This window comes from Cyrtonyx montezumae, unplaced genomic scaffold (genome assembly GCF_038088225.1).
Source record: "Cyrtonyx montezumae isolate F1298 unplaced genomic scaffold, pur_monq_1.0 scaffold_10, whole genome shotgun sequence".
Classification (NCBI taxonomy): Eukaryota; Metazoa; Chordata; class Aves; order Galliformes; family Odontophoridae; genus Cyrtonyx; species Cyrtonyx montezumae.
The window spans coordinates 50,601,364-50,745,542 of record NW_027071826.1 but is presented as its reverse complement, the minus strand read 5'-3'; the positions used below and the strand labels follow the sequence as shown (position 1 = coordinate 50,745,542).

The following is a 144,179-nucleotide window of genomic DNA, read 5'->3' as shown; positions in this document are numbered from 1 at the left end:
GGATTGTGTGCTGGCTGCTGATGTCCCTTTCCTGTACTATTCCAGGTTAAACAATTCCTTGGCCATTGCATGTTGCAATAAGGTCATGCAAGATGGAGGTGTCAGCACCAGGCTGAGTTTTGCTTCCTGACACCAGTCACCCTACAGCAAGGGTACGAAATTCCTCTCCAACAGTTTGCTGAAGTTTGCTGCTGCTGATTTCAGGGACTCTGATGTGTCCGAGGTGCTGGATCTGTATGCTTTCTTTATGCAGAAGGAAATGTTTGCTGATGAAAGGTTGTTTCTGAGGTGATAAGCTTTTTTGTCCTGTGTGTCAGTTGCGCCTAAAAACATCATTGGCTCCTGCTTGGCAGAGGGGATTATACCAACTTTAGGACAAACCCAAGAGCTCCCACTGCCCTAAAGTGGGATGGGGTTGAGCAGTCAGGGGGCGAAATAATGGGACTGTATGTCTCTTCTTTGCCTCTGAAAGGCTTAAGATGAAAAACTGCTGGAGAATAGGAGAAGGAAAGCTTTGTCGCTGTCATCCAGCTGGTGATCCTTGTTATCTGCTGCATTGATAGATGATACAAGAAAAAGGGTTAATTAGGCAGTGAGAAACCATTTGACTGCTTTACTGGAGATTCCTTGCCTTTCCCATTTCATTTTGATCTCTCTCATTTTACATGTATTTCCTATGGGAACGTCTGTGCGTACTTTGTTCTGGCAAAGGAAGGGCAGGGTGCGATGTGAAGATGCATATTCTGCTCCCCACCGGTCAAGCTGCTCCAACTTGTCTGACTGCCTATATCTATCTGGCACCCAAGCCTGTCTTTGTGCCATGAAATTGGAAGGTGATCGTTCCATCTTCTCCGGACCACGGCTCTGTGTGCAGCAAACTGGCTCTGCCTCCCTGGCAAAGCCCCCAGGGCAGCACTGGCGGAGATAGAGTGAGGGTGTTGGCAATTTGGTTGGAGGCTGTGAGATTAAGAAGGCAAACACTTGACTTTAGTAGGATTAGCCTATCAGGTATGTATTTATATGATCAGTGGTTAAAAAGTTGGTAATGGAAATCTGCATTGTTGGATCTTAAGTTTAACCCTCAGGAATTTTGTTTCAGACTGCCTTGCAGAGTCAGGAAAATGCCACCAAAGATTCTGAAGTTTGAGAGCTTAAACACATAAGCACCCTAAGCATTCAAGCACCTATCTGGAGGTTTGGGCTGAATCCTGAAAGGCAATAGATCAGAGGTAGCCCTTTGCTTCCATCCCAGGATCTCTGAGCACCCTAGAGAGAAGAGTACCATTGTTACCTTGTTTCTACAGATAAGAATGCTCTGGTAGAGAGAAGACTAGCGCCTTGCCTGAGGTCATACAGCAGGACAGCAGCAGCGTCATGAATCAGGTGGGGTTTCTTCACTCTGGTGACTTCAGTCACCAGACTTGACTGTCTAGTAGTGCTCTGCCTCCTTGCTCTCCTCCTCTCCCTTTAACTATTCAATGAGAAAGGTGGATGTGGAAGGTTCTGCATTAGCTCCGCAACTACAGAGTGATAACATGAAAGTGGAAGATCAGCAGTATATATTCTGATATCCATCTCTGATGGGTCAAATGGAAGGCAGTGGCATACAAACTTCTTCTGGCATCTCCTTTCTGGCCCAGTCACATCTCCTTCAACTGACTGTGCCTTCATGCCTGCAGGCCTCACTAGTGGGAACTGTGGAGGTGGTGTCATCACAAAGTCAAACTGCAGGGAAGGGTAGCTGTTTCTTTCTGCACTCCTCAGCCCGTTACAGGGCAGCGATCTGTAGTAGTAGTCTTCTCTAATAAACATCACAAATTTAAAACTGAAAAGGTGATAAGTATGACCTTCTGTAGTACAGAGGCATTTGTCTACTACCATATCAATGCACAGCTGTCAGCAGCTTCTGCGTCTGAAGTGCAAATTTCCATGACAGAGTGCTATCCAGAAACATGCTGCATGGCACGTGTTCTTTTGATTTGTTTTATAAATTGCAAAAAACCAAAGTGGATGGAACCCTTAGCAGCCACCTAACCCACAAACAGAGGTACCTGAGCTTAACTTTTCAAGCTGTATTGGAAAGTTTAAGCTCAGGTTTATTTTTACAAAATTACAAGTCAGGAATGTGAGGAATCAACTGTATTCTGGCATTTCACATGAAGCTCTTATTCTTCCTTCCTTTACTCTGAGATGTGCAAGTAATTTCTCAAGTCTTCTGCAATCAAACCAGCATCCCCCATTATAGGGTTGGATAATGAGGTGTTTGTTTTGTTGTTGTGGTGGGGTGGGAAGTAACTGAGTTGCCAGAATGAAATTGCAGCCCTGATCTTTTCAATAAATAAAGTGATGCAAGACCTTAGCTTAGAATAGTTAGAATCTAAACTAAATAGATATAAATGTATTTCCTGCTTCCAAATTTTATATAGTAGGAAAGAGGAGGAAGTCTTAGAAAATTGTGTTTGAGACACAGAATTCTTTTGAAAGCATTTAAATGGAAAAAGAAAAAAAAGAGTAAGGATTTGGATTCAGAATATTTTTCGTTTTCCACGTAGAAGTTTCTTCTACTTTTTAGATCACTCAGGACAATTTACTTGTTTTTCCTGAGGTTACAGTTCAAAAGAATACAGCCTAAGTGTGATGAGTAAAGGCAGGCTGCGACTGGTAATCTATTGAGCCATCGCCGTCTGGTGAAGTTACTCTCTGTTGTGATCCTGAGCAGCAGCACTGCTTTCTCGGCTCCCCTTCCTGTGCTTCTGTTAATCCTATTTTGTGAGGTTTAGCTGCTGGTCAGTTATATCTGTTGCTTCCTAACATTTCTATCTCAACAAATAGGAGCATAATTTGCCTGCTAGTAAAATCTGTGGCAACTTGCTCACCTGTACAACCATGTGAGTAGTGGAACTCCCTGAGCTTACAGACCGCTCTCTCATGGATTCCTTCTTCTTTTGTTCCTCATTTTTCCTTAAAGTATGAAGCTTAATAACCAAATCACACTGTGAATATCCAAATCAGCATGCATGGAATGAAGGGTTTGAACAACTCCCTCTATCAGCAGGAATATTCAGACTTTAGTCAGAACAGCTTGTAGCTTTAGACTTCATTTTGGAAAGAGAAGCTTGTCAAAGTTACAGATACAGCTGAACAACTTCAGATGTGACAGAAAACTGTTGTGTTTTGTTCAGGTTTTGTGCTGAAGCCACTGGTGCAACTGGTGCTTTTGATAAAGATAAGTTTTACAAAGAGTAGTGAACTCCCAGTCTGATTCTGTAAGCTATAAATGCTATGAACTCCTGGTCTGCTTCTTTTGGCTTCTTTCATCACGTGTGTACTTTCTTGCTTCTCAGTACCCTGTATGCAACCAGTACAGTATACAAATGCAACATGCAGTAATTCTTTGCTTTGTGCATGCTTGTGTGATCTCTTTGGGGAGACTGTGATGCAGCCTGTTTGAATAATCACTGCTGATGCTGAGTTATACTGCTTTGACAAGTTTATCCAACTGGTTTTTTTTTGTTTACTTTACACACATGCACCCAAACTACAAAAGAGTATGTCGAGAGGAACCGTCTTCCAGTGAAATAAGTGGGGGCTGTGCAGGTAAATCCCTCTGCAGTGCTTTGAAAGTGCAGGTATGTGTGTGTATAGGCTACTATTAAAGAAAATTAGAGTGACATATATTACAGTACAGCCTGGAAGTCTCTATGTGCTAGATGTAATGTAAATGCATGGGAAGAGACCGTCCCTGCCTTGAAGGCCAAACCAGTGTCACACTGCAGACTAGGGGCACAGCAAAGATCAGAACCAAGAAAATACCTATTTCTAGCTTCTAATCTTTGAACCAAATCTTTACCAACTAGCTTTTACTTCTTTGTTCAGTGCCTGTGACTCTTAGGATGCATAAATGAAGAACGAAATAATCGAAGACAGCAGAATTATTATTTTTTTCATTACAATGTGCGTAATAGATATATCTGAAGTTCAGTGAAGTTGCACTAGTGTGCCTTGGGGGAAAACATGAGAAAGATCTGACTCAAATAACACTTGTACCTTCTCCAAAAATGTTAAATGTATTTGAATACGGCTTAGTACTACTTGAATTATTTAGTTGTAGCTTGAATACATAGTCTTCATTGGCATCACTGAATACTTGGCCTTCGTGTGAATCAAGTATTAGGTGTAGTGATATTCCACAACTGCAGATAGGGCAATTTTAATTATTTAGTGTGTATATCTAGTTTGTTTTTATGTTGGGCAATTCTCTCATCCCTTGAGAGAATGTCTCCATCTTTCACGCTACTTGTTTTTTCAGTGAGCTCGAAATAGATGTACTCGGTCATTCGTTATCTTATTGAGCTTTATCAGGAAGGCTACTTCAGGGTGAAAATGTTGCTGATAAATATTGTTTTTGCTACTAACTAGTGCATATCCTTTTGAATATGCCTTCTCTTCTTTCTGAATATGCAAGCACTGTGGCCTCCATAACACAGATAATGTATTTCCCATATAGACAAGAGATGACTCTTTTTGCAGGTCAGGTTTATATGCATGAAAGGGACCTGAACTTTCTGGTCTTGATAGGATGATCGTGAGTGAAGAGGCCTGCTGTCCTTTTTCTGTGCAGGACGGGTAGAGGAGCTGCTTTCTGGTGGGATTAATGACAAAACTGACAGATCTTGCTGTCTTGTTGGCCCTAGAGTGCTGATACCAGTAACATTGGTTAGGCATGGAGCAAACATAGATCTGTGCTGGCAGTGTGAGTAATATGGTTCCTCCACACAACTGCTGGAAGAAAGAGGCCCCAGATCAACCTTGGCATTGAATGTTGGCAAGCATACACGAATCACATGTGCTCACAGGTATATTATATGCTTGACATTTCTGCAAGGCAGTTCTTCCACATACAAAGAAAGGATTTGAATTTAATTATATATTATTTGAACTGGAGAACAGTTAGTGACGTACATTCCTGTCTGTGATGGTGAAGTGCGTAGTCTCATTCTACCATGCTACGAACGCATTCACTTCAAGTTTTGCAAGACCCAAGAGTGTTTTTGTGCAAATATGGGCATTGATTCTATGTTGTATCTGGAACTCTTTTAAGTTTAGATTAAGCGATGTTCTTTTCTCCAGCAAAATATATTGCAAGGAGCAGATTGGAAGTATCAGAAACCACTCCAAAATGAGCGCTGATTAAGTCAGGATGTATTATCACAGTAGAACAATCAGTAGATTAGTATGTGGACACAGGGACACTCTGTATTGGAATGAACAGAATTTCCAATGTTTTGAGAGTTACCATAAATTATTTGATTTTGAAGTCTGTCCTAATAGGTAATCTGTTTTTCTTGTTCTGTTTGTAGAGTCCATGATTAATTTCAGCTTTTATAGCATAGACCTATATTTAGATAGAGATTTAACTATGTAGTTATGAATCTATATGTAAGAAGTATAATTTATTTTTCAAATATAATGAAATTCTTACTGAGCTAAGATTGTGACATTATAACATTCTCCATCCTCATTCTGTTTAGTTATGATCTCTCTAACACCTTGCAGAAAACATTTCCAAAGGCTTACTTCTGAGCTTCTGTTTCTTACCTCAACGTGTTTATATCACTGATGCTTTTTTAAATGCTTTTCTTTCTTACTCTCCATAGATTTTAATAATATTAGCCTAGTTCAAGCCATGCCTTTGTGAGAAGTTTAAGTGACTAAATTAAATTGTTAGATGAATAAACAAGGAGGTGTTACAAATCATTTCAATAAAAAATAATGAAAAAAGAGAATATGAAGCTGGATACAGTTGATGCATGTTTGTATGGCCCCTGATCCTACTCTGACCTTAACAGTGGCAGCTGAATGAGGTCCAGAGGTCTCTTTAAAAAGCAAGATTATTTCAGGGGTGCTCTTCTACTGCTTGAGCAAGTCCAGTATGACTTCCATGGATAGAAAATAAAATAAGGTTCAACTTTAGTTCAGCTAATGGAGAAACTGAAGTGACATATTGTCTTAGTTTCAACTGGGACAGAATTGTTTTGTTCAGAGCATCTAGTATGATGCTATGTTTTGGTTCTAGGAGAAAAAAAAAATGCTGGTAACACAGTGATGTTTACAATTGCTTCTAAACAGTGAGGCCATTCACAGTGAAGGACTCAAGGAGCTGAGAGGAAATAGAATTAGGACACCTGACTAAAACTGGCCAAACTGATATTCCATACCATATGACATCATGGAGAACGAGTTTTGAAGGGGATGGGAGTTCATCTTTTTCTCTCTTCTGCTCAAGAGGCTAGCTGGCCAACAGTCGTGGGGTGCTGTGCAATTCCTTGTGCATCACTTATTGTATACACGTGTATATATATATATTTGTTGTTATTACCCTTTTCCTCTACCTTAGTAAATAGTTCTATCTCGTCCCACAAGTACTACTTTGTTGTGTGTTTGGTTTTTTTATTATTATTATTATTCTCTCCTCCATCCCATTGGGAAGGGAGGGAGGGAGTGAATGACCGTGTGGTGCTCAGTCTCGCGCTGGGTTAAACCACAAGTCATTTTGTCACCCAAGAAGGGGCTCAGAGGGTTGAGATAACAGATCTGAGTGGACCATGTTAGCATGGGGTGTTGCGGCAGTTTGATAATTGCTGGTTACAATGTTAATCTTTTCCTTGTTTATGGAGCTCTTGGAGGTTTTTTCTCATGCAACTATGTTATGTAGCACCTTGCTTGCTGCTTATTTTCCCTTCTGCGTTGTTTGTCAACTCTGGGGGTTGGATTTTTATTTTGCTAAGCTGTGTGGCCTTGGCTTATATTATGATAAAATGAACAGCTGAGAAACTGCTAAATGTCTGTTGTGGTTTAACCCAGCAGGTGACTCAGCACTGTGACATACCAAATCAAAACAGCATTGTACCAGACGCTGTGAAGAAAATAATTCTATCCTAGCTGAAACTAAGACAATGAAATGAGATGTGACTTTATTTCAGCTAATGGGGAAACGGAAGTGTAATAATGCAATGTGAGAAAGGAATCTAAGTGCAAGTCATGTGGAAAAGCCCTGGAATAGGTTGCATGCAGTGGGGAAATAGGCTACGTCCTTCTATGAGGCTTGACTTCCCTGAGTGCTAGTAAGATGGTAGGACTTAGGGAAACACTGTGTTCCATTCAGGACAACCCAGCACAGGCCTCAAATTAATAATGTAGGGAACACCTGGATTGTTTAGTATAGTTACATTCATATAGAAATGTTTTACTTTATCCTTTTCTTTGACTTAATGTGATAGCATAATCTCTAGCTAAGCCACAAACATTAAATAGTGATGATAACAGTGGGATAGACAACAGCAAAGGCAATAGGAGGAAAATAAGAAAAGAAAAATTCAGGTAGATGTCAAGAAGGTCACTGGGGTCTGGCAGCTTCTGGATGTCTATGTTAAAGGAAGTGACAGCAGTGCTGATAAGAACAAGAATTGACACAGGATTGTAAAATACTTTAAAGGATCCTGGCAGAAATAGGGGCTGTATCCAGAGCCTGCCTCTCTGTAGTAGGAACCAGATTTTTGGAAGGCCAGAATCCTCACGTACCTTTGCAGGTATTACATGCAAAAGGTGAAAAGACTTTTATAATATGCCTGCACTTCTGTTTAATGCTGGGTTTTTCACACAAGAGAATTTTCAGGTTAGCTTACAGACTGACAACTACATAAAAAGTGAGATTGTATCTGCCTCATTTACTTGTCACTTAGGAAAGAATGATACTCCATCCATCATCAGCTACTTGTGCTTCAGCGGGCTGCCTCATTGCAATTCTCTTGTTGAAAAGAGCCTCCCATCCTACCCTCTACTTCATAAACAATCTTCTGTGAGTCTCATGGGGCTTCTGGGGTGGGTGTAGGTTCTGCTGGCAGCTGATGACTCTGGATGCCTTGTATGCACTTGTACTGTGTGCTTGTAAAGTCACTTGTCAAAAGTTGACTGTTCGATGGGAAAAAGGAACATCATCAGGGCATGTTTCCAGTGTTTTCTGTTGACTGTACTTGGATGATTGAAGTCATAATTTTTTAATGACTTAATATTTACCAACTGTTGTAATGGAGCATATGTACTCTAGTATGTATCAACTGGCTCATATGGTGATAGGTAAAGCTCATCTGGGGGAGGATGTTATATGCAGAAAACAGTTAAAATGTGGCTTCTGCTAGGAATATTCATCACTAATCAGATTTTAGTAACTGTGAGTTAATGTCTCAAAGCTGTGCTGACTTGCATAAGCCTATGATTTGATCCAGTCAGCTTTTTGTAGCTGTTTTACCTACAGTTCCTTGTTGTAACTCATGACAACCTCTGAATACTACGTACTTTGTTTTTAACAAGGAAACTTAGCTTGGTTTAATTTATAGCGATAAAATGGGTTTTTAACTCTAGAATTTGTCAGCTACTCATTTTTAAGTAAAGGACACTATAAACTGGTACTTTCTGAAATGAAGATGTTCTTACCTATGGTTTTTAAATCCTCTGGTTTTTAAATCCTATGTTGTTATGACGAGTTATCTATTCTTTTCAGTCTTATACTCCTCCACTTAATCTCTACCCTACTTGTACCAGCATCAGTCGTTGTTTCTGATGTTTTTCCTTAACACAGACTTGAGGAAGGAAGGACAGACTTTGAGAATATAGTTGTGGGATTTTTCTCCATTCACTTCATAGTTCTATCACTTTGGACATTCTGAGGTCTGAAGGAACTTGCCATTATTCAGTGTACTCATCATAGAGGCAGTCTCTGGTTTATGAGGTAGCATAACTAGTCCATGCTTAGAGTTTCCAGACTATTAACAACCTTTCTGGTTCTGCTATGCGTGATCTAGGTCTGCTGAACTACTCTTGGTCTGGACTTTGAAAGGTGCTACATAAAAATTACAAAGCAAACAGATAAACTAAAAAAAAGAAAAACTGATTAAAAAATGTTGAAGGTTATGGATTTTCAGTTCTTAAACAAAACAACAACAACAAAAAAAATTGGTGAGAGAAAAAGAGAACAGGAAGGAAAGCCTCCCAGAATTGCTAGAAACCCTAACGCTACTAGCATGGAAACAATGGCAGGAGTGAAAAATTCCTGGAGAATTTCATTCTCAATTAGTGAAACTAGATCCAGGAAGATATTGGTTGTTGTCACCGGCTCCAAGGGGATCTGGAGATGGCAGTTTTCCAATCCTATAGCCTTATTGAAGTTCAGGACTCATTTTTTCCCTCATGCTTACTCATGTTGCCGCCCAAATAGTGGTATGAAGCCTCTTAGCTAAAAGCTGAAAGGAAACTGAAATCCTGCATCAAAACAATTGGTGGCGACGTTCTTCAAATACACTAGACTAAATCCTGAGAAGCAGAGCCTGCCTCTGAGCTGCTCAGAGCTGCTCCCCTCACTGCACATCTGTTGGCTGTGACAGGCTGCTGAGGACCAACAGATGATGAGGCATTGACTCCTGCTACTATTCTTGTGGGGCATATTATCATTGGGTGGCCTATTTCCGTGGCACTGTAGCATCTTTCCATAGAAGATGCACTGCAGTTGCCCGAAAGGCAGCCAGGTGTGGCTGGCTGTGTTGGAACCCCGAGTTTGTTTGAAAGGGTGGTATGAGCAGGGTGCAGGATGAATGTAGATGTGTAATGGAACTGGCTTGAATTGTCAAGGAGCATTACTTGGCATCTGCCTCTCTTTTCCTTTTCAATCAGTACACTAGAAAATTCTTTTGAAGGGAGATAATTTTACAAAGTGCTGAGTTCAATGTTCCAGAGCCTTTGGCATTCAGCAAGAGAGTTGCAGGCTTTTAATCTATCTTCTGTGTTCTTATATTAAAGGAAATGTTTTCAAAGTGATTTCAGCAAGTTACTTGTGTGAAACCTGTTAACAAATAATAGGATATTTGAGTGTAACTGTTATTTAGCTTTCAAAGTTCGCCTTGGGAGCAGAAAAGATTTCTCATTGCTAGAAATACTTTAGAAAGAAAGAAAAGAAAGGCTCTTGTATGTAATTTTTCTTTCCTGTCTGTCTTCTGCTGGCTTTAATCATGCAAACCTCCCACCCAGGTCAAGAGGAGTTCTGGCTGATTTACAGACTACAGGAAGCGGAAAGTTGATGTAGATTTAGTGACTATTTCTGTAGGACTGAGAGATACAGTGGGGGCAAGAAGTGAATTTCAAACCCAGGAACCTCCTCAATCATTTCTGCTTTGCCATAGTTTCCACGCATGAGAGTGAAACAAACTTGTGTCTATGTGTCTGGGCTGATGAGTGCTCCCATTTCTCGTTGGTGTGGACAGTGGTAAAAAGTCAAGTTAAAATGTATGTCATAAGTATGTAAATACAATGTTGCTTCTTTTTTCTTGTTAAGAGGTGAGATTTCGTCCGCATTTTATGTCTATGGAAAATAGACAAAATTGCAGTTATAACATTGTATAACAGTTTGCTACATAGTTTTACAGATTCAAACAATGGGACTTTGGTTCAGAGATGGCTTAAGTTCTCGTTCCTTTTCCTTGCCTCATCGAAATGGATGTTGAAAACCACCCCGGGGGGGGTTTAGGGATAGTAATAGGGATACCTTCTTTTGTAATGTCAGGGATGCTTTGCTCTGCAGCATCCAAAGCCAGGTGCCTGTTGAGCTGGCAGCCGGCACAGGCCAGTGACTTGAAACCCCCTGGTCTTCCACGCTTGTTTGGTGCAGCTTTGGGCATTGGGTGCCTGAGAACTGCTCGGGTAGACCTACATTCGGGACAGGGTACCCGTACTCAGTACTTAGCAGAATCTGATCTGCTCTGTACAGGATTAATCTGCAGGACCGCAGCCGGTCCCAAAGCACCACAAAGTTTGACTCCCCTTCATCTTCCTTAACCTGATAGAAACCTATCTGGAGATACGACAGCGGGGAGCAACTGTGATCGAGCTCCTGCTGAGGTTTCGTTGGACTTTTACCCCCTGGGGCAGCAACTGGACGCGATCCGGAAAGGAGCGCTGCCTCCCCGGGCTCCAGCCGGTCTCTGCCGCCCTCTGGCGTTGCCCATCCTATAGCTCAAGACAGTTAAAGAAAGTGATTTTACTCTCCAAATCAGATCTCTGACTTCTGAAGTTAATTTGGTAATTTTACTGTATTAGCCATCAAAATCCTCCATGACAGGCTGGTAAGAATCAACATTCAGTCAACACTCCTTTTGGAAAAGAGGAATGCCTAGAGAGATATTCATATTAGATGGGCCAAGAGTGCAGAAAGTTAATTGCACTGTAAGATTTGGACTTAGTGCATTAACTGCATTAACAGCCTCCAATTCTTTGATTTTCTTCTTACCATACGCAGCCTTAAAAATAGACTGCAGTAGCTTATGAACGCCAGAGATGGATTCTAGCTATGCTAGCATATTTCTGTTATAGCTTAAAGATCTGTGTCCGTTTGGAGTTCTTTCTAATGGGATTCAAAAGAACTTGTACAAGGGCTGCTCCAAAAGTGATGCTTCCTACTTTATTATGTTGTCCCACATCAGAGTCAGATTTTGGTATTATGGCAGAAGTAGGGATTTAAGTTTCCCACCAATATTCTGTTACATTTTGTTGTCCTGTGACAGGTGGCAATAGAGGGGCAATAGAAGTGCAGAGGAGGCAGTGTTTAATTTCTCCATGCAGAAAGAAAAAAAAAAAAGGCACCCACTGACATTCTCTGATGCTTGTTGAACGTTTCTGGAGACCAAATAGTGAATGTGAGCATAGTGAAAATTGGACTATGTGGGCGACATTTTTTCCTAGCCATCGTGTCATCATAGCAGCTGTGAAACTGTGGGTCACCTCCTCTGGTGCAGTTTTCTATGTGTGGCATGCAATCTGTTGTTCATTGCTGGCAGAAATGCACAGATAATGGTGGTGATTATGTTGAAAAATAACTTTTTATAGCTGAGAATTTGCTCTGACAAACTGTGATTTTTTAAGTTGTCATTGTTTCAATGAAAACAAATAGGACGCATTACTTTCAGAGCAACGTAGATGCAATTTCTCCCTGGTAGTGTATCTGTTTTAGAGATAACAAATAACGAATGCTGTCAGGATAATGTGATGGAGAAGAATTAAAAAATCTTAATTCTGCTACAGAGCAGGTGAGGTTTTTCACCATTCCTTGCCCCTTCTTCAAATCAGATGCAACTTTATAAATAGACACAATTAGAGTCTTAACTCAGAAATTGTCACGTAGCCAGAACTGAATTATCTAACTGAATTATCAGCTGTCTTCCTGTCTGCAGCCAGGGACTCATTCTCTGGTTTCCTTCCCAAATACTTCCAAAACCTTGCATTTTTCTTTCATATTCATTCTCTGTGATTTAGATTGTTTTTCAGAGACAGAGACTTTTGCCTACCTCCCAATCCATATGATTTCATTGTAGTATTTAACCTTTGTCAGTGGACTTACAGTCAAATAGAATTTGCTTATGCTCAGAGCATGCTTTGTGAAAACTGTTTCAGCATAGTACTCCAATTGGACAGAGAGTCCTTTATCTGGCCCTTGTACTGTTCTGCTTCTTGTGTTAACAGCAGCACCGTACCTGGTATTTCTATTTGTGTGATTTAGTTTTTCTGAGTGAAACAGGCTCTAGCAGTCCCTTTAGTACTCCACTAGACTTTCACCTCCTCTAACGCTTTGCTGCTGATCGTTGTCTTTCATTTATATAAATTCAGCCAATTTTCCATCTAGGAACTACTTGTGTCTGAGGCAGTTTTAGCTGAAATACAACAGGGAGTGCTGTAGTGAACACCTTAATAAATGCAGTGCACAAACCTGTCATACTCTGTATCCACTAATATTGTAATTCCATTAGGAGTGAAGCTTCTACAAGATTTCTTCACAAGTGCACATTCTTCATTGGTCAGAGCTGATTTGTTGTTGTTTGTTTTTTCCCTAAATGATCTGTAAACTTTGGGTCTGGATTTTTGTTGATTTTTCCAGGAGTCTGAATGAAGTGACTATTAGTGCTGTAATTGCTTTTATTTTTTTTTTTTGTACGTCCTACAGTGCTAGTAATTTCTTCAGTTGAGTATTCCAATGAGATTTGGAGTGGTGCTATTCAGGGCTGCAGGAGCTTTTAGGAGCAGACATTAATGTGATGTCAGAATTTCATCCTCTGATGCACGAATGTTCATTTCCTCTGTATTTCAGTGTGCTTGACCTGAGAATGCTTTGTATTTGAGGCAGAACTCCCATGCTGTTGTGCCCATGGTCTTATCAACAGTTCTGATTCACTGGTTTTGTTGGTTACTCTGTTAGGTGTTTTTTTGTGTCTGTCTCTCAAATGGTCAGATATAGGTGAAACAAGTGTAATAGTCGGACACACAGACAGCAAAGGTCCCTGCTGTTATTTCTTGATCCTCATAGCCAGTGAGCATAAATTATTTAATGGTATTTAAGCTCATGTACTGCTTTTCATCTCGAAGTTTTATATAAATATCAACTAATTTATTTATTTTACTAGTAAGCAATGTAATCTTTTCCTATTCCCAACCCCTTCCCCCTCCCCCCCCCCCCCAACCATTTGCACACACAGGCCAAGCACTAGACCTTTCATTATATCTGGAGAAACAAAGCAGACAAAATATGTGCATCGCAGATTTACGGAAGTGCTCTGCCAAAAAAGCCACCCTCCTTTTTTCTCAGTATTTATGGCAAAAAGGTTACGAGACTGAGCATAAGTTGTATTATCTCAGTGTCACCAGAGACTAGTATAATAATAACACAAGGCTCCAGGGCAGAATCTCTGTTTCTAATGACCAAGAAGTAGAGGTTTCATCATGAGTTTTGGAAGTTACAGTTACCATTAAGAAGTAACAGTAGAATTAACCAAGGTGTGCTGTGTTTGGTCTCTGGGTAGTGCTTGTTCCTGTGCTCTCATTAAATATAGACGTCATGCTGGTAAGAGAAACAGCATGCAGAAGGTAGCAGGGTAGTAAGAATTGTATGCTTTGCTGTGTATCTCTATATATTTTGTCACTCAGCATACATTTGATCACACTGAGTAGATTATACATTGTAAAGTACAATTAGATTAAGCTTTATTTTACATGCAGAATCTTAATGCAGTGAAATGTTAACTTGAGAATTAAATTCTGCCTTCTTGTAGGCAACTTTAATTCCATGCAACAAAATGGCTTAACTTTTCTTAAGGAAGCTACCATTTCATCACAGCTGTATTGATGCCACTACATATCATCATAGAATTCCCTTTAACTGTTTATTTTTGTTTTATTTTGAAGTAGATGCATTTCCACATTGAGCATGCATAACAGTAACTTCTCCTTTCCTCAAAAAAAAAAAAAAAAAACCTTTTCTTTCTCTTCTTTTTTTTTTTTCCTTGAAATAGAATATTCTCTCCTAGAAGAAAAATATTTCTTATGTAGTTGCTCTGGCAATGTACCTTATCAGAGCTTTTTTCTGTTTTTTACTCTCTATAAGATGACATCACCAGCAAGTTGTCATAACTAGGGATGTCTGTGATGCATGTGCTTCCCTGCACTGTGGATGGAGGCTAGTGCATTATGGGCAGTGTAAATCACCTGCGTAGTTCGGGTTAGGGAAGTAGATAGGAGCACAGTTGCTGTAAGATGGGACAAACATTTTCTGACTGCAGTATTGCAGAATGTGTTTTTTCCACACCAAGCCAAAAGATCTAACTTTCTCACGGTGCCAACGTTGGCCTTAAATAAAATATTATTCTATCAGCTTTGTATAAAAACCCTTTTAAAATCTCAGTTTTCTTGCCCAGTAACGTAGTGATATTATTGCATGACTTCCTACATATGAAGAACCATTTTGGGACTTTGAAATGCAAACAGACAGCTGCCATATTATGGTTATTACCTGTACTGTGTGACAAAGTGACACTGTAACTCAGTGTCAAGACTGAAGTAAATAGTACAGCCTCCCCCCTCACCTGCTATGCAATGTCCACATGCTAAGTATTTGTTTGACAGTAGAAGATTTTTTGTCATTCTAAATGCCCAGGACAGCAGTGATCAGTTTTAACCAGTCTTCCCTTGCTGATCACTTCTGTAACTTCCAGAGTGGGGCTGGGGCCAACAGCCTGGTAGAAGAGAGGTGGGATTTTCATTTGTCCCTTCAGCATTTCTCATGAGAAAGGTGATCTTTTTTTACCTTCATTCAAAGCTATTCATCCAGTGAAATAAGTGAAAGAGTAAGTGCAAATTTTGGCTGCCAGGACCTGTCAGAAATGAGCGGGGTTGCAAAGAGCAGCAGAAGTGGGCTGTTATTAAGCCTGCTCTCTGTTGTTGATCTCTTTCTTGTAGTTGCTTTCATGGTAGATAGAGGGCCCCTGAATCAGGTGGCATCCTTGACCTTCACACAAGCAGCTTCTGCTCTACTTTCCCGGCAGCTGTCTCACTCAGCTTCTCAACAATTCCCTCTTCTCCACCAGCTTTGGCTGCTTTGCTGATAGACATGCTGGGTTATCTGGACACATAACTGTTTTTTCCTCTACTCTTTGAAATATAAACAATGTGATAGGGACCTGATCTCTATGGTAGTCTTCAATGTTGTCACAGTCCAAGTGAGAAATCAAACCAGTGGGATCTATCCAGTTGGACAGCCCTGAATAAATTAGGAAAGAGATTAGCTAGCTGGCAAATTGAATGAGGATAAAGAAGGGATTAAAGAGAGACTCCCCAGGAGGGAATATTGAAATTTTTGTTTTGCTTAGGTTTCTGATCAGAGGTACCAAAAGATAAGTATTTGAAGAAGTTAATGATTTAATTGATTTTTTTGTTTTGTTTTGTTTTTGTTTTAGGTTTGGCATGGCTTGGATATCTTTTTTTCTTTTTAAACAAAACAACAAACAAACAAACAAAAAAAACAGTTCCAAACAGAAAATTTGGAGATGCTTTGTGTACATCTGAAAAACATAGTGGAATTAGGAAAGGCTAATTCAAAACTAGAATGAAAAAGGCGATGTTCATACATCAGGTCAGAATGGACGATTCTAACTTCAAAGTACAGCTTCCCATGAAAATAAGAGAAAAATATATTCTGTTTGGCATTTCAGGTCAGATTTAGGATTTCATATTGTAACAAGAAAATACAAATTATGCAGGATGTCTGCCAAACTGCACAGCGGATCATGCTCTTCTTTTAAACTGAACATCCAGTGTGTGGAAATATGAAGTAGTGAGTATAACAAATACACTATCAACTCTTATCATCAAGAGAAAAATAGCTCTGCATCATGCACATTAAGCAAGAACTCCTTTTGACATGTTATTTACTTTTAATTCCAGGAATAGAGTAGTGACTATCTAATAAATTTTTCAACACCCCCACTTGACAAACAGGAATCATTTCCATTTAGGAAACAAAGACACTGATGTAAGCAGGCAGGCTGCAGCATGTCAGAGAATGGCACCCGCTGAAAGCTTGCAGCATTTAGGGGTTATAAACCCTTTTAACTCTTCTTTCTATGTGTTCCCCTGTCAATCTTCAGAGGGGCCAAGGTACTTGACCATGAAGATCAAATGTAAGGATTTGTCTGTGCCTAAGCATGCACATCAAATTGAGATGCTTAAGTGTGTTGCTGGAAAGATCTGAGTGGGCAGTAGTGGGAGCAGACACAGAAATGTGAAGCAGTGTTGCATGGAGCTTTGATGGTATCTTGGTAGGCTTTCTGTTTCATTCTTTCGTGCATAAACTGTGGGAGGACAGAGAGACCTCAGGGATCAGAGTTCAGTGAAGTAAATTCTTAGCTTTTTTTTTATTTCCTTTTTTTTTAAACATTACAAGTATCTGTACATGGGTGTTGAGAACTTTTCATGACTTCTTAACTCCTCTGCAGTATGTTTCAGTCAGCTCAGAGATCTCCCTGTCTTTCAGCACAGAAATAAAGGATGGAAAACTTTTGTCCAAAAGAAAACGATAACCAAAAGTCAACCAACCAATCTTCATCAAGTCCTGAGGTAATGAAGGGGCTAGGTTGAGTTCCCCTCCCCTGTACATCCAAGGCTTTTCACAGCCTCCACTGCATCCAAAATATTGCTGGAGGCGACAGGGAGAACTTTCAGTTCTAGCACTTGGACTGAAGGGCCTCCAAAGAGTTTTCAGAGGATGACAACTAATAAGCCAAGCTTTGAGTTTAAACACAGACATTTACCACACAGCTCCCGCTGACTGCAGACTCTGGAATTTGGCTTTGCTGCCTTGGGCTCTCCAGGATTTCAGCAGATGTAGTGCATTGATTTAATGTTTAAAAGGGAACCCTGCTGTGACTTCCACAGCTTGTTTCATCGCTCTAGAAATCAAGCAGTAACATAAAAACAATACCAGCAATTTTCTGTTATAAACAACATCCAATATTTACAGAATTGGGATTAAAATAAAAAGTCTTCAAGACTTCTGGCATTCCCCTGTCCTTCATCTGGAGATCATTTTCTTTTTCCATACTCTTCCCCTTTTTGTCTATTTCTGAATTTTCTGTATTTTCCTTAAAACTTGGAAATGTCTTCAATTAGCACTTTTTTTTTTAACCAGATGTTTACCTTAACTGAGCTTGTGTTGTTTGAACCATAACAATTTGTATCTGTGCTACTTAGGTGACAGTACAGTGGCTGTGCATTGAGTGCTCAACAGTGCTCACTGCCTTGCGCGGTAATTATATACAATAAGACACAGAACACAGAAGAAGATCATTTCTGTGTTAACTTTTATGCTTTTGTTTACACATTCTTGGGACGTGATGCTTGTACTAGGCATTCTCAGTTTGCGTGTGTTATGGGTAGAGGTCATTATGCTTTTGGAAACACTTCCAGAAACTTGAAAGTACAAGGATTTTCTAAATCTTTTACCAGTTTATTTCAGAAGGAATTCTCAGGAAAAAACAATGAAAGTTCCTTTACCTCTGCCACTGGATATTGGCATGGTTGCATCTCCAAAGGAAAACAGTTGGGCCAGAAAAGTAAGGAAGATAGGGGCATGTACCACCATCTCTGGTTGAGTATGACTGAATTACCTGAATTTTTTAGCTTGCAAAAAGACTCCAGGATGGGGATAAGATTAAAAAGAAAAAAAAAGTAGAAAATCCCATATGGAGTAGAAAATGTAAGTAGTAAACATTATCTGATATTTCTCATAGTTTGAGAAATATGGGTGGCAAATATGAGATACTGCTTCATACACAAAGCAGTTACACTGTTGATAAAAGTGCCATAGGATGTTGTTGATGCCAAAAAATTACCTGGATTCAGACTAGTCTCTGTCATGGAAGTAAGCTCCTTTAAAAGCTATAAAGCACAGATACTACTATGGTGTGGCTCAGGAAGTTACTAGCCTGTGCATCTCTGACAGCTGAAAGAGTTTGTTAGTGAGAGAGTACTATGTATTTCTTACATTCTTGTATTCTTCCGCCTGTCGTTCACCATTGTTAAGGCAGGATACTGAGCTGCACGCTGCTGTGAAGCCCAGCAGTTCTTATGTTCCTAGTCGAGAAATGAATTTCCTCCAACTTCTTTTCTCTTTGTTTCCCGCAGTTTTATCACTCTTAGTTTTTCCATCTATGTAGCTGTGGGTTTTTTTTTGTCAACTCTACTACCATTGCTATCTTCTATCTTTTTCAGTCTTCTTTCTATTGAGATTGTTTGCTCCCCCACTAGATCTCACACTAGATCTCATACCCAGAGGCCTAAAAAAGACCTATAAAACAGATTAGCAGTTTGACCACCCATTTACATTTTCTGGAGTTTCTAGTGATTTGGGAACCTAAAGTTGATGTGCCTTAAAAAGCATTGTTCGAGTATTTACTCCCTGGAAAAAAAAAAAAAGGAAAAAGGAAAAAAAAAAGATTGTTGGAAGAGTCTTAATCTGATTGTCAAAGAACTGGAATATGCAAGAATTTCTCGTTGCTACTGTTTTACTTGTACAAGTGCTTGTTCATTTTTATGCCTTTAGCTGAGGAGTGATTTTTAAAAAGTGAGGTGTTGTGACTGCAAAATTGGGCACAGTGGGAATCATGGAAAATGCCAGATGGAACCAAATTATTCTGATTTTTGATCCACAAAGAGCCTAACTGTCAGTCATGCTGAGCATCCAGCAACTCCCATTGAAATCAGTGGCGCCAGGCCAATCTTGCTAGAAGTGTTTAGTTTAGTTCACTGGATTGACACGGGTGCTGATCCTGTCTTGCTCCACAGCTGAGCTTTAAGAATATGGAAAGAAATGATAGTATCAGTAAAATATAGAGATGCAGAGAAGCCCCTGGGAAAGACAAGAGATTGATGCCCTACTGTTCCTTCCTTTCTCTTGTAACTCTCTTTTGTGCTTTTATCCAAGTGCTGAGTCTCTTTTCTGTATACCACTGCTCTACTCTCAGTTCCATTTTGATTTAGTAGGACCTAGCAGGAAATGTAAATGTAAATGACTTGGAAGTACAAACTCGCGTCTCAGGAACCAGCTTAAACTTACTTGCTGAAATATTTGGCTGTTCTGTAGCATATCCTTAAATCAGCTTATATGGGAAAATGTATGATTAAATCATACTTGATGATTATGCACTGGAAGACATGGCTACAGGCAGCTAAGCAGCTCCTGAAAACAAACACAGGATTCACTCCTAAGTTCATTCAAAAGATTGTTTAGTCTCTGTCTTGCTTAGGGTATTTTTCAGCCAGCAGTTCACTTTCAGTTTCTGGAGCACATCAAATCTCCAAATAAAAGCACACCTGAAATTGAAATAGCAAGCTTCAGACCCAAATATAAGATTATTTGGATGCTGATAGCCATGTCTAGATTTAGTCCTCTCTTGAGAGCAGTCAAGCTGTGATGAGAGTTAAAGTCCAAACCTAGTAGTTTTATTTGAATCTTGAATTAAAATAGCAAAATAATTGCATTCACATTCTCTTGAAGGTGGTATATTGCTCTTTGAGCATGAAGATAAACTTTTTGAGGGACAGAAGGATCCCTTCAAAAGGTTCACTAGAAATACAGGATGCATAAACTAGAAAGAACAAGTCTGGGTTAATAAAGGAGGAGGAGGAAATAAAGACCATAGGGCGGGATCTAAAACACTGGTCACTGCTTCTTTGAAATACATTCTTTTTTCCCTATTTCATAGACACTCTCAAAAGAATTGACTTGTTCAGCACCTCGCTTAACAGCAATGTCACAAGCTCATCTACAAACAGCGAGGAACATAAGCCCACAATTCATTTTAACCACATTGTGAACAGAATGGCTTCTTTGAAAACTGATCTTACAGCATAAGCTAGATTGAATTTTGCCATTTTTATCATAAGACCTTTATCTGAGATGGAACCTCAATCCCCCTGAAAGTCTCACGAAAGCGTTGAAAATACTAGATTGTACCTTTACATATTTACCTTTACCTACAAATGCACTGTTAAAGATTTTGGCTACACCCTTCAGCCACTGTGCGTGTAGGTTTGTGATATATTACTCTTCTATTCTGTGTTGCATACAGTGGTGACCCCTGGGATAAAATTAAAATGGTAGCAGAAGGAAAGCTGGTAGTGAGTTCTGGGAGGATTGCAGGTGTTTTCCCATGCAGAGTGTATCTGTGGGAGCGGCCAAGACTGTTAATAATGACCGTGGATAGTTATTATTGTCAAAGATGAGCAATTGAGCTGCTTGGACTGCCCAGTGTGTCAGCCTCATACATGCACAGTATTTTGAAGTCCAAGAAACTTAATTGCTGCTTTGCACATATCCACAAACGTCAGTTGCGTACATCCTGCCGTATGGCAGAGCTGCATGGTAGCACACTCTGTGCACATTTACAACTGCCCTGCATGCCTAGATGTGTGTTTGCCTCATCCACAGCACACAGAAGTCATGGCAAGAGAAGGCTGGCCACTGAAGCCAGCAGATGGGCTTGTCCTTGGAGCATATCAAGCAATGCGGCCATGTGGCTGAGGATCCCCAGCTGGCCACCTGCAACGAGGGATGTCCAGGCTGGAGGAGCCAAACTTGCAGGTTTATCCCTAAGTTTTTGGAGGATCATATGCTGCTCCACAAGAGACAAAAGGGAAAGCAAACAGGGATTAGCATGATAGCAGGCTAATATTTTGCCAGGCTGTTCACTTTTCTTTTCAATGTCACATAACATCATGAACAGTTTCTGAAGATGGTCAGGCCTCCTTCCAGCTGGTCTTTGAGGGCAGATTATAAAAGAATGGGATCTTCCGGCAAGCAGTTGCAACATAGGAAGCCTATGTTGGAATTTCCGTAGTGTTTATTTCCAGTTTTTAACTGATAAACTTGGATATTATTTTAAGTTTGCTTGTACCAATTTGTATCTTGGTGGCCTTTAAACCAGTGGTTACCTTAAGATGACAGTTTGCCTTTCTCTTTTGTCAGTCCTCCTCTGGTTTCTCTGTGCCTTGAAAACGTAGTTCAGGCAATTATTGTCACAACATTGTTAGCAAGACTTTTCTCCAGTGCGAGGCACTGAAAAGGTATGTTTTGACCTAGCCTTAATAAGTACCTCTTCTGCTGAAATGCGTATTGCTCTGTGCAAGAGAATGATGTGTGGTTGCCTAAGCCAAGTTAAATTACTGATAACTAGCAGCAGGTAGGAGATAATGTGCCTTCAGGACTAGTCTTTGTATTACACCAGTTTGTATCTTGCTTTTCTGAAGCAAACAGGCTATTCGTGCTACTGGGTAATTGTTCCCTTCATGGAAGACATGATGCAGCCTTTTCAACAGGGGAACTGTGTTTAGAGCTTTTGAAACAATGGTTCATTTTTTTTGTTTTCTTTTTCTCCTGGCTCTAAGCTAGCTAATGGTTTCTATATATAACAACTGTTCATCCCTCTGGTCTCCAGGAGTGGCTGTTGAAATAGCCAGACACAAATCCTGAAGAGAATAAACAAAGGAGGAAAAATACGTTCTCAATATAGTATGCGTATAGGAGCCCTGAACTTTGTGAGCATTGTGAACTCTTCACAGAGTTAAGGAAATGTGCTGTATTTCATTTCAAATGCTGTTGGCAGTGTAGCTGTGCTAGTTGCATAAACACACGTTATTTTGACCATGGCTGTGGGTTGATGCTCGCTCTGGCTCTCTGCACTGAGTCTAGAGTGCCAAAAAGATACTCACCACTAAACTGGATGCTGTCCAGGGAAGAAAGGGGCTATCTGTGTGCGCTGTATGGGGTTACTTGTCTCTGTAACCGTGTGCCCTAGTCAGCACCAACAATTCCTGCAGCCTGATGATGTGGTTCAATGTTTAGTGCTGGCCTAAGAGCCAGGCTTGAAGGATCGTGTGAGATGTGGTAGTCTTATGATTAAAAATATTAGAAATGATGTTTTCTGTTCTCTTGAGCACAGCGGATTGGAAACACCAAAAGGTGCAAGAGAGTTCCTTGAAATGGTTCTTGTTCCAAATGGTATCACGCGATTTTGGGGTTCGTGACAGCTTCTGGCTGCTTGAAGCTGCATTGTCTGTTTGCAGGGCAGCCATGGTGAAAGCAGAGCCTGCCTTGGCAGTCAATCGCACTTGCAGGGCTCGGCTAGCTCCCCCTGGCAGCAGTGCAATTCGGCTGCCGTGCCGCTAGGTGGCGCGGCGGCGCCGCTATGGAAGTTCGCGCCGGCGGGAAAACGTGTGAAGGGCTGCAGGGAATTTGTGCGGCCTCATGGCTGGCCAGATTCTGCTTTCGGATGTTCCGGGAAATTCAGAAATTTCCTCATTTTTTCCCATCTTATCAGCAGCTTTTGATGTGATCTTCCTGACGGCAACGTCGTTTAAAGATGAAAGGATGGCTACTTTTCAGTCAGGGTCACTGAGGTTGTTTTGCACTGGCCTGTGGTGGTGGAAGGCATGAGGCAAACTGATACCCTAACAGGAATGGAAAGCACAGGTTTCCCAGACTGATTCCATTCATTTCCAGAAGGTTTTTCCAGCTATGACTAGTCAGTTCTGAAAGATGTGCCACGTGCTGGGTGCCGACAACAAGGCTGCAGAGGAAGCTAGTTTCTAGGTAAAACTCTTCCCCCATATGCCTTTTCCTCAGCTGATTGGCAGCTCTTCAGGTTATAGTCAAAGCCACAGAGGCAGGACTACTGCAAATCCTGTTTTCCCCAAATGCACCTTGCGGTGTTCCCCATTCCTACTGCTTTTCCAGTCTGAGGGCTGAGGTTGTTTATCTGAGATTTCATCATAACAGAGTGTGTGGAATGGTAGTTCTGAGAGATAAGCCAGCCAGAGGTGTTGGATGAGCACTGCAAATGTGTGCATCAACACAGCACAGGTCCAGAGGGTCTGATGCAGCCTAGACATATTGGACAGTTGCTGCACAGATGGTTGGTGCTTGCAGAGTAAATACGATGCAGTCAGAACTAATCAGACTTACCACGCGTGTGCTCATATTTCTGCATGGATATACAGAAACTCAGGGAGCCATTGGGGGCCATGGTAACAAGTTATTTTGAAGGTCTTAGAGCAAGAGTAACTCAGCCCTCTGGTGATCTCCAAGTGGTCTCAGCACTTAGGTCATTCTTTTGCCTCTTTGTTCTGCAGCACTGCAGAAGCAAGTCATGTTACCCTTGACTTGGATTAGGGCTGCTCCACAGTCCCTTTTCAAAGCCACAAGTCACTAGTTCTTAAAAAGCAGGAACATAAAGTAGATAGAAGTGTGCTCAGTCAGGCAGCTCTGAAGATACTCCCTTGTGGGATGTTGCAGCAGCTGCCAGCTCCATGTCCTTGTCTGGTTCTGCATCTTGTGGTCTGGTCAAGCAGAAATCTGGAGTGGACAGAGTGTGTATCAACTCCCATCCCCATGCAGGAGGTAGCATTTAATTATCATCTGACTTTGATTGCTTGCCCTCCTGTGTGTCTATATACAAAACATTCTAAATCCGTGTAGGTTTGGACTGTTCTTCACCACAAATTAGAAATGAGCAAATACTGACAGCGCCAGAAATAGGGAGTAAGATTCAGAGATTTTGACCCTTATGTCCTCAGCTTGGTGGATACTGTCACTGTTTTGTGAATCGTCTGTGGCCTGCATGAAATGATCTGGTGTTGTAAGGTCAGCTCCTACCTCACCTTCTGCTCTGCAGCCAGCAGGCAATCTCAAAGCAGTGTGCTAGGGTGTGTATCATTGTCTTTATTTCTGAGGCATGATGAGCTGAAGCAATTTGCCACTGGTCATGCAGGTGCCTGGTGGAGAGTAGATGTTTATCTTAGCTCTGCTCTGGTGCTGCAGTTATCGGACTGTTCTCATCTCATGGCTCTGCACAGGTGGATGCACCTACAGCCTGTAATGGCATTACAAAATCTTCTTCCACGTTTTTCTTGAATGAGCAAGCTGATTGAACCTCCTTTCCATATGTCTCTGTCCTGTGGCTGAGAAGATACCACTTGGCATTGTCCATCTTTACCTCCATTTAAGCATTTGCTTAACAGTGTTGAAAAGCAATCTATTTGTCGCTATAATCTAGTTATATATTTGTATCACTCATAGGGTGAAACTGTTGAAAAGAAAGGTTCTAATGGAAAAGCAAGCATCTTTAGAAATTGTTTGTTTGAGGCTGTGGCATTATCTAAGTGTGTAGAAACCCAGCGAGAAAGGCACAAGGGACTGAAAAGGGAGCTCATCTCAGCTGTGTTTCAAAATGGAACATATTTCTCAGCACGCCCAGAGCTTTGGCTGGTGGGCAGAGTTTCAGTAGGAGTGTCTGTGCAGCACGGCTGGAGGCACTCGGGCACCAGGAATTTGCGGCGTGCAGGGGCTGGGGGTGTGTGCTGCTGGCACTCACACGACTCCTCACCAAAAGGGAAACAATGTACTGAGTCTGCACCACACTGTATGGAAACAAAGCCTTTCAGCATCTGTGGCAGGAAAGTCACCAATTGCCATATGTCACTCTGCTCTGCATATGTTAAGTGGGCTCAACCAATCGTATTTGCACATTCTCTGTGTGACTTGTTGTCCCACACAATGAGTGCCCTGTTGTCACCAGCGCTAATGCTATGCAATCTGCTTTGCCATAGTGCAGCAGGCAGCTCGCCTCTTGGTATCGTAGCACATTTTGCCACATAAGCGTGGCCCTGGTATCGCCGGCTGCTTTGCAATCTGTTGCTCTGCTGAGTGCAGTCCCTGCTGTCATGGTTGCTGCAGCTTGTTGGGCCACAAAGGAGCAGGCAGGCTGCAGCAGGGATGAGCTCTGCTCAGCTGCTGCCTCTGAGCACACAGCCCTGTTCTGGGGCCTCGGCTGCTCAGTTGGAAGCAATAGTGGGACTGATGGGTGCGGGTAACAAGCTTCACTGCTCGCTTCACTGCTCCGTTGTCTGTAGTTAATCATTCCCATTCCTTGATGATTTGTATTTATATTTGTTTCCTGCTTAACAAATTCAAGTCAGCTTCAAGACATGCCTTCTCAGCCTTGCTGAGAACTGCAGGCCAAGCTTCTGCTCAGAGGAGCCCCAGAAAATTAAATACATGCTTGTGAAGGGTTCTGATACTGTAAAGGTCACCTCCAGGATACATTTAATGATGCTAGATGACCAGTGAAGATGTGTCTAAGTACTGAAAGGCTTGTGTATGCAGTGGCTGCTGAGTCAGATATAACCGCCAATCTCACTATATTGGTTTGAAGATTGAATACCATATAGTAAGGTGTATATACATAGAAACTAAATTAGATCTGGGAAGGCAGTGTCAGTTTAGGCATGGCCTAAGAGTAGGTACTTGATTCTTAGCCTGTGATTCATTACTGTAGTGTTTCTCAGTGCAGAATGGTTGGTCCTCCTGCCTATATTGTCTTTTCACCTACAACTTGGGTAAAGCTGGACCACAGCCCTGACTTAGCAATATAATTTTATAACACTTACAGATCTGCTGGGAGCTTTGAAGCACAGTAACAATGGATAAGATTAAAAAAAAGGAGAAAAAGAGAGAGAGACAGAGACAGAGACAGAGAATAAGAAAAAAACTGCCTCTAGAAATATTACTAATACCCAGACCTGTCTGTACTTGTTAACATGTGCCAGAACAACAATATTAACAGCTTGGCCAAACATCAGAAAACCACTGCTTCATCTAATACTATTAGCTGAGTTATTCAAGTAAAAGCAGAGCTGAAAAACTAGTGATGCCTCTCTGGGCCTCAGGGTGGAGCAGCAGAGATATCTCACAGCCCTGACTAAGAGATGCTAGTGAGCCTGGCCCCTGAAGCAAGCTGCTGCATGCTGCCTTCGGTGACCTAGTCCCACTATTGCTGCCTATCTCTATAACCAAGTGTTCATCTGGAGGATGTGTAACACGAGGGGCCATTCCTGGATGATACTCCAGAAAGGGGCAAAAATGCCATTTTACTTGTATGCTTAGGCTGCACATAAGGTATTCGGGGTGAGCTGTCAGCCACTCGTGAATGAGCAGCATGCCTGATCATTGCTTCCAAATGTCCCGCTTCATCAGGGTGGGGTTTTTGAACAGAGAGAAAGATAAATCCTGCTGTCAGCTACTGCAGTTTAACTTGGACAGTTATATTTGGTGTGTATCTTTGCTTGTGTCTTTAACATGGCAGGTGAAGGAATTGGCCTTTGGAGCTGTGCCTTGCAGTTCTTCTAAAATGCTGTGCGCTGCTTTCAGGTTACAGGCCTCATCATGTCTGCCTTCCAGTGAGGCATGGCTCTCCTGCACAGCCAAGAGCTGGGCACATCTGCACTGTGCTTGTCTGTCCTGTCTGTCCAAGTGTCAGCCCCTGAGCAAAAAGTGACGCAGCAGAAAGAGTCTGTGATAAAGCCAGGGGTGCTTTATTCCACTGCTTTGCGTTTCCTGGAAATGTCTGTAGGAATAAAGGACAGTGCTTTAAAGTGCACTTGCCATAGGCATGTTCTTCATTATGTTCTTCATACAGGTACATATTGAAATTCAGTTCAAAGAGAGCAAGAAAACCATTTTGCAGTGGCCAGAGATCAGATAATTTGGTAAGCAAAAACTCTTTTGAGTAATAACTTTTCTGTGAAGAGTCTGTATGCTTCTAGTTTCCCTGGAACTGTGTAACTCATTTGAGGTGCCTCACTAAGCTTTTAAACCATCTCACGGCAAGGTACTGCAGCACAGCTGTATTTCTGTCTTGTATTCCTACAGTCTCGATCTTCTTCAGAAGGATATAAAAGTAATCTGTCTGGCTAAAATTGCAGTCTGTTTCCTCCAGTGACCAGCCTTCAAAAATAGTTGGGAGCAAGGCTTGAAAGTAACTTGGTGCTTTAAATTTCTGCTTGTACTATGGCAGGGGTACTTTGAGGTCTCCAGGAATGCCAAGATCTCCATTACTTCAGGGCATCACAGAGGCCACACAATGGGAAGTTTGGATCCAAGCCAACAGAATAAGTGGCTTCTTGTACTGGCACTGATGTGAAGAAATGCAGACAAATAAGCACTTGACCTAAAGTAGAAATAACTATTATATGTTTTTTGGAAGTGTGAACTTGGTTGTCTTAGCAGAACCCAAGAGGACAATATATTATGGTACTGGCACAGTTTTCCATGTGTTAAGCAGAGATTTGGGCTAATGTTTAATTGATTTTAGCTAATGAAAGTGATAGGTAGCATTGCTGGTACAGGGGAGAGCTGTGCAAGAGAATGAAAAAGTTGATATGTTACATTTGCTTATTAAAAATACATGTAGACTAAGATGTTAGATAAGAGCTATTCCCTAATATCAGACTGTGTTTCTAAACCAGACTGTGGAGAGAAATGGCAGAAGGATGAACAGGTATTTTTTTGTAGAAGCTGTTCAGGTGGGTCAAAGCTTAAACAACTTTGGCGTCTGATTTATGCTGATGGATAAATTTCTACATTATGTATACAAATAATGCACTAGAGACTGCAAAAAAGGATGGAACTAAACATCTCATCAAATCCTTCTCACCTTGTGCTGAGGGTCCCATCCAGTCTTGTGTTAACTAGTCAGTAAAGGTTTGATGCACCTCCAAAGGAGTCTCGGAAGCAGTTGCTGTTCATAGTTATCATGAAGAATTCTGTAGCTGTTCTTTCTGAAACCCAAGTCTAGAGAATGGAAGGCAGACAGCCTTTAGATCTATAGCTGATCAAAGGAAGGTCTGTGTTTGGCAGGAATACAGCAAGAGAGGTGAGAATTTAGTGTTACAAAGCTACAAGTGACCCAGTCTGCCTGCAAGACACCGGTGTCTTTAAATTGGTAGTTATTTTCTCTTGTGCTAATTAGTAGGGGCTACAGTGGAAGTGCATATTCTGTCAACTTAGACTCAGTAAGTCAAGGAGGTAGACTGTGCCTTTTAGGTATTCTTTTAGGATAAACTCTTCCTACTAGGCACAATACATTATCTAGTGACCCATCCTTCACTTGAGATAGCGGAAAATTTCCCATTTCCCAGCTGGGATCACAAGTACATCCAGAAAGATGAAGAACAGAGGCATATTGCTTTTGAGGATATCCTAGCACAGAGTGCACATGTGAACAGAGCACCCTGGACAGATGGATCATGATTTGTTTGAACTACCTATACGTCCTATATATCTCTGTTTCTTATTTATCTTTATATGTATTTATTAATTCAAAGACCATTTAAAATGATTCCCTTTATTTAAACATCCTCTAGATTCTATCTGCTTGTTTGTGCCTCCAGGAAAATCAATCTGTGTAGCGTACTGAGCGCAACTGTAATAAGGGAGAAAGAAATAAAATAGACAGTGAAATACGATGTGCTCTCTCCAGAAGGGAAAGTAGAAGCCTGAAGCCAAAGTCCAAAGGTTATGTACCGTGGTAATGGTCTTATCTAACCGGATTATACCTGGTACTTGCAGGTAAACAGATTGAGACATGCTGCAGTCATGAAATGACTGCCAGAAAGCCTGGTGAGACTCCCAGTCACCTCCTGCTCTGTTAGGCTGTGCTGCAGCAACAGGCACAAGAGCCCTTCAAGATGTAGCTGTTGTCTCAGGGCTACATCTTTCTTTAGACATCTGCAAAGATTAAGGCTGCTTCTGTAGAAGGTCTGAGGTGAAAATTTGGAACATGCATGAGCCTCCTGTGCTTCTGGTGAGGGCTTTTGTCATATAGATCGCCGAGTGACACCTCGTCACAAGTACAAAGGCCAACTTCATTATCATACTGAGGTTTAAATCCAGTTATTGATGAGATTGATACAATCTCGAGATAAAAGGAAATAGGAATGAATGTTGGTTTTTGATACATTTGGGATTGCATTTTGGCCAGACTTGCAGGGTTGTTTTTTTTGTTCACTTGTTGGCAGAGATGTTTCTGCTATTTTGCTTCCTTCTGTGGCCTCTATGTATGCCTGTATGCGTTTCCTATACATGTGGGGCTGAACTGTGGAACTGTATGCACTTTTTGCACTGAAGCTGTTTTTTAGGCCTCAGTAGAGCTGAGCAACACATAATCTGAGCCCACAGTCAGAGCTTCAGCTACACTGTCAACAGCTGAACAAAATCTTTTTTTTGTTTAACTGCTGTACAGGAAGCTTAAATTGTATAGATTTTTACATGTTCTTGTTAGATCAACCCCCCTCTCTGCCTCTGCTCTCCCCAGCCCCATTACAAAGGATGATTACATGCCTGTCATTTTGGGACCATGAGGGTAACAATCTACATATCTACACTGGGCAGATTTCTCAATTATACTGTACAAGTGCCAGTGTCTGTCGATCTCCTTTGTAATTGTGACCATCTCTTATGCATAACGACTTGTCTGTCCTGTCAACAGGCAGCCAAAAATGAGCTCCAGACAGTGTGTTGTATTTTCTGACGTGTGTGTTTGGAGGGCTGTTAGTTTCACCACTTCCCCAGTAGCCCTGTTTTGTAGGCACGGGCGCACCACGCTGCCTGCTGTCACCACTGGTTATTCTAGTAAGGAAAAGCTGGTTGCTGGAGCTGCCAGGCCATTTCACAGGTCTCTATTGTGCAGCTCTACTTCCATGGCTTTTCTCCCCTTGCTTTTCCTACCTCCCATCTCCCTCCCTCTCAGTGAACCTGTTGGCAGCCCTGACCTTGAACTCTCCACACCGTCCCAGATCTATCTTATCTGTAAATCCAACTTCTGCTGCATCCACTGGTTTCCCATGCATCTTGTAGCACACCTGAGAATAGCCTAGTTTTGCTCTAACTTTTGACTGTGGTTGCTTTCAGTTTTCCAGCTACCTGAACACACAGAGCTCTGTGCCTGATTCATTTTGTGGGTTTTTTTTTCCAGTATTTCAGGAGCTGCCTGATGTTTGTGTCCCCTTCCACCACTCAGCGTCTCCCTACCAGATATAGGCCATGTTTATGAGCAGCCTGTATACTTGCCTGCATACTTGTTTGGTTCTCTGGGTTCATTTTGCTTTCACTGATACTTATCCAGCTGCATTTAGTTGATTAGTGCTGACTTTTGTCTGTGTCTTTTTAACGTCTGACCAGAGATAATGGAAAGACTTTCATGCAGTTCTCTGAAACAGCCTTTGCTCTGTGTCTCCTGCTTCATCAGCTTCATCCCCAGATGATGGCTAGTCCCCATGCCTAATACTTCCTTTCCAAGTACCTTCAAGCTGAATTTCTCCACTGTGCCTGTACTATCCCATTGGTGCAGCCACTTGCAGGCATAGATTCTCTTCTCAACTGCCCCTAAACTAAGAAACCGCACTGGCCTAGAGCAGGACACGGGCAGAGCCTGCCTGACCGCCTGGAGCCGCCCTGTTTGTCTCCTGTCTGTGGCTCTTGAGCCATTAAGGCTTGTTCTCTTGCAGTAGCCATTACCTTAGGACCACTTCCAGCACTGATGCTGATGTTCTTAATGGAAAGACATCTGGTTTGTATGGACAAATGCTAGGCTGATACCACAGTTGGGTATGTGCTAGTTCACAGCCTTCACACCATTCTGTTGTTTTTGCTGATCAGGAGGCATGTGCCAGTGAGTGGAACTGACTTGTCATGCTGTGCTTGCAGCTAGCAGGTCATCTCCTAAAGGCTGTGAGTGTGCTTGGTGCTGTGCCTAGCTACCTGCTCCTGTGCAGTTATCCAGAGCCTGTCACTGAGGATGGAGTCTCGGGGCACCTTCCCATACATTACTCACCACCACCACCCTCAAGGAAGATCGTTGGTGGAGATAGGAGAATACCCGCCCTTGTGCAACTGGTGTTGTAGCTGCCATGTTATTGTTGGCAACCACGGAGGTGGACTGTACTGCCAAGTTTCTATCCATTGTGGTGTTCTGGTGGCAAAGCTTAGATTAAAACCTATTAAAAATACAATATAGTTGAAGTAAAACCAGTGCAAATATTTTATGATCAAGTAATCAAATTCTCTGTGCTGTGGAATGGTTCAATGTGTGTGCAACATAGGTGATCCTAGTACTTCATTGTCTGAGTTGGTCCTATGTGGGTTCAGTTTTAACACTAATGGCAAGGCCAAGCATGAAGAAGACATGGGTAACCCTACCCTCCAATTGATGTAGAGCTGCATCGAAGTGTTCTCATAGTGTACCAAAGGAAATAGTTACAGGTCTGAATGCAGTTCTTAGACATCTTGCCAAGTGTAATGTTAGCTATGAAGTTCAACACCACAGGTGGAAGAGAAGACTAGGACCTTGGAAAAAGTCATTTCTCTGATAATGCTGCAGAGAATATATGATCTTAGCAGAAAGGAATATTTTAAAAGTCTGGGAAAAAAACTTAGACTGACAATAAAAAAAACGAGAAGGATCTTTAAATACATCTAATAAACTTACAGGTTTGGGGCAGGAAAAGAAATCAGTTTGTAGTGTGTTGGCAAGGTTGGCTGCATGTGCAGCTCCACGCTATTTGAATAGCAAGTCTCTGCATATTCTGTCTCTGCTAGGGGCCTAGAAAGCAAAGCATTAAGGTGCATTGCGAGGTAAGCAGGAGTAGCAAATTAGAGTCCTTTCTTAACTGTGTGAGAGGAATGAAAAAAAGACATTAGACAGCTCTAGTGCCATTTGATCTGAATGCTTCAGCCACCATCCTTACTGGCACCCAGAGAGGTGGTGGAGTCACCAACCCTGGAGGTGTTCAAGGAATGTTTAGATGTTGTGCTGAGGGACGTGGTTTAGTGAGAACTGTTGGTGCTAGGTGCACAGTTGGACTGCATGATTTTGTATGTCCCAGTAATAGGAGGGACAAGTAAGCAGCAATTTAGGTGTATTCTAAGGTGAATGTTTGTTGTAGCTTTTTTAGTTTTAGATCTCTCTTCTTCTGATGGAATTGTTGTTTTTATTGGTCTTGAAACTAGCTTCGTTGTTTCATCCTTTCTTACCATTTTATTCTTTGCTCAGATCTTCATTTTCTTTGGAAAATAATATACCTTCATTTTTTTATTTTACTTTATTTTTACCCACTTGCACTCTGGGTTTCTACAATTTTCCTTTTTAATCTTCTCCTCGTGCACTCTCTATCCACTCCCTCCTGCCTTTCCCACCTTGCCTCGAGTGTCTCCAGTACAGCTCCAGCTCTCACAAAACAACAGCAATCATATAACAATTTACAACCATTAGCCAATTGAGTGTAACACCTCATTTACGAACACTGCTAAGCTACTGCTGTTTGGTGTGACAGACTGTTCAGCTGCTGCTCTCTCAAAGGGCCCCAGACAACAATAGTACGGCTGTGAAAGCACAGGGTTGGGATGAACAGCTAGAACAGTGTGTGTGGAGCTACAGACATCTGCTAACACACTGCTGAGCTCTGAACTGTCCTTTTACTTCTGGTTTAGTGAGCATTAAACGTGTTCTGTGTCTCTATTGTCAAACTGGCTGCATCTTGAGGGAGTGAGGGGGGAAGAAAAAAAAAAAAGCAGACAAGTCAGTGGCCTGCATAGCGTAGCACTTCACAAAACAGCACACAGCAACTGGTCTGTCTTTGTCCTGTGACCATGATGCTGTAATCGCGTAAGCTAGACTCTGCTTAAGCAGGGAGAGGTGATTGTGTCTTGTGTCTGCTGAAGGTAGTTGGTGAGTGCGCGGATGGCACAGTGTTGCACTAGGACTGCCAATCTGAAATGCTGCGTGGCATTTTTCCCAAAGGTAGCAGGTTTATGGTTTTTAACCTAAATTAATTAAGATATGGAACCTTAATTAAGGAGCGGGTTGCTTCTTCTGAAACAGCTAACCTACTTCAAAGTGCTGAAACCATATACTTAATGGGGAACAAAGAAATGAAAACAGGGTCAAAACAGACCATGTCTGCGTGTTGTTCTCAACCCATTCATCTCCCACACAGGGTGAGCTCTGGTGGCATTTTAAAAATGGCAATGGAACATCTGCCATCCAAAAGGAGAACTGGGATGTGTGGGAGGGGAGATGTGGCTTATTCAAAAGCCGCTGCTCTCCTTTTGAGGAGAAGATGAGCCAGATGTACCTTTTTTTTCCCCCAAGTCCTGGTCATGTTCCCATTGACTCCAGTTGATACAGCATATTTCCCCTTTACTCTCTTTTTTCTTTCACCACAACCCCAGTTAACTACTCTGCTCTTGTCAGTTCTTGTTGTCATGTGAATGATGTATTTGATACTGTTTATTATGTAAGAGTTTGAATCAATCATTCCTGCTTCTGGCATATAGGGGTTTGGGCGGCTTTTCTCATTTAAACAGAATGGTTTAAGTTTTGTTTTAAAATACTTGCTCCTTGTTTTTTTTTTTAGGAAGATCTAGAAGCCAGAGCTCTGGAAAGCACACGGGCTCACTGTGGAGCAGCCTCCAGATGTGCCATCCCTACAGATTCGTGCTGGATGTCCACCTGCACCTATAGGTAAGTTCACAGATATTTCTACAAGTCTGGTCTTGTGCTACTTTAAGTGCTTTGGAAAGTCACACCCACCATTAATAGACTGATGTATGAGATTAAGATAAATGCACAAAACACTTTCATTTTCTTTATTTTCAATCGATACTGTATGAATACAAAGTTTCTAGAAAGCTACAAAAATTCTACCACTTTATCAAGAAGGCATCAAAATGTGTCACTTTGCAAAGACATGAAAACACCTGCAGTAACCGACACAAAAATAGCATTTTTAGAGTGATGAAATAATTGCACTTAACTGTCATGGATATTAAAGTTATCACACATATGTACCGCGAAAGCTAGAATACATTTTTTTTTTTTTTACAAAGCACTTTATAAAAAAATTCTCTGCACACAAAACCTATAATTTTCATATTACTATCATACTAAAGATAAATTCACTTTAAAGCCAACACTTAAAACATTTTAAACAAAAAAAGGTACCAGTACCTACACACAGACAATAACAAATACAAGAATACTGTACTGCCAAGAGGTTTGACTGAAACTCCTTTTGAAAGCTTCTGCAAATATGTTAAGAAAACATCGGAGAACGTTCACTTTTCTTCCAAAGAGCCTTCCCTCCCTGTCTAACCTAGAGGTACTTTATCATCAAAAGGCAAGTTCTACATCAAAAGTTACCAGCAGCAGTACAATATTAAAGTAACCACTGACCATATATGAATATGCTTAAGTCACAAACCCATTTTATACACATTACACAAATAAACATAAAGTGAGAATTCCATTAAGTCATTTACAAATGTGAACAAATGCACATGGCAAAGAAAAAAACAAAACCAGAAACAAAAAAACAAAACAAAAAATAACAAAAAAATCCAAACAAAACAAAACCCCAACCTGTTTTACATAAAATGTACTGAAGAATTAAAGGCTATTCAGGTTTTCAATGTTATAAAATTCTCTTGTCTTTCTTTTTCAGGCACATATTGTATTTTTTGTCTGCAGTCATGAGCCTGAATCAAAGAGGCCCATAAAACAAAACGAAAACAAAAACACATATTCTGAAAGGAGGTAACAGGGATCTGTCTCCTTTTTGTCAACTGAGTGCATTTAAGATTTAATTTACACACTAAGCTAATTACATGATCTCAGCAAGAATGACCTGAAAAGTTAAACGATGAACATCTCCAGAGTGTGTTTTGTATTTTGAATTATCCAGCCTTGATCTCTTTTAGGGGCTAAGCATCTTGTTATGAAAGAGAGGTGGGGGGGAAATAGATCATCCTGAGAAAAGTACAAAACTGGGCTCTGTTATCACATCTGCTGTTTGACCAGGTATGTGGATCAGTATGGGTCAAGTAAGGAATTGAGAAAATATTTCTCAGTATGAATGATCCAGGAAAAGTGTTAAGGGGAACCGCTTCCAAAGCAAGGATGCCCAGGAGCTGCAGTGGAAAAATAAATAGATACAGATCAGTATGTCAAATGTTGTATCTGCCTTGAACTGGCCAGTTACTTACATTCAACAGTAATGTACACCCTTCATTACTTAAAATAGCCTACACCGTTGGAGGTTTTAACGGAAGAAGCTACTGCCAACCTTACTGAGCTGTAGCTGCAATAGAAAGGGAACGTGAGAAACACGCGTGATATCTGCAATTCCTTCAAAATAGTGGTGCAGTACCTAAATAATATTATTTTGGAATTCAAGTAAGTAAAACTACGCCTGCTAGTAGCAATTTTTAACAGCCCCAAATGGTACCATTATGCTTATTTTAATGAGACAAAAGTGTACTTTAGCACAAATACGGATTAGTAAGACTGAAATGTTTGGTAATAACTGAAAATATATGCTCCACTTGCGGGGAGAAATCGTCTTTGCCCTACCTCAGTCTCATCAAATTCGACGGGATTACTTGTCTTACAGAGGTGAGATTTAGACCTTGAAGGATTAACAAAAATAGTATTTTGGAGACAGGGAATTTGAATTATCACAATAGTTACCACACAGTGTCACAATATTTCTATATATAAAAAGTTAATCTTAGATTTCATCAAATACTTTAAAAATCAAGTTAAAATTGTATTCACAACTATATAATCCCTCTGACAGCTTTTGGTTTTGCTGATATTTGTTCTTTCTAACATCTTTTTCTTAAAATCTTGCTCCTCTTCCCATCAATTTTAGTTATAGTGTACACAGTACGGCCCCCGTTCACAGAAGATATCAAATACAGACACATTTTTAAGAGGAGATAATTTTTTTCTACCAAGACACCCTATAGGAGAAAAAACAAAACGAAGTAACCCTGTGTTTTGAGCAGTGCTGGCCAGAGTTTCTGCAACAGCACCTTCATTCACAACACTCACACTTAACAGTTCAATGCTTAAAAACAGATGATCATGTTTACCCTACCTCTTGTCTGTTCTCCATTTTCATCTTGTTTTATGCATCTGACCTTCAGCATGCACAGTTTTGTAAACAGTGTCTTCCATCTAAACAAAAAATCCTCACAGACACTGAAACATTATTAGAGGAGAACAATGAAGCCACATTTGTCCACTGTCTGAAATTCCGCAGTGCGTGGATCTCATTATGCAGATACACGGCTGGATGAAGAGAATATAAATGTGAACCATTTTCACTTCTCTGTAATAGACAAATCAGTTGTTGGTTTGTAGTGCTGTCAGAAACGGCAAACAGTACATTATTCTCCAGCAGGTTGATCATTAGCAAAATTACCTTGCTATAAATGGTGCTCTTTTGTGAATGGAGGCCTGTAGTTTCAACTTATTCCGATAAACCAAAGGCATTACGGTGATAACTACATATTTTTGGTCTCTCTACAAATTGTCATTATTATGGCAGCACTTTTCTAAGCTGGAATTTCAAACCAAAGGCACTTTCATGCTAGAGTGCAGAAGAGTCACAATTAATTATTTGGTCATGAAATTTTAAAAGGCAGCATTATTAATACAATTCACTTTTCACGGAGAACTATGAATCTGTAACCTTTCCTTTTGGTATAGACACTGAATTGTGTAGCGATGGGACTGACTTGTACTGAGGGTTGGTTTAGACCAAGTAGTCAAGGAGCTTTTTCTGTGGGGAAAATACAGTTTATTTAAAAATGGAACCAATTAATAAAACAACGTATCAAATTTATGTTAAGAGGCTAAAGGTATTTCTAATATAACGCTAAGGCACTGCATACTGTAATGCTTTGGCAGCTCTCAATTAAAAGATTCCTACAAAAAGTAACAGTAACAAGATAAATACTTCCAGCTTACAAAAGAGCTCACAGTTTACAGGCAGCCTGTTGGACTACACACCACACGCTGAACAGTTGAAGAATTAAGGCTTTTAAGAATTAACATATACAGGGTATGGATCATTTACAGAAGCGTAAAGAAAAGATGAAGGAAGTAGTTTCTTTAATATTACATGTGTGAACACCAATAAACATTGTGACTTTTTATACCCTATAGTTATGACGTATGTAGTGTGCCAGATTCTATTAAGAAAACTGTACCTGGTTTTGCAAATTGACTTACATACTTGATACGCTTCAAAGAGTTTGCTTGTAAGTAAAACAAAAAATCACCAAAACCACAATTCAAACCCTAAAGAAAAGAACTTTAGAACAAAATAAAACAAAAAAGTAGTTTTTGACTTGTAACACCAAGTGCTTAGAATAAAGGGCTACCGTTAGGCTGTTACAATGCAGTGCTTTTCCTGATGTGATTGTTAGTGTTAAAAATGAGTGTTAAGAGACCTTACCATGGACATATTTCACTGTTCTGTTCACAGACTATAAACTGAAAGATCATCAGCCCTAATATCCACAGCTAGACGTCACAGCAATCATCCACCTTCTAGAGGTAGGTCAGCAGAAGGCTGAGGAATTTAAGCAGTCTCCTTTCTCCTCATATATTTGTATCACGAGTGCACAACAATCCAATACTGTGTCTAGGAGATATTCTGATCGAGTTACTCCAACATTTGGCAATTCTAACAGAGTACTGTACAATTTAAAAAAATCCAGAAATGGCGACTTTCTCACAGATTACAGCACTGTTGCCAAGGAATAAATTCTAGACATAAATCATGCACGGGCACGTAAAGGGCAGTGAGGAGGGAGCTGTTAAATGTTAACTTCTTTGACTCAGAGCTGCAAAAGACCTTCCCAAGAACACTCTTTGCTGATACCTCATGACTGACCTTTAAGGCGGCTTGTGCTTGGCCAAGCAGGCCTGAGCCTTTCAGACAAATGTTTTGCACGGAACCCCCTGCTGGCCCAGAGCACCTGCTGCAACAACTGCTGCCTGGGCAGCTGAAGGACAGTGCTGGGTGTGCAGAAGAAAAGAAGCTGAGGAACACTCTGGCTTAGGTAGGAAGAATGAGAATGCTTATCTGACATGTGCGTACCTCAGATAATCATTCACACCCACATTCTTGTTTTGAATCTGCACAGTATTAAAATATCTCCAGCTGCACTTCAGTTCCTGGAGTCTTCCCTGATATAGCAGAAGGATGAATACTATCACATCCAGATGCAAAAGGGACATCAGAACCCATGTGGTACATACGTGTTTGTTTCAGGTAAGGTCTTTGCAAGTAGGAACTAGAAGGAGAACTGGAGAGAGGTGTTAGAGCATAGAGCACCATGATAAAAAGGAAGAGAAGAAAAAAATTCTCCACTTTCCAAACTTCTTTGCCTGATACTGGTTGTGATTTTCTAGCATCTCATAGATATTAAAGCTGCTGATCCTTTCAGATGCATTCTTCTCTCAAACACTTTAGTGTTTTGCTTTCAGTTTACAAATTACTCAATGCTGTAGCAATGTCAGTTGTTTCCATTTATCTGTTAATTTCAGTTGCAAGTTATTCACTCAACTTAACTAGAAAACATAGTTGTCCATATAAAATATAACTGCACACACAAGACTACATATAATGTGAGTCTAAATCTTCAGTATTTACCTACTTATTGCAAAATGAGCCATCTTCTTTTCATTAAATAATCAGATTTTCATATTAGTACAATACAACTTTATAATCTTTTAAAATACACTAGATACGTTAGGGGTAAGGGATGATGTTTTCTTTCTCTGCATACCTGTTTGAAAGTTCAATGTATTAGAAGATTAGTTTTAGCATTGAGAAAAAAATACAAAATTTGCCTAATTTTAGGACCTGTCTGTTTCTTAACAGGCTTTCTTAAGGCTATATTTTTTCATTTGGCTTCAAACAGAAAAACGTTTCATTTTAAAAAATAATTTAGTAAATTATACTTGTCCATATCTTCCACCCTAATTAGTTACAAAGATAATTCTATAAAGGTAATTAACTTCGTGTACTCATTTACAGTTATAGCTAAAGGTTCATTTCAATTTCACTTGCATTGTAAAACAAATATTTTGTGTTGGAAAAAAAACCCAAAAAAATTCTTATAAACGCTGTCAGTTTTTCCCCATGGCAAATGCTCTGTCAAACATTCTTCTATCAGAATTAAAAATAGGCCTCCACAGACAGAGGCATTAGGTTCTTAAATACAGTCTTCCCAAAGAACTGTGGTTTACAAATTTGAAGAACACTTAGTTTTAGAAATAATTTTTACAACTGTACCAGAATTTCACAGCTACAATTATATATGAACACATTAAAAATGACTCACTAAAACAGGATTTAGAAAAATGTGGGTGAAAGTTGGGCCAGAGGCACTGCCACTTAGTGTTGAGGTTTACAGTCTGTGTTTTGATAAAGAAGTGAAATGAACTGTATATATAAATAACTGCTCAGTCCTTTACAAGCCTGTAGATATGATGCTGTGCTCCATGTTCACTGTTCGACACTTCAAATACACAAGCCATGCAGAGTAGGGTTTCTTGTGTATCCCTGTTCGTTACAACCTAGTCGAGAGGAAGGAAGAGGTAGACAATATGTTACAAACTGGAAAACACCAGAGCCAAAAGAAGAAACAAACAATTGGTTAAATTTAGGCAACGTTTAAATGTCACTGTTTGAAATGTCCTCTCTCAAACTGACCCCTGTGCCTGCACTTGCACAGCAGAGGCTCCCGACGCAGGGTCATGGAGATTTGTTCCACCCTGGCTGCTTGATTGGCTTGTTGTTCCTCAACCCACACCAACTTCAGCCCAATTCAGCAAAGAGAAACCAGTGCGCCCTTGTCCCCTCGTGTTTGTTTACCACAAGGCAGCTGTGCTGAACACACCCCTCACTCATGCACTGGCCGAGTCCTACGGTGGCAGCGGTGCTGCATGGCTCTAAATGCAATATGAACGCATTAAAAACAACTCTGCAAAGCCACGCTAAAGAAGCAGAGTAGCTGTATGCCACTGGCTTAAAGGCTAGTACACAGACCATTCTTCGTGCTTTAGATCACCTGTTGGGCGTATCCTCACCATTACTGCATGCTTTCCTGGCCCAAGAACTAATTAACACCACTGACATTTGCAGTATTATAACTGCCATCTCAGTGAGAACACATTAGATGGATGGGATGGTTCCAGGTTACTGCCTCAAGCTCTCTACAAAACCCAAATAGAGACTTGAACTAAAAATTAAGAGCAGTAAGCTGAATATCTGGAAAATAACAGAGAGGTTTGGTGATGTTCTCAGCCAGCTTACCCTTTTCATCCTCGGCTTCTACAGCACATGATTCCAAGGGTATTATTCTGAAGTCAGTGAGATTATTTGTTTAGTAAGCAACATGACTAAGGGATTTGGAAACTGCTTCTAAATACTGCACGATAAGTAAGCCATACAATGCCTGAGAAAAGTCTAAAGATGAAAATTAAAGAATGAATACATACCAACAAAATTGTAAAATTTTCCAACACGCTGTTCATCATGTATTTCTCTGGTAAATGCTTCAGCTTGTGTATGAAGTTGATCATATATTCACACATTGGGGAGCGATTTATTCTGTACACAAATCGGCCGTTCTCAAACCTTGCATATTCAGTCTAAAAAAAAAAACAGTGTTACAAGTATGTCACTTCAGAAAGATGATAACCATGAATACATTTGTGTTTTATTTGTGTATACAGACAACAGAGAAAGTTCATGTATATACACGTAAACATAGCTGTATATTACAGCATGATTTAATAGGCAACTTGCGTAAAGATGCAAGGCTACAGTCAGAAGAAAACCAGACTGATTTATACTGCAGTGGCTTACAGGGTCTGGAGGAGGGTGCCTGTGGTTCCTGGACTCCTGCTGCCTAGAAACCAATTGTTCATATGATCTCTTCACTCATTTGTGGGATTTCTTGGTTTGCCTCCTATTTTATGGTATTGGCCTATGACAGTTATTGCTGGGATGGTAACAGAGGTGGAACTTCCCTGCCAAACCATTACAAGTTGTTGCTGTGTGACAGCTGGCAGCAGAGGGGCACTCTGACACAACGGTGTGTGACATGGAAATATGGATGAAGCAAAGGGGTGTCACTGAATTTCTCCATGTGGAAAAATGGCGCTCACTAATGTTCACTGACACCTGCAAATATTGTTCTATGTATCTGTTATGTTTGTCATAGAAATAATTATAAGGCGTTACTTTTGGAGCAGCTTACGTGGTCTAAAGGAGGACACGAGTGGCGGCCAATACACCCAATGCTCAAGCTGCAGCTGTAAGCTAACTGCCATACAAAAATTATTCTGCATGCAACAGACGTGGGTTTCTACCTGACCACACCATACAGTTTGGAGCTCAGAAAGGAAACGTTAGAAATAATCGAAGGCCTTTGCGTGTTAGAGAACATTCCTCTTTCCATTCAAAAGCTACTGGTGACCGTGGAAATTATGCCCTTCTGTGCATATGATAACCATAGGTAGTAAAGAAAAACAGACAACTGTCCTTTGTCATTGCAGAATTGTTCCATCAGGCCACATGGTTGGATGAGCGTTTGGAAATGGGACCAAAAAGCATTTTTCCTTCAGTACTTCTCTGCTGTGACAGAGGAGGTGGCACCGATGCTGGCTGCACACTGAAGGCTGCCACAGGCACGATGGAGATGGATTCCAAAGCAACAGGTAACTAGAACTTTATATACTGGAGTGTCACTGGACACACAGTGATTTACAACAGACCCAAACACTCCTGGGAAGGAAAACACTCTTAGGAAGCACTCAGGAAGGCAGGAATAGTGTAAGTAAAAATCAGAAGGAACTGGAGACTCAGCACAGCGCATCCCAATACCCACCTCTACTTTTTCTACTACTTGCTTTCCGAAGGAGCAGACTTTGGTGGAGCAGGTGATTGTCATGTTTTCTGAGCTCTCGTACTGACTGGTGACTCCGTAAAACGCTCCTGTATCATCTTGGATATTGCAGTTTAAGTCAGCCTGTTGGGAAAAAGCAACAGGTGCTGAAGTGTTCATTTGACAAAGTCAGAAGCATAAACTGTATTTAGCTCACTGCGCTTGTTGCCAGAAACAAGAGGGAAAAGGGAGTTTGATAGCGACAACAATGGCAGTGGAGAACCTCAAAGAAAGCACCTGCATAAATACTGAAGTAGAAACCTTAGGGAAGCAACAATTTCTTCAAACAACAGAAGAGAATGACGGTATTTCTCTTAGCTACAGATGACCTTTTTTGTTTGTCAGAGAGAGGAAGTCCTTTTCCTTTCTTAAAACAATGAAATCACTGCTACAAAGGAAGATGGCTGCACAACTTGGGAATCGATCTCTAATAAACTCTGTCAAGCCATCTGGCCCCAATTCAGCATGCTGCTTAACTTCACTGAGCTGCATGACGCAGCTCACAGGCTTCACACTTACTTCTCTGTGTGCTTACTGAGCTGTGCCTGCTGGACCGATACACAGTACTGAAAGTATTTGATTTCTTCCACTATTTCTCTGCAGCCTGAATAACTACCCAGCTGCCTCCCACATCTAGCAGCAGAGACTGAGACGTGCAGGATCAAGTGAAGAACAGTGCTACCTTTAATTATTTATGTCCGAGTCTTGTGCACAGCGTGATTCATTTGGTTACAAAGCAGGAGCACAGGTCACATGCTGAATCCCGCCACCCCAGGCCTGCAGCACAACTGAAGCTTTTCTGCCACTGAGCTCTTTGTCATCATGAAAGCATTTTCACAAAGCCCACAACTTGAAAGAGCACTGATATGGATACAGGCAGAGACCAGAGATATCCACAGCTGCGTTTGTTGATTCAGGTATTAGCGCTGATGACATCTTTGGTGCCTGAGGAGAGAGTGGGCAGGGATTTCTTTCTCTGGGGAAACAGCCAATCAGCCAGCGTGGCACAACGTTTAGGAAATCATATGAGCTTACAGCTACCCCGAGACAAGCGTTTTATCACGGAAGTACACTTTCACAGCGGCTTCACTTGCAATTCTAGCTCAACTTGCTCTTACTGCTTTTTACTGCTAAAACTTGTGAATAACACCTTCTTTTCTACCTGGAGGTTTCTTAAAAATGTGTTTATTTACTTGCTATTGTGGAACATTTATAATTCTGCCTTCGCTGTATTCCAGGTCATTTGTAACTGCTCTTCAATGTTTAACTAGGCAACAGCTCATTAATTCTACTTAGTGTCTACAACCCATATTTGTGGTACAGCCTTCTGAGGCAGTATGCTGACAACAGCAATACTGAACTAGTTTGTGGGTACGGAGACGACACGGGTCTCATAATATTTCAGGCTAGCTTTGGTAAATTAATCAGTGGAGAAGTCTCTGGAGCTTTACATGCAGTAACACAAAAAGCTTTACAGCCACGTCTTCTGCATAGCAGAAAGAAATGCTATCGCTGTTCCACCTTGTTTCTTGCACATGTATTGCAGAGGCCAGCAGTTAGCTGATGCAGCGGTTTGACGTACAGCTACAGCAACATTCGCAGCGCTCCGTCATGAATTGTTCCACGCTCACAGAAAATAAGCAATCTGTCATCACAGCTGGTTTGCAGTTACATCTAAATGTGAAAAGCTGAAGCAGCCATCAGCCACCTCACAGCTTCTCTGCAGGAATTTCTGAAGTATTTCTGATAAAACTATTGCACCGTTGTGAAGTACCCCATTTTCTTAACAAGCAGTTATTTCTGTTGCTACTGCAATTACAGCTTTACTATGCAGTGATTTTCCTTTCCCTTTCAGGTATTGGAAAATATATGTAGAAATTATAAACAAAACACTCCTCGCAATTTTCATGTTCTCAAAAGGATCAACAGCACACACCCTACATTGCAAGCTGCCACAACTACTAACAGAGATTAAGAAATAGCTTTTCATCTGTTTCTTTCTCATTCTGAAGCCCACTGAAAAAAATACGCTTGACATTTAACCTGGTAAGTAACACATGGCCATCTGGAACACTGCTGATAGCTCCCACACCACTTCCAGCTCTGGCCGAGGTCACCAGGAGTCCTGGATACACCAGAAATAGACACTGAGGCTCTGAAGCCTGAATGAGGAACACGTGAAATCAGCACTCCACAGTCACGACTTACTCTTGCACCACCACCACACTGCTACAAAAAACAAACGCGTGGTTCTAAAACAGACATAAATTGGCTATTTTGTCCTCTGTGCATGCATGTGTTTGCGTGAGTGCACGTGTGCACGACAATGTGTATGAGTGTGAGAGTGTATATGTGTGCATGTCTGAGTGTGTTTGCATGTGAGTCGGTGTGTGTGTTTGAGTGTGAGTGCATATTATTAAAGTGTGCGTGTGTGTGATCTGTGTGTGTGTGAGAATGGGTGAATGTGAGCGTGTGCATGTGTGCGTGACTGCATGAGTGAGCGTGCAACTGTGTGCGCGAGTGTGTGACTGTGTGTACATGAGTGTGAGCCTGTGTGAGACTGAATGTGAGTGCGTGAGTGTGAGTGAGAGCAAGCATGTGCGTGAGTGTGTAGAAGTGTGTGTGCATGTGCGACTGCATCTGAGTGTGAGTCTGAGACTGCTGTGTGTGAGTATGTGCCTGAGTGTGAGCTTACATGTGAGTGTGACTGAGTGTATGTCTGAGTGTGTGTGTATGCATGCAAGTGAGTATGAGTCTGTGTGTGCGTGCGAGTCTGTGAGACTGTGTGTGAGTTTGTGAGTCTGAGTGTGTGTGTGTAAGTGTGTGCAGGAGTGCATGTGTGTGAGCATGTCTGTGACTGTGAGCCAGTGTGTATGAGTGAGTGTGTGTGTGTGTGTCTGAGTGCGAGTGTGTGAGTGAGTGTGCGTGAGAGCTTGAGTCTGATTGTGCATGTGAGTCTGAGTGTGTGTGTGCACGAATGTGACTGTGAATCTGAGTGTGCGTGTGTGTCTGCAATGTGAGTGTAGGTGTGAGTCTGAGTGTGTTTGAATCTGTGAGTGTGAGCATGTGACTGTGTGCGAGTCTGAGTGTGTGTGCATGTCTGAGTTTCTGCGTGTGTGAGAGAAGTGTTAGTCTGAGTGTGTGCGTGTGAGTCTGTGACAGCGAGTGTGCGCATGTGAGTCTGTGCGTGAGAGTGTGTGTGATCTGAGTGTGTGACTGTGCGTGAGTCTGAGTGTGTGCACGAGTACGTGAGTCTGTGTGCAAGTCAGTGTGAGAAGTAAGTGGGTGTGTGTGTGTGTGTGTGTGTGTGTGTGTGTGCGCGCAAGGGAGTGCAGTTGTGAGTCTGCGTGTGTGCGAGTCTGAGTGTGTGACTGCGAGTGTGTGAGAATAATGTGTGAGTGTGTTTGAGAATCTGAGTGTGCCTGTGTGTGCTGAGTGTGAGTGTGTATGTGAGGGAGTATAGTTGTGAGTCTTAGAGCGTGTGTGCATGTGTGTGCAAGTGTCTGCGTCTGAGTGTGAGAGTGTGACTGAGTCTGTGAGTGCAAGCGTGTGTGGTGTATGTGTGAATGAGTGTGCGTGAGTGTGTGTGGTGTGTGAGAGCTTGAGTGTGTATCTGTGCATGAGTGTGCCTGTGAGTGCGTGTGTGGTGTGCATGAATCTGAGATGTGAGCGTGGTGTGTGTGCCAGTCTGAATGTGAGTGTAAGTGTGGGTGAGCCTGAGTGTGTGTGTGTACTGAGTTTGAGTGGGAGTGTGTGTGCATGAGTGCGTGTGTGCATGGTATGTGTGAGTCTGAGAATGTGAGTGTGTGTGTATGAGTGTGTGTGGGAATACAGAAAGTACATTTAGAGCTGCAGCTGAGGAACAGGATAAACAGCATGAGAAAGGAAGGCTGAGAACCAAGGACACTTCCAGAAGAAGAGGAAAACAAGTTCAAGTAAGCTGTGTGATGGCAGGCCCTAATTGGAGGAAGAGTGCATGGCTTGGGGAGATTCACAGCCCTGGTTGGATCATCGCCTGTATGCATGGTTAAGGACTGTTTTGGGAAGTTATACTGTTGATAAAGGCGGGTGGGAAAGTTACAAGAGAGAAATTGTGAAAGTATATAAGGGATGTTAAAACCTGTAATAAACGATTTGGATCGTTCACATCTGAGTCCGTGCCCGAGACACTGCAAATGGCGCCCACTGTGTGGTGCAAATCAAGCCGTGGCTGAGCGAGCCCGGTCCGGCAGCGTCACCCGACTGAACTTCAGAGAGATTGTTTCACGCGCGCCCACACCGTTCTGCAGGACAGAAGGTGAGCAGTCGGGAACCATGGGGAGTTCACTAACGAAGGAGCAACAAGTAAATCTTGAAGTTAGTTTTAAACTTCTAGGATCAGCCTGTATCTAATTCAGAACTAGCTACTTTTCTTAAATGGATAAGCAAAAATGTCCCCGAATTTCCGAAAACTGGGTTCACTCTTGATGGAGAACTCTGGGACAAAATTGGCACAAAACTCTGGGAGGCTTCTATTACTGAAGACAGAACGGCTGCCAAACTTCTACCTGCTTGGCACCAAATAATGGAAGGGCTTAAACAAATTCGACAAGGAAGACGTTCTGCCGGCTATTCTCTATCGCCCTCCTTCCCACCCCCGCCTCTGCCTTCCGATTCGGGAAGCCTGCCGTGCTATGGACTACACAAGTATCAGAAGACAAACCATTATTATCATGTCTAGTAAATGGCAGGCAGTTATTAGGCCTAGTGGATACCGGAGCTGATGTTACCATCATTAAGTCAAGCGACTGGCCCTCTGAATGGCCACTAAAATACCCTAGTTCTGCTATTGTAGGAGTTGGGGGCTTACAGCAGCCCAAACAAAGTGCCTGAATTTTATCTTTTGAAGGGCCTGATGGTCACATTGCTCACACTGCTCCTTACATCTTGCCAGTTCCCTATACTCTGTGGGGTCGTGATCTTTTAAGTCAATGGGGCATGATTTTGCAAACAAATTTTCAGTAAGGGCCATTGAATGGCAGCAACCTATACCCCTAGTTTGGAAAACAGAACAACCAATCTGGGTAGATCAATGGCCCCTAACAAAGGAAAAATTGCTGCATTTACATGAGCTAGTTCAAGAACAACTGGCTGCTGGTCACATGGTGCCTACCACCAGCCCTTGGAATACTCCAGTGTTTGTTATCCTCAAGAAGAGTGGAAAATGGAGGCTTCTACAGGACCTGCGTGCTGTCAATGTAGTAATTGAGCCCATGGGGGCACTGCAGCCTGGTCTCCCTTCGCCTTCAATGTTACCATCGAATTGGCCTATAGCAGTCATTGACTTAAAAGACTGTTTTTTTACCATTTCACTTCATCCAAAAGACGCACCACGATTTGCTTTCTCAGTGCCCTCCATCAACCAACGAAGCCCTGCTCAGCGGTACCACTGGACTGCGTTACCACAAGGAATGCTTAATAGTCCAATGATATGTCAACTGACTGTAGCAAATGCATTACAACCAGTACGAAAAGCTAGACCCCACGTCCTTATTTACCATTACATGGACGATATATTAATAGCAGCAGAACGAGAAGAGTCTAAAGGACACTTTAATGCTCGTAAGGCAGGCAGTTCAATCTGCTGGTTTACAAATAGCAGAAGAAAAGGTGCAACTTAGTTCTCCATAGAAATATTTAGGATGGAAAATTACATCTCACACCATTCAGCCACAAATCCTCAAAATAACACCTCACGTACAGACATTGAATGATCTGCAAAAGTTGTTAGGAACCATCAACTGGTTACGACCGCTTTTGGGTATTACTACTCAAGAGTTGCACCTTCTGTTCCAGCTACTCAAAGGAGACCCGGATTTAACCTCTAAAAGACAGTTAACACCACAAGCGTTACAATGCTTAGACTCTGTAATAACATCACTGCAACATTGATATTGCCATCGGTTTGTTTATCACTACCAGTATCTCTTGTAATAATATCAAATACCTATCAGCCATATAGCCTGTTATGTCAGTGGGATACCTCAAGAAAAGATTCTCTCATTATCCTGGAATGGATATTCTTACCACATACCTTTTCAAAAACCATTACATCATGAGTGGAGATGTTTGCAATGCTAATACAGCGAGGTCGTCATCGTTTACAAATTTTATGAGCTCTTGACCCTGACTGCATCTGCATACCTGCTACTAAAAAAGACTTAGATTGGTTGCTTGCACAGTCGCTTACTTTACAAACTGCTACGGCAGGCTATACAGGACAGATCTCCACCCATCCCCCCAAACATCAGTTACTGCATAACTTGAGTGATCTGCCCCTTTGTCATAATATTTTACTTTCACATGTTCCAATACCTAATGCTGTTACTGTATTTACAGTTGGCTCCGGCAAGACACATCGAGCAGTGGTTCTCTGGCGCGCGACTGCTACACAGTGGCAGTCAGATGTACATGTTGTGGATGGATCACCTCAAGTTGTAGAACTCACTGCCGTAGCCCGAGCTTTTCAATTTTTTTCAAATCAAAAGCTTAATATAATAACTGATTCTTTGTACATTACAGGTATCATTCAGAGGATTGAAGGATCTTTTCTTAAGGAAGTTAACAACCCCGCTTTGTTTGCGCAGCTCAGGCGAGTTTTACATTATGTCTCTCACCGTACTCTCCCTTATTTTATTATGCATATTCAATCACACACTACATTGCCTGGTCCTATAGCTGAGGGCAACTATAAGGCTGATCAAGCCACTGTCGCCTTTGCTACACCTCCATTGTTCCAGCAAGAGCGACTCTCTCATCATTTTTTTCATCAGAATAGGAGAACTCTACAAAAACAATTTCAACTGACAACGGATCAGGCCCGTAACATTATTCTAACATGCCCAGACTGCCAGGCAATTGCCCCTTTGCCTCAAACTGGGACAAATCCCCGTGGCACAGCGCCTCTTCAACTGTGACAAACAGATGTCACTCATGTTCCCGAATTTGGCCGTCTAAAATTTGTCCATGTAACAATAGATACTCATTCTTCATACATATTTGCCACAGCACATACAGGTGAATGCAGTCGGGACGCCCGTAAACACTGGTTATCTGCCTATGCTGCTATGGGGATCCCACATACTATAAAAACAGATAATGGGCCTGCGTACACTTCTAAGGCCACTCAAACTTTCCTCCAAGAATGGGGCGTTAAACATATTACAGACATTCCTCATTCTCCCACCGGACAAGCTATCATTGAGCATGCTCATCAAACACTGGAATCCATTCTTAATAAACAAAAAAGGGTGAATACGGGAGATACACCACAAGAAAGATTCTGTAAGGCTTTGCTTGTGCTGAATTTTTTGAATCGTGATCATATAGATACAACTTGTGTGGACCGTCATTTTGGGGCCTCCCCAATGCTCAAGGAACGGCCAATGGTTAATGCTCGGAATATGGCCACAGGGCATTGGGAAGGTTCCTTACCACTGGTAACTTGGAGTCGTGGATATGCTTGTGTTTCCACAGGGACTGGTCCTACATGGGCTCCAGCACGATATGTTTGGCCTCATCTCAAGGCAGAAAATAGCATCCAGCCTTTATGATTACTGGGATTGTGTGTTTCTTCTATTTTAGTGGATATTCTATATCAAGTGTGAAGAATTATTAGGCATTATCTAGGTTGTTGTGTACTTCTTCTGTTTCAATAATAGATCAAGTGTGAATTAGACAGGATTTGATGTTACCAACACTGGAGTTTATGGAAATAGCACTTTTAATGTATTTTTAATGTATTAGGAACGCACGGTTATGATGTTATTAGCCTATCAATTAGCCTTTTTTCTAATTTGCAAAGACAAAAACCTGGAAAAGAATCCTAGGCAAAGGGATGATTTTGTGTTTTAGAATGATCAACTCTCTTTCAATTCGCTAATCAAAATAGTTTTTTATAACCATGCATCATTTGAGACAAAGGCATATGCTAAGAGAAGCATATCCTCTTCAGAAGGGATAGACAGGGAAGAAAGGGTGGTGGCATAGCTCTCTATATCAAAGAGTGTTTTGATGTTGAAGAGCTTGAGGTTGGAAATGATAGAGTCTCTATGGATAAGGATCAGGGGGATGGTCTTTAGGAGTGACATCGTGGTGGGGGTCTGTTATAGACCGCCTAGTCAGGATGAAGAAATAGATGAGGTGTTCTATAAGCAACTCGTAGATGTTGCACGATGGCCAGCACTCGTTCTCATGGGGGACTTCAACTTCCCTGACATATGCTGGAAATATAATACTGCGCAGAAGAAGCAGTCCTTGAGATTTCTAGAATGTGTGGATGATTGCTTCCTGACACAGCTGGTGCAAGAGCCTACCAGGGGAGATGCCTTGCTTGACCTGCTCTTCACTAACAGGGAAGGACTAGTAGGGGATGTGAAGGTTGGAGATTGTCTTGGCCAGAGTGACCATGAAATAGTGGAGTTTGCTATTCTGGGTGACGTCAAGAGGGTGACTAGCACTAGCAAAACTGCTACCTTGGACTTCCGGAGGGCAGACTTTGACCTGTTCAGGATGCTTGTTGCAAAGGTTCCTTGGGATCTGCTCCTGAGGGGTAAAGGGGTCCAGAAAGCCTGGATGCTCCTCAAGATGGAAATCCTAAAGGCACAGGAGCAGGCTGTCCCAGAGTCCCGTAAGTCGAGCCGGAGGGGAAAAAGACCAGTGTGGATGAACCGGGATCTTTTGTTGAGACTCCGAGAGAAAAAGAGAGTCTATGTCCTCTGGAAGATGGGACGGGCTACTTGGGGTGACTACAGAGAACTGGCCAAGATTTGCAGGCAGAAAATTAAAAATGCTAAAGCCCAGCTTGAACTTAGACTGGCTACTGCTGTAAAGGAGAACAGGAAACCCTTTTACAAATATATTAACAGCAAGAGAAAAACTAAGGAAAATTTCTCTCCTTTACTCGACGAGGCAGGGAGTGTAACCACAGAGGATAAGGAAAAGGCTGAGGTTCTCAATGCCTTCTTCACATCTGTCTTTAATAGACAGAGCAGTTGTCCACACGGTACTTGCCCTGATCTGGAAGTCCGGGACGGGGCGCATAATGCACCCCCTGTGATCCAAGCAGAGACGGTCAGAGATCTTCTCCTCCATCTGAACTGCCACAAGTCCATGGGGCCAGATGGGATCCACCCAAGGGTGCTGAGGGAGCTGGCAGAGGTGATTGCTGAGCCACTTTCTGCCATCTATCAGCATTCCTGGTTATCTGGAGAGGTCCCACAAGATTGGAGGCTTGCCAATGTGACTCCCATTTACAAGAAAGGCCGTAAGAAAGACCCCGGGGAACTACAGGCCTGTCAGCCTGACCTCAGTATCAGGGAAAGTTATGGAGCAGATGATCTTGAGGGAGATCACACGACACGTCCATGACAACCAGGGGATCAGACCCAGCCAGTACGGGTTCACAAAGGGCAGGTCGTGCTTGTCCAACCTCATCTCCTTCTATGACTGGGTGACCAGACAGGTAGATGAGGGAAAGGCTGTTGATGTAGTCTACCTGGACTTCAGCAAGGCCTTTGACACGGTCTCCCACAGTATTCTCCTAAGGAAACTGGCAGCCCGTGGTGTGGACAGGTTCACTCTTCTCTGGGTGGAGAACTGGCTGGAGGGCCGTGCCCAGAGGGTAGTGGTTAATGGAGTTAAGTCCAGCTGGCGTCCTGTTACGAGTGGTGCCCCCCAAGGGTCAGTTTTGGGGCCCATCTTGTTTAATATCTTTATTGATGACGTAGACGAGGGGATTGAGTGTACCCTCAGTAAGTTTGCAGATGACACCAAGTTGGGAGGATGTGTCAATCTGCCTGGGGGTAGGTAGCCCTACAGAGGGATCTGGATAGGCTGAACAGCTGGGCTGAGCAAAATGGGATGAGGTCCAATAAGACCAAGTGCCGGGTCCTGCACTTTGGCCACAATAACCCCATGCAATGCTATAGGCTTGGGGCAGAATGGCTTGAAGGATGTAGAGAGGAAAAGGACCTGGGGGTGTTGGTTGATGCTCAGCTCAACATGAGCCGGCAGTGTGCCCAGGTGGCCAAGAAGGCCAACGGCATCCTGGCCTGTATTAGAAATAGTGTAGCCAGCAGGAGCAGGGAGGTGATCATCCCCCTGTACTCAGCTCTGGTACGGCCGCACCTCGAGTACTGTGTTCAGTTTTGGGCCCCTCACTACAAGAAGGACATTGAGGCCCTGGAGCGTGTTCAGAGAAGGGCGACAAAACTGGTGAGGGGTCTGGAGCACAAGTCTTATGAGGAGCGGCTGAGGGAGCTGGGATTGTTCAGACTGGAGAAGAGGAGGCTCAGAGGAGACCTTATTGCACTCTACCACTTCCTGAAGGGGGGTTGTGGTGAGGAGGGGGTGGGCCTCTTCTCCCTGATAAATAATGACAGGACGAGAGGGAATGGCCACAAGTTGTGCTGGGGAAGATTTAGATTAGACCTGAGGAAACATTTTTTCTCTGCAAGAGTGGTCAGGCACTGGAATGGCCTGCCTAGGGAGGTGGTTGAGGCACCATCCCTAGCGCTGTTCAAGAAGCATTTAGATGAGGTGCTAAGGGATTTGATTTAGTAGTTTAGTGGGTAGGGATGGTGATAAGAGGATGGTTGGACTAGATGATCTTGTAGGTCCTTTCCAACCTAATGAACCTATGAACCTATAAGAGAGCTAACCTTGATAGTTTCTTCTGTTTTGCAAGCAGGTGTTCCACTTGGGCTCCACATCATGCACTGGCCACGTGGATTCTGTGTACAAATGGAAAAAACTCTGCAGACCCTGAGAAGAGTAGGAGCAGGGGGGAGTCTGTGGTGGATGGGAGAGGAAAAGTGCACCTTGAAGCAGGGGACGCCCTGCTGGCACTGCCTATCACGTCCACAACTGGCATTTTCCTTTTCTCTCTTCTTTCTGGTGGTTTGCCATTTCTCAAGGGTCAACAGCTAATAATGCGTTTGCTTAGGGAGTTTCTGCTTCTCGCTTAACACTTATCTAAAATGGATGTCTGCATGTATGTAAGTGTGTGTATGTCGGCTAAAACCCTAACCCTCTGTGTTGCTCTGAATGCACAATTTGCTTGTTTCTGCTCTTAAGATGTCTTGTCTCTCAGATCCAGATACCCTGAAACAGCACTGCTCAAGCTTCAGCCACAATCACTAAGTTAGGATGTTAGTTGGCAAAGGAAAGCAATACCCCTAGTGATGCTCTAGCAGGCCTACCCACTGATGTTGATTCTATTTGACATGCGACTTGGTTTCTTCTAATCAGTTACTGGTACACAAAGAATGGGACCCTCAGGGATTCTTTTCCAGGTTGCAGGAACCTAAAGCCATGGGTGAAAGGTGTGTTTGTTCACTTCTTATTACGTTTAAGAATATTTCTTGTCCTTACGATGTGATTACCTTGTCTCTTTCCTTACATTCAGCGTCTTATCAATTGAAGCCTTGATTAAATTGTGATAGCCTAAATGCATTCAGAAATACTGTTACAGAGTGTTATTAATTTATAGTATGTTAATAGTTTGCTAATAAATAAAAAAGGGGGAATTGTGGGAATACAGAAAGTATATTTAGAGCTGTAGCTGTGGAACAGGATAAACAGCATGAGAAAGGAAGGCTGAGAACCAAGGACACTTCCAGAAGAAGAGGAAAACAAGTTCAAGTAAGCTGCGTGATGGCAGGCCCTAATTGGAGGAAGAGTGCATGGCTTGGGGAGATTCACAGCCCTGATTGGATCATCGCCTGTATGCACGGTTAAGGACTGTTTTGGGAAGTTATACTGTTGATATGTAAAGGTGGGTGGGAAAGTTACAAGAGAGAAATTGTGAAAGTATATAAGGGATGTTAAAATCTGTAATAAACAATTTGGATCGTTCACATCTGAGTCCGTGCCCGAGACACTGCAAGTGTGTGCCTGCGTGCATGAGTTTCTGTGTGCGAGTCTGAGTGTGAGTCTGTGTGCATGAGAGTCCATGTGTGCGAGTGTGAAGTGAGTGTGTGCATGAGTGCGACTGTATGTGTGTGAATCAGTGTGTGTGTGAGTTGTGTGTGTGCCAGTCTAAGTGTAAGTCTGTGTGTGTGAGAGCGAGTGTGTGTACCTAGTGTGTGTGAGTGTGACTCTGTGTGCGTGTGCAAGTCTTTGCAAGTCTGTGTGTGTGATTGTGTGTAAGCGAGTCAGTGTGTGTGCATGACTGTGACTGTGAGTCTGAGTGTCTGTGTGTGCTGAGAGTGACTGTGCGTGGAGTGAGTGTGCACCTGAGCGTGTAAGCATGTCGTGTGAGTATGTGTAAGTCTGAGTGTTCATGTGTGTGCAAGTGTGTCTGTGAGTGTGCATGTGTCTGTGTGTGCATGTGAGTCTGAGTGTGTGCTTGAGTCTGAGTGAGCCTGAGTGTATGCCTGTGTGCATGAGTGTGTGTGAGTGTCTGAGTGTGTATTTGAGTGTCTGAATGTGAGTGTGGTGTGTGTGTGCGTGAGTCTGCTTGTATGTGTGTGTGTGAGAATCTGAGTGTGAGTGTGAGAGTCTAAGTCTGTGTGTGCATGAGTGTGACAGTGTGACTGTGTGCGAGTCAGTGTGAGGAGTAAGTGTGGGTGAGAGAGTGTAGTTGTGTGTGTGGTGTGTGTGAGAGTTTCAGTGTGTGTGCACGAGTGTGACAGTCCGAGTGTGAGCACATGTGAGAGTGAGTGCATGTGATGAGTTTGTGCATGTGAGTGTGTGTGTGTGTGCATGAATGTGAGCATGTGTGCGTGTGAGTCTGTGTGAGTGTGACTGTGTGTCTGAGTGTGAGTTTGCATGTGAGAATGTGCCTGTGCATGTGTGTCTGTGTGTGTGTCTGAGTGTGAGTGTGTGTGTAGGTGTGTGATTGTGTGTGTGCGTGTGTGTGCATGTGAGAGTGAGTGTGTGTGAATCTGTGTGTGTGTGCATGAGTGTGCGTGTGAGTGCATGTGAGAGTGAGTGTGTGTGAATCTGTGTGTGTGTGCATGAGTGTGCGTGTGAGTGAGTGAGTGGGAGTGTGTCTGAGTGTGTTGAGAGCGAGCACGTGTGAGGTCTGTGTGCATGTGAGTGTGAAAGTGAGTGCATGTGTACTGTGTGAGTGTGAGTCTGAGTGTGTGTGAGTGTGATGTGTCTGTGTGAATCTGAGTGTGTGCCAGTCTGAGTGTAAGCCTGTGAGTGTGTGTGCATGAGTTTGAGTGTGTGTCTGAGGGTGTGTATGTATGAGAGTCTGAGTGTGCACGTGCCTGTGAATCTGTGTCTGAGTGTGTGCGTGTGGAGTGTAAATGTGTGTGTGCGAGTCTAAGTGTGTGCGTGAGTAGGTGTGAGTCTGTGTGTGTGTGTGACTGTGTGTGTGCATGAGTGTGTGAGAGTGTGAGTCTGAGTGTGTGTGCTGAGTGACTGTGTGTGAGTGAGCAAGCGTGAGTGTAAGTCTGTGTGTGTCTGAGTGTGCACCTGAGCATGTGTGCATGTTGTGTGAGTGTGCATGTGTATGAGTATGTGAGTGTAAGTCTGTGTGCATGAGTGTTCATGTGTGTGCAAGTGTGTCTGTGAGCGTGCACGTGAGCCTGAGTGTCTGAGTGTAAGCGTGTGTGAACATGTGAGTGTGTGACTGTGTGTGTGCATGAGTGTGTGAGAGTGTGAGTCTGAGTGTGTGTGCTGAGAGTGACTGTGTGTGAGTGAGCAAGCGTGAGTGTAAGTCTGTGTGTGTCTGAGTGTGCACCTGAGCATGTGTGCATGTTGTGTGAGTGTGCATGTGTATGAGTATGTGAGTGTAAGTCTGTGTGCATGAGTGTTCATGTGTGTGCAAGTGTGTCTGTGAGCGTGCACGTGAGCCTGAGTGTCTGAGTGTAAGCGTGTGTGAGCATGTGAGTGTGTGTCTGAGTGTGTGCAAGTATGTGAGTCTGCGTGTGCGTAACTATGCGGGTGAGTGTAAGTGTGTGTGAGAAAGTGTGAGTGTGTGCTTGAGTCTTGAGTGTGTGCCTGTGTGCATGAGTGTGTGTGAGTCTGTGTGTGTATCTGTGTCTGAGTGTGCAGTGAGTGTCTTAATGTGAGCATGTGTGTGTCTGAGTGAGTGCGACTGTGTCTGAGTCTGTGCATCTGCGCATGTGAGCGTGAGAGTGTAAGTCTAAGTGTGTGTCTGAGTGTGAGTGAGCACGTGTGTGTGTGTGCATGCATGCGAGTTTGTGTGTCTGAGTGTGAGCGTGTGAGTCTGACTGTGTGTGGGTGAGTTTAAGTGTGAGCCTGAGCGTGTGTGTAAGGATGAATGTGTGTGACTGCATTGTATGTGGGTGCAAGTGTGTGTGTATACATGAGAGTGAGTGTGAGTGTGCATGTGTGATTGTGTATGTATGTCTATGTGTGTGCGAGTCTGTGTGTGTGACTGTGCATGAGTGTGTTTGAGTATGTGTGTGAATGTGTGTGCGTGAGTTGTGTGGGTCTGTGTGTGTGCATGCGTGTGTGTCAGAGAGTGTGTGAGCACGAGTGAGTGTCCGTGTAAGTCACTGCGTGTGTGTGTGACTGTGAGTACACGAGTGAGAATGTGTGTGAGAATGTGTGTGCGCGATTGCAATGTGTGCATGTGTCTGAGTGTGTGTGAGTGTAAGTGCGGGTGTGAGTGGGTGTGACAGCGTGTATGAGTGTATGTGAGTGTGTTTGTGAGCCACTGCCTGTGTGAGTGTGACTGTGATTGTCTGCAACTGCGTGTATGAATGTGTGTGATTGTGAGAATGAGTGTGTGCATGTGAGAGGCACTGTGTTTGTGTGTATGTGCAACTGTGTGTGTGTGTGCATGAATGTGCGACTGTGAGTGTGCATGAATGTGCGTGTGTTTGTGTGTGATTGTGACTGTGTGAATAAGTGAGAGTGTGAATGTGAGCATGTGTGCATTTGTGTGAGTGTGAGTGAATGTGTGTATGTGTGTGAATTTAAGTGTGTAAGTGTGTGAGTGTGTGCATGTGCAAGTATGAGAGTACGTCTGTGTGTGAGTCACTGCATGTGTGTGTATGTGTGAGTGTCACTGTGCAACCGTGTGTATGAGTGTGTGACTATGTGTGACTACATGTATGAGTGTGTGGGTAAGTCAACGTGTGTGAGAATGTGTGTATGCGCGAGTCACTGCATCTGCGACTGTGTGTGCGACTGTGTGTGCGACTGTGTGTGCGTGCATGTGCCAAACAGAAGCGCTGAACACCACAGAGACCCCACGTGTGCACGCAGCCCCCCACCCTTAGAGCCGGCCGCCTCACCAGTGCCCCCCCGAACACCCACGTGCAGGAGCTGAGGCGGAGCACATTACAGAGGGACGTGGAGAGACGACTGATGGGCCGAGGCAAACTGAGGAGTTCCAAGAGGGCAAGAGTCGGGCCCTGCATTTTGGGCACAGCAAACCCAGTCAACCCTACAGGCGTGGGGAGGAGTGTCTGCAAAGCTGCCTGACGGAAAGGGACTGACAGTGGGCTGAATACGAGCCAGCAGTGTGCACTGACAGTGGCTGACAAGGCCAATGGCATCCTGGCCTGGATCAGGAATGGCGTGGAGAGCAGGACTAGGGAAGTCATCCTGCCCCTGTTCTCAGCACGGGGGTGGCCTCACGTTGAGTATTGCGTTCAGTCACTGAAGGGCTGGAACAGGTGCAAAGAAGGGCAACAAGGCAGGGGAAGGGCCTGCAGGCCATGGCCTATGAGGAGCGACTGAAGGAACTGGGGCTGTTTAGTCTGGGGAAAAGGAGGCTGAGGAGGGGAGGGAAACCTTACTGCTCTCTTCAAATACCTGAAAGGTGATTGCAGTGAGAGCGAGGTTGGTCTCTGCTCACTGGCGGCAGCGACAGGATGAGGAGATGTGGCCTCAAGTTGCAGCAGGGGAGGTTCAGGTTGGGTATCAGACAGAAGGGGTCGTTAAGCACTGGAGTAGGCTCCCAAGGGATGTGCTCGAGGTACCATCCGTGAGCGTGTTTAGAAGCAGTCTGGATGTGGTGCTCCAGGACATGATGGAGCGGTTGGTTGTTGGAGTGAGGGTAGCACGGTTTGGTCGTGGTTGCGCTTGATGATCATTAAGGTCTTTTTCAACCTGAGCAATTCTATGATTCTATGATTTGATTAGGGAGTCCAGCATGCAGAGGAAGCGTTTTCAGTGGAAAGATGTCTAGTTTTAACGTTTAACTAACTGCCAACTGCTGAGCGCTGAAGCTGTAAGACTCCTTCAGGAAGTGTAACACCAACGTAACATAAAAACATATAAGAGAATAGTCCCGAATGAAAACCTTCTCATGTCAAAAGAATGTTCTCCAATCTCACATACTAAAGACATCTTACCTTTCAACAGGGGTTCAAATCTTTCTGCTAGAGGATGAGTACATGAACACTAGGAAGGAGCAGATACTATTGTAGAGGGGATTTTCACTTCAAGGAAGTAGTCTTATTCAGCATGGAAAATAAAAAGGTAACCTGGAATTTGGTTTATCTTAATTACCTTTTTTCTTTCCTTTCAAGAGAAGGAAAGATGATCACTACTGGCTAACTTGTAAGAAATACCAGCAAAGGACTTGTGAAATATACTGGCATAGCTTCCACAGACAGCAGTCCGGTTAATCACACAACTGACAGGTGAAGACATATCCCTCAAACTGAAGCAAGCAAATCACCATTACATTTTTGAGGATCTTTTTTCCCCAGAAAAGATAGCGATGGTACAACCCTCCCCCCTCAACAACAGCAAAAAAAAAGAAGTGAAAACAGAGAGCTGCTGCAGCTATGAGAGCTGCAGATGTCGTTCTGAGTGGGAGAGCAGCCACGTGCTACCTATGTATGCAGTTTTAGCAGGCTCCTTGCTAAAATACTGACTTCACTTTTTGCGTCCACATTTTAGAAAGGATGTAGGAAAATTGGAAAAGGTTCAGAAAAGAGTTACAAGAATGATTTCAGGTCTGGAAAACATCCTTTGTAGTGAATGACTAATGAAACTCCATCTACTTAGTTTTTCCGAGAGAAGTTTTTCCACGACTTTGTCATAGCCTGCAAGTTGCTACATGGGGAAGAGTCTTCTAACAGATTAAATCTTGCACAAAAGGACATTAAAAGACAAAAAGCTAAAGCTACCCAAAAGGTAAATGAAAAACAAGGCAGATTCCGATATCCCTGATGGCAGTAAAAGGCTGCAATAATTATGAAATATGGTATAGTCACCATTCCTGTGGGATTTTTTAACCAGCCAATATACCTAACTAGCGTGGATGCTCTAGCCTAAGTTGGCCTACTGTCTGGATGCAGAAATCACTTAGGTTCACTGCCTGTCTTACATATAGGAAAGGCAAACTAGATATACATAATAATTCCAAAACTGACATCTCTGACTTTATCTTATTAACCTCAGTTAACCTGCTTATAATTCCCTTCTTCAGCGTGAAAAATGTAACAGTCAAGCTGGGGCACTGTGCCTGCAGCCTCTCGTGAGAACCAGCTTTGTCTCATTTCCTTGGTACTCTCCATCTTGGTTCACTTACATTTTAGACTCAAGGACTGCAAGGACTGTAAACCATCTTTGCCTGCTGTGCAGCTTCTAGTGCAGTTATGCCCCGATCCCTGGCTGCAGAGGTTAGGGTTGGTGAGCACTAGTGCAGCATATAGCATATACAGACAAACAACCTTTAGGATGGAGGCACGGTCACATGCGATGAACAAGAGTCCAGTTACTCACTGAAAAATGCTCATTTAAATAATGATTTAAAATATAAGATCAATACCATTTAGGAGAAATAAAACCTCAGTAACTGAAAACCATAATAAATGCTGTTGGCTCCTTGGTGTTTTTTCTTTTTTGTTTTGTTTGTTTGTTTTATGCGTTGATTTTCGAAAGTACAACTAACCCAGATTATTTCCAAGAGCTAAGCTCTGTGTTAGCTGAATGCGCTGGGAGGCAAAAGAGCCGAGCTCTCTGGCACCCTGTTGACATGGCTGTTTAAGAACATGATTAATTCATTAATACAACATAGCTTGTCAAAGGCTAGCACTGAAAATACTACACATTAAGAGTACCAAGCGTTTCACACGCTGCCTGGAGATGCCTCTGCCAGCACGCCAGAGCCAAGCACCAAAACAGAGCTAGCTCAACCGAAATAAAACGGAAAAATATTAGAAAACAATCAAACAGCAAAATACTTCCTGTCCACCTCCCGAGCACTCTCAGGCTGCGTTAGAGGCAGGGGCACCGAGTGCCTGTGCAATAATAACAGCTCTGGCTAACAAAAAAGCAACTCTAGCAAAAATTACCGAGTCTGAATTCTTTCTGCTGAGTAGAAGGAAAACAGCACCTACTGGAAACAGTGGGATCTGAGGAGGGCCAGAATAATTTACGCTGGCATTCAGTAGTTAACATTAAGCACAGAAGGTCATTTGTTAATGACATACAGGTTTGAATGACTGCTGACTGCAGGGAGGTGTGTTACTCATATGACCGCATCGTGCCTCCCCTCCTCCTCTCCAAAGAGCGATCAAAGAGCAGAGATTCCAAATTGTGAAGCAATTTTTTCCAATGGGAGCATCTGTGGTGCTGGCACGTTTCAGCGTGCGTTACGCTGCAGCTCAGGAATTGCGTCCAGGTCTGCCACATGGTTGGGCTCGTGATGGACAGACCAAGCTGCTCCTGCTCCCCAGCTGCTCGGCCCCTTCCACTCATTACCCAGGCTCAAGCGCTGATGCCCTCGCATCAACTGCTGGCGGGGTCCTCTCCACAAGCACCACGTGAACTCCCTGCATCCATGGGGTTGCGATGTGGAAAAGAAAATGGATGTCTGCTTTCTTCCATATCTAATTTGTTTTGCATACATTTGCATGCTGGCCATAGCCCCATCCACATTACAGCTCCCATTTACGAGCCACAGATCATTTGCCAGTCAAAGTTGGTGAGCGTGCATGCGTGCATTTGTGCAGATGGAGGGAAATCCAAGACTGCAAGAGAAATTGCACGTAGAAACAAGAAAGAAAAACAACAACAGGCAGCAGCCGCAATTGTGTGTGTGGATGAAGGGCACAAAAAAGAATGGCTGCACCTTTTAAGACTGCTGGAGGCACATGGGGACACATTCAGGAGGGGGTGGGAGGCAACCACAAGGCGCGAGCCATTTCTGAACACTGATTACATGGGTAAATTGTTTGTTCCACTGTATCACAAAGAGAAGGAGCATTATTTTTCATGCCGCAGCTGTTTTGAATAAGAATAGGAATAAACTTAGCTATCCTCCTCATGTTACTTACCACTAATTATGGCATATATTTACATCTATAAAACAGTGAAATTTGGGGGACATAATTTAATGCCCCTTCATTGTGTAGATCCCTTTATTCCATCCCACATTTGAATTTCAAAAATGTTTAGGACTTCAAAGCATCTTTAAAAGCTTGCCCTAATTATAATATGCATTACTTTCCAAAACTCCCCGTTTGCATTGCAGATTCCTGCAAATAGAGGCATTCATTTTAAACATCAATTAATATCATCCACACATCTTCAGATGAGCTTTAGTCTTTCTTTCAGAGTTTCACTGGGCCCTAACTAAGCTTCCCTCAGTTTGAAGAACAGTTCAAGCTCTTGCAAATACTTAAAAAATTAAGTCAATTGCTCAGAACAGCGGAAACCTGAAACCCCAGTATTAAATTATATCTGCTACCTCTTTCACACGTCGCTAATTTGAAAACGTACCTCTGACTTTTAGGCATTTGTTGCCCACGTCTATGCCTGCAGCTGCAGAAATCAGAGTTTAGGCTTGGCACAGAGCATCTGTCAGTGTCAAGATACACAAAATCCACGGCCACAGCACTGAAAGTTGTGTCCGTACCAGCACCAAGGATCCCAGCAGAGGCACGGAGCCCACTGTGTGAGCCCTGCAGGCAGCAGAAATCATGCAGGCAGAGAGCAGAGCAAAATGTGAGAGAGCACCAATTACCTAAAACAGAGGATGAATTCAGTCTAGGCTGCAACAGACAGCTATGCACTGATGAATTCATGTTAAATGCTCTCTGTAGAAAGTGGCTACCAGATTATTAGCTAGCACTAAACAGCACTAGTAACTTACTACAGTTAAGTCCTAGAGCAATTCCTGCGCCGGTGGAGAGGCACATGATAAAATAATTGCAGTCAAACTCAAGGTGCTCGTTGCTGGAGCTGTGTACCGTGGAGAGCTGTGGGCAGAGTGCTGTGGGCCGACAAGGCAGGGCCAGCAGTCATGCTTAAGAAGCATTCTGGGATAACGCTGGAGGTGTACATACAGCATTTATTTTTCTCAAGAGGCCTAAGTGTACTGCTAAGCGTTAGATAACTTAATAGTGGCAGATATGCGTTTTGAACAGAATTAGACAACTATGTGAGTAGAACTTTCACCAGTAAAAGAAACCAACAGAGGCAACGTATGTTGACTTAGCTTTCAGACAGGCTGATGAGAATTTCAAAGACCAGAAAACTTTGGGGTTTTCACAAGTCATAAAAACAGTTGAAGCAAAATTGAGCCAACGAGCATGTTGACCCAAGATGAGACGGCACAAATCGTACCTGCTTATCTCACCCAGACTAGGATCATTTTGCTGGTGACGCTGTGAAGAGAAGGACTGTGCACTTACTCTGCATGCAGACAAAGGTTGCACAGAGTTCTCTGAATTCCTTGTCAGCTTTCTAGGAGATAACTTTAACACTTGCTTAAGAACATTTATTCTTGTTTTCATTTTATATCCCTGTAATCTCCAGTTTCGTATCAATGTGTCACACAAATTTCCTGTGCTGTATAGTTGGCATGTTGTTCCTTATTTACCCATTGCACTGAGTGCGTAACACAGTAAGTACAAGTCCGTTTGTGGGGTGACTTCCCTGAACTAGCTCCCTGTTGTCCCAACTGCCTGGGACACACAGAAGATTCACTGCACTCAAGATATGAGACAAAGACCTAGGAATTGCTCAGCAGGGCTGGGAGGTTGGATGTTTAAGTGAACTAAATGGGGAAATGGAGAAGTCTCTTTTACACCCTATGCAGTTAGGTAGGAAAAGGCCTACAAGTGAAACATCCAGATGTGTCATCAGGGCTGAGGCCAGCAGCCTTCCCATTCCCAGTATCAGGCTGTAGCTCACAGGAGATACAATCAGAATGAGCTATTAAGCCTCCGCAAAACAAAACAATTTGGCTTTGCACTCAATACATGTGATGCTTTGCAACGTCAACTCCAAAGTTACCAAACATCTTCTTGCAAGATCTCAAACCTTCCCCTCCCACTTTGTAATCAAACTTTATTACTTTTATCACGGGAAAAACTGAAAGGCAACTGAGAAGCCCTGAGGAGAGCTACATGGGGAAAGAGCAAGAGGAGTATTCTTTCCAGCTACCAGAGCTAAGCTACTTTCTGCTTAGGTCATCCTCAATGCGTGTGTTCCTTTCTGCTCTTGCTGCTTCCTATCATTCCCTTGCATGCTAGATTTAATGTCTAAATAAAACATCCTTTCTGTCACCTCCAGGGGCAGGCTGACCTTTCTTTAGATCTGTTTACAGGCTCACCATCCCTTCTAGCATCAAATCCACACCTTTGCTTTCACACTTCCACAAGTAACAACATCCAACTGCTTTCCTGCTTTGGTTTCCCTCGACCCCTTTTACTCATAGTCCTTGGTTTTCTTTCGCTGAGACCCCTCTGCAGTGCTTTCCCATCTGTATTATCTCCCCAGTACAACTTCGCATTCCTCTTTTACTCACATTACAATCAAATCCCACTGAAGCCCAGACTGCCACTGAACACTGGCTTACACCACCGAGCAAACTGTCAGTGCTGAACAGCAATCAAGGGAGAAGGCAACAAAAATGATGGAAAATGAGAAGCAGCTAAACAAAGGGTGAAGGAAAATACTGTGAATAAGCAATTAACAGAACCTGGGAGAAGTTCAGCTTTTCAGAGTAGGAGGTGGTAGCAGACAAGACACAGACAGTGGATACTGCTTCAGAAGTGGATACTGAATTTAAAAGAAAGGACAAGAACACAGAATTTAATCTATTTTTACATCAATAAACTGGAAATTACAATTAGGGTCCAGAAGACTGTCAACAACCTTTGCCAGATATACACTGGTAAAAGATGACTGTTTCAGAACAGTTTCTAAAGGCTCCCTTAAAAAATGGCAACTGCCATTTTATTATTATTATTGTTGTTATTATTATTATTTGTATTTGTATTTTTTCTGAAGAAATGTCCCACTGGGGTGAAAGAAATTAAATAAAAGACAGTGAGCTGACAGTTTAGGATCTAATTCTTCTGACTCACCACAGCCTTCTTCTGCTCTTCCTATATATATATTTCTATCTGTGGGGGCATTGGTGTGAAGTCTATTCCTAGAGGAGCATTCATCATCAGGCTTACTACACCCGAATGCTGCCCCTGGCACTCTCCATCTGCCTTTGCACACCCGAGAAAGAAAATCCACTGGCCTATTTTAAGGCCATGGCTTAGGAAGGCATTCCCATCACATTTTTAGTATATAACTCAGCAGGATGTTTAGCGCTGTGTGTTTTTTAATCTCTTAATCGCACAAAACTGTATTAAACAACCATGAAGCTGGAAGGCACCAACATTCAAGAATGTTGAAGTTTCTCGCACATCCTGACTACTGAACTGCATCGCAGAATCCTTCCTTCCTTACACGACTGCACACTCACACACTGAGCAGCTATACAGTACTGCTGAGCAATGCCTGTAGGAGATTAGGCACTAGAAGCTGGTACTCTGAGCTTCTCCATCATGAGTACAACACTGACTTTAAAGATACAAAGAAGCTCTCTACTGGTTTTAGATACATCTTTGAGCATTCGGCTGCCTGAAAATCAATTTCCACATGGAGAAGCAACAGAAAATACTGCACATCAGTGAATGCAACACAGATCTCTGCTGCTTCCATGCCCGATGCAGTCTAAGGCCTACAATCAGAATCATTTGAGTTGAAAGAAACCTCTGAAGGCCCTTCTAGTCCAATTGCCCTGTAATGAACAGGAACATTCACAGCTACATCAGTCCGGTCATTCCCATGCAACTGAGAACAGCCAGGTGGGGTGAGGTTCATCCTGCCAGTGGGTTTCGCAAGTATTTATTAAGCAAAATGGGTTGGTGAGATGATGGGCCCCAGTTCAAGCCCAAATTTTGCAAGGAAATGACCTCCGTGGTTATAGAGCGTAATTCCAAGTGCTGTTTCTCTGCAGCTACATTTCTTTTGTCCTTATGCTTGCTGTGCTCCCAGCTCTCAGGCAGGTTTCTCTGCCGTGTGCTGTCATACTACATTCCCCCACAGACCCTTTACCCCAAATGCTCCCGCTTCCCACTCCTTATCTCTTCTCAACTCTTTGCTCTCACTCACCAAAAGGCAGGCTTCCTGGTTTCTGGTGTATTTCAGCTTCCCATTCTCTGCTCCTGGCCTCTCTGATCAGCCAGCCCTCAAACACTTAAGTCTGAGGCTCCCATTTCTACTTTTAAGCTCCATACATTTCTCAACAGATATCTTCTGTGGTGCAACACAGCTCCTGCTCAGTGGTTTTATCTCTTCTGCACACAGATTTGAAAGAAGAGTCTCCCTTATTCTCAGTCCCCACCTTTGGTGCCACAGAAGCTTTTGGCAAGATGTGACATCTTGGACACATAAAGATTGGAGAGCATTTCAGTCAAATTTCAGCAGAGAAAGACAAATACCACAAGACATAACCATAAGCAGTACTTCCACATCAACCTTTTCTACTGTCAGCACCAATTTCTCCCCTCTGTAATTAGTCCCTGAATATGCCCCTTTCACTGAGGCTTTAGAAGACCAACTGTATTTGGATGATAACTGCTGGTATGAAGAGAAGCCTGTCACAAACCAACAACAAATTAATGCAAAGAAAAAGTGTAAGCATAAACAAGGTCTCCCCTTGAGATTTGTGATCCTTTATGGCAAACCTGTAACATCACCACTGTGGGGTTTTGCAAATGCAACAAATTAGACCTGGTGTATCAGTGACATTTCCTAAAACTAGACCAACATATTTTCCAACATATCAGCTTTCCATTCAGACCCTGTTTTACTCCTGCTTGCAACTTACATGAGCAGGTGAAACTGTTGGAGCAGGGTCCCATAGCTCACTAACAAGCAGGCAACAGGAAAGCAGATGTGCTCCAGTAATCAAGAAAACCTATTAAGAAAAACCCTGAAGCCCTCAAAAGTTCACGAGCATCCCAAAGTATGCTTGAACTAAGTCCTTTTGTGTTCCTATTTGCAAAGTGCAGGCTGAAACTTGTACTACGTGCATTTGACAAGAGCTCTACACTAGGAACAGTAAAAGCAGCCTGTATTTCATTGCTTCCCTGGTCGTTCTCAGACCACTAGATGGCAGTTCCCCATTTACAAACAAGTGCTCCATTACCTGTTTGCTCGTGCTCAGCAGCTGTGCAGAGAGCAGCTGAGGCACGCATCTGCCCCTGCATGTCATCTGCAACACAGACTTGTGGAGCTGCCAGCAACAGCAACAGTGGCTCTGGGACAGCACTCCACCACAAGGATACACAGCTCATATATGCTTCCATGCGAGAAAAGACATTTCCACAAGCACCCCAAAGCTAAGCACTAGACACACGCCACACCGCCAAGAGAGGTTCTCAAAGCCATGTCTTACTCACCCAGAATTTTACGAGGAAGAAAGCGTTCTGGGGCCCCTTCCCAAACAGCTCTTTTAGACCGCCCTTCTTTTCAGGGAATTTGTCATAAATCTGACGAATGTCCACCGATTCAAGCAACGGGTCGCTGTAAGAATGGTTTGCGTGTCCAATGTGTACGAAGAGGTGTTTATTGTACTGCAAGAAAGAAACAGGAAAATCAGTGCTGTACAAAAAGAACAGAGGTTTATTAAGCCACAGGTCTGCGTGCGTTCCTGAAGAGGGAAGTGTGTTCTGATGAATTAAATGACTCGCACAATACTCCTGGGGCTGTGATTTTCTGCAGTATGATCTCCATGAAAAACTTCAGCGATTGTGAAATAGCCCCTTGTGAGCAATGGTCAACTTCAAAACCCCACGGCCCTGCGGCATCCCACCAAACATGGTCATCTTCAAGGGAGACATTTACACTGTAAGACTGAATGGCAACAAGGTGATAAAGAGCCCATTGCAGAACAGAATCAGATGAATATGCTCCGGAGGAAAGCCTCTTTCTGCTGCTTCGAGCCATGCTTTTTCGTGTCCTCCATGCCTACATTTCTGCTGGTGTCCCACAGCCTGAATGCACCTACACACTTCTTGTTAAGTCTGTTAAAAAAAAACAACAGCAAACCTCCACCTACATCACACACTAACAGCGCTTAAATACAAAAGACAAAAGGGAGTTTCTTTAAACCCCAGGTTGACAATCACAAGAAGGTGTTGCTGCTACTGTACGAGCAGACAAGCCCTCCAGTGTTTTGATCTATGTACTAAAAGAAGATACCCCTCACCACATCCCAAGAGAGTGAGTTATCAGTGACTTCTCTCTGTGCCAAAATGCTTTCTGCTTCCATTTCCCCATTTCTTAATCTCACCTTGCTGCACCTCATTGCTCACCTCTGCAGCCCCTTCCCTGGCTGGGGGAACTCCTCAGGCCAGGGAAGCACAGGACAGCTCCCACTCAGTCCAATGCGGTCTTTTAGGGGCTGCCAGCATTGCACAAGCAGACCGAAGAAGCTGCACAGCAGTGTGATTAAATGTTGTGTTTTTTAACCATGCAGGTCACAAAGCATTTTTCTAACTCAATTAAAGGAAAACTGATACACTATCAATGAACACTAGAAAACCCTGTCATATCCGACAGATGCTGTATATAAGGGCAATTCCCAACTGGTAAGCACAAATAAAATATTTAAACACCAAAGCAGATCTCATTTAAGCTATTTTGTTTACAACATACCTGCTGATTGAACAAATTGAAGTGACAAATCTAAATTAATTGGACATCCTCTCACAGCCTTCCTTCAGTGTGAGCAGGGCCTTCCCTAGCAGATGTCCCAGACTCTGGGGACAAGGAAACCGACTAGCAACATTTCAGTACTTAGGAAACTGTGATCTATTTGAAAACCTTCTAGCACAGTTCTTAATTCAGCATCAGGGAACACACAGCCCTGTTTGTGGCCAAATATGAGGTAAAGTCTATGCTTTTTACAAGGTCAAGTGGTCCATTTTGTTAAAGAAAAAAAGTTTAACAGCATGGAAAGGTGTATACACATGCAAGTCTCAAGCTGAGTGCATCAAACACATGAACACCACTTGCACAGATTTTCCTTGCAGGCTTCTTTCAAAATAATGCCATCCCAGTTTCACTTGCGCACAGAGAACTTGCCTGGCGTGACCCAAAGGGACAGAGCTGATCTGGAGAAGCTGTTTCTACCATAAAAGCACATATGGCAGAGAAATAAACGTGTGGATGGGAGCTAAACGTGAGCATGCAAGAGGCAGCGTGCCCTGGCCTGGCCTACAAGCTGATCACACAAGGACCCAGAAAATCACCGGCCTGGTTGGTAAACACGAGAAGTTATCACAGCAGAGTCTGCAGTCAGAGGATGCATTTTACCTTACTTGGTAGTGGACAAAGTGAACTCAGGAAGCATTTTTGCTTGGAAAAAAACAAACAAAACAAAACAAAAAGAATGCAAACTAACATGAGAAAGAATTATGGCTACTATTTCCATTTTTTGACACACGTTTAGCTGGCAGCACTGGCAGAACAACAGGAAGTCAGGCTAGATGTTTTTTGGGTATCTTGCACCCTACTGAAAAACTTTGATCAAAAATTTTGTATGGGACACGAAAGCAAAATGCCACGGTGTGCCTCGTACCTGGGAGCTGGCAGGAAGCCACAGGAGGGCTCCAGAAGCATGCTCCTGTTGCTCTTCCAGGCTAGTGGGAGCAAAATGCAGGCAAAGGGATGCTCAGCTTGACCAAGGGCAAGTGCTTCCCTGGGGGAGGTGAGCATTTCAGCATTCCATGAGAAACAAAGCCAAAACACTCTCTCCCCCCTGTCAAACTCTTAACCTGACTTGGAGGGTTCTCCCTGGGGATGAGCACCTCTGCTCTCCCTCCTTCAGAAATAGGGCTGGCATGGTAAAACTTGCTCAGCATCTAAGCTTCAGTAAAAGAAAACCTGTATAGGATCACACAGCACATCGAGAAGTCTTTATGCTGTTTAAATACAAAAGCAGAGCTGAAGGCAGCTGTAAAGCTACCACAGTTGTCTGCTGAGCTCACCAAAGTACCAGATGCTGCTGCAGCAACATTTCTGAGTGGGTACAGTGGGACAGATGGTATGACATCACCCGACAACATTCCTAGGAAGGAAATGTTTATTTTGACATTGCAATGTGTGATTATTTTCTCCTTCTGTTGCTGCAATTCTTATACTGTATAATGTAACATTATTAACCTAATTAAATGTGGCACATTTCTACAAATGAATGATACTGTATTAGGAGCAGGGCAAACGGGTACTGAAATGATCCCTGTAGTCTTCATACATACTTCACAGTGGGAATTTGTGTGTAAACAGAAGAAAAAAGCTAAGCTGCATGCCTACATTTTTGAGCCCGTTATGTCTGGAAAGCCTAAAACCATCCTCATTATCATCAGAATCCACTGAGTACTCCAGTCACAGAAGTACATCTGATGTCAAGAAATTTGCTCATGCCACAGCACCTGAAGGGTTTGCATCCAGCACTGAGGCAACAATGCACTTCAGCTGCTGTCAACCACAATAGGTCAGACCCTGTGTTTTCCAGGGATAAAAACTGTAAAAATGCACAAAGAATGTTTGCAGCTACTTGGTCTTTTAGTGTCTGCATTACACAACATGCCCTGGAGATGGCCGCCTCTTACTGAGCTCCCTTCCTTAAAAAATTCCAACTATCCAAAGTATGCAGTAAAGCCATGAAATATGACTGTTGTCAAATAATACCACGAGAAAAATTATAATCCACTTAGGAATTTAAAAGAACCGAGACAAATTGCCAATGGCAGAGGATGCGTGCATTTAAGCTGGAGAAGAACAAAAACAAATCACCTACACTTCTATCCGCCAGCGCATGTGTCTGTAACATCTCCTCCCCAGTTCTGCACTTACACACCAAGCCAACAGCCATCCCTGTCTGTGAAACACAGGTTCTGTGGGTGGTCGAGCAGGACACAGCCTAACGGCAGCAGCTCGCTTGCTGGGGCTGAAACCAGAGACACCAGCAGTGCGCAAGCACCGAGCCCTGTGCAGGGCTCCTAGTCCGCCCGTCTCAGACCCTGCGGCCTGTGGGACTAAAGGAGGGGGCCAGGCAGTGCAGACTGATTAGAAAGCAGTCAACGCGCTGCTGTCACCTGCAGCCTGCCCAGCGCAGTGCTGCTGCCTTGCTCTATCTTGTACATCTGACGCTCTTTAATTTCCTGCTGATGTAAGGAAGTCACTCGCTCTGCCAACAATTCTTATTTCTACCAAAACACTGGTAAGCGGATATTTCATTGCCACTGCTGCTGTCCTCCACTGAAGCAGACTGGGACTTATATTTATAACGCTCTCAAAACTATAACCGGAGACCTCACCAACTCCTGTTGTTAGGGATTTTAATGCTTTCACGACCATCCTGTGCTTGTGTTATGACACAATGCACAGCCTCTCCCATTCTCCGAGGACCTACACCCATCAGCCTCCTGCCTGTCTCTGCTCAGGGTTCAATCAGGAATGTGCCCTAAGAGGAGTCCTTGGACAACTTCCTAGTTGCAGAAATAGGGAGGAGGTAGGAGCCAAGCAGGGCAGAACTGCCAGGGAGGCAGCGCAGTCCCCAGTCTGACACATTACCACTGCCCAGCACTTCCCACACACAGCCACAGGAGTCCCAGTGTGCAGCTGGGACATGCTGGTGAGGTACAGTGCTCACAGCTCATCTGCTTTCCTGCAGCAGTGCAGATGCAGCCTTCAGCCTTGTCAGATCTGAGACCCCGCGATCTCAATTCTGCAAGCGCTGAGAGCTCAGATGGGAAAATTATGCCTGAATATAGGAAGCTCTCAATAACGTTAAGTATTTGTAAAATCAGGCTCATGACAAAACAAAGTGGACCCTCAAAATCAGAGGCCCATTCATTCTTTTGCACCTGAACTTCTTGGTTTGTCAGATGTCAGCAAGAGCGCCCCTCCATCTCAAGAGATGACTGCACTGATGCATCTGTGAAACACAGATGGAGGAAATTATTAATTCTCTTTGGAGAAGAGTTTAGATACTGCTCAGCAAGCAGGGCACGGGGCCACACATTCCAACAACAGAAGAAAACAAACTGCCAAATAGTGGCTTATCAAAGAAGGGCTGGTGCAGCTACACCGTATGGAGGAGGAAAAAAGGAGCACAAAAGCAACTGCATGACGCACGAGGACAAACATTTTATGGCGATGGACGTGCGCTGCAAAGCACCGCACAAGGAATGACCTTTCCATTTATCAAACTTGGACGGATTGTAGATTTAAATAACCCCAAATCCTGAATCTACCCTCCTCAACGTTTGTCCAAGCATGGCTTTGCTTCCTCTTCCTTTCACAGCACAACAATGCTAACCAAGAACTTCCTTACGGTCAAAGTGCTGAGCTGCTTTTGATACACTTTATGGGGAAAAAAGAAAGAACAAACAATACCTCTAATGATGGATATTGTTCAAAGATGGAGGGTTTCTTTTGAAAAGACCTCACTGATTTTTCATCACTTTGGTGGTTTGATTAACTTTGGTGAATTTTACTGCATCTAGCTAATGAGGGTGGGCTGCTTTTATGGCCCTCTCGCAACTGCTTTCACTTTCTGCTTCTCAGGCAACATTTCTCTCCGGGCTCGCAAAGCTCCTTTACAACAACAATAAAACCTGAATGAAAACATAAAGAATATTTTATTTCTTCACCACTTTTCAAAATACATTTTGAAATTCGGACCTACCACCACCTGAAGGTTTGGACAGGTGTGTTAATACCAAAAAGACCCAGCAGCCGTGTTCCTTCCAGGCCTAAGACACAAAGCTGCCTGAAATGAATGCGGCAGTAAGAATCTTTGAAGAAGCAGAAAGAAAAAGGGCTTAATTTTGGGAGGCAACACGGTATTTTCCTGGTTTGGAAGTATGTGTGAAAGAACTTAAGAGAAACTGGAATTATATTCCTGTCAGCGTTGGAGTCTCTGAATGCTATATCTATCTGCGTATCAGCCCTCTGTTTGTATATACAGTTTGTGTTTTGGGGGAACGTGGTGGGCATATTCTGTTTAGGCACCTGTCCTGAAATTTCACGGAATCAGTACAGTAAAAACAGAAAGCTTCCCTTAAATAAAGCCTGCCCTGAAAGCCAAGGTTAGATGAAGCTGATAACTGTGGAGAGTATGCTTACATAGGGCTAGCAATAGAGGTACTCAAATGGAACAGGGGTGCTTGGACGTATCAGGGCAGCTCCTAAGCACTACTGAAGAATTGTGATTGCACACAAAATGCCACAAAAAGGAAATACAGCTTGACATTTATAAACTGAATTGATTTTCATGTTAGAGGAGGAGTAATTTTACCCATCCTTAGCTGCAGAGTCAGTATTCCAAGATTTTGCAACCGCCATCTTATGCCCTTCCAGATGATCCTCCGCCATGCAGAGTTACCGTGAGGGATGGTTATTGTTCCCTCCCTGTATTATTTTCTTCTTTTGTAAATGGAACAATTCTGTGGCTAAGCAAGGGAAGGAAGTCAACAGTCCCCAGCAAGTGACAGGGCTCTCTGGAACACATTTCTGACCCACCAGAACGCACACCTGGAATTAACGTAACTGCCTGACATCGAGGGGCTTTTGTACTTCTAAGCACCAATTGCCATTGGAAGAACCCCAGAAATACTTAATGCCCCACTCCTATGATGAATTCTCAGTGGGTGGACCTTTATGTCCATGCACAGCCCCATTGAAGTCGTTTGGAGTCAGCATGGGCAGACACCTGAATCTCTTAATAGCTGTACAGGAACACAGGCTGCAAGGGGCCTCCTGGGGTCAGCAAACCCTGGTTCCAGGTCACATTTTAAGGAGGAATTGGTCTATTTGCCCTCACCACTATCAGGCTTTCTGACCTGATCTTCAGATGAAGGAAGGAGGAATTGTCTTTTTTTTTTCCCCCCAACAAAATGTTAGAAATTTATTTGATCAAAAGAACACTTAACTGGAGCTAAACAATTATGGTGGAGTGCAGTACAAGGCGAGCAGCAGCCAAGGAGAGCAGACAGGCAGCATCTGCTGCATGCCCACTGTGCAGCCCTCAGCTTCCTATGGCACATGGAGAGCAGGGATAGAGAATGGTCCAAACTGGAATTTATACATGAAAGACAACAGAATTGTGTTTGTGTCATATTTCTGCAGTGTTGTAGCACATGATACTCAGTCTTTAAAAACAAGTCTGGGTACTTCCACGTTTCTGCTTCTCTCCTTCCCCTCCTGCATCTACCAAATGTGCTCTGCAGCAGTTATGCTTGCAAGCTGGGACAAGCACAGGTGGGCCTCCCTGCACGACCAGGAATTCAAAAGAACACAAGTTTTCTCCACAAAAGGCTTCACAGCAGCTACGACACTATGTCAGCTAGCAGTGTTTCAGGCCCCCACACCTTATGTGCTGCCTTCCCGCAGCCTACACCTGCAGGGAAACAGAGCCCCAGTGCACTCCCAGTACAGCACGTCGTGCAGCTCAGCAGCACTGCCACAGGCTCTGGCAGAACTGTAACTCAGGATACACTGAGCTGCCACTCACACACATGCAGTGCAGTAATGCTGCACGCTGCACCATCTGCCAACACGCTCCAGGCACACGCGCGTGTCCTCATGCAGAGCTGCCAGGGTGCGGCAGGGATCAGCAGGGCACGCTGTGTGACACCCAGCCACAGGTGGCTGACCAAAGAGAAAGTTGGATACATCAGAAATACAAATCCTGCCTGGCTGAATGCAGGGATCCGTCAGAGAAGGCATTCCAGCTGTGGCTCAGCCGGAGGGACACTGAGATTCAGGGTGCCTGCAGTTGCAGCCTGCCCCATGCAGCCCACAGGGCTGCCCAAAAGCATGGGCCGGGCCCTGCTCGCTCCCAGGCAGCAGCGGGGTCTCAGAGAAGCTGTGCAGCACAGCAGCAAACCACCCAGCAAAAGCCAAGCCAACGGTACCTGCTGGCTGACACCACCTTCCTCAGCATTAACTGAGCCTGGCCAAACGGGACGCACAGCAGCCCTGCACACTGCCATATACTTAGCGTATGAATAGCTGAGATATGGCATATTTCCATTGGGGTGTTTCTCTGCCAGGAGCATTCCTCTGTTGTAAGGTTTCTGGGCTATGTCTCCGGTCTCCATTATGCAGGGTAAACACTCCCTGGATAACACCTCTGGCCAGAGACCATAAAAGCTATGGTTTCCAGTACTTAATTACAAAGAGCAAGCGATAACTTCTCTGTGCTCCAAGCTACTGTATTTTAGCAGGCATCTGAACAAGAATGACCTGTCTGTATCACCCATTCACAACAGTATTTGCTTTTCAGAAATTATCTCAAAAAAAAATTCTCAGGTTTGAGCTGAAAGAAGCTCTTTTGATTTTTTTGTGACACTGTAGAAACTGTGCTAGGCTACTCACAAACGTCTGTGGTAAATATGCAATGATTAATATCAAGGTTCATGGCTAACTGAAGTAAATAAAATACTACAACCAGCTCTATAAACTATCCCTGCAGGTACAGCATGAAGACTTATAAAGCAAAGCCTTTCTCAAAGCAAACAAACAAAAACCTTGGACTGGATCCTAAGGCACAAAATCAAGAAGGACCCAATGATTACATAGATAGAAAGGTAATCTCAGGAAAAAAAAAAAAGCAAAAAAAAAAAGCAATACAGATGAATGCTGTACACTTGGAAGGCCTGAATCCAAAAGAACTATCCCAAAAACACCCAGAGGATGACCCTAGCATCAGATTTGTAAAGGGCCATGCATAATTTCTACCCAAATCCTTGATTTTGTTTGTGCTAGGAAATAGATTAAATTGTAACTTACAGTTAGGTACTGAACCACTGCCAAAAACATGATGCAATTTGGTACAGCTGCTAAAGTAGGTTAACAGTGAAGCACAGCGAACCGTGCCTGCTCTCAGAGAGGCCTCTCTCTTCAGCAAATAGAGAGGGCAAGAAGGGAAAATGTGGCATCGCCATGAAAGGACTATTACCTTGAGTAGTGAACGGAGCAACATCGGGTGTGTATCCCACCACACTTAGCCCTGGAAAGCACACTCCGAGTGGGAAGGAACTGAGAAAAGCCAAAGCTGAGTGGACACAAGGGCAACACTTACTGATTCGGGATCCCTCTGCTGTTCGAGGAAAGCTGAAAACTCCACCAGCCTGAGCTTGGTCGTACCGATCGACCGGCCCTGCCATGCAGGGACCGACGGAGCTGGAGCTGACGTAGGCTCAAATCCTAAAGCAAAGGAACCATTTTCATGAAGAGTTGATCATTCCTCAGTTTAAATTTTCTGAATTAAATATAAGCAGGTATCACCCAGGTAGGTCCTTGGTCATTTATATTCACTTTAACAAATAATGAATTTGGAACAAATGAAAATAAGAACACAGAAAAACACATAGAAAAAGAGGTCCCAACCCAACAAGCTAAAAACAGCTTAAATAAAAAGGTCTGCTCTACTGTTTCCTTGAGGTTGTAACTCACTGTAGAATTTTTATTTAAATTATATACTGGATTTTAGAGATTTACAGGGACTTCACATAGACTTACAGCTGACCCTTGCCTGGAAACAAGGAGCAAGGCTCTGAAAAAGTATTACTGCCTCGGGAGTCAGGAGAACAGGCCTCCATTTCTGGCTCCTAATGTGCCACGTGTTACAAGTAAATCACCTCTCCTTCTGCCTATTTCTTCTGTCACTCTCAATCCCTCTCTCCTATTTAGTGTATACACTTTCCAAGGCAGGGACTGTCTCTTACTATGTATTTGCACATCGGGTCCTTGACTTCTTTTGGAGCTTTTAGGCATCATTATATTATAGATAATAATAAATAATTACTGTAGAGAGCTGAATCATACTCTAAAAAGAAAATTTTAAATTGATAATAAAGAGGGAATGACATGCTCTAGAGAAAGAAGGGATGTTAGCCACCATCTCTAATTCACCTCAAGAGAACGAATAAATGCTATCTCCTGCTCCTCATCGCAGAAAATTAGATGAGAAGGAAACAAAACAGTAAGGGAAGAAAAGTAAGGCTGCAGCTGGAAGGCAGAAGCTGTTCCTGTGAGACACACAGGAAAGATTAGAAAACCAGGATAAACCTGAACAGGGTTGAGAACCAGGGAGAGGTCACAGATAGTCTGTGTCTGTATCTGTTAGTGGGAATTTGGGAGCTGGATCCAACCCTCAAATTTACACAAAGAGGATTTGAGGCTTGTGTGAAACAGAATTACAATGACTGGTTAAATGAGAACAAGAATCCTAATGAAGCAAATGCATGAGTTCTGATGGATTTAGAAATACTAATAATTCCAATTCTGAAAGAAAACATGGAAGATAAAAGAAGATTCAAAGTGTCTGACAGTCACAAGTATTGTACAGCAGGAAGTTAGAAACACAACACAAAATATGAAGGAGTCAGAAGACTGCAGCTGAGAGTCAGAAGCGTGGTGTAGTTTGGCAAGGGAAGCGTAAAGTTGGTTGTCACCTGCAAATAAATAATTCTCTTTGCTGGTATTAGGTGTAAAACCAACTTGGGAAAAGGAGCGTGGAAGTAGCCATGGAAAGGGCTTCACCAGTAGGAGCAATGGAAGTCAGAGCAAGCATTAAGCACCTAACAAAGGGTATTGGGCAGAGCAGAACCTTCAGGAGGAGAGTTACCAACGTCAGACACACAGACTTCTACCTAAGGCTAAACACAAATGATTTCTGAACAGTTTTTAGCCTCAATTTAAAATAAATGAAGGCCTATTACCGTTACATATGGAAGTGATATTTAGCTTTTAAAATACAAACACGCATCCTACTATTCATTTCTTACAATGTATTTTGCTACAATACAGAACACTGGCTAGAGATCATGTATCACAGCAACTCCTCACGTATGAATTAGCACTTCCTACCTAAAATGTAAAATCAAACACAAAAATCACAAACTCACTCATTCTCCCTCGTACCAAGTACCAGGACACTGGTATTTGTTAGGGACTGGTGTTTGGTTTGGTTGCTGGGGTCATTAGAATGGAGCAGTGGCTCTGTCTGTGCCAGGAGTTAATACATCACATTCAGGACACAATTCAACCCTTTTCAAAGGAGACAAGAAATGAAGGTTACCTGAAATGGGAGCTGTGACTGATGGCTGTATAGGGTAGGCCTGCTGAACGAATGGCTTTACACTGGAATAAATAGTTACAAAAAAATCATACACCATTCCATCCACAGGAAGCTCCGTTACAGTCAGACACACAGTTAATGATCTTTACTCACAAACACATTTGTCCCTTACATAGCATATGTAAAAACCATGAAGAGGCAACAGCAAGAGAAGGAAGCATGAGAACTATGTACACCCAATGTGCTGAAGTGAGGAGCTTGTCCATGCTCCTGCCCTGCCTGCTGCAACCATCCCAGCAGATGCAGATTGCTTTGCCTCCCAATAAATGCAGAGGACATCAAAGTACTGGAGCACAAAGACTCCCACGGATCTCAAGGAAATGAAGCAGGGAGAAGATGAAAAATAAGGTTGGGAGATGTTGCTCCAGAGCCACTGCAGGCATAAGGGGTCACATCCCTCATCAGCCATGTGGGATGCAGTCCCTTACAACTCTTCAAACACGAGATCACATCACTGCAAGTCTCTTCCTTTCCCCTTAAGTACTTATCCTTCTTTTTGAAAAATGTGCAAATCATTTCATAACCAATACCCCGTGGCAACAAAGCAGGCAAGCCAGCCCCACACTGCATACACTTAAATTTTCACACTTACTCTTGCGAGGATCCAGGCTGCCCCGTTTGAATCATGCCAGGCCAAAACTGAAAGAAGGAAGAACAAACAGACCCACATTTGTTTTCTCTGTTGAATATTTCTGAACAAGCATGATTCCTTTTGCAAAGACAAGTGAAAGCATTAATCCACTCACTCGGCCTTAGATTTCTACTCAACAGCGTTAGAGAATACAGGGGTTTTTGGGACTCGGCTAACAACTTACCCCAGGTGCCCCAGGAAATGTAGGACGGGGAATTCCTGGCAGGCCCAGCTTGTTGTGAATAGCAGTAGCCGAGACTATCTGAGCTGATGACATTGCTGCCATGTGCTGGAGTGCTTTGTCCTTTGCTGTCTGATCCTTTAATATGACAATTACATGGAGTCTTAAAACATTTGGCACAACATATGATGTTTAATAACTGCAGCTACAAGCACATAACTAAAAACTTAAAAAGCCACACAGAAAATGCAAAAATAGCAAACCATGCAGGAAAAAAAAATACGGCACGGAGGCTAACACTCAAGACTACCTGAAGGCAAAACCTCCTCTCAGACATGCATGGTAGACCTGGATTTTCACAGTCTGCTTTGCCAACACGCAGGAAGCTTGGGGAGAGCAAACTGCTGCCCACTGATTAATTTGGGCAGATTCTGCTGGTTTTAAGTCAGTCTGCTGCTAAGGCTCTGCTTGCTGGAGAGGGATAGCTGAGATGTGAGCTCTATCATTTAAATCTAAGAGAAGTTTGCCTTTAGTATTACACTGTAAAACAAGAACACAGAACCGTGACTGACAGTAAACGACAACAGATCTGTCTTTGTGCTTACACGTTGAGACCCGGTTCAGAGTCTGTTTTGCAACAAGCATTTTAAAAACTGGATCGCCAAAGTCCAAATTACAATTTAAACTTCCAGTTGTGGTGGAAGTTTACAGTGTTCCCAAAGAAAACAGACAGCCATAAAATTTCTGCTGTTTTCAAGCATATGGGAACAAGTTTAGGAAAAGAACAACTGATCACTTATGTTAGAATTTGGAGTCCTAGCCGCTGCTGAGCATGTATGATCACTGAACAGAAAAGGAACACCTCTTAATGCAGCGGGTAATTTCAGGTCAGGTAACGAAGGTAACCAACAGACTGCTGCTATCGGGAACAGTGGGGTTTCCCTGTCTGGAGGTACTGTATTAATACGTGCTAACATTTAGGTACATGACTTAGAATGAAGGAATACAAGCAATATTAGGCAAGGATGTTGTTGGCTTTCAGGTTTTACATCACAAGCAAAGTAGCAAGCATGCTGGCAAGAGATGCATGCTCTTATATACTGTATATGACTTTGCACATATGCTCCCCCTAAAGCTTATGTGGAGTAGTACGATAGCTGAGCAGTCCTTCCTTTGAATTGCTCCTTCAGAAACAGCACAGGCTGAGAGTACAGGAAAAGCTAGCCAAAAATTCTGCCAAGCACAGCTAAGGTACATAATACTTGGTTTAGTTAGAATACTTACCATGCTTGTTACCTGGATACAACAACAAACAGTTTATTAAAATGCTTGTGTAGAATAGCAGATTTTCAGCAAAATATGAACAAGACAGTAAGAGACAAAGGAAGAGCACTTTGCTCAACATTAAATTCCAGGTTTAAACAAACGTGCTATTTTCTCCAAGGGACTGATTCATTAAAAGGAAAAAAAATAAAACTAAAAACTAAAAACCCAGCAACTCTCTGGGGGTAATTTAAACCTGCTCCTCACGTGCAAGCTGCTGACTGAGGCGCAGGAGATCACTGCTGCGCTTGGTTCCCTGAGCTGGGAAAGCAGAAGAGCCCCTGGCGGCAGTGGGGCTGGAGAAGGGCCATGCCACAGCTCATGTGATACCTGCAGAGTGGCTTCTGTCCTGTTGCTGTGTGCTAGCTAAACTTGGCCGCCTCACCAAATTGCAGCTTTCCCTTCTAACCATGGCCATCCCACCTGACCCCAGCCCTGCCCACCCCAACACAGGAAAGTGTGAGGGGTGCTCTGGCATGGGACCTCTTTCATGCCTTCCTTCAAGCAACTGCTGCTTTGGTGGTGGCCACTCTTCAGTCCTTGGATTACACGTCAGGAGGATGGAGAAAAAGCAGAACAGAGCAGTGCCAGCTCAGCACACATCCCTTGCAGGAGGGCTCGACTTGGGGAGTTTCATGGATTTTAGAAACCTCCCCATGGCAACTCATCTTCCAGCTCTGTTGAACATCAAGGCACCTGGCCAACATTCCTCAATGGGAAGTTTCATCTTTTGTAGGTCTAAGAACCCATGCACAGTCATTAGACCATTTTATCTAAAAGTAACCGTAACTTGCATTGAAACATGGGAAAAATCAAATTCAGAATCAAAACCAAATGCTAAGAGATCCTGACTTCTACAAGCACTATTCTACAAGCACTATCCTGACTTCTACAAGCAGTATTCTCCTGGGGAAACTGGCAGCCCGTGGTGTGGACAGGTTCACTCTTCTCTGGGTGGAGAACTGGCTGGAGGGCCGTGCCCAGAGGGTAGTGGTTAATGGAGTTAAGTCCAGCTGGCGTCCTGTTACGAGTGGTGTCCCCCAAGGGTCAGTTTTGGGGCCCATCTTGTTTGATATCTTTACTGATGACCTAGATGAGGGGATTGAGTGTACCCTCAGTAAGTTTGCAGGTGACACCAAGTTGGGAGTTTGTGTCAAACTGCCTGAGGGTAGGGAGGCCCTACAGAGGGATCTGGATAGGCTGAACAGCTGGGCTGAGCTCAATGGGATGAGGTCCAATAAGGCCAATTGCCGGGTCCTGCACTTTGGCCACAATAACCCCATGCGATGCTATAGGCTTGGGCAGAATGGCTTGAAGAATGTAGAGAGGAAAAGGACCTGGGGGTGTTGGTTGATGCTCGGCTCAACATGAGCCGGCAGCGTGCCCGGGTGGCCAAGAAGGCCAACGGCATCCTGGCCTGTATTAGAAATAGTGTAGCCAGCAGGAGCAGGGAGGTGATCATCCCCCTGTACTCAGCTCTGGTACGGCCGCACCTCGAGTACTGTGTTCAGTTTTGGGCCCCTCACTACAAGAAGGACATTGAGGCCCTGGAGCGTGTTCAGAGAAGGGCAACAAAACTGGTGAGGGGTCTGGAGCACAAGTCTTATGAGGAGCGGCTGAGGGAGCTGGGATTGTTTAGTCTGGAGAAGAGGAGGCTCAGAGGAGACCTTATTGCACTCTACCACTTCCTGAAGGGGGGTTGTGGTGAGGAGGGGGTGGGCCTCTTCTCCCTGATAAATAATGACAGGACGAGAGGGAATGGCCACAAGTTGTGCTGGGGAAGATTTAGATTAGACCTGAGGAAACATTTTTTCTCTGCAAGAGTGGTCAGGCACTGAATGGCCTGCCTAGGGAGGTGGTTGAGGCACCATCCCTAGCGCTGTTCAAGAAGCATTTAGATGAGGTGCTAAGGGATTTGATTTAGTAGTTTAGTGGGTAGGGATGGTGATAAGAGGATGGTTGGACTGGATGATCTTGTAGGTCCTTTCCAACCTAATGAACCTATGAACCTATAAGCACAGAGCACTTCGAGCTCCAGGTGGTGGGCTGAGTACGTTATCAACAGGCAGACTGCACAGGCTCCAAAAAGAAATGGAAAAACCACATTTTGAAGCTGCTTATTGGAGCTGAAATATTAGCTTGCCTATGACTTTAAAAAACAAATAGACAGGGCTTTTTTTCTACTGCAGTGGAGCGCGCCTGCAGCCAGCAGGGAATGACTCCTTCCACCTATCACTGCAGTGTGCCGCTTCTGGGATGAAACTTGGTAACTGATTAATAACACACAATGGTATTACATCACAGTTTAGGCGGCAAGAGAAGTAACATATCCAATTAAAACGGCAGGGGTAATTTAAACAGACAGATTACAGTAATTACCCAGGTTGGAATGTAGCCAGGACAAATGGGTTAACACCCCTACTCTAAACAGGAACGTTGTGGGATTTTTAATGACCGCAAAGAGTTAAGACTTGGATTTCCTATCTTGTCCAAGACAGAAGGGCTTGGTTTTGCTTGCGTGTGCCACTGTGTAAAGCTGGAATAAATCCCTTCTGGTCAGGGAGGCTTACAATGATGTACATAAAATGAAAGTTTGGCCTGGCGTGCTGCAGAGTACTGTGGTGAGGTTCATGAGGAGCTGCAGCAGGAGAGAATCTCCCACCGAATCACTAAATCCCACCGGAGCTTAAGGTATTCCTTGGACAGTTCCCATCTGGCCCTGCCCTGGCTTGATCCTACTTAATTTACAGGCTCTAGTGGGATTGCTGTTGCCCAGGAAAGACACCACAGTAAGCAACAGCCTGTAACCTTTGACTACTATCTTCCCCTCTCCTTACAAGTCTTCTGTGCCGCAGTACCTAACGGTAGATGTTACTGAGGCGGACTTAGAACGCAATCAATGGAGTGATTTCACTAAATCACTAAAACGCCATCGCCATAGTGAACAACAGGATCTGCCTCTTGTTTTAGCTGACTGCTTCGGGCTGCAGTTGCAAACACCTTGTTTTTGGAAGGGGTAAGCTCTCAGAACCTAATGAAAGGACACTACGTAACTTTTAATGAATCAGGCCCTTGAGCTTTACTTTTCACCCATTAGTTCTGGAATGCAAAAGACATAGTTAAATTAAATAACGCCCCAGTATCATCCAATTATAATTTTTAATATCCACAAAAGCCCCACATGAAACAAACGTTCTACATGGCAAGCACAAAGGGATTTGTGCTTGACATTTCTTTAACCCAACATAAAGAGTAGAACAATTCGATCAATCAGTTCTACAGCAAGAAAAAAAACAAAACCTGTTGTCCTAGAATGATAAATGGGGCTTTGCATACCATGTTGTCTATGACTTTAGGAAAAAACAAACAAACAAAAAAACTAAGAGAGCATGAAGATTATGCACAACAGAACAGAGTATTAATTCAAGAAAGCCTAAAACCTGCATGAATATTTAAAATACAAAACTTTTGTAAGGAAAAAAATATGACATAAGAAACAACAATATGCTACAAAATGGATAGTACAGTAACACTAGCATAGAATACTATCCTAATAAGCAATTTTGCAGATGTTATTTCTGCTCAGATCTTGTATTGATTCAAATAACCTTTGCAATAATTAGCTGTAGCTCAAAAAAGATAAACAAATCACGAAAATATACAATTGTTCTGGACAAAAGATAGAGAGCACTTCAGTGTTTCTAGCCCTGATCTCCAATTTGCTTATTATTAGAGAAGACAGGAGTAAATACAAAAGCTGGCTATTTCAGCCAGGCAATAGCTAATGCCAAGAAGAGAATGCGCATTCAAAGCTGTCCCAACTTGCTGCCTAATGAGTAGCAATTAATCCATCTTATTGTATTTCAAAATGCTGAAGACTCCATTCACATCAAAGGGAATTTTTCAAGGCTTTTATCATTGTTCATTTAAAAAGTATAGAGCTATCTTTAGCATTTTATAATTGACAACAATATTTTCTTTTTATCCCTTGATGTGGAATGTAGAATAATGGATTTTACAGCATGTAATATATGTGTGAATTGTAGGCATTTTAATGTTTCTTTTTGTCTCTGTCTAATTAATCTTGCTCTATGAAAAACATATCTGAAATGAAAGTCTAAGATAGATGTATGCCCTGCTGTGAAGACCTTTACTCTTTGTTTGGGCACAACTTCCAATCCATCGTTTCTCCTGAAGACGACTGGGGCTCCCTGCCAGCACAAAGGTGGGAAATGCTGCAACCTGACACGACAGACTGCTGTATTTTACAAGGAAAAACATTATAAATTAAAATTTCTGCTGCACAAGGGGAAATGTCATGAAGAGGAGCCACCTTTCGGATCTGTCTCTAAGGACCAATTTATCCCAGCCTTTCTTTTTTTCTTTCTTGAGATGAAATTTCTCTAACCTCAGGAAGGTTTTATTAATTTCAGAAAATGAAGGTAAAATCCCTAGAACAGGATTGTTTCCCTGCTGGAAAAGAAATTCAAATGTAGAACACGATAGGAGGGGCCGGTAGGGCATTCTTGATTGGTGGACCTGAAATGCAGCAACAGCACTTACAGGTAGAACTCATTCTTGCAGGCTAAGGATCACCAGAGCACCTGCAGGCACGCGTCCTCAGAGAAAAGGGACTTTATTGCACCAAGGGAACATCACAACAATTGGCCAAGATTTTTTCTCTTAGGCAAGCTTCAGTAATACTCTACCCAATGCTATGGAGAGATATATCCAATATCCTGTAGACAGCTCTGAAATCTTTCCATCCAGAAAGATGCAGAAGACAGACACAAGAAGATCTGACAAGTCCTCTCCTTGCAACAAGGACAGTTCAAGCCAAAGCGAGACAGAAATATCTTCTGGCCTAAAATAAACCCAGAAAATACTTGGAAAAAGAAGACTTACTAATTAAAGTTTGTCAAAGTAACAGATCAAGAACTGAGGTCCATGGGACAGACTAACCAGATCCCAAAAGATCAATTAGAAATGCTATTACCAAAAAAACTGCTAGTAGAGGACATCAGCTGGGGAGCGATGCCCTCTGCGCTATGCCGCTGCAATCCTCAAGTCCCTACTCATGATTATTTCACTTAATGCAGCGCTGGCACACAGTGAAGCACCAACTTCTCTGCAATAACCTCCACTGCGCACAAATGGGATGTGCAGGAGCTGGTAGGTCTGGTGACAAGAGAAAGAAACATGGGAGACAGAAATGGCCTCAGGTCACAGCTGACTGGACTCAGTTACAGACCGGTATGAGGTTGTCCAAGTTTGATCCACAGAGTGCTTTCCTCTCATGCTGTAGGTGGGAAATCTGACATCAGATGCACGTGCTATTTTCAGTAGTAGCTGCTCTCCTGCACATACCACCAATCAAGCATTTTAAGAGTTTTACAGGGTGTTACAATCAGGAAGAGAGAACTCGCTGTTAAAACAGCTGAGAGTGACCTGAGGCAGAAACAATTTCTTCCCTTGGCTGTCTCCTTTCTGGCTGCCTTGTCACGAGGAAATGCTGGCAGCACTGCTGTAGGATGATGAGAGCCCATCACCTTCCTGGGGTGTCTGATGGGGCAGTTCCAACTGCTGACAAAGCAGTCCACATTGAAAACCACTTGAGAAGTACATCATCACTGATGTGAAACAAATGCAAGGTGAATACATTTCTGGCATCTACAAATGTTCTCTGTTTCAAAAGACACTGGAAAACATGGATGATTCAATAAAGGAATATTAAGAGAAATATAGGCATTGGTACAGAGTGCAATTTCTCTGGCAAAGTATTGTGCGGATGTTGTGCCACAGCACCTTATTCACTGAGACCAAGAACAGAAAGAAAAGGAGAAGGGAGATGGGAAGAACCTGGCTCCTCTGCCATTTCTGGGTACTCCTCAGGCCAGGGGTCCTGGAGAAGTCACCGAGGCTGTGTCGGGGCTCCTGCGGGAGCTGAATCCTGTGGGCAGGATGCCTCCCTTGAGGTATCGGGGGCAGGAAGAACAGCCACTGGCCAGCAGGGCCTGATGGGGAAGGACTGGGACAGCTTTTGCCACTGGTGATGCCTAAAGAGTATTATAAGTGCAGTGGATGGCAACCCTACATCACTAGCACACACTCCATCTTCATGGAGCAGCTGCAGAGAGTTTTGAAGCGAATGTGTTGTGCAGAGCAGCAGGGACAGGGACATGGGAGGCTCTTCACGTACCAATGTATTTCTTGTAACAGAATGCTGACTCCCGTTCTCTGCCCAACCTTGGGAGAGCTGCAACGCTGATGGCTGGGAATGAGCACGGAGGTCTGAAGGCCTATGTGAAGTACCTTGCTGTGCTGACAGGTCTTTTCTTCTTCAGGTGACTCCTCAAGATGAAAAATCCCCTGGGAGCTCTATTTACTGCAAATGTCACCAAGGGCAGAGTCTCAAACATTACTAGACGGTAACTAGCTGTTTGGTCCTTTGGAAAGCTCTGACAAAAATCTGATAGCAGGTGCAGCAACTAAGATTATGTTTTGCTTTAGAAGTGTCTTCATTTTTTAAGTTATTTTTGGCACCGTGAAAAGGAAATATTTTAGAAGAGAGAATCCAATATTTTTGTTAGGCTCCTAAGTCTGCATCTTAGTAGCTAGGTGGGTTTCCTGGTTTTTGTAGCTCTAGGTGCTCTATAAAGCACCCTGAGAGCTGCTGGTGCTGAGCACCTCTCACAATAAGGCCACCTACTTAGGCACATAATTTTAGGCATCAAGGATTGACAATTTAAGCTTAAAATGCTACATATCTCTGTATTATTGCACCCTCGGTTAAGAAGCAGTATGTTTAGGTTGTCTTAGTTGTTCTTTACGAACCCCAACTGCTCAGCCAGTGCAGCTAAAAGCCAGCCACCAACAGCCATACAAGCTTGCCAGCATGCTGCCCACTGCGGATGAAAAACCCAGTGCTTCTGTCAAGAAGGCCTGTTACACAGCCAGGCTGTTATTTACACGCTGCAGCTCCAGGACTGTGGTAAGCATTCGCAGCGCTCACCACTTAGCCTCCTGAAATTACTTGCTGAAACATTCGCTTTTCAGCTAGAACAAAAACATGATTTGTTCTCATACAGAAAATAAAAATCAACAAAAAGAAAAAAGGACGGAAGGAAAAGATTTACAAGTTCCTTTGCTTTCCATTAAAAAGAAGAAAAAAAGCGCAGCAAAAAATTGCAAAATTCCCTCTTCCACTTTTAAGTAATGTGAAAGCCAAATGAGTCCCAGGATCTCTGCTGGAAAACTTGAAAAAACAAGCCATCCAAGAAACCCATCAAAGATTTCCAAGAGCTTCTTTTTAGCCTTAGACTATACCGTAAGGAAACCAGGGAAAATGGGGACACGTACAGCTCATCACGTCAGATTAAGCAAACATACTTAGTTTTCCCTGGACAGGGCTCTGACTGAGGCTCTCCAAAGATTGAACGCCAACATTTTACTTAAAAAAATAAAATTTCATGGAATATTGCAAATAGCATGTAGCTTCAGGTGAGACTAGATTGCACTCCAGTAAGATCTTGCAGCGAGAGCAATATGGATAAGCTGTGCTCTCTGGCACAATCTACTTCAAGTATTCTTGACAGCATTTCAAAAGCAGAGACAAAAAACATTTGGGAATGGAAAACGATGACCCTGACTATCTCTCTGGGGAAAAAAAAAAAAAAAGAAAAAAGAAAAAAAAAGCATCTACACAACTGCACAAAAACCTTGTGTATGTAAATACACTTGTAGCACTCAGCTGCTCAAAAATAAAACCAAAAATGAACGGGTGGGTTAAAAATCAGGTTTAGGTGCTGAGCTGTTACGAAGAGTAGTTCACTTTGCATTTGGATAGTGTTAAAACAACGTTTTTAATGTGGATGCTAGTGCAGAAACCGGAGATTAAACACAAAGAGACGCAGACAGCTACCACATGCAGGAAAAGGAGGTTACAGGCACGGCAGCACCAGGAGCTCGCCCATCACCGCGGGGAGGAGGAAGGGACAGGCATAGCAACCACAAGCCCAAAAGCAGAAAAGCGCATACCTTCAGCTTGGAATGAAAATCACGAGATTTCCTTCTGGCAAGAACCTGAATGTGACTAGACACCTGCAGGGTAGGGGAAGGGAGGAAACAAAGGAAAAGCCTGTAACCATGGAGATGAAAAGCCCCCTACAACTGGGCAAGCCAAACGTACCTTAATGGCGGCTTGAATTTCTCGAACTTTCTTTCTTGCTAAGACCTGTATGTGACTAGACACCTACATTGTTCAGGTTTATAGAAACAAAAAAGAAAAAGAAAAAAAACAAACAAACAAAAGAAAAACAAAAAGCAAATCAAATTTAAAATATCTATTTTTCTCTTAAAAAAAGAAAAAGAAAAAAAAACTTTTCCAAGGGAATTGAGTTATTTGCATCTTCAGTAAGCTCTGCTGTTAAAGATACCATATTCCCAGCCAGATACCCAGCTCTTAGCACTGAGGTTAACAATACTGGTCATCACTGCAGTGACTTGATTGAGGTAAAAGGACCTGCAGCCCACCGGGTTGTACACTCAGCTACAAGAGAGGACGCAGCTTGCAGCCGACTGCAGCCCGCGTGCTTTGGGACTGACCCCATCCACTGCTGGGTCCCGTGCTCTGTGGCACAGACCCCACAGGACTTCCACCTCTCCGCCAGGGCTGCAAATGCCCACCCTGCCCCCTGGGCACTACGCTGAAGACTTAACGCTGTCAAGAAGTCGCATCCATTCACTCATATTGTGTTCTGCAGCTCCAGCAAGGAGCTTCAGGCTGCGTTTTGGCCCCACTGAATTGCTCCAAGTTCTGGAAGAAATGGTAAAATATTGGCACGACACAGTCCCAGAAACCACTCTGCCTTTCTCTGCAATCTCAGCATCAAATCTGCCCACAAAACGTTCACGTAAGCAAAGACAATTAACTGGGCATCAGCTCGAGTAATGGCTAGGTTCGGACTGTTATTACAATCTGCACTTTGGTCAGAAATGTGTGTAATCCCTGTCCTGCATGAGACCGTTGCATTGCCCAGAAGTTGCTGCCTGTGCGGTGAAGGGCCTGGGCTCCTATTGACCCTGCCACGTGCTGAAATCCATGGCAGCGATGCTGAGGGTTTAGTGACACTGCCCGGCATTGCTTAGTAGTGCTCAGCATTCCCCACACCTCTATGTGAAGGTTTAAAAACTGCAGTGATGGGAAAAACTGCTAAAGAAAAATCTTTAGCCTGATTTGACCCGGGGCATACCATACCAGGTGTCGTACAGTTTTCCTGTGTTAGTTAAAATTCCTGTCTGGGAAAGAACACAAGCAAAAGAAAAGGAGAAACAAAGCTTCATTTCCTCCCTCTGTAAGATCGTTCCATGACAACAACACCAAAAAAGAAATGAATGAATGAATGAATGAATGGATAAATAAATAAATAGCCTGAATTTTTAAGTAGAGAAGCAAATAACAAGGCATAAATGAGAGCAGGCCCTGAAGGCCACCTTCAGAGAGCTCTCCAGGAAGCAGCTCAGGAACCAGTCTGCCATAGTTCAGTGTTACACTACTGCTTACTAAGCAATTTTGTGGGCGAACACATAGACCAAGTTTTGACACGTGTTCACTTGTTTTGCTTTCAGCGGGATATTAGCAGTGTTAAAGGTTATACAGGAAGCACAATTATAACATTGAATTGCTCAGTTGAAACTTGGAACTAATGACAATGTTTTCTAGAGGCTTATCAAAATTGATTAATGAAACTATTGGAGAGGGACATACAGGAACGAAGGCCATGTGCAAGCCATCACAGCCCTCATGGTCTCACTGCAGCCCTGCCAGCACACACTGGACACAGATCCAGCCCCGTCTGCACTTCAAATCCTGATGCCATTTTAAGATCCCCAATGTAGCTCCCAACTAGGGGAGTCTGGATGAGGGGCAGAGCGGGCCTTTGCCTTTTGTTTGCAGATGTCTTTGCCAATCTTTTGTTTGGTCCTTTTCTCCATGCACTGCAGTTTCTCTCCTTTCTCATAGCTTTTTTCAGCCCTCATACATATGCTTTCTCCCCAAATGACAAAGAACACCACCCAGGGCAAAATATCACCCAGCTCAAAATGCTTAAGCACGAGGGCTGGCAGCAGGCCATCTTTATGTGTGCTGACTCAGCGTCACCTTTCTTTGCTTTACAAAACACGCATAGCATGCAAGTGTACGAGCTGCTGCCTTCTCCTTTGCCACGCACGTGGAGGGGAACCTCAAACCTCACGTTAGGGAAAACACAAATGGACTTTGCAATTTGCAAAGCATTTTGAAATGGTGCAAGTGTTTAAGAGCCACCACACAAACTATACGGAACATGTGCATTCTCTAAGGTCACTAAGCCCCATGGATATCATAAATTAAAGGCTTTAGTCATATGAGATTAAGTTAATGGTTATGCAATAATCGTCTAAAAAAGATTTAAGACAGGCTCAAGTTATATTCCGAGTCGCTGATGAATGAAATCTTGCCATGGTCACAGACCAGGAGCCTGAATGCTCTTCGGGGAATTTTTTTATTATTATTTCATCCTGTAGCAAGTACTGCCCATGAGCTGAAAGCATGATTAGTATCAGTCTCGCTAGATAATTTTTATGCATTCACCTCTCATACCCAATAATCACAACCTTTATTATACTGGTAAATTGGCTGGATGTTTAGAAATTATTAACGGTTATTCACCATCTCAAAATAATCATTACATTTCGTAATTATCCTTATAGAGAAAAAAGAAACAATGCTATATGCTTCTGCTTTGACTTTTGGTTTTCTTTTTTTCCCCAAATACAGGGGATTATAGATTAATGTACTTTTAGACCAATAAAAAATGTGCCTCCAACTGTCACTGAAATGATGCACGTTAAAAAATCTGGAATTTTAAATGTTTTTCTAAAAAGCATGTATTTAATCAGAACTGTAATGTCGATACATCATCTTGTCAGAGCTGAAGCACAGACAGCCAGTGCAGCCAAAAACGCCATGTTTTGTTATTCACCGAAACGCGTACTTCCCCACTGGGTTATTTTACCTGCTTCCTGGTCCGTGTCTTCCCTGTTCTAAGTTTGATGTATCTGGCTATCAATTCATTCCTACCTGAAACAAAGAAAAACGAATGGTAAGGGATCAACACAACCATAAACACCATCAAAATATGACATTGAAACATATCAGCTGCATGCACATGAGACTGACCTTTTCTTGTACCTACTCCACTTTTCCTTTGCAAACTAGTTGTCATTATTTCCTATTGTTCAGCAGTATTTCTCTTCCTTCTAATCAGACATTGTATATGCCCCACAAACTGCGCGAAGAGGCTACGATATTTTTCCACTGAAGACCTGCAGCTGTTGGCAGGCAGAGAGGCAGCACTATGGCCCCTGACTGGGATGGTCTCGGGCTAAAGACCACTCATCCCAAGGGCTGACAGGAGGTCTGGCCTCTCCCTGATTATCTTCCAACCAGACTGGGTGATATTTGCCCCCCAGCCCACCCGGATCTTGTGAAAACCACATACCACTCAACCCAAAGCACTGATCAGGCTGATAATATGGCTTTGTGTTGGCATTTTCTCCAGGTTAATTTTTCAAGGAGGAGAACAAAATCTTCCCCTTCTGTTGGGGAGCACTCTGCCTCTTCCGCTGACTGAAATCACTGCCTCAGTTCACCAGGTTGTTAATCGCATCCTTAATGCCATGCACAAGAGCAGTAACCCTGCGGTGCAGAAGCTCCTGCTGCAGCAGGGCTGATCAACACAGCGGTTTGTTATTCAGAGCTCTACTTCCCTTGGACATACCGAGTAATTCCAAGTGTCTAAAATGGCTGGTTGACTCTTCCTCAGTCACACACTGCGCTACTTAATATCAACTAATATTTTCTTTCCAAATAATTCCCTTCCTAAATATTGCTGACACGGAAGATAACAAAGTTTTATGTGGTGCCTTGTTTATTTTCACTGCATATTATGTTACTTCTTCATGAGTTGTAATAACTTAAATACACTTGTTTAACAAGTCCTAAGATACTCAGCTATTTGCATTCTGCACAGGGGAAAAGCCCAAGTATAGAAAATGAGAAAACTGATTCAGCAGTGAGCTGAAAATGGGAAGGCTAAGGAAATAACCTGTCATATAACAACTTGGTGTTGTTTTAAAGTGGACGAGTACACAGCTGGGGAGTGTGGAAATGGAGCTGCTCTACTTTTTACCAGCATTAAATGGAAAAACTCTTCAATGGAGAAGTGTGCAGTCTGGGAAAAAGATCTGAGGGAGAGATCAAGATCCTGAGGCTATAGCAAGGAGAAGGAAGAGAAAATGGCATATGATGATGGCATATAAAATTAAACAAGCTTCGGTCAAGAGTCTTCCAAAACCTTTCACTTCTGCTCTGTCCCTTTAACAAGCACTGCACAAGCAGACAAAAATGAACAGAAAAACGGGAGGACACACTTGACTGCCTGCAGCTGGGAAGCCCAAAGGGGCAGTAGCCTGCAAGCCCAGCAGAAGCCCTTCTGCGGCCCTGAGACACGGAGGGATTGTGGTCACAGCACAGGTCACTGCAGCCAACTCCGTTCATTCTGGCAGCCCTGTGCAGCGCTCAGCTGAGCTGAGGCTGGAAGAGTTTAAACCTTCTCATGCCTTCACGGTATTCTTCCCAGTCAAGAGAGCTAAAAAACTATTTCTAAAAGAAAGCTCAGATTCCCAGGCAGCCACTTGACAGGAAAAGCAGTTTTATAAAAAAACACCAAGAGCTGCAAGTCTAGACTGTATTACTCCAAATATCACTAAGTGCCGCCTCCACTCAGGCCCCAGTCCATCCATGAAGCTCACTGGCTGCAATCAGGAGGAGTTTGGCCAGCCCTGCAGGGAGATGACTGACAAGACTGTGGCTTCCCCTTAAGGCAATATCTAGCAGGAGTCCAGCTCCAGAAGAATCAATACAAGATGGAACAGCGTGACAGGAAGAACGAGCTCTGCAAGGAACTGTGCAAAGTGATCAAGGCAGCAGCTTTATTTTTCCCCTTTCAGATATATTTTCAACACAGAAATATATGCAACCTGGTCTAGGGAGCTGCTTCAGCAGGGGGAGTTGGACTAGATCATCTCTAGAGATCCCTTCCAAGCCCTACAATTCAGTGATTCTGTGATACGTGCCTTGCTTAGCCAGCAGGGGATGTTCAAAAGCTTCATGAGGCTCAGTAAGTATCTTCTGCCTAACCAGAATGATCTGAGAAGACATGGTACCTGTTCTGGACCCGCAAAATACATACGCACCGCCCAGCATACACAAGATAAAAGCCCCAAGTAAAAGCTAACAGCCTCTGCGTTATCTAACGCTGATGCTCTTTTCTTTACCAGCTGCGATGGATCCTAACAGAAAAGATCTCATCTCCTGACTGACCAAGGCCAGAAGAGGATATTAAAGGAAGGAAGGACAAATAATACTAAAAAACATTCTTTTCTTTTCTTGGGAACGAGGAGAGTTTGAAATGAAAGAGGTTCAGGAACTTCTTTAACTGGCCACTAAAAACATTAGGGTGAAAAATGTCAGTTAATAAACAGATCTGTTTTTCTCTAAGAAGGGCTCAGCTGTGGAAATACTTTCCATACACACCCTTTCGCTCTCTCCCTGTCACATATATATCTGGGAAATTGCCTAGTAGAGGAGGAGAGGTCAGGTTTATGAACTATAAATGTTCAGCTCCTTCTTCTTGTCATCTGCTATGACAGTCTCCTACTCCGAAAGATTCGGTTCAGGTATGAAAGAGAGGTGTGGGGAGGTGACCAGTCAGACAAAATATCCTCACTGCTCGGCAGTCCTTTCCAGGGATCTTCAAAAGGTTGGGAGAGGACCACATGAAGCATTTTATATGAGCTTTTCTGAATGTCTGTTTAGCTTTTAAATTCAGTCTTTATCTGTCATGCCCTTCTGTACCATCAGTGGAGAGGCAAAATGTGTTTTTCTCCCTGCACTGACATGGGAGAAGACGCATTTTACACAAAGGGGGTCTGCTGGCTAACAGCCCCACCTGGGCTCCAGGGAGCATCACCCTGAATGAGGGAGAGGACAGCCATCCCAGACACCTCACATGCAGTGAAGAGGACTGACATTTCTGCTCTTCTCTTAAATAAGTAGGAGCAGCTGCCTGGAGAGGGGAAGCTCCCACCCACCCCTCGGGAAGCAGTTGTTGCTCTAACAGAGGGTCCTTGTATGGGGAAACCTCCCTCACTACCACGATTTCCAAAAGCAGCCTTAAGAGGCTGAGCATCAGCCCCTATAAAGGTTTCTGTGAGGCTCCTTGGTGCCACTTTCAGTGCACCCTTTGGTGGGCAAAAGGGGCACCCTGCAGGCAGTTTTGTGGGGCCCTGCATGAGCTGTGGAGGTGCTGGCTGCAGGTGTCCCTGCTCAAAGCCGTGCAGGGAGGCGGTGGCATCACGGCGTGGCAGGCAGCTGGCTTTATTTGGAACATAAATGACACAAATCTAACTCCTGACCCCGGCTCCCAGTTACAGGCACCATCCAAATGTGATAAAAATAGACAAGTATGGGAAATTAAGTTGGTTAGCCATTTGGAAATGAACAGCTGATTTATAAAGGTTCCACTCTCAGTAAAAATTTCAAGTAACGGCCAAGTAGCAACACTTTTTTTTTTTTTTTTAAATAACAGCGTACCACAATTTTCACAAATTCTTCATGACTGTGGCTCAACGTGACTATTTTATACACTCAGCACACAGCACGAGTGCAGACCTACGCGATTCCAATGTGGCAAAGCTCTGCAGGGACTTGGGCACCACGAGGAGCCCCCCGCGTGCCCCCAGGCCTTGGGCAGGCGCTGTGTGTGTGCAGCCAGTGGCACCACGTCCCTTTGTCTGTGCTGCTCAGCACGGGCCAGACTCAGGGCCCGACCGCCATGTGGTCCGCACAAAGACGTGGGGTGCAGGCTGCCTGGGTTGAGACTTCTCCTCCCGTGGGAGGTGGCTGCAGGACTTACAGCAGCCGAGCATCCCCGCTGCCTTTTTCCAACAGAATTCCCACCTCTGGGAGAGCTTGCCTAGAATCCGCTGGTGCCGCTTTACGAAGACGCTCGGAAGCTAAATTGGCTAACAAAAAGCCTCTTGTAGATAAAAGAGCTCAGTAAGTCAACAACTGGCTAAGCAGTTTAAACCCCTAAGTAAGGCATCCTCTATTTAAACGTTATAGGCAAATCTAATTTAAGCTTTTAAAAATATTACGGGCAGGTGTTTAAGTCGCCCGCACCCCGGGTTTGGCGGGGCTGGAGGGGGCTGGGCGGCGCTTCCAGGCGGGCAGCATTTTGTTCAGACAAGCTTTCTGTATGGGGCCACGTGACGCAAGCCAAATAAACAGCATCTGGGGATTTTCAATTACAGACCTTCACCCAGCATGCCTGCACTGTAATCTCTACCAGATGAGGCTCAGGCCTCACTATTTTCAATAATTCACACACTGTGTACACATAACATGACAATAAGGGCATTCATGCAACCGCCTGATTCGCACATCAAAGCTCCCAAATGGCCAGCTGTAAGCATGCTTACTGCTGAATAATTCATTCTTTTCACAGGCTTGAAAAAACGCTCAGCGGGAGTTGGCAAGCTTGTGTTCTTTCCTGTGTGGTATGCTAAACTCAAATTTTGAAAGAGGTACAGCCCCACTAAAAAGAGTCAGAGATCCAACTATTTAAATGTGCATTTGTGAGCTCTTGGATGGCTCCTTCAAATAAAAATTAAAAAAATAATAATAAAAAAAAGCAAAGCGAATAGAAAAACAAACAAAAATGCAAAAATACACCACATCATCTAAATGAGCTACGTTTCCAAGTGGGCAGAGGAGATAAGATGAAACAGCCTGCACGCTCGCTGGGGCAGGTGTTTAATAAAAATAAAACGATTAAACTGTTTTCCTGATGGTCAGATTTGTTCTACACGTATTATTCCTCACCGAGTATCCCAGATATAGCAGATGCATCACAGTCAACAAGTTCAGCAAACTTGAAATTTCCACATGCTTAGCATAAATTTCCTACTCTACGACAAAGAGGGTTTTAGTTAAGACTAACACGTATGAAAAAGGCAAATACAGACCCAGCTCTGCTGCTCCTGTAACTCCCATTCGGTGTTCTTACAGCTCTGGGCAGAATACTAATTTCTAGATGATGTTTAAACAACCTAAATTTGCAGCAGGGTCTCTGGACCTTGGATCTTGGAACATGCGAGGCTTCCAAATTTTGAAATCACTGTGGCTTTACGCAACAGACGCAGCATTTCCTTACGACAAAATAAAGAGAGAGAAAAGAAGGCTCGGCTTCATAATATCAAGTTTTCTTGACTGTCAATCAATGCCAGAAGCAGCAGGATCAACTAGTCGTGACCTCTCCTTATAGCAAACACATGCTGCTCACCAGCTGTGGACTGTGTTTTTTACACCCTTTTCTCTATCATTCAGAATGGCTTCCTCCTAATCACAATAATCCCAAAAGTGCTAAAACATATCAATCGTCCTTTAAGCCCTGCCTACAAAAGGCCAGCCGTCCTGCCTTTATGGGCTTGTCCAACAGCAGCTGATACTTCATTCAACTACAAATCCAATTTAGCAGTTACAAGAGGTTTAGCATCACTGGAAAAATATTGGTGTTGATCCTGCACTCTTAAGTCAGCAAATATTCCGTTGCCATATTGTTTAGCTTTTTCTGCCATATTTACACTTCTGCTGGATTTCCCTGAATGACTTCAACAACAGCATTTAACCTCTGAACTGGTAATATTTACGGTTTATCAAACTGCAGTCTTTAGAATATGTTTACCACAATTACAAAAGCATAAGCCCGTTTCTATCCCAACAATTCTAAGAAGAAACAAACGAACAAACAAAAAAAAAAACCCACCAACAAACCCAACTCAACCAACAACCCTACAAACAGAGCCATTTCATGCAAAACCATCGGGCACGGTTATGCAAGAGTTAGAAGGGATGTTATTTATTACAGCGCTTTGGGCAAGTTCACGGCAATTCTTTCACTTATGTATTTTTAATTGCCAAATGAGCCCATGCAAATGCTTCTTCCATTCCGCTCTTTTTCTTTCCTTTTTTTCTTTTTTCCCCCCTGCTCTAAGCATCAGTGTAAGTGTACATGATGCCTTAAGGTAAAGATGAAACACCTTAGAGAATTTACACCATTCACCAGCCCCGATCTGCAGATGCGTGGGGCCACTCTGTTTGGGCAGGCTTTAGGAAATGTAAGGCAGGAGACAACTCTGCTGGTCCTTGGCAGAGAAAGGGTGCTTTTCTCTTGCTGAGCAGCAATAACTATTGGCTCCAGACCTGCACTAAGCACCAGTTATCCACCTCTCTGTATGGGCAGGAGGACAAGGAATGGGGCTAGGGGCAAAACAAAGTAACCAAGCATCTTATATCTTCCGGAGCTCGTCACCTAACTCCTGTGCCCAAACCTTCCCAAAACAGGGCTCCAGATCGAGGTAGGGACCATGCACAAAAGCCTTCATCCCAGGACTGGACCAGGATGAGACAAAGACCTTGGGTCCTAAAAGGCTAATGAGGACTGCCTGAGTGGTGTGTGTGCACGGAGACACACGCATCAGATTACAGTAAGCCACTTAAGTATTACTATACACAAATTAACTGCTTGCAAAGTGTACTGTTACCAGGTTGCTCAAGACAACAGGGAAAAAAAGAAAACCCAATAAATAAAATAACTGAAATAATCCTTTTGGATGCTAATGAGCTAACCACTGCAATTACTCACTGAAGTTGTATCACGATACTTCCAAAGAAAAGAACTTTTTCTTGTACTGCACTAAAAACAACAAAACGATTCCAGATTGAAGCAACACCACAACTTAATTTATACAGCAAAAGTGAAATGACCTCATGGTAGCATGGAATGACATTCTCATCATGTCAAGTCCTAACCTTCTGGTTTCGTTCCAGCCTCGGTTTTAAACAAAACAACAAAGGCAACCTATCTACACATCTGGTTCAAAAATCTTCACTGACGCTAACGCAATGCACTGGATTTGTTTGGCAGGTCTTCGCGCTGGGAAATATTCCATATAAGCTATGTTTATTAATCTTCTGAGTTTTTCAAAACACAGGCTGAACATATTTCAAAGAGAAAGAAGAGTGATCCAGAGATCTCTCTGAATATTCATTAATTAAGATTTTGTCAGTGTCAATTGTCTCAACAAAAGGAAATTTTCTAATTCACTCAAAGCCCCGTTTAATTAAAATTTAAAAGTTACAAAAACACATGGAAATTTTCGCTCCCTTGTAATTAAATTATTTTCTACTTAGTATAAACCGTGTTTTACTGCAATCAAAAATGCATTTCAAAACAAACGGCAATTTTAGGTTTCAGAACACACAATGAAATCCCCATAGGAAAAAAATCCCCAAACTTGACCTTTGCCATCTCTCTGGATCAGCTACAGATGTTTAGTGGATTATATAAAAACCCCCATGTCCTTAATCTGACTTTTTTTTCCACCCCCTCTCCTCCTCCCGCTATGATAGGAACTCTCAGTAACCAATCTGCAAACACCCTGCACGACTTCCACGCGCACATGGAATCACTGCCTTGTTTTCCACGGTAGCTGCAGTTCTGCAGTGACACGAGCAGTTTGGAAACGGGACTTCTGCCCAGCATTACTGCCTGAAAGGCTGCTTTGGATGGGAATCCTTCAAACATACAGACAATGGGCTGGCTGACCTGCCATGCATGATTGATGAGTTAAAGGGATTAAACCCACTATTTGCATCAGAATAGATAAAAATTAGCAAAATAGAATTTCTCAGTAGGTGGCTTCCTTTCTGTTTGTACTCTAAGGAAAAATGAAGTTCATTTTCGAAGGAATTACAATTGTTTAAGCAACGCTCATTTGCAGATGAGAAATTCTGGCCACCCGTTTGCCTTCTACTGCTTATTTTTTAAGGCGACAGTTTGAACTGTGACTAAACAGCATCCCTTTCTGCTCACAATATTAAAGTGTTACACAACTCCAATGTTCTAGCCTCGTCAAGCTGCAGGTATGCTTTAATGCTTATATATTTCTAACCTTCGTATACCAAAAAGTCTTCTGAATTCAGAGCAGAACAATCCAAAAGGTCATGAAATTGCTTTAAATTGTGTATCAATGAGTCATGAGGTTCTGAGTATGAATCTGTGACTCAAGAAATGTGAGTGGCAGCTGCTGGAAATGCTGCATGTTTCCTTTGACTGGACTCATACTGCACACACTGATGGTACTTAAAAGCCTGAGAAATGGCTGCACAAAGGAACATAATGAAAGGCTCACCTTGAAGAACAGCATTATATTGTTTATACGACATAACTTTGAAAGAAGACTGGATGAACACGTCAGAGCACACAAGCTGAATAATAACATAGAAACTCTACAAACATCCACGGATGGATCCCTCCCTTCACATCACCACCCCCCCCCCCCCCCCCCACCTCCGCTGCACACATCAATTAAGTTTGTCTGTCAGACACAGGTGCAGTGCTGTAAATGAACAGAGGTCCCCCTCCCTACAAGGCTCATGTACCCGGTCTGCAGGCAGTGAGCAGCCTCCAGAAAATCCAGTATGCTTTGTAAAACATCTCTGTCTACTGTCAAATATCCCTTTGAACTTCTCTCCTGTAGTAATGGCAGACTGCACTCACTCTGGGGATATATTCTGCTGTGCTCTACCACCGCATTAACAGACAGCAAAGCAGGTAGACTTCTCCCATAGATGATATTACAAATGTGAAGCACTGTGACATGATTTCTCAACTCAGCATTTACTATAATAAGATTTTAAGGGGGCACATCACTTCCCTTGCTCAGCGACTGGAACCGTGGGCAGATGCAGAGGCTGTCTAAAGCAAGTCAGTGCTGACAATGGCTCCCAGGGCTGCAGGAGGGAGGGCCTTCATTTGCACCTCCACAGACTCTGTGCTGGCATTTCCTGCAGCTCTTTGCAAAAACTGTTTACTTAGCTCATGAATTACTTGGTGTCTGTGTCCCATGCAGTTAAGACACACTGTTTTCACAGCAGGTGCAAAGAGGTATTTAAATTTGCATTACATCCACGGTATTTACACTGCAGTTTGTGTTACATGATGGCCTCTGACAGCAGATGGGCCAAGTGGAGAAACATTTGACCAGTAAATGAAAGAGCCTGGGACACATCCAACACCATCCTTGGTTTCCAAGTCATTTTACAAGCACAAAGTAACGTTTTGTGGGGATTTTATAGCTAACAATGTAGTGCTAGCTACAGTACAAAAAATATTTTGCTCTAATTATGAACCCACAAGAGAGACCCGTAACACACTTCAGCTAGAGAGCAATTCATTTCTTACAGACTTGGACTCTAAACTGGAATAGTTCAGCTCTTTCTGGCCTAATGAAGTAGCAGTTGGACTCATCCATGCTACCAGGTATGACAGGAACCTGTCCAGATGAGCTCTGTTCCTGATGCTCCACTGATCCTGCCTGGGCCACTGATGTCTCAGCTGATGTGACAGGGAAGGATGACATCCCCGCACACTCAGAGGATACCCAGGACATTGTCCCAAGGGGAGAAAAAGAAACCTTACTGCCATCAAGAGCTCAGTATGAGAGCACAGCAAGCTGCCACAGAATGGAAAACACCACTGCTTATTTTGAAGCACAGCCACGAAAGACAGCAACAATGAACTACAGCAATCAAAAAGATACTGCACCATAACACGTTTTGCTTACGTATGAAAGTGCTCCTTGCAATGTGCTCACTCATCATGGTGAAAGATGCCTGCCTGGCTGCTTCTGCCCCTGTTCCCCCAGGCCCTGCAGCCACCAGCCAGCCCAGCAGCCTACTCCCAGCCACGTAACCACTGCTCATCTCATTCACTGAAAACAAAACGCTCCACTGCTGCCTTTCAAAACCTGCAAGAGTACCCTGGAGAATCAGAAGGAAATTCTGCTTAGTGTATCTGCCAAATATATTACAGCACAGTAATGTTTCTAATTTTCTTTTCAAATCACTGTACTTACCTAAAGTGGTTCCTTTGGATGATTGGGAGGGTAGTTTTATTAAAAATAATTTTAAGGGGTATAAAATGCCAGAGAACCAGAAGAAAACTGTGGTTATAAATAATCTTTTTACCACTAACTTATTTCCATAGTAAATCACAATTTTATCTTGCTTACCAACTCATACTTTCACTTTATATAGCGTTTATCCAAAAAGCAGGCATTTTTGAAACCTTTTCTTTATTTGCACTGGATAACTACATAATGGACTGCAACTGGGCTTCGTGTGTAACTCTTAATCCCACTCTTGGACAGGGGCTGGATGGATGCACTTTGACACATTAAAACTGCAGTATCAAGCAAGGAGCAGTCCTTCAGCTCCAGTGGTGAGCAGTTGAGACCAACAAATGAAACAAGTTTTTAAAGTATTAAATACTGTACAGCCAGTTTTGTTCTGCTGACAGAGATAAAGCCCCCTTGACAAAACAGTACCTTCTGCAATGCAATCAGTACCCCCCTCCTAAGTCACAAGGTTCTGCATATGCAAGCCCAGAAATAAACATCTCGTCCTGCACCATACCTAAACTTCTGTCAAGCCCAGCTGGCTCCAGACCTCTTCGTTTTACAGACTTTCAGCACTCTGCTTTTGATCAGTGTATAGCATACGTATGGTCATAAAAGCTTTCTCACCAAGGCAACTGGCAAGTTCATCCTGGCAATGGCACCAGTACCAACATTACAGCACATAACAGGCTTTTGACTTTCAACGACGGAAACAAATGGCTATCAGTGTGCCAAAGAAGTTCTGCCTGACACTGAGCAGAGCTGTAATAACATATGCATGAAGTGATCAAACTGATGCTGCAGGGACTTAACAGGAGCACTCTTTAAGAGTGACATCCCCTTTCATCTGTTGTGAGACACAACATGAACGTATCAGTGCTCACCCCCGACTCTGGATGGTAAAAGACCATAGGCTGATTTTCCATAAGACCAAGAAATAAAAATATACTTACTTACCTCAGAGGCTCACAAATGTTTATATGGAGCTATTAAAAGGTTGAGATGTAAAACAACACATTCACCTAAAAGAAAATGAAAGGCTGTTTCTGGTACAGCCAATGCAGTTATATGTTTTTTGTTGGGGGAAATTTATGGCCGCGTTACAGCTGTCAAGGAGGGTAGTGAACCACAAGGATTTCCAGATGCCATGTGTGAAGTTTCTCATTTCCCCAACTATACTAAAGTACATTATCACCCAAACACAAACAAGCTTTAAAAAGTATCTATCATTAAACCATGTGTGGCCCCCTTGCCTGGCCTTAAAGAGATTGAGTTCTTCCTTTTCTTGCCTTTCTTTTGAAGCCATGTGGGAAACCATGCTGCAGCACTCCCCAGGGGCCTAATGCTGATCTTACTTGATGTCAACAGCAATACCTCAAGCTGCGTCCTTGCGGCATGCTGCGCCGTGTCACTCAGAAAACCTGGTGCTGCCGAGCACCAGCACTTCCCTTTCAGAAAGTCAATCAAAGAAGGGGAAGAATAGCTGCCACAACATTTCTCCTGATGGGTTCGAGGGTGAGAACAGAGGTCTGAAAGGAGTGCAGAAGATAAAAGGAAAGGCAAGTTTAAGTTGCTCCTGTAGCTGTAAATGCAGCTTGCCAAACCAGCAGATGGCTGTGAGGGCCATCCTGCTGTACCAATACCTGCAGGCAGCAGGGCCCTGCACCCAGCAGTGTGCTTACAGAGATGGCAATCCACATCAAAAGTGCACTCAAGAGGTGAAGGCCACCTCCAGTTCAGCTTCTGCAAGCCTGAAGCAGGAGGGTCTGCCTCATGTCTACGTGGGACTGCTGTATGCTCAGGAATGAGGCTCTCAAGTGGCAGTGGGCGCAAAAACACATCTTGCAATTAATCAGCCTTTAGCTGTAACTAGAAGAGAATGGGAGGAGAATTAAAAGCTAGAAAACCTTATGCAAGGGAATGAGCTTATTTCCCAAGTGGATTTGTTGTTACAAGACGAAACAGAATTTATGCAAAGATCATCACAACAGTGCTGAAATGAAGAGAGCAATGTTACCATCTGACACTGAGTAGTCCCTGTAGATTTGTATTTATTTACAGAGAAAGCCATGGTCTCGATGCAGGCGTTCTGTGAAAGTGACATTAACCCGAGTGTTTTGCTAAGGATGAAATCTAAATGGGAGATGCTGAGTTCAAAGCAGAGCAGTCCTTTCTGGCTAACATCTGGAAGAACATCAGCAGCAAGATGTTGAGTGAAAGCAAGGAAAACAGATCTGATCAAAATAACAAAGTGAAAAGAATTACCTGTTAATGAAACAGAGGCGTGCTGTGCTGGCATCTCTCACTCCAGCTGGACAGCCTGTTGCCAAGTTCCACTCGGCAAAACCGCAGGAGGACCAGGGGCACAGAGGCACCCACTTCTGAGGCATCTTAGCAAAACCAAAATTAAGGTGGAAAAAGCGCTGTGTCAGCCACAGCAACAGAAATGTCTGTACAGCAACGCGGTCATATAAGCTTACATCCACTATCTCAAGAAACAGTTTCTGTGCCTTCATATCCCTCTTCTGGTCCTCCCAAAGGGCTCAAATCCAACATCCTCAGATACCAGAAAGACAATCTTAGAAGTACTACTGCAAATCCCTGAAACTGTTTTCTTGATCACATCTGATGCTTGGTCTGCAGCTACGCTATACCATTTTCTGAAAGAAGCATAGATCTGAGTATTAAAAATGGTCCCTAAGAAACTGTTACACTGCATATTCATACTTCAGAAAAGAGGACTGAATCTCTGGTACAGCAAAAGCTGTAAATAGCTGCAGACTCAAAGTGCAGAGTGTGCAGGCTTCAAGAAACAGAAAACAGCCAATGCAATTATTTCTAGAAACTTAAGTCAATATGACAAATGCCTTTTGAAATCTATACAGGGCGAATCATTATCTTGCTGCAGTATCACGATTGAAGCTGAACTGCCCAAATCTTCAACCTCTCAAAAGCTGAACAAACTTACTCAGAGTGTCTGCTGCACCTGCCAGTGCTTGATACCCCAGTCTGATTAAAACCTAAGAGTATACTGAAAACCAAAGTGTCACTACAGGAGAGAAAGCAGTCGGTGCCACCTACAGCCACTGGGAACAGGCATGGCAATGTACATGCAGCAAAGGACAGGTGATGTGGCAAAATCCAGGTCTCTCAGCAGAATATGCCTTTGCTTGGTCTCCCCTTTGCCAAAGAGCTGCCAAACATTATCCTCTACCAACAGTCCACCCTGTCAGTGTCATCTCCTCAATTTAGAGCTCTTATTGCATTGCTGCCAAGGTACTTCCGTGTGCAGCAGGACCATGGAAGCCTTTATGACATACACTAAAAAGCATCACCTTGTTCTAGTTTACTTAACACTCAGCTAAAGATTGGCAGAAATTACTGGGGAGAGCTGAGACAGACAGACACTTGTGGACAGCTCTGGAGCTGCTGACAAATGAAAATTTCAAGGGAGAGTCCTGTTTCAATACAGTGTGCAAACATGAATTTAAAACCAAGCTTCATAATGACATTTGAGCACAACTGCAAGTGATGGGTGAAAAAAATTCCTCTCAGCTAAGTTTGGCATCTGGATCCTCTATCCTTTTATTAAAAAGCAGTAAAGATCATAGGAAAAGAACAGAGGGCAATCTGGATCAGGAATTCTCCTTCCTTTAAAAAATGCTCTTTCCTAAGTTCATGGTTTCATGTGTTTAGGCAGAGGAAGCAACAGAACCCTAGCTTAAAGATGGCTTTATGTCATAGATATTAGTGGATAAAAGTAACAAAACCACTCCTGGTTACTTCATCTGGTCTTTTATATTGCTGATGGTTTACATACTCAACACATACTTCATACTAAGATGGGTTAAAATGATTTAAGATTAAACATAAATGACCAATATTTCAAAATGCTGAAATGTTTATAGGAGAAAACACTGAGATAAGAAAACTGTTGCTCCTGAAGTGAATGCTTATCTGGCTTTAGCAATGAGTAAATTGTGTTAACTAAGATATAATAACTGACTGTTATACTCAAACTTGAGAAGCTTAAAATCAGTGCAGACTACATAAATGAGGCACGCTTAAACTCTGTGCTTAAGAACACACCTTAAAGTCAGTCTTGTTCCTCGCAATTTGAAAGGTTACGTTGAAGCTGTTGTTCATGGCATCTCGATGCATGGATATTTATATTTTATTTATTATACATGTTTTAATTTTTATTTTCTGCATGTTTTCTTTAAAATTTTGTCATTAAATACAATTTTAAAGATTCTGGGTTTCTTTTTTCTTTTGTCCTTTTTTGTTTGTTTGTTTCTTTTTCCACCCTAAAATGTGGAAAGCAAAACCATCTAGCATTCAATACTGGGCTCAGTAAAATCGTTGGCCTTAAAGTTCAGGCTGCTTTCTACAACCTGAAATCCAATACCTCCAGTAACAGATTACATTAAATTTGACCTAAACAATGGGCAGGGTTCTTTATCCAGAAATAACGTCCTTTTGCAAAAAAAACCAACAGTGTTTTCAAGGATCACACCTTAGAGTGGTGTATGGAAATACACAACCTCTAGTACTCCCAGGAAGATTACACTAAACCAAGACACATTACATCCTTATGTCCGATAAGGCACCTACTATGCCACGGAGAAACCTTAAGGATAAACATACAACATTTTTTTCAGTATCAAAGAAAGTACACCACACCATCTAGCAATAAAGTCATCTGAGTGTAGATTAGTCTTCAAGAGAAAGAATGGAATAGACACATTTCACAGGAAACAGACATTTTCCAGAAGATTTAGATGAGAATTTCCCTTTTTTTCTTCCTTATTACCCCACACAACCTGCAACACACATGCAGGATTCAGTTCCAAAACAAAACAAACAAACAAACAAAAAACCAGCATGCTGAAGGCATCTGAAAGAGCAGTAAATTACTAGTAGATTGGAAAGATTGATTTGTGAAGAAGTCAGAACGAAGTGGAGACACTGCAATCAGCATGTGCATGGTGTAACAAGAGTCTTCCAGTAATCTCTGAATGCCCTCAATTCCCACTGGCAAACTGAAATCAGTGGGAGGTTCAGGATATTCAGCAATTCGTAAAAATTAAAGCAGGGCAATGGTTGTGTATATTGTTTGCTTTTGGCTGTACCCTCTATGAGCTAGATGCTGAAAGAATGTACGGTCCATGTTGTAACAACTTTGCAATTTGAGAAGGTAAAGCAAAAAGGGATAGGGTAGTAAAAAGGCACAAGTCACTAAAGTTGACAACAGCTGCTCTTCTCCATTGATACAGGAATCTCTGAGAATTTGCTCTATCAAATAGTGCTACTCTGCTCTTTGTATCTGTTGTCGTTTCCATGGAAATAAACAGGAAGTGTTACTTTCAGAGTCACCTATGTACATTCCTCTACACATGGGAGTTTAATGGCTGCACCCACAAGAGTCCCCTCGCTCAACTTTTTCTTAAACAAAACAGAATAAGAAAATAACAGACACTGGATGGTTCCTCTTCCGGTACAGGTAGAGCAAGGCCACGCTGTACTGACTTCACATTTCTTCTTTCCCTCATTTTTTTCCAACAAATTATACTTTTCATTCAGCCCTACAACCGTGCATTTCTTATGTGCTAGGAATATGCCAAACACAGGTCATCTTCTTTTCTCTGAAGAAAAATAAAGTAAAATAGGGACCTGTTGTAAATGCAGGGAGCTTTACCACTTTCAACTTCCTTCCAACACTTAACACCAGGCTTAAAATTGTACTATATAAACACACACAAGCTGAAACAGTACCAGCAGCTCTTCTGTCTACTTTGCTTTACACATTAAACCATGATTCAGAGTCCATTAAGGCATCTAAATGTGACTTACCACATGCGTTAATTGGATGGGGGGAATACAATGAAAAAAGAAAACACAACCCTCGAATGTGGACATTTATGTATTCCCATTGTTCAGACCCCTCCTGATACCACAGTGTCCCACTTCCATAGTTTATAAATGGTTTGATTTAAAATATAGCCATTTTATCATTTGTACCACATTTACCTCATCTTACCACCGTTCTGACTGCATGATAAGCTAATGTAGCCTACACTGTCTGGTCAATTATTGCATGGACACCAGGGACCAATTAATGCCATCCATAAAAGCCTGAATCATTCTGTCAATTAACTAGAACTAACTATGTCATCAGATATATTACTGGTGAGCAAGTCTATTTGGTTGCAATATGTCTTGAAGGAGAGCAGTATCAAATGAATCACAATTGACTTGGACAACCGCTAGCATAATTTCAGAAGATGAAAAGACAAATGTGGTAGTTATTAGTGGTCCCCTGAGGAATTACGGCCAAGCAATTGTAATGTGCTAAGACTGTACTAGCAGGTGCCCACAGCACAAATCAGGCAGAGGGTTAAATCAATATTTTCAATTTCTTAGGATCAATCCAGTGTTTGAACAAGATGGAAACTTGTTAGCAATTGGCAGAATGTGTAAATGAAAAGTCAAACTTCTTATTATTTGTTAAAAAGGAATCAGTGCTCTGCATCATGCCCTTGGCACAAGGTAATGCTTTCATGATCCAGTTGCTTGGGCATTCACTAAAAATCTAGCAGTTCTTAAATTTTAATAGAGTGCAAAAGGTTACTTGAATACACGCAGAACATTCAAGATCTTTAAAAATGATTGAAGTGTCAATAGGAAAGTTTTTGAGCTGTGACAACAGCATAGTTATTAATGATTAGTGCAAGAAGCAGAAAAACCTTGATGGCTTTAGGAAAGCATCTCACCAGGAATGCAGCTTGACATCCTTGGTACGACTTCAAATTTAACTTGTTCCATACGGAAGAACATTAGGATCATTAAGTGATTCTTTATCAAATGAATATGAAACTAAAAAGAGGCCTTAAAAGCTGACTGCATTGAGCACTGCTGGGTTTAAAGGTACCTATATAGCAGGATTTACAGAGTTGGTGTTGAATCCTATAGTTTTAACATAAAGGTATCGAACTCCCCTTTACACCTGATAACTGTCTTAATAAAATAAGTCTCCAGCTACTCCGACAATCAGGTAAGGACTGGATAATACATTTAAACGAGTTAGGGAAACATGCCCTCTAAATTACATCTTAGACAAGGTACAGCTAAACCTCTGGGTTTCAGAAGAAAAGAACAGGTGATGACAAGGAAAGCTCTTCCTGGGATCACTCTCAACTCCTTACATCCATTATTTCAAACATGAAAAACAAGAACCTTTTTTTACCACTTTATAAAGCTAAAACCCCCGTTAGCAAGAAAATAAATAGAAAGCCCTAATGATTAATTTAAAGATAGCAACTGTAACAAAAGGCAGTTTTAAAATACATCTGCCTGGAAAAGTATTTGTGCTCCCAGCACGAATACCCTTACCTGTACGTTTGGCTAATACAGGAATTCTCAGCATTATCTTCAGTATTTTGGACTTCTGCTTACAGGCACAGACAGGGGAGGAGGCAGATGAAGCTCCTCTTTCACAGCTGTCAGGAACTGAAATATTGTTTGTAATGCTTTTTGCTGACTGTTGCTTAATTGTGAATATAAAATGGTTCATCTGGAGTATTTTCATCTAAGGGAACTCAAGCAACTCAGAGCACCAGAGCAGGGAAATGATCTCTCTCTCAGCATACGGCAAACCTGTGAATTCACTTCTACAGAAAGTCACTAGCAACACCTCTGTGGCTCTTGCTTTTAAATAATAGTTGCAGCCTTCACTGACACAGGCCAAAATAATAAAGAGCACTTGAGCTTCAAGAAACTGCAAACCCTTGACAGCATTATGTGAGATGCGGCAGATGAAGCAGGAGGTACTTATTCCTCAAGACTTTCCAGTGGAAAACAAGAACGTTGAATCAAATGAAATTAAAAAAATAATAACAAAATCAGGATAATGGATTTCCCTATTTCAGAGTTGACTTAGCTAAAGGATTGCATATCTTTAACCCACTGTAGCTTTGCCTGATTTATGCAACAGATCTTTCAAGAAGACCTTGTTCTGTATAAGGCATTTAGCACAACATGGAGGATGCTCCACATCACAGTGCACTGGGTCCAAAGTACACAGATACCACTATCAGCGTAAGACAGGAACGATAAATGCAGGAATGCAAAAACATGGCAGCGCTTCCTACTAAATTGCCCCCTATTCATTACAAAAAACTAAGAGAAAGAGCTCATTAAAGTAATGACAGAGTTATTCTTTGAAGAATAATGCACGGAAGATAAGCCCTGTAATACAAGATACACCACCAATACACTTCTGCTTGCCTGAACTCTCTATCTATGCACTGCTCATCAGTAATGTGTTTTTGGCTCCCCATACACACCCCTAGGTGAAATCCATTAGCGGGCTTTACAGAAGATGCAGCATACCCTTCCTTCCTTGTGTCGGGCTGCTGCCGCTCAAAGCACCTACACCTTTAAGAAGCACAGTGCATGAGCACAATCATTTGAAACTGAGGTTCAGCAAATAGGTGACGATAAAATATGGAGTAACTTGAAACCAGCCCACGCACTGCTGAAATCTCCAGCTTGTCTCACTCTCAGACACACCCTTGCAGCTCTTCGGGAAAGCTGCGTCCTGCCTGCAAGACAAGGAGCTAATTGATTCAATTGTCTTCTGTGTGCACAACTATAAAATAAAGTGCCTAAAGAACAGTGCGGACATGCAGCTCAGCTGACTGCATTAAATGACTCTGCTGTCTGACAGCGTGCGGATGGCCGAACAAGTGACCCCATTGTTTCAGCCAGACGCCATGGGACCAAGAATGCTTCATTTCAGTACTTGCATGTCCGACAGTAGGGTGCACTGGCAGCAGAGTGGCAGACTGACTTCATGCTCAGCCATCACTGACACCTTCCCCTACTAGGCCAGGTGCTCCTGATGCAGAATAGTCAGGGCAGGTCCTTCCCCCCACCCACTAGCACTTGCCAGGTGCCTCAGCCCATTGCATCACATGGCTGTCTTCCTGCTAAGCAAAAGCATCAATCAATTCCACTAATGATGAAAGGAGAGAAATGTCAGAAACCACTCTGCAAACTATGAAGTCGTGTGCTGGTCTTGGATCTCAAACATAACAAAGCTAGCTACTAATTACAAAGATAAAGCTCAACACAAATGTGGCCTAAAAACACAAAGCTGCTTTCCTCCAAAAATGATAGTATGAACAATACTTAGAATATTTAGTTCTACTCTTTGTGAAAAAAGTATACTGAAAATCTGCAGAAATTAGGGAAACCCATACAATGGGAAAATAATTCTGAGCCATCTTTTACAGTCATCATATTTCTGGTATCGCTTCCTGTGGTTAGGAATGGAGTAATTCCACTAAACAGGGCAACAGAGGTACACTGCTGTAAACAGGGAAATGCCCAAGGAGAATCAGATCTAACGTTTTTATCAGATTGCTTGGATTTAGACACATAACTGATAATCCCCATGAACATAAGTTCTCTATCAGGTATGGAGGACCTACAATTACGGTCAAGCTACAAATTAATTTGAAGGTCTTCACTGTCTAAATTAAGCAGCAGGTTTCAGTCCTCAGGGCAGCTGAGAGCAGCTCCCTATCACAGGGACCAGCAAACAGCATCAGGATCCAGAAGAAGCAAAAGAAAAAAAAATTAGCCTGTTGTCTCATTTCTTCTTATTATTATTACAGTTCATACCACGCTTCCAGTATATTTAAGCTAAGTAAAAAGATTTACTAAAAAAAAAAAGACTTAAATCTTTAATTTCCAGGATTAGTGAGCTTTGGAAAAGCAGCAACAAAACTCTGAACATCCTTTCTTCAACTAAAATTTCTCCTCGGGGGTGTTATGAAGTAGGTAAGCATGCGTTACCACAACCTGCTAATGTTTTGCTTGGATACCATTCCACTATTAGCCAAAATGGAGGGCCACAATCATTCTGACTGATCACTTCAGAAAGAACACCACAGCCAGGAAAATCAGTGCAACTAAGTTACAACACAAAACTAAAGGTAATTACTTTGTGATTAAATTTAATGTCTTGTGCTTCATTAGGATAGTCACAAAAACGTAGATAATTATTTACAACTCAAATCTAGCATGCAAGGTTAAAGCAGATTTTTAAGCGTTGGAATGGACCCTTAAAAGCCACCTAGTCCAACTCCCCTGCAACAAACACGGACACCCACAGCCAGATCAGGTTCTCAGAGCCCCATCCAGCTTCACCTTGAGTGTCTCCAAGGGCAGGCTTCCACCACATCTCTGGGCTCTTTTGGACTCAGGAAGACTTTGTAGAGAAGAGGCGTTTGGTTTTTTTTTTTTAATTGTTTAAACTGAACTTTGGATAATTTGTATCCCTGTTTTTTCATCATTTGCTGAAAAACACAGCTCTTCAAATTTAATTATAAACTCTAAATGTACTTAGCTAATCGGATCAATTGCAAGTCACAAGCAAAACACATTCTAATTTACAAGGCAGATGAAATTTTGCCACCTCTCAACTGCTGTGAGAGCCAATGTCAGGTGAAAAGTGAGATAAACCAGACAAGCACGCCTTCCAAGCACCACACTGCAGCAATTTTTGTGTTGTGTTTGCACAGAGACCTTGCAGATCTTTGATTTGCTAGTTTTACCTAACCGAGTCTCTGCTGAGCAGCAACCACTCTTTTCAAGAGGTAACAACCCCTTTTAGACAGGTCCCACTGGTCCCTTCGTTACCCAGGAATGAAACAGGCCAGTTCTCAAAAGCCCCTTTATAAGTTTATGAACTTCTACTTATACAAAGCGGTGAAACCTCGAAATAGCTCCCAATAGCTACTGTGCCAAACCATAATTTCTGAGCTTACTCTAATCGGACTGCAGCAGGTACTGAAGTCTCTCCTAAGGCACTTTCTCCAGCTATCGTGACGTTGCCACCATTTTAGTTCCACAGTTGAGCTTGAGAGGCTGCAGCGTGAGTCCAGCACTACACAATCTCTGCTGAATAACCACAACTGAAGGTAGCCAGGCTCTTGTGACTCTAGATCACCAAACCCTTTGCGCTCCCTCTTTTTTCTGCAACACAGGCACATTCTTTGTTCTGCTGTGTTGAGGTCTTTCAGATGAAGAACACTTACTTATGACTGTGAAGTGGTTACATTAAGGAAGCAAAAAGCATAGAGTACTGCATGATGATCAGATCTGCACTGCTCTAGCTAGGTAAAGTCATCTGATCCATGTGGTTTCAAGGCATTTCACAGGCCTCTAGTAATTCTACCTTGGTTACAATACACTGTCACTACCACTAGGAATGACTTGGCTTGAATTTTATAAGGCTTGAAAGTACTTCAGGCCAAAAATGCAAAACCAAGCCCCATCCAAATGGCTTGCAAATGCTGAGGGATCAATACTTGCTGTCAATCTACTGCAAACAGAAAGCAAAAATTAGCATATACAATAATTGCCAGTTTATTTCCTTGCTGTTTCCTCTTACTGTAAACATCATCCTGAAAGCTCCTGATGACACAGCAGTTGTAAAATGACTCTTCTCATACCATAATATTTATGCAGTGTATAATCACAGCACACTCTAAGGTTGACACAAAGGCACTTTTAAAAAGAATTAGTATCACATTATAATTACATAGCTATATTATTTATGAGTTGCAATATTTGCAGTTACTTTGAGGTCTCAATTACACAGTACTGGCTTTTGAAAACAGTTCCTCAAAGAGCTCACTTAGCATAGAAAATCAGAGACAACAGGTAGATGTAATGGGCAGGCGAAACGCACAGCAGTGAGGTAAGAATAGCCTGACAGCTGTGCCAGATAAAGTAACCAGTATTTTCCTCCTTTTAAATAAATTTTGGCACACATAGAGCAGGCAAATCAAAGCAATTCAAACGCTGCCAGAGCCCTATTGACATCTATACAGTGTGCTGCTTCTCTATGGAAAAACGAATTTCCTCTAAAGCACTCCACAAGCTCCAGGGACAGGGAACGTGCCCCAGCATCACCCTCTCTAATCTCTAACAAACACAAGATGTCTGGGCTCGGAGGAAAGCACTGAGAGGCAGAAGGATCCTGAGGAAAGACATACGGCTGGAAGATCAGGAGGAAAACAGCAAGGAGAACACAAGTTGTGCAAGAGAAAACACTGAAGAGCAATATGGTCCTAGATGAGTGAGATGGTATGCTGGGCCAGGCCGAAGTCAGCTCAGAGCAATGGAGTACACAGCACGGGGACAGTTCAAGAGTGTTCTCCCAAATGCAAATAACCAGCAGGCTCAGTGGTGTCCTGAGCCAGAAGTGGTGCCTCTGGATACAAGATGGGATTTTTCTCCTCTGTTTTGACCTTATGTAAGCATTTAGCTTTTACTGTATTTCACAAGAAATTCTCTCTTTTTCTATTTTGACCCTCTGACAGTTTAAAATTATGAGAGAAGAAATGGTGAGCAGCTGCTGCTCACTTTCATGCAACTTGATTTTGCAGGCTTTAACCCTACCCACCTTGAGTCACCTCTCCTGCTTGTGCTAGAGTCGTACATGGGGAAGTTCTTTGATCCTCCTTGCTTCCCTCTTTGAACTCTTCCAGGTCTTCTGTTCTCTTTGTGAGGGACAGCAGGAGTGTGTGGGTATGCAAGGCGGGCCTGGTTTACAGAGCCACCTCCTTCAATCTGGCAGCACCAGAGAAAAGCTAGGTTTCTCCAAAAAAAATTCCAGGAACCACTTTTTGCAGTGCTGCCACAAAGACTAATTTCTAATACAATCACCTAATACAATTCATGCTAAAAATCAAATAATCACTTGCCACTTTTATTTCCTTACTTTTTTTTTCCTGCTTCCTTGCAAGTGTGGGAACATCAGCATGCACTGGATTGCTTCATTTTCAGAAATGTGTAATCCTCTCAAAACATCTTTTGATAATGTATGGATCTCCAGCCATCCGCAGACCACATGCAGAGAACACTGCTTTTCAGTGCTTAACAGACAGCCAAACAGGAGTTACAGGGACACAACAACTTTGACTCGCACTGCCCTTTATGGTACGACTAAATGCTCAGGAATTCTCTGTATATATTTTAAACCACTCAGACATAATCTGATGTTCATTTCCCATGCAATAAATTCACACGTGTGCACTCAATTGTAGTTCACTGTTTTGGACCTGAGGCACGATGGAGATTAATGCTTGCTTCTGAGGATGCATCTTAATATGGAGGTAATCCCAAGAACCACAGGGAGCAGAATCCCTGGGCACAGCAGAAAAAATACGGCCGAAACCCTACTAAAGACATTGTGCCTGTACTTTTAGGACAAATACTAATGAACACCAACTGTTTTCTCATAGTAGCTGACCTATGTGCAATTTTTAATGACTCAGTGAAAACTTGGAACAGCTGTAAGAAACAGTCAGTAAAGTCAATTTAAGCAAGACCAAAGCAATCAGATCGTGGGATCAGCATTTGTACTGAAACAAAACAGTAAAAATCTGTGATGTCCACAAGATGTCCACAAATGTATGTGGGAACCTCTTCCCAGTGCAGTGACGGAGCACTGGCACAGCTGCACAGAGAGGTGATGGAGTCTCTCTCTCTGGAGACGTTCCAGACCCTCCTGGACACCTACCTGTGCAACCTGGGCTAGGGAGCTGCTTTGGCAGGGGGGCTGGACTAGATGATGTCTAAAGGTCCCTTGCAGCCCCTATGATTCCGCAAGTCTGTGATAATGGGTGGCTTGAGACAGCTCTTGCAATGGACTGCCTACAAAGATGGACTCACTGGTCAGATTACAAAGCTAATACTTCCATAGCTATAACCACTTTATTGCTTCCCATCAGCCCTGCCTCACTTTGTCAAACACAGACTGAATAAATTCTGACTGAAGGAATACACTATAAAAGCTAAAATTTTTACTTTTGCTTGAATTTATTACTAACTGATATCACAATTCCAGCAATTCATAATTTTCCACACTGATCAGCAAGCTATGACCTACATGGAAAACGTTACGCTGACCTCACTGCAACAGTAGCTCTAAAAACTAGAAGACATAATTATCTGCACTTCAGTGATGGCATCTAGATGGATTCAACAAGAAGATCAAGAACTCATTAGGCTCCAACAAGGTTGCAGAATTACTATGATACTCTAAACTGTGGAAAAGAAAAAAAGTGAGTGTGTGTTATGGAAAAATAAGCAGGATAACAACTCCTCAGAAGAAAGACTTCAGAGACTACACATGATACTTAAAATCTTCGTATCTAAAGATTATAAACATTTCTTTTATAGTTTTAGACTTGTCAGTAGATCTAATGAAAGCACAAGGAGAAGCTTATACTAAGAGAAAGCCAGGTGAAAGAAAACAATTCAAGCAACATCCTCCCAACTCCAGAATGAAGGAAAACGGTAACATTCCAGTATTTGGTGTCATGCAGTCCCTACGTACTTCTTTTTTGTCTCATTAAGTTCACCTAGTTTAGTCTACTAAAACATACCTGTCTCTGTCAGGTATGTTTTAGATGTCCTAGGTAAAGTTCAAAAACACGACAGGACAACCTGCCCCAGTTTATTGCCAGTTTGTAACCTGAAGAATGAAAGTTTATGTTCCCTATAAAATGTAAATTACTTCCAACATAGTTACAAGTTCTTGTTTTCCACTTAAGTATCTTCCCTGGCATCTCACATGCTACAGCGTCACAATCCTGAGAAAGGATCTGCATTTCCAACCATTACTCAAAATACATCAGTTTACACATGATTCGGTTTCATTAACAATCTAGATATTTCGTTTCACAGTTCCATTCTGCACCTATGGATCCACTTCTACTGACTAAGTTAATGGTAATTAAAACTAATTCCTATACCTAGCCAAATTCACACAACAAATGCTGCTATTCTGGAGCTGTTCTGTTCCATCTGTCCCACAGGCACAACACGAGAAAATGGGTCAAGGTGCTCAGCCATGCCTGAACAGCCTTCAGCCCAATTCCATAGCACTGCAGGAGGGGAAGGACACTACTAAATCTCTCGTGAGGAGCTATGCAGCATCACCACTGCGGGTGCTGTATTCTGCGTTTCTGAATGCGTGCTGAAATCCATCAAGCCATAAACAGAGTTGGTATTCCAGATAGATGGCAAGACAGACACACGCCGTAACAAAGTAGACATCCCAAATGACAATTAACTAAATGTAGCCATCAGAATTTGGGGACCAGGGAATAGAGCCATACTTGCAAACTCCTGGACATACACTGAGGAGGGACCTGGCTGCTCACAGGGAGCAAGTCCTAAAAGTGGAGCAACCAGTTCACACTTGGTCCAGCCCTTGTGGTTTTAACACAAGGTCTAATGAGTGTTTAATTATATGTATATTCCTTCAGAGTGCTTACATCAAGGTTCCCCTTTTCTTGCTGTGTTGTATTTGCTGTATTTTGTATGGAACTTAATGTTCCATAATTGATTATATGCAATCTCCACCAGCTGTGCCTACCATGTATTGCAAATACAGTCTGGATGGAAAGGCACTAAAATTAGAAATGCTCAGGTCACCAGTGCTATTCAGTGAATAGGTTTGGCATGACAGAAATAGGCTCAGCACAATAGAAACAACGAAATAATGTACCAAGACTAACCTTTCAGGAACAAGTCAGGTTTACACTGAGCATTAATTCTGAAAGGAATGAGACTGTGGTTTCAGTGCAGTCTTTAACAGCCTTATTCATAAAAGCACTACAAATAATATCCCATAACCAATGATTTCTGATCAGGAATGTCCTATAAGCAATTTTCCAGCGCATACCAGTACTAATTTACAGCTGTAATCTGAAAAAACAAAAACAAAACAGCGCTCCACTACACACGCATCAAGAGAAAATCCAGGCAAAACAAACTAACCATCTTGCCTGCCTTGTCATTTTAGGGTCTAGCTGGATCTTCCATTAAAACTAGAAGCCCAAAACCCAAGCAGTTCTGCACTCACAGAATGTTCTTAGTGTGTATAGAACACAGTTGTTGCTTAGCAGTGGTAACTCCCTTACTACCTGTACTGGAATACTTCTACTTTTCTGGATGAATTTAATGGAAATTATCTGTTTTGTTGGAGAAAAAGAAAACAAACAAACAAACAAGCAAAAAACTGTTGTAAAAAACAATCTGATTTAGAATCACTTCATCAGGAAAGTTTGCTTTTATCCCCCTCTCTTTAAAATTAGCATATATGGTTATGATTAATTGCTGAATCACACCATGTGTTCTTTTCTACAGTAACTGCTAACTGAAGTCAACAGCAGTACTGTCATTCATTCTAATGGGTTGGGATCACGCCACACGACACAAAATAAAGACACTTCTTGCTTCAAAATGCATAGGATCAAAACAAGAAAAACACAAGAGAGACACTGGGAAACCCAGAGGGATGAATGACTAGGAATTTAATTTCTCATTTATTGCTAATATTACTGTTGACTTGCTTGTTAATGTAATGTAACACATTAAGGGATCTATGTCAGTGACCCACTAATGATGATTTCTGGCTGCTGCCAGGACAGGCAGACATAGAAGAGACTATTTTGGCAGTATTCAGCAGCAATTTCCTTGTCATTTATGGGATTTAAAGCTCTTAAACAATTTCACGGTTGTTTATTCTTTAATAATTAGAGCCAGGTGACTGTAGCTCAAAGAGGACAGAACAGGTGAGGGGCCTCTGCTTTCTATAGTGCAATCACAGCACAAGGGAAAAGGCAGAAACAACAAAGTTGTTTTTTTCCCCTCTTCATCAGGCAGAGAAGGTGTAAGAACCCCCTAATTTCTCCCACGCAATGTTGCAGCTAGCACAGCTGGCTCTGTAAGACAAAAGACAGGACTTCCTGAGCCTCCACAGCCCCCTGCTTATAAATACCACCTTTTTTGTGCCACTTTGAGACACAGACACAGGTTAACACAGCCAGCTCCACACAGTCCAGAGGCTGGGGAAGGAGCTGTGGGGAGAGAAGAGGGAGAAACCTCACCCTTTTCCAACTAAGCCAGACCCCATTGGACTGAGCCTAGTTCAGCCACAACCATCCAGCTAGAAAAAGTCTTACAGCTAATAAACGTTGTCTGAAGGAGTAATAAGAGAGTGGCAAATGCACATTTAGAGACTTCCAATTTCTAAGACGATGAAAACCAGCTCCTTGTAATGGCAGGCATGCATATGGGCACAGGTGAAATTCCTCTAACAGCAGTTGGTTTGGTTCTGTGCAGCTGTTTTTCAAAACGGTAACACTTCCTAGGAAATTGCTATCACTTACCAATCAAATCTGTAACCCCTTACTTCAGTAAGCAGTCACAGACACAAATGCCCAAGCAGAACTGGATGATTAAAATAGGCAGAACACAACTAAAAATATTTGAGTGGCAAGTAAACAACTGCTATTTTTAATCATGGGTAATGTTTATATCTGTGTAAGTGAGAGTAAAATTCTTCTGTTCTTAAGACAAAATGGGGAACTAAACCCGTGGCAACTGCAATGGCAGACACAATAGCCCTCCACCACGGCTATGAGAACCCACATCAGCAGGAAAAAAACCCTCTCAATTCTTCACATAAGTGCGCTTGCTTGTTTTTAAATCAGGATCACATGGAAGACCTCACATAACTATGGCTGATAACGGAAGGTGAACTGGGCGACCAGTATTATATCCAGGGTCCTGCAAACGTCAGTCAAATCAGCAATGCTTCTTGCCGTCCCCTCCTCAGCTGGGCTGGTGTTTCACCCACTCCAGCTATGGCTATTCAGTCTGCAGGCTCCTTGGGCCAGGGACCACCTACTATGTGTGTGCTTCAGAACAAGGCTGCCGTTTTTGCTGGTTCCCCCTAGGCTAGACCATAATAAATATGATTATTTTAACAATAACACACACATTAATAGTTGCTAATGCATTGCTTGAATTTTCCTTTGAAATGCAATCTGTGCTCTCCTCCCTCTCAGCAGCTTAATCGCTGGCTGAACTTCTCTCAGCTAACCGAAAGTGCCACAGGTAAGATTTCTTCCATTATCAGCGCTTTTAATCTTTCAGTAATTTAAAGAAAATAATATCTTTCACTGTGATTGCAAATGAGCTCAACTGCTGTTTTTATTTGTTTCTGTGTTTTTTAATTTGCTTGGTTGATTTGGTTTTTGCTTTTGTGTTTTGGGTTTATTTTTTTTTATTTTTGTTGGCTTGTTGTTTTTTTCCTCTGCTGAGCTGTGAAGTTCTTCTCAGACAGCAAACTGTCCTGGCAGCAGCAGCACAGCCATGACAGCTCCGCCTGGTGCAGAGCAATCCCCTTCCCTGCCTGCAGGCCAGAGACCTGCCTAAATGCTATGAGCTTGGCTGGCAGGTGGGAGCAAGGAGTCACCCACTGCTGCCCTGGCAATAGCCGGGGCTGGCTCAGCAGCGTCCACGCTTCCCACAGTGGCCACACGTGCACTGCACAAGGCCATGGCACATGTGTCCTCTGCACCAGCTCTACACCACAAAGAAAAAAGCCCAGTCTGCTCAAGGAGAAGGAAAAAACATTTCTGCCTGTTTGCCTGGGTTTTAAGGAACTTTTCTCCTCACGTGATCAACTCCTCTTATCTCACTCTTAACCCAATACCCATTTTATGAGCAGTACATATGACAGAGGGACTGGGGCCCCATCATGGACCTAAACCCCACTGAGTTAAGCACTGTATAAAGACAGCAAAGAGATGATCCTTTGCCCAAAGAGCTTACATCTAAGCATAAAATGGAAAAATCTCATTATTGACAGATTAATGGCAATCTGTCCAGAGTAACCACTCCTATTAGGAGTGTCTTGTGCTGTGAAGCAGTGCTGAGGCCCTTATAATTAGCTACCCATAGCTAATCTGATGCAAAAACCGTGGAGTTAAAATTAAGGACTCACCTTTCTGACAAGATTATATTGAAAACGAGTGAGATGAGTACATGGAAACATTCCAAAAAGAACATGCAGACAGGCAACTAGGAGCAACGGTTCCAGTGCACAGGCTTCTTTCATGAACTTCAAAAGCACACAGTGCTGGCATCCTGAGAACTGACATTTTTAAGTATGTCTACAAATTTTCTTCTTTCAGACCACTTTACTGAGCTGGTTTTAATACCGCTGCTACAAAAATAGATAATCATGGACAGGCTACTGTTAGGATTGTTGCTACCTTACACATACTTGTGGAAATAAGATTTTTTCAGATTAGCCCTTTTGCTCAGTCTTCTATAATTCAGTTATCAAATGTTGGCTAAACAAAGTGCTAAACTTCATGAGTCAGTGAGCTTTCATAATTACAAGAAGTCAAAAAATGTACAAAAAAAGGTTGTTAAGTATTTGTTCTGCACATACAGATTACTAACACACACAGCTTGCAACAGCCTAAGGACACTTTAACACTACTCTCTTCCAGTCTCCCAGCTGCCATCTGAGATAGAGAAGCCTTTTGATATTCAATACTGTATTAGACAGTGTCGGCACTTAGATGATACCTAAGTATATGTCAAGAAATCAACTAGAAGGTGCATGAGGAAAAGGGATCTTACATCCTCGTGTGGTATAAATGGGTATGCACTCAGGCCTGCCAGTGAAAATCACATAGATTTACACAGCAGGAGCCTCTTTTCCATGGTAAAGACTTGTTGCCCAAGGGAAAGAAGCAGCCCGTGACATTATTTCACATGGGCACATGGTTTTACTTGCATTATTACTGGGTAGATCCCACATGGTTTCTCCCATTGTCAGGAGAGAAAGATGTTGGCTTTGCCTTCAAATTCAATTATTCAGACCCAAATTATGTGGTCATAAACTGCTAGGGCCCACAGCTCGGGCTCAAAGACTTACCACTGTACCATCCATGTTTAATCTGAGTACTAAGATCTCTGAATTTTCATACATTTGTTCTGACTAGTCTTGATGTTTGCCAGTCATGCAATCAGCAGGATATACGCTTAAGTGTTTTAGGGCTAATCCTCCAGCCCTTTTATTAAAAACAAAAACAAAACACCTAACTACCCCAAATTAAGTTCCAGAACTGCATTAAGCCTTTCATTACAGACTTGTAAAAGGCATCTGAAACCAAACACCACAAAGTAAGCAGAATTGTTTCATACTGAAATGCAAAGTATATGCATTTTTAGAAGTTCAAGAAAAACGAGACAGTCATTCCACATTATTTGCCTGATCAGTAGGATGAAATAAGTGTGCTAAAAGAAAGAGCTTAGAATTAATTGAAAACGTATGGCAGAACACAAATGTGGGAGTTCCACTTCTCTAAAAAATAAGATCTGTAAGAAGTTAGAAGTGACAGTCATGGGCACTTAAAGAAATCTGTTTATGGCATACGCACTGCTTATGAAACAACCAAAGATGAAGGAGAAACTGTTACAGATTTCAAACAGTTAATGTATTATACAAAAGAAATGCCTATTTTTGATGTTTTTCATTGAAACACACTGATATACATTATGTCATTCCAACAAACGGCAGCTTGTCTGTACTTAATAACTACAAGGCGTGGGTAAGAAACAACTAAAGCATAAAACCCTAAGGACAAGGCTTCATTGTGAGCATTAAATAATCATTACAATGCAAAATTACTCAGAGTAACATCTCTGTTTTACTTAAAGTGATGCAAAGTCTGATCCAGAGCTGAATCTACCGTCAACTCCAGTTACAATGGCATTTCACATGGTGTTTTTAACACATAATTCAAGGGACTAAATCTATTTTATTTTTAACCAGCCAATTTCATTCATTAAATTCAGTTTTGCTTTGATTTTCTTTGATAATAAGGAGAATTCTGCTTCAAATTTGTTCTAGTCTTATGTGCAAGTCCTTCTGAAGTGTATTTGATCTAGTTTCTCCTCATGACAAAAGCTCTCTAGCTCAAGAAATGACTGTGCAAGGGGAAAACACTGGGGCTTTATCTCTGTTCTCCCAAAACTGTCAAACAAATACTGTTAAAAAAATTGGAATTAATGGTAAGCAGAAAATAATGTTCTCCTAGCCATCACTACTTATACACAAAAGTAGACACAACAAAGCATCTTACAATTGGAAGTATACTTTCAAATAATCAGTCAGATTCTACAGTTGTCAAAAGAAACCAGGTACATGAATTTTCCTTGGTAGAGGAGCTGTGGAAGTGGCTTATAAAAAAAAAAATGCTGCTTTAAACTGAGCAGTAAGAAACCTATAGTATCCCCTCTTTCAAATCCAAGTGCAGAACCTTGCTATGCTAGATGAAAAATGAATCAATAAATGAATAAATATGCTGCAGCAGGTGAAATTGGTAGGGTCAGCAGGGCTAATTTCCTCCTACAAAAAATAAAAAAAAAAAACCAACAACCACCACCAAATTAAAATTAGACCTGGAAAAAAAAAAACCACCAAAAAAAATCTGTTGGGTCTGTTGTGTGGGGCCCACCCAAGCCTACACTGACTGAGCTTTCCCTCCTGCAGAGCAGGTCTTTACTTGAGGAAAGGAAACACTTTTTTTCCTGGAGTGTATGTAGATCTAAAGCGACGACAGCTGAAATATATGTCATTGTAATGGGTTCTGTCATAACTGGGCAAAACACGGCAACGTTAGAAAGCATTTATCAAAGATATGACAGAGCTTTCAAATTATGCTGCCTTTCATCCACTGCTTAATAAAAATGTGTGATGTGATAGAACACTACCTCACCAACATCACTAACAGCAAAAGACTTATTTTCTTTGGGAGCAGCTAGTCAGAAATAACTTCACCAAACTTCAAGAGTTGTCATTATAGGAATTACTGTGGAGAGATTTGAAAAAACAATCTGTGTGACAAAGCAATTATATAAACCTATTATCTTTAAACAAATGTTTCAGTTCTAATAAAGTCACTTGCTTTCCCTTACCGAGATAAGAAAAATATCCTCTTGCTCCTGTCAGCCCTCCTTCAGCCCACCTGAGCAGGACGTCTTACCCAAGCATGGGCTGCAGCACCAAGTCCTCACGCCTCCACTGTTCCTGGCATTTGGAGGATGATTCAGTTGAGCAAGCTTCAATAGTACACACTTGACCTTTCTACTCTACTCAGCAAAGGATATATTACCATGAGCTTTAAAAAGCTTGAGTTGTGGACTACCCCTTAAGTCCTCAGAGGACAAGACGAGCATGCACTGATTCAAATGAGGCCAGGAGCATCTGGAGAAGCTCACATCCCCTTGAAGATACTAATGAGTTTTCATGAACCTCAGCTACAAAAACAAGGCCCTGTCTTTAAGCATACATTGAAGTACTGCTCAATTATTACTCACAGCAAAGAAACCCCCTTTGAAGACGGCAGACTTCTACAAAATTAGGATCTCACCAAGCATAAGTTTGACAGACTGCAGGTTCATCAGAGTATGCGAGAATATGTTTAGTGTGACGTACTTGGAAGTTTTCTGGTTGGCTTTTGGGAAGTGAAGTGTCCCCAGCTACAGTCCCATTAGTTACTTCTAAAGCTCCAGTTGCTGCAGTAGCACAGCATCTTGCTGTGAGCATCTCTGAGAAGCAGATCCCCGTTTCTGCTTGTTTATGGATTTAGAGGTCTAGACTTCAGCTATTGGTTTTGAAGATTTCCCCTTTGGATCTGAACCTAACTAGTACTCACTGTAACAGTGTTGAAAAATACAGCACGTATTTTCACAGGTTAGCTTATATACACTCTGGTGTTACAAATGCCCTTACATTTCATTACTCACTACAGTCCATGTACAATGGACATCCTTCCCTCTCCCTACTTTGTAAATACCTAGAGTCACGAACCTGCAATGCCAAATTTCCATTGCTTAAGCTCCAAATACTTCACATTTCTCTCACAGCCATTTCACTCTTTTCTACTTAAAGCAGAGAAAATAAGCCAAAGTTCAAATTCACCCCAATTTCTGAAATATCCTCTTCTGTCTCCCCAGGTTTTTACTCCTATAGGGGATTTTTCCAGTTTGTTCCTGTGTTCCACATCTAACAAAGCAGCCATTTCTGTTAGGCCTGCCCTGTTCCTGTTACAACCCTGCCACCCATGCTCTGCAACCTATTTAGGGGACAGGAGTGAGACGCAGCCTGATGCCGACCACAGAGCTTTCTGCCAGCACTGCATCCCCTCGCTGTGGCTGCCACAGGGTGTCCCACCGGGGACAGAGAGGCCCTCCCTGCTGCCATGGGTTCCCCAGGACCTGAGCAGGATTAATGTTCTTCTGAAAGGGAGAAAGCCTTGTGTGAACACCCTTACACAATGTTGTCCTAACACCCAAAATCCCACTGACAGCCCAACAGACTGTGATGCTGCCCCACCGTGGAGAGTTGAACTCGGGAATGCAAACACATACTGACTATGTCAATTTTAGCTAGATCGGTCCTAAACGACATATGGCCTTGCTCTGTTTCTGCACAAAGGATTGGATTTCACCACTGCAGGAGACCCAGACACAAGAACTCGGTCTCCCTTGGTATCACATTTCTTCCCAGGGACCCAAGCCCCTCCTGGCCTACCACACTCACGGAGCTGGGGACTTGCATTTTTCCCCAGCACATCACCACATTTCAGCCTCCTCTACAGCCCCTGGTATCTTACATTGTCAACGAAGAGGGTAGTGTTGTAAAATAAACTCAGTGGTTACATGCCTCTTCCTCGCCGATTTCTCCCAGAGTTCCTAATAAAACTCATTATGTTAAAACACACTCAAAGTGGTCAGATGCATACACACACACACTCCCATTTATCAGACACAGCAGCTTAACATTTAAAGCATATCAGAGCCCTGAACAGAATTTTTAACTTGCATATTAAGCAGTTTTTCTTTTGTCAAGAAATGCATTTGAGTCTACATTTACAAGAAGTTACTGATTTCATATGGATTCTCTAGGGGCATTCACTCTAATCCACCCATGTGCCCAGCTGCCCACAGGGACCTCTCTGGCAGAGCAGCAGCCCTGGGTAGGATTTCTCATGCACGCAGGACCCTCATACACATAACCCTTATTTGGAAGGAATGCCAGGAAAAGTAAGCTGTGGCCTCAGTTCAACCTGCCATGGACACATAGTTCTGCCCGAGAGTGGTCTTGTACTTACATTCAAGAAGTGAAATAGATGACCCATCCTGCCAAGTTTCTGTCCAGTGTGAAATCCAGCCTTGTGATGTCCCAGAACAGAAGAGTTAGAATATATGCAAAATATCCTTGTCAGCACTCTCCCAACTGCAGAGGCTGTGGTCCAAAATCTTCACGATGCAATTTCCCAGAGGAGCTGGTTTTCAGGCCAGAATCTCACCTCATCTATGCTGATGAAACTCCAGTCATTGGTGATCCTGGCCTTTAACGTGCAACCTGCTCTAACATTTTTGTCTAGAGAATTTTGTTCTATATTTTAGAGTCATTCTTCTTATGAACCTGGAAGACAATTTTCTTCCAAGAAAACTCTTGTTTGGCTTTATACCTCTGACCTTAGGTTATCCTCTACAGTTTAATCTACACAAGCTTAGAAATCAACTTTTGCCTGTGATAGCCAGTCCATCAATTCATTTGATTGTCCAGTACAACTTACAATTCTCACAAGCAATCTGACAATTGCAGAGTATTTCATACTGCGTGTTACAAAGTCCAGTGCTGTAAAAATAATGAGACCTGGAATTACATACTATTGCAAATCTACTCATTTAGCAGTGAATGTTCAGGTAATTTAGGTGTTTTGATAGCAGACATGCCATAGGCCAACCTGTCATATTACTCTTTTCACAAAAATGTCACATGCCTCTCTCCAGTCTTGCACACAAGCCAATTCCCATCGGTCCTCTCCATACCTTCCTTAATTTACAGAACCATAAAAAGAATAGGCTATTTTTAATGGATGGTTTCAAAACAAGCAGAGTCCTCAGTCACTGAAGAGCACTCTGGAAGCATTTACTACAGCTTGTAAGTTCATTATTAAGGAACAAATGAATCTTCGCTTATGGGAAAGAAACCTGGGTTATCTTTATCTGCTGCAAGTTCAGAGCTGGACTCTGCACTCAGCGATTGCTGATGCAAGCAGGTGAGGAAAGGGGCGTCCTGCATTGCCCCTCGTTCCCACACAATGGCAGGGCCGGGAGCTGGGGAGCCTGGTGAGACCGTGGTGGCCTCCTGGCAGCAATGGCACTGCAGGCAGCAGCACTGTGGTGGTCATACATTGTGTTACAGAGCTGGAAGGATTTAGGAAATATCATGAGGTAATTCAAAATTGTAAAACAAATCACAAATCAAAACTAAAAAGGCAACCAACGGCCCAGTGTCAGCAGACCGGAGTGTGCTCTGGCCTCAGGCAGCAACTGCTGGCCGCTCCACATCACCAGAAACCGTTTTCCCACCACTTTTCTCCTCCTATTGGCTCACGGCGCGCCCGCAGCAGGCAGGAGCAGATAGGCTGCCCCCCAAAGCTCAGTGCCTGCCCCTCCAATCTGTCTTCACAACTAGCCCAAGTTCAGCAACCTGTAGCAACAACTCAAATCCACCTCATTGCTGTATTTAACGTCAGCTTTCCTGCTTACTGCTTTGTTTCTGCAATACACAACCTGCTGTCACTGAACTTCGAAGCCCTGCAATGTGCTATAGCATGTGGTTAACCTGCAGTATTTTCTTAAATCATAAGAAAGGCTTAATTCTAATAAAAAAAAGTGGGTACAGAAAACCCACCTGATGGCAGATTGTAAACACCGCTTTGCTTCTAGCAAGTTCAATTCACTTCCAATCTGATATTTTTATAGGTTAAACGAATCTGTTGGTTTCATGCCATGCAGTGAGATAAGTGAGCAGTTTTTCAGGTTTTGTTTTCACGTTTCCAATTAAAAACAAGCAATTAATGGGAAAGATTAAAATACAAGAATGGGGCAGCTTTTAAACATATGGGAGCTTTCATCTGAGAAAGAAATTTGCCTGGAAAAGATTTAGGTGAGCTCACAACTTTCAATCAAAAATCTCTTTAAAGAAATATTTAAGGTTACTATGTAATAGTTGATTTCTTTCTTTTTTTTTTTTTTTTACAGTTCTGGCTCTTACTAGAATGAATTATTGATGCCTTACTTTCACAACTGAGTGACTCGAAACAATTTACAGTAGGTTTCACTGCTGTAAACTCTACCGACTTAATGCATCTCTAGGAAAGCAAGCCAAACTTTCATCTGGATTGCATGTCAACAAAAACAAGATTGTAAGGGATATAGCCTTTTTGGAAACAAATCAGTCTCAGAATGTTAATTTCTGTACCTGATCCCAATTGATAACTTGTGGCTTTTCCTGTTTTCAAAAGTTTTTATCTTCTCAGTAACTGACAGAAGCTGAACATCAGTTTCAATGGAACAATTCTAGTTTACACAAGCTGAGGATGTGGCCCGTATTTTCAAAAGGGAGGACCTTTCCACTGTTTTGCTATCTGCCAAGCTCTACATTTAGCTAATTAATGTCGAGTTCTAGTGGGTGCTTTGCAGCCATTACAGTTTTCCATTTCTGGACAGATACTCAGCAGGTTTGGCTTCAGGAGAGCTGAGCTGTAGATTCAAAAGTGCTGACAACACCGAACACCTTTTTAAAAGTCAGAAAACAGCTTGGACATCATGCAGTTTTCAACCAAGATGAATCTGTGTAAGACCTGTGAACATGACCAAACAACTTGCTGTGGAGTAGACTGGCATTTTATTTACTTTCTACTATGGGCAGAAAAGTAACAAACATCGGGTGTCTGAAAGATACCTAAATGAACAGTTATTCCATGTAACTATGGATTTCCTATCATTTTGTTCATTTTCTTTCCCTTTCTGCTATTCATATGATAAGCCCACTTATGCTACTGGTCTTAAAACAGACTGTAAACAGCTGGAACAGAGACAGTCTCGTCTTGTGTGCACAAGACCTACAACAATGGAGCCTTTATCCTGCTGCAGACTTCCAGCACTGCTATAATTCAAACACTGCTAATAATGATAGTGACTGTGGAATAGTATGAGTGAGACATTAACATGAACAGAGAATAACTCTAACAACCAGACGCTCTATAGGAATAATAGAGTACACCAGCCACAACGACAGCACTTGCATGCATCCTGCTTTTTGTCGTGAGAGAGTCCCAGACACCTCAAATCTCTGGGAAGACTGCTTCCAATGCATCATATCAAATGAAGCCTCTTCTTAAAGATGCAGCAGCCCCCCATGCCATTATGGGACAGAGGGGAGAACAAGGCTCGCAGCTGAAACTGTCTCTGGAGAAGGGAAGGCCTGGTCAACAAGCTGGCTCCCAACCCTCCTAGGATGAACCAAATCTATCCCAGTCTAAGTCAACTTCTTCTCCATCACACTGTCTGCTGAGATCTCAAGTAAACCATGCTAGGTGGGGTCTTTGAGCAACCTGGTCAAGTGGGAGGTGTCCCTGCCTGTAGCAAAGGGTCCCTCAAAGGTCCCTTCCAACTGAAACTAATCTATGAAACAAATAAACAAAAAAAGCAAATTAAAACAGTATGAATGAGCAAAAACGTCCATCAGACAAGAAAATGCTGGTACGCCTCACATGGCCTCCCACATCATGAGTGTACTGCCTTCAGGCCAGACACCAGATCAGAGTATTTAGATTTGTATGAACGTGATAGGTCTTCCGCTTCCTTCCCTAATTAATTCATTGTATGGAACCAGCACTGGTGGGTTTCCCTTGAAATTGTCACTGCAAAAGAAGACAAACGGGCCTGCAGCACCCAGCGCTGTTGAGCACCTGAAGACACATCCCCTCAGCGTGAGCTGGAGTGTCCTGAGTTGGCCCAGAGAGGAGCCAGGGCTGCAGGAAGGGCTGTGCCTCCAAGGCCAGAATGGGGACAGGCAAGGAGCAGTGCGGGGGCAGCAATTTGCTGGAAAGAAGACCCAGAAGCACAGCTCTACTTTTAAAAGGCACGGTATTGCTGAGAAGTCACATGCTTTAAAACTGGACGTAAATCATTGCAAACTTCAACTTTTGTTTCCACAGAACTTTTTAAATGCTCTTGCTTTCACACACAGAGCCCTGTTCAGCATCTTACTGCCATAGTGTTTTTCTATCTTGACAATTCACTTCCGTGAGCAGGCATGCAGCCAACTCAAATGAGACTCAACACAGTGAAAAGCCCTTCAGGTAAACAGTGTGATAAGCTAAACTGCAAAAACGAGACAATGTTTTTGGACTATGAAGCAGTTGCTATGGAGACGGTTGCTAATTAACTGCATTCAGCCAAGAGAACAAAGGGTTTAAGGGCAGACAGGACTCTGTATCTTAGAGTGAGCAACGCATAATGCCTTATGCAATCTGCACATCTATCATATCTGGAATACCTGAGCCTTTGCTTAGGTTGCAAAATACCTCCAGAAATGACAACAGGGTGGTTTATTTGGTTAAATTTGAACTAATTTTTAGGTAATTAATGACCCATCAGTATTTTAAAAACAAACAAGGTGCATATTTAGGAGCCACAGGTATCATGAATCAGCGCTGTGCTAAACATTGAAATGATTTACGTTCATCCAGAGTTACTGCTTTCACAGCCAATAAAAATGCCACTGAAAAATCATTTTTAAGACAATATAATGTACCCAACTTCTTATTCTTGCTTACATCTTAAAAATTATTAGCTTACAACACTCAGAATAAGTAATTCTTCAATTCCTTTCAAAGTTCTCCAACAGAGGCCTTGGACCTTAATACTGAGTTTCAATTAGAATGAGCTACCCTGAGGTAGCTGGTCTACCTTATTTTATGGTGCTTACATTTTGGGCCAGCTGGGTATTATATTACTTCTATAATGCACTGAAAAGTCCACGACACTATCAGAAGCGGCACAAACCTTGCCCAGCATAGCTCCTAGTTTGCAGAGCTGCTGTGTGAGACTCCAGAAGCCCAAGCAAACCCAGGCTCAACTAGGACCACCAAGTCCCACCAGTGGGCCATGAGGAGCCCCACACCCAGCCCTCCAGCCCCTTGGCTGCTCCTGCCAGGCAGGAGTCCCCTGCAGTGGGGCTCAACAGAGATCTGACTTGAGGCACTGCCTTGCGAGATCCACAGCTTCTACGCATGGGCTTTGTTTTCACAGAGCCAATCGACCGTTACAGTGAAACAGAATGATGGCACCAGTTGTGCAGACCAGGCACCTCCATACAGAGCACAGACACGTCCTAACTCACCTGTCAAACCAGCCAACAGGTACATCTATGCTAACGTAAGTCTTAAAGCTTGCATAAATAAGGCAACATTTTTCCTTTATGTAAGTTGTACATTAAAAGCCTTAACAAATCAAAAGAGAGATTTTTTTAACGATTTAAACTCTGCTAGGATTTAAAAGGTCACAATCAGTTTTGAAGTTAAGTCCCTACTAAGGGGAAAGAGATGAGTTCACACCTCATATGAGGCTATTACTTAAGCAAAGCTTGCTGCACACTGAACAAGAAGCGTATTAATTTACTACATGAAGGCCTAAGGTTTGGGGTTTTTTGACATTTTAAATTATGAGGCATCTGCAAACAGATCCTAAATCTGAATTGCACATGGATTTACCACACCAGCCAATTCAGATTGCCCCAAGACATCCCTTCCAGCATTAATCACTCACCCAAGCTGCTGTAGTTCATATTTCTTTTACAGAAACAGAGGTCTGTAAGATTCTTAAACTCTTGCCTAGAAAACAGAAATTATTACTTACGTGGCAAACTAAGTTTTAAGCATAAGGGACCCAATTCTGCCTTCAGTTACACTGCCATAAATCTTTAACAACTCCATTAGATTTATAACAGTGTAACTGAGGAGGAAATTGAGCCCAGGATATTTTCTAAATCTGTAATTAAATAGCAGAATTTTAGCTTGGCACAGAGTAAAGACCTCTTAGATTATGTCTCTGGATAAGCTACATACTTTTCTGTTCCTTGAATAATGATGTTATGAACAAATTAAATCATCTTATTTTCACCAGTCTCTATATTACTCTGTGGACGGGCCACCCTTCACGTCATCTCACAGAGCATCAACATCGTGCTAAATACTGCCTCATTCTTCCACCCACCTTCTCTCTCTTCTCCATATAGAAGTTAAGCTCCTTATAGATGCCCATTATTTATACAGGCACCACGAGGGCCTTTTCATGTTTGGTTTCAAGGCACTGCTATATTAAACAAATGCCTAATAATAATAAAATGGCATTTAGCCAACTCCCTTACCAGGAGCACAAGGCATCCTGTGGTCACATTACGCAGAGACTGGACTTTTAAGAAGATGCAGCCTGCTCTCCCAGCGCACAGGATGTGGTGCAGGAAACGTGGTTTTGCCACAGTCGCCCTAAGCTTCCCAAGGATCACTGGATTAACTGTGAAAGGGGCCCCTTTAGCATTAAACCCATAGGTGGCACCAGGAGGGATGAGGAGGGGGAACTCAATTCCCTGCTTTGCTATAAAGCTCTTGATGACATTGGACAAGTTATTTAATCCCTCTGTACTTCTTTTCTTCGTTGAGGTAAAGGCAGCTTGTAAAACTTCCTGTCTCATATTTTTAATAGGAGTCTTTTTTCATTGCATTGTTACCTCACTCGTCTCTCTGCTCACTATTTCCAGCCCCAATGCATCTCTGCTGTGCTTCCCCTCCCTACCCCACCCCGCCCCCAGTCACCCACACCAGCACCACATGCCCCAGGGCCAGCACTAGCTAGAGCTGGGCACAGCTGCTCCCACACAGAGCTGGGAGATCCCAGGGCTTTCTAAGTGTCACATCTGCTAGTGACACTCCTCTAGAAATCCTGTTACAGACCCAGGAATCTTCTGTCACTGTCGCACAGGATGGAAAATTCTGCGGGTGGCTCCTCTGCACGCTATCCCTTACAGCAATTCTCCTCAGCACTTCACAACCTCTGGTGATTAGACCTCCTATAGCTAAAAATACATCACACACTCATGTGTGATACATGTAACGTACAATATATGCCCACATACCTCACCTATCTAAATATATGCCAACATACAACTGCTATGAATAAGAATCACAGCATTTTTTTGCAGAGAGCTCACCCGGTGGGATGCGGTCAGCCACTGCAGCAGAGGGGAAAGGCTGACAGCCAGGCGGTGGCTACCTGGTTCTGAGCACACCTCCTCACTGAGGTCTTTTAAATTTCACTTGGGTGGAACAGATTATGTACACATGCACTTCCTCACAGACGTGTGCATACGTATGTAGGCACCTATTTGCAAGCATTTATTTCATCATTGTGCTAGAAGGTTTATTGCTAACAGGCTACGGAAGTACTAAATGAATGAAAATGCAATTCTTGTTCTAAGAATTAAATGCCTTCATGTGACCTGGTAACTCTAGCATCTCTTAAACTAATTCAAAGACTATTTTTACTACAGCAAATTATTTTCTACTTCTCTGTTGTCAACAATATCCACAAAGAGTGAGTCTGCCACCTTCAACCAAACAGAACTGGAACATTTTCCCAGTACCTAAGACAGCATAGTTACCTGTTACTTCAGAAGTAAAACTCTGATGCTGAATCCAAGCAGCTGAAGACGCTTTCTTCATCTCTCATCCCTACCACCCACAGTACTGCTAACAATTTAATAATTTCTATTTAAGTAATGCTCTTCTTTTCTATTCTAGCCAAACACCAGTTGATGTTAGCATATAAGCATTCAAAACTGAAGCAACTTTATGCAAATAAGCTCGTAACGCAAATTTAGCGTATTTAGTTCACTTAGTTTCACACTGATTACTGGAATATGGTTGCTATCACCCACCAGCGTACATCCTTTGCCACTTTCTCCAGAATTCTCAGACCCTGAGTTTGCTGCCTGAACTGCAGAAAAGCCAACACTCAGCCCGAGCTGAATGCAAAATCATGCCTATCTGGGCCCCCATCTTATCTCTTCTGAGGAGGACAACCAAAGAATTGGGTTGATACTCAAATCTGTTTTGATGGCTTATACATACAGTAACCTTGAGCAAGCTTAGAGCCCTCATACAAAAGTAGGCCAAATTCTGTGCTAACTACACAATTTTGGCAAGTTCCCAGATTGTGTGAGGGCAGGACTCTTCGCTTCTGGATTTCTCCTGCCTTTTTTTTTTTTTTTTTAATTCTTCCAGAATGAGCTAGAGAGACCTCAGTAAAAGCATAAAATCTGCCTGTATCCAGGAAAATCCTCAGGAGACCTGACCCAGCTGGAGATGGCTGTTGTAGGAAGGCTGTAATTAAGCAGTTGCGATAGTGATGCTGACTTCCAACAGTAGAGAATGTGTGTATTGACCACAGTTTCTATTAACAGTGCTTATTTGAGCCCTCTGTAGGTAACATTGCAATGGTGTTTGACTGACATCCCCAGCAACTCCCATGGTGTGTAATGTTCTCTCAGGATTTCAATTTCCTCGTGTATCCGGGATGCATTGTTGTCCCTCGTACAATGGGTCCAACAAACCATGCTACTTCCCTACATTTAAAAGAGCATTCATGACATAGTATTAGCATATTTATGTTCATCTCTCTCCTCCTTCCTCTAATTTGTGTCAATTTTGCTCACAAAAACATCTGCTTTAATCATCCACTGTAAAATTTTGTCTGCCTAGAACAAAAGCAAAAAAAAAAAAAAGCTTCAGAGGAAGCTTCTTCTATTAGCTAAATCATTCCTTCCACTGAAGGTCTGTAAACTGTTAATCCATTAATGTCCAATTCTTTAAACTATATGGTCAGACTAAAATCATCTGGAAGCCCAAACACTGGAGTGCTTCTCTCTGATGTTCCAGGCCAAGTGTCCCACATTAAACTGTTTGTAGGATAGGAAAATATTCATGCAGTGGTATGACTACAACTTCTCAAGGGTATCACAAAAAAATCCTGCGTGCATTTGTGAGGAAATCCCTGTAAGACACAGTTACGATACATACTAATTTTGAATAGCACGGCCCTCAGGGAATTGTGTAAGACTCATGTCACAACCACTGCATTTACTCTCCAACGGTTATCTGGGTTTGCTCCTGAGAGGTTCAGGGAAGGACATAAACACATTTCTCTGGGAAAATGCACATCTCCAGAAAGCCAAAGATGCTGTAAAAAGTTTTTCATGTAGCCACTGCTTCCTGTTCCCCATGTTATTTACAATCATACCCATAGTGTGAAAATCTACTAGGGGAGTGAGAGAAGGCTAGGATGAAGTTTCCCTCCCAGTGTGGTTCGGATGCCTGGCTTTCACCACTCACCTCAGTAGCCCCAGCGCTGCCTGCCTTGAAAAGCCAGCCAGGAGTCTTAAATTCCAGCAGCCCTTTGTACAAGCCACTGTGGTGGCAGTGCACAGGCCAATTGTCAACTGTTTTTCATTCGTTACTTGGCCAAGTGAAATGCTCCCTCCACCATCCAGGTCCCTCTCTATATGAAAATAACAATTTCTACATTTTCCTGCATCTTCTGCTTCTGTAAAGCCGCTTAGAACAGTGGTGTCTGACACGAATGTATAGCTCACCTTCCACACCCTCATATAAGCACTTGATGGGGGATATGGATCAGTGGAATCCTGCTAGGATTGTGCAAGACAATTCAGCTGGCACTTGAAGTTGGTGAAAGAGGAGACGCTTCTTCCATAACCTCATTGGTATAATAAAAATGATTCCAAACCTGACAGACCATCATAAACCCTAGGTGTGTTGGGGGTCTCACTTCAAACTATTTCCCAGGTTGTGTGCACCAGATGATATTCACCCTGTCATGCACGATGCCATCACAGTTCTGTAAGAAATCAGCTCAAAGAAATGAGTACATTTCCTTTTACATTATTTACATGCTGGATTTCCAACTTTCTTAACCTCTCAGTACTACACAGTCAACTAACACATTAGAACAATCTAATCAAGGCTGTTTTACCTACCTCCCTAGTGGGAAAACCCTATTTCTTAAGGCTGCAAAACTAAGCCTCTGCGATAACAGGATCGCAAATTCATCTTGTGAAATCAGAGCTCGAAGAAAAGTGAACTAGTATAAATCATACTAAACTACCTCCTAAACAGATATTGGATGTTCCAGGGAGGTTGCACTACATCAGTGCTCTCATTCTAACACGCAACATTTCTGAAGAAGGGTTTTACTGAAGGGACAATGTTATAAAGGAAAAACATCCTCTTATTCTATTTAGAATAGACATTTGAAAAGGAATAGCCATTCAATGACTCCTAATTGGCAAAAGGCCTGATCTGAACTTGCTTACACTTAGTTCCAGGCAAGAACTAACGCTGCTCGTAACTCCTCTATACAAAGGTACTTACTGTACACTGGAAAACTTGAGTACCACCCATACAGTTTACTCGATGTTGCCTCCCACGAGCAGGATAGTAACAACTTTCTGTAATTCTGTCTTTCTATCTATGACTGAAGACAAGATATGGAGAACAAAGAAAGCAAAGTGCTAAAAAGCACTTCCAAAGGATGTCCTGCTCTTTTTGGTGCCTAATTTTTCAGTAAAACTTGCCAGTATTATTTCCAGCTTCCTTTGGAACACAGCATTCTCCTGAACCTACACAGCCAAAGGGAGTGCCATGGATGACCCTGCACAGCATTACTCACACTTTGAGACAAAGTGCTTCCCACAGACTGCTCTCATCTGCCTGCTCCCCAGGCAGGACTTGATATCCTTATCGTGCACAGCTCTTATGGTCCTACTTAGATTTTCTCATGAGAATAGCAGCTTATGGCAGCAGTGGGCCATAAAAATAAAGAATCTCCATCTTGCCAAGACTCAGCTGTTGACAATTTACTCTTGAAAGCCAAATAGAAAGACTAAACATTGTTCCCCCACATTCCAGAAGTCCTACACAACAAGCAAGCCCCATACCCTTCATTTCTAATGGCAGTAGTGCCAACTGTTCACCTCACACAAGCAGGCTACCTTCCTGCAAACACAAAATGTTGCAAGAACATGACTGGATTACAAAAATCCTTATAGGCAGACTTGTTCACACAGACACCATCGAACACCATACAGACACTTTTCAAACAGACACCATCTCTTAGGGCCCTCATTTTCTTCACCTTCAACTGACTGCCAATTGCTCAGCACATGCTTGCAGCCTGCCTTCATGCATGCACTGTGCAATGACGTAATGCAGTGTGCAATCAAAGGATTGCAGGAATGTTTCTAGACAGACTTGTTTACAATCTAAGAAACCCAAATAGTGACATTCAAAATAGAAGCCCTATCTCCAGTGCATTTTGTGTATGTTGCTGTGAGACCAAAAAAGAGAGGAAAGAAAACCAAAAATAGCCTATCACTGTAAAACCACTGCAGTAACAGATGCATAAACGTGCAACTTGATACTTCACATCTGGTATTTCATCATTACAAATACCTTATTCACATTCAAATATAATTAATACCCGGGAAACTTTATAAGGTACTGATGTCTTTATAGAGGCAGTAACTTGCATGGAACTTTTAAAATTAAAAGCCAATAGTAAAAATAATTTGTAACATGTTACTGTGTTCTTCATAAAGCTAGTTACCTTGCACTTTCCTAACAAAAGCTGAGACACCTAATAATAGCAGTTACCTACAGAATCAAATGATTCACAGAACTGGATTTCTCTTGCTGAGGCATCAAAGTCCAATCTTAATATTCAATTTATACGAGGTGCTTTGAATTGAATATTATTACTCACTGTATAGAAGTCTGATCATCTAAAGAGAAATTTTTATGAAAGTATCATTTTTCCTTCCCTATCGTGGCAATTCGAGCTGAGAGATTTTATCCATGACCTAATAAATATATACAAAAGTTCTGAAAGGCTGCTATTGAGGAACATGACTTAGTGAGAGCTACCGGTGACAGGCAGATGGTTGCACTGGATGATCTTGTAGGTCTTTTCCAACCTTGGCGATTCTGTGATGTGATGATTCTGTGCACCTTCTCATGTTAAATAGCACTTAGTCATCTTTGTAACGTGACACAACACATTACAAAGCCTCCTTCTTAAGTTATCATTAACGCTCTCTTAAGTAGTTCTGTTGCACAGATGAACACATCTAACACAAATCATGATGAATAATTCCATTTATAAATGAAGAGCTGCTTACATGTTGCAAAAAATCACCAGCAACCTACTTCCCCATCTTAAAGGCAAAAGCTATCTTTGCTATCTCAAGGCTAAGTTAGCAACGCAGCTGGCTGCACATCCATGGGCAGTGCACTTGCTGGCAATGTATATTACTTTGGCTGCACTGAAGCTGCATCTTGGTATAGCTACTCTTCAAACGAAGAAAGCATGCACCTGTGGCCAAATCCATTCCCACCGTAACTCTGGTGACTTCAGTATTACACCAGGGATAGAAGTATGGCTGCGTTTCACAGCAGCTCTCATTCTTCTAAAGTTTTCCAAAGCACTCTCCCAGGAGCAAAGACAAGCACAGGCAAATACCCTGCCAACAAGTGAGTTCACAGGAATTGCTATGAACAACTGAACTGTCAACAGCAAAAGACAAACAATTTGAGCGAAGTATAAATGCAGGACAGCCAATGCCCTCTAAAGGGCTAGTTTTACTATGCGTAGGTAGACAAGGACACAGAAATGCAGCTCTGAAATAAAATAAATCATAGGGTATCTGTCCCACCTCATTCTAGTGGATGAGGCTTGCAGTTTATGCTGAAGTTTTTTACACAGTACAAATTAAAAATATCTTACCAATATCTTGCAAGACAAATGAAAGTGAGTCTAAGAGGGAAGCCTTACACAAGCGTAGCTTAACTACTTCCATGGGGAGTCAGAGCATCAAGTTCTGGATGTGCCCCCTTGCCCTGCTTAATGCCTTCCTCTATTCATTCCCTCCTTACCCTTTTTCATTCCGTTTACTAGTCCATACTGTACTAGCAGCAAGGCTGAAACTGTAAGATCACCTGGAGCACACACGCACACTGGAAAGGGGGAAGAGGGATGCTGCTAGGCAGCACTTTCCTACAGAAACCTTATCACTTGTCCCTTGGCCTTACTGTGCACTCCCTTTCTCTCAAGAATTTCCAAACTAGGATTCCTGGAATTTGCCCCCTCTGAACCAAAACAAGCATCTTTGCTTCTTACCCAATAATTTCCTAAAAATTCAAAAATAACAATTTCATTAAGTCTTTGTTTTGTTCTCTGGGGGCTTCTTCAGGGAGTCCTAGCCCAGGACAGACAGCAGAGCGAGCAGCAGCTCAAAACGCTCACAGCTTCACACAGGTCATGACTTAGTCCTTAAACCTAAGGGTGCTGCAGGGCAACAAAGCACCACATCACGCTACCCCTCTCCTGCCAAGGGGTCCCAATGTTCCTCAAGACAATCTATCATTCCCATTGATGTCTGCTGCCCTAAGTTACCTCTTGGGAAGGCAAGGAGAGAAGGAAGGAAACACCCTTTCCTTTCTTTCCTTTCTCCTTCAAGTTCCAGATCACAGCTGTAGCAGACAGCTGAAACAACTTGGGCTGCTGGGGAGGTGAGGGACATCCACCAGCGTTCCTCCAATCACAACCAAGAACAGCAAAGAAACTCCAGCTTTTGGTTACATGAATGTCACAAAGCTCTCATTAAATTAAAGGCAAAGACTTGCAGTGCTTCTTCCAGCAAACTCCCTGCTCATCTCCAAAGATAAAAAAAGTACAATTGCTTAACTTAATCCACACAGAGTGATCATTGTATTTGCCTCCGTAAAGATCATATTTGTTCTAGTGCCTACATCTAAAGGCAATTGCAGTCAGAAAATGAAACGGTGCTCTCCTGACCTTTTGTCTTACATGGTTCATGAATTACTGACATATTACAATATCCCTCAACACTATGGAAGCTTAGAGATATTGCAACGTCTCTCTTGTAAGTGAAATAAACTTGGTATGCCACTAAAAGGCCTTAAATTATTTTCATTATGCCACACAGAATCTAAAACACTTACACTGTTTTGATTTCAAAATCCTTGGAGAACAATTATGCTCTCAGGGCCATAAGACTCTATTATAAAGTCCTCAGAAACCTAGCATGGTTTCAATAAATCCTCCAGCACTACAAAGCAGTTACTCAGCTTGAAGAATGAAAACATGAGTTCATCCACTGCAAAGTCAGCATGTAAATTCTACTAATTCAGGATCCCACACTTCCTAACACATTTTTTTTCCTTTCCTGACCAGGACAACGCTTTAAGTCAAGTTTTCAGCATAATACACACGCTTCCTTTTCCTGACTGAAAAGTTAACGTTATTTGATTTAGGATGAGCATAAATACATGAGATACACATACATGTTTATGCTGTTATTAGCTAGCAGTAGTAATCAGCAATTAGATACTCATAAATAGTCTCCTATGTATATATAATTTAACAAATGTTAAGGTTCGGTATTAAAGAACCATTAAATTAAATCAGCGATTGTCAATGTGAATGGAGAAATATGTTAATTTCTTTAATTTATACCATGCCACAAAGGATGCTTTAGAACACCATAAATCAGATTTCAGGGGTGACTGCTGTGAATCCTGATTTAAGAAAATGCAGCCACCCTTATTAGAGCTGATGAGGCTGTTCAAGCCTAAGTAGAGCTTTTGAGCATAAATACACAATAGGCTTGTTTGTATATACATGCTTATGTCCCCCTAGAAAGAGCACAACCTTTTAATTAAGCAAATCAACCCCTTGCCAAAGGAAAATAACAACAAAATGAAATCAAAACAAGCAGAAACTGCTGAGGGAAGGACAAGAGAAATTATATTCCCCTATTCTAGGGGGAAAGTTGGAAAAAGAGTGAGGAAAAAAGAAAAAAAAAAAAAAAAGAGAGAGAAAAAAAAGCAAAAGGCAAACACCCGGGCAGAAAACCAGGGCCCAGCAACTTTCTGCCAAGGGCAGCTGAGATGCCTCATCACAACTCGCTTTTTCCAGAACCAACACTTCGCCTGGCCGCCTGGGTCACATGGCAGCTGCACAGGGAGGCGAGAGGGGGAGGGGGGGGTGGTCCCACTGCCGGCCTCCAAAGAGCCAGAGGCAGCAGCAGTGTCCCTGTTTCCATGACCTCACGTGGGGGGTGGGGGCACAGCTGGTGGCAGCTGCAGCACCATCTGCTCAGGGCTGAGCCCACAGCCCCCTGCCTGCCTCAGGACACTCGGCCAGGTAGGGAGAGAGGCCACCTCTCCTTAGGCTCCCCCAGGGCAGGGCCACCGTTGGCAGCTGCTGCTGCAGGGTAAGGGGCTGGAGCAACGCTCTGCAGACCACAAAAAGTTTGCAAAATGGAAAAGAAAAGGCAGCTAAGCCTTGGGAGTGAGAGAGAGAGCTCGGATGAGCGGGGTGAGAGCAACTTCAGGAAAACTAGCCCTGGCTAGTGCGTGCAGATGTCAGCATCCCTTCGCAGGAGCGTGCCTTTTTGGAATGCTGTCAGCACGTCATCTGATTTATTGCAGTCTGTGATGAGAAAAGGAGAGTGTGTGTGTGTGTGTGTGTGTGTGTGTGGGAGTGGGAGGGGGGGATGGGGAAACATAATGCGAGGCACAAAAGCATCCCTAACTTGGCTCTTTTGTCAAGAGGATTTTGAACACAACAAGAACTTTATCACTTTGCAATTTAACGCTGCGTTTTCTGCCATGTGATCCTGCCACTGTGTTCCCCATTTCTATTTCTATACCATTTATTAAATAAAAAAAGAAAAAAGAAAAACACTTAAGTATTTTCTGTGCTCAAGGAATGACACATTTAAAAGTTCCTTTTAAATATTTTAGGCAAATTATAGCATTCATTAAGAACACAGTTAGGTACTAATGTTGCTTCCAAGTACCAGCAATACATCAGCCCAGCGGAGCTCCCTCAACTTCACAGATTTCATCAAGATTTACTCTGTAATTGCCAAAATCAGAGCCAGGAACTGCATGTGAAAACAAGCTGGCCTTTATGGCTCGTACAGGGACATTTATTTCCAAAGGCTAACTGAGCACCACTTACCATACATTTTGCCTTCATCTGATAAGATGATTTTCCTCCTCCCACATGGTGGATAGATAGCTAGAGCCTCCTGAAAGCTCTGCTCAATGTCAGGGCTCCAGACACCTTCTGCATCGTTGTCAATAGGTTTATCTGCAGAATCGCTCATTCTTTCAATATCTTCGGCAGGGCTCTCGCTGCCGCTCCAGCTGCTGGGCTCAATGGTGATGGCTGGGGTCTCCAAGCTTAAGCTTGGAGTCTTAAAGAAAATAAACCTACAAAACAAACAAGTCCACAAGTTATTAAGGGCATGGAAGTTCAGGAAAATATTTCTGGTTACTTCTAAGCTAAGAGCAGCTGAGCATTAATGGGAATAAAGGTGGCATGGGAAGTGCCCAGGAAAAGTACAGCACAATTGGACTCTACTTCTCTGATCTTACCCAAATTAATAATACAACCAGAATACAAGCTACATAAGAACAAAAATCTTTAAAATGACATTACCAGAGAAAGGAAATACAAGAAAAAATGTGTATTTTGCCTGTTTTAAAAGGTCTCTGTCACAGAACCATAGCAGAAAAAAACTACAAGCTTCAAGTTGCTGAATCTATTTAATAAGAAATAATTTAATATCGCTGCACCTGCTCACACCACCAGAGCTGCAGATCTGTCAGTGCTCCTTTTCGATTTTTTGAGAGAAATACAACTCTGCTACAAAGATTTGCTCCAGGCAAAAAAGCTGCTGTACCAGACCAAATTTATCTCTGGTGCAATTCTTTGTCAAGTCAGTGAAATAACACCAGGAACAGATCTGGCTCAGCAAGTCTAGGCATAATGCAGCTTTATTTTCAAAAAAGAAGTAGTTTGGTGACTCTAAGTGATCTAAATGGATAGGAGTGCTCAAACACACATGTGCTGCACATGCACTTAAAAATCCAGTTAGTTCCCTAAACACTTTAAAACATCCTAACATACATAAAATAGCAGTGGTGCTGGAGTACAAGTACCCATCTGAAAACACACAGCTAACAGGCTACTGCCACTGCAACAATTTTGACTTTTCCAACCACGGGGCAGTTTACTTGGCACATGGCCTGATGGATGATTATGGGAAAAGGATCACTGACAGGGATTTAGAATAAGTTTGAAGAGGGAAGGGGGCGACTGAGCCTTCCCACAACAAGGTGCAGGATAGAACAGCTAAGTTAAAGGGACACTGTGCTAGGAGGAGCACTCAACCTGGTGAGGCAGTTGAACAGGTTGCCCAGAGACGCGACGACCCTGGAGACATTAAAGGTCAGGTTGGATCAAGCTCTGAGCACTTGATCTAGCTGTGGATGTCCCCGTTCACTGCAGGGGAGTTGGACTAGGTGATCTTTGAGGGTCTTTTAGAACTCAAACGATTCTATGGTTCTGTTAAGGTTTATTTTATCAGGGGAGTTAATAGTGGCCCTTCCATGTGCCTGCTCCCATCCCTATGCTGACACGCCATATCTACAACCACAGCTTTATCTATGTCCTAAACCAACATGTGAAAAGCAGCACAATGGCGAACACCCAATGGAAGAGACGGGGAAGCTGGAGGCTGCAGCACCTCTGACAAAACACCTCTCTGAGCTCAAAATCTCCCTGACACAAAAAACCTTTACAGTGGTTGTCACCCAGGCCAAGCAATCACTGGATATCCCAAACTTGACAATCAAGTCCATCAGAGGCCATGGGGCCTTGCAAAAAACAAACCAAACCAAACCAACAACAAAAAAACAACAACACACAGCTAAGACCGGGTAGACTGGGAGTATTCTCGTCACTTCTCCAACTGACATTACCAGTCCAACTCCTAAAGCAAGGGGTATTTCCACTGCCCTGGGCTCTACTAGGAGCTCAGAAGTATGAGCTATGTGAGACTTAACTTCCAAGAGCTTTCCCTACTTGCACATCTTTTTTCACAATGAAGCATTTCCAAAATTAGCACCGGTTTGAACATCCCAGCACAGCTTAGGACAATGCTGGTCCCTACCCGCAAGTAATCTCACGGCTGTTCACAGCATCTTGAATGCCTATTACTAACTGATAATGAGGCAGCAGATGGATTCACAGGGAGCTACACACAAATGAGGCGCAGGAGGGAAATCTGTTCATATATACCACTTATTGTCCAAAGAGCACTCACTGCAAAGAGGGAGATGGAAATATTTGTAAAACATTCAAACACAGTCTTTTACAATTTGCAGAAGGCTGAAGGCTTAACTGAACCCTTGCAAGATTTAAACCTTGTAGTCGAAACAGAAGCACAACAATAACGGGCAAGAACTAACAAAAACGAGCATTTCTACTTAAGTCTTCAAATACAGGGGGATTTTTTGGTAAGCGAGAGATAATTACATGGTGACTAGGATAATTAGCAGGGTTTCAGTTTTACTGCCACAGCGCACGGGAGAAAGGCTACAGGAGATTTTATCGACCTCACATGCTCAAGACCTCAGCTCAGCATCTCACCAGAAGACAGCACAGAGCAGTACTGTTAACCAGGTCAGCTCTTCGAAGGTAACTGGGGAGGAAATCCTTCCCCTCCTTGGTCACGCGCACGGCATCCCGCAACACACAGCACAGCCACCAGCAGCCTTGCTCCAGCTCAGCAGTGCTCTGCTTACCAGGTCTGCCACAGTCATAGCCCCAAGTCTTATTATCATCCTATAAACCAGCTCTTGTTATTATATTATGCCAAAATAATTAAAATGTGTACACGGAAAACAGAGAGGCTCAAAAAAGTAATTAATATTACTTGATATTCATGTTAGATCTTGCGCTGAATTTACTGGTGAATTTTCACTACTGCGCTATCTTTTCCATTCCCATCCCTTTTTACCTTCTTGGATATCATCTTGAGGTATTAGTAGCTACTACAGCAGCCTCTAAAACAAGGTAAGCACTTCTTCCAGAACATCTGTATGATATGGGTTGAGAACAATCTCCCCCCCTCAAAAATCCTCTGCTCCAAAGGTTCTTTTTAGGAATTTCCATTTCAGTGAATGCTGACACTGCAGAACAAGCTGGAGGATCAAGAAAACCGGGTACCGCAGCTACTAAATGGCTCCCTCTTATTTCAGAAAAATAATGAGCTACTCATTTAATCACTTCCAGCCCAGCTCAATGTATCAAAAGGAGCTCCACCTTGTCCTTAGCTTGAATTCTAAAGATCCAACTGTGATGAAAAATTTCAGACCTATTATGCTGCAGTTCAACGTGATTATCAAAAATAATACAAGCTGTCAATAGAAGAGCTTTGTTGCACATTTCTAACTAGCTAGAAATCTGGAAGAAATATGGACTCCCAGTTCAATTTAAAAAAAAAAAATTGCCTTCCTTACATTAACAAACTTCAAACCTCATAATACCAAGTTCTAGTTGAGGGAGAGTTAATTTCCTGGAGGCAATTAACAAAAACAAACAAAAATGTTCCTTTTCCAGACAGGGCACACCACAATGTAGAGCTCTATATTTGCTT

General features: G+C 42.7%; 1 protein-coding gene across 4 annotated transcripts; it reads right to left on the bottom strand.

Moving 5' to 3' along the window:
• Positions 1-33,871: 33,871 nt before the first annotated feature.
• TEAD1 (TEA domain transcription factor 1) lies at positions 33,872-140,910 on the bottom strand. 4 transcript variants are annotated; one of them, XM_065755362.1, is made up of 12 exons: positions 140,693-140,910; positions 90,688-90,752; positions 87,822-87,884; positions 87,671-87,733; positions 78,314-78,448; positions 78,091-78,137; positions 77,439-77,500; positions 75,438-75,562; positions 66,742-66,915; positions 42,011-42,151; positions 40,617-40,769; positions 33,872-39,692 (listed from the first exon to the last, which is right to left on the bottom strand). In XM_065755362.1, exons 1-12 carry the CDS (start codon positions 140,838-140,840, stop codon positions 39,579-39,581), a joined length of 1,290 nt encoding a protein of 429 aa, XP_065611434.1. In that variant the 5' UTR covers positions 140,841-140,910; the 3' UTR covers positions 33,872-39,578. The 4 variants fall into 4 exon arrangements, with proteins under 4 accessions (XP_065611434.1, XP_065611435.1, XP_065611436.1 ...); XM_065755363.1 differs by lacking the exon at positions 87,671-87,733 and adding an exon at positions 79,595-79,606; XM_065755364.1 differs by lacking the exon at positions 87,671-87,733.
• Between the last annotated feature and the right edge of the window lie 3,269 nt (positions 140,911-144,179).

What these genes read in the sequence shown, in the direction of transcription:
- TEAD1 (XM_065755362.1), bottom strand. Translation starts at nt 140,840, where the DNA reads ATGAGCGATTCTGCAGATAAACCTATTGACAACGATGCAGAAGGTGTC. An exon ending in AGCAGAGGGATCCCGAATCA is followed by an intron (nt 66,916 to 75,437) that starts GTAAGTGTTGCC and finishes TCTTTCTTGCAG; the next exon opens with TACAATAAACACCTCTTCGT. An exon ending in AAGTAGTAGAAAAAGTAGAG is followed by an intron (nt 40,770 to 42,010) that starts GTGGGTATTGGG and finishes TTTTTTTTTTAG; the next exon opens with ACTGAATATGCAAGGTTTGA.